At 39.4% G+C, this 117901-nt stretch overlaps 1 protein-coding gene across 7 annotated transcripts; it reads right to left on the minus strand.

Moving 5' to 3' along the window:
• Positions 1–18656: 18656 nt before the first annotated feature.
• On the minus strand, positions 18657–77120 carry si:dkey-253i9.4 (rap guanine nucleotide exchange factor 2). Of its 7 annotated transcripts, none has more exons than XM_036582951.1 (30): positions 76369–76437; positions 49349–49419; positions 49163–49219; positions 45770–45853; positions 45597–45672; positions 45267–45434; positions 44251–44268; positions 39095–39217; positions 37894–38071; positions 36919–37055; positions 36346–36504; positions 36027–36179; positions 35400–35564; positions 35192–35299; positions 34887–35090; positions 34630–34738; positions 34117–34360; positions 32930–33090; positions 32456–32470; positions 30233–30473; positions 29280–29663; positions 28957–29168; positions 28735–28858; positions 27319–27342; positions 25964–26181; positions 24589–24705; positions 23868–24017; positions 23292–23463; positions 21908–22455; positions 18657–19871 (listed from the first exon to the last, which is right to left on the minus strand). In XM_036582951.1, the coding sequence occupies exons 1-30, from the start codon at positions 76435–76437 to the stop codon at positions 19846–19848; spliced, it is 4515 nt and encodes a 1504-aa protein (XP_036438844.1). In that variant the 3' UTR covers positions 18657–19845. The 7 variants fall into 7 exon arrangements, with proteins under 7 accessions (XP_036438844.1, XP_036438849.1, XP_036438846.1 ...); XM_036582956.1 differs by lacking the exon at positions 76369–76437 and adding an exon at positions 54759–54968; XM_036582953.1 differs by lacking the exon at positions 44251–44268 and having other exon boundaries at positions 76369–77120.
• Positions 77121–117901: the final 40781 nt, after the last annotated feature.

Genomic DNA, 117901 nt, shown 5'->3' on the forward strand with positions numbered 1-117901 from the left:
TGGAATGCACCGTTCTACAGAAACTTGGAGAGTCAGAATTGTTTACGCTGGAGGTGATAGGAACCAGACCTCCACCTCTAAAAGCTACATCACAGATCTAATGTAAAAATCCTAAACCCTAACTTCTAAAATCTTCCATGGTGGAAGGGCACAAGCAGGGTGTTGTAAGGCAACACAGCCTCAAAGACAACCTATTTTATTCAGATTTGTGACTATGTTACCATGATCAATGTTACCTATAGAAACACGGATGGCACATATTTGTGTTGTAGACATCAGGACTGCTGGTTCCTATCAGCACCACTGTAAAGAAATCTGAGTCCCTACAAATGAACCATTTTCTATCAAACCACTCCGAATGTTATATCTGTTTACATCTCAACACTATGCTGACACATGATATGTTGACTTGTGTTTGCCAATTTGCAGAACAGTATTTGAGCTGCATGGTCAGTCTTTTGTCTCTGCTAGAAAAACCAGCAAAGATCAGCAGGGCCTGGTCACCAGCAAAACCAGTATATGTTGTGTTTGGATGCTGGTATGCTGGTCACCAGCAAAACTAGCATATCGCTGCTGTGGGAAGAAAACCTTGTTTTTCAGTTTTTGACATATTTTGAAAATGCATGTTATCCTTTACATTGTGTGTAAATTTCATGAAGAATGGACCAAAAGAAACAATGCAAAATGACTTGGAAAAAAGTCTGGTTCCATTGACTTACATTAAAAGAAAAGTAGGTTTTTTCCTTCTCCTGTAAAGTTACTATTTTGGAGATACAAGGTTTTCTTCCAAGAACAGCGATATGTTGTAGTTTGGATGCTGGTATGCTGGGCAATCAGCATGACTATGACAGAAGTCACCAGCACTGGAGACTCGGAGGCCGCTGCCTTGGGATGCTCATAGGTGGCTTCTGCTTTGGGGAGCCCATCGTCAGCCTCTGCCCTAGAGAGTTTGTTGGCAAACTAGGAGCCTTTTAAGGGTCTGCTTTGGAGTGAACGTGGCAGGAAGCAGCTTTTTTGACCATGATGTCTTCAGTGCAACAAACCAAGACGAGGACTATAAATACACAGACAAATAATGAGATAAAGGTTGAGATACTAAACAGACATACCACACACTAAACAGTTAACAGAGATGATAAGGAGGAAGAAACAAGGTGAGGAAGGGCCAGGACAGGACACAGGGTCAGACTGGACAAAAAACTGTACAAATTATTTCAGACTTTATGCCACAGTGTTAAAATCTTGCCTCAGAATTTTTCACTGTAGTCTTCTTTGAGGTTCTGGAGATCTATAAATATTTCACATGGTTAAGAATTATGTGTCATGATATCTATGACACATAATTCGTAACCCTCACTTGAGCAGATGAAATCAAAATGGAGTCTCTTCCATTAGAACCAAATTTGATTCAAATTTGAGGCATGCAGATGCTCTAGTCCAGCGGTTCCCAAACTGTGGTGCACATATCCCTAAGGGTACGCTGAATGACTCTGGGGTTACATCAAAAAAATAAGACATTAATCTTCACTTAATGTCTTTTAATCAGCATGTTTTACAAAGGTACTTCCCCGATACAGGTGACACAAACAGCTTCCACCGCATAGCACACTCGAGCTCTAATAGTTCAGTATTTTTCAGAGGTGTGGACTCGAGTCATTTGACTAGGACTTGAGTCCAAATCAAGTCACAAGCTTGTGACACTACTTTGATTTGAACAACAATGACTCAGACTTGAGCCTCATGACTCGACACCCAAAGAGAAACATGGGGAGGCATGTGACTGACTCTACACAGTCGCTTACTTTTCATAGATTTGTTTCCTCCTGTAAATTTGATGTACAGCAACATTGTCAAATGTCTGTTATTGTACTTATGTTTGGCTTATTTTATTTCGGAAGACAAGTGAAGTGTTAGAGTTCGTATTCGCCTCCAAATGCTAGAAACAAGCAAAGAATTAATAGCATCAGTAAGTCCTAATTTAGCACTTGAACTCTTACTGGGGAAACTTTCCAGAGGAAATGAGCATTTCCTTCTTTCTTCATGGTAACAAAACAAAAGAAATACAGTTCTCTGTATTTGACTGATTTTAACAGCTTCTGCAGTTTAAGCAAGTGCAGCATTCATCACAAGACTAAAGTTAACTTTTTATTTGCCAGATTCACATTCAGATTTGTTTTCCACCTGGAACGGAAAACTCGAATAAGAAGCCAACTTTAGCTTCATACGTTCACCATCATTTTGCTGTCTTTTCTGTAAACTTCTCTGTTGCTTTGGTTTCGGTTGTCTTCTAAATTCAATTCAAAGTGGTGGCTGTTTTTAGTTTGCTGAGCTAGTTTTTGTTTTAATCATATGCTCCCAATGTTCACAAACATCATCAAAAATGATTATCTTCAAATATATATTTTAAAGTTTAATGGTTCTTTACATTAAAAGGCAGTATTATTGTTACCATTGTTTTGTTTAGATGTATTAGTATTAGTGAGACGCAAAGTGGAACTAATCCCTGCAGGGAAGTACATCTCAAAGAGGAGGGTTGGTGACCACTGGCCTTGAATACTGTTTTTTTTTATGAAATTGGTCCTACACATTGAAAATCAAAAATTCTGGTTGATTGTACTGTCACTTCCTCACTGTAAAAATGATTTGAGCAGTAAGTCAAAATAATATCTTTTTTTCATTTACTTTACCTGTGAGTTATACTCTCTAAGCCCTGTGAGTTATACTCTCTAAACCCTGTGAGTTATACTCTCTAAGCCCTGTAAGTTATACTCTCTAAACCCTGTGAGTTATACTCTCTAAACCCTGTGAGTTATACTGTCTAAACCCTGTGAGTTATACTCTCTAAGCCCTGTAAGTTATACTCTCTAAGCCCTGTAAGTTATACTCTCTAAACCCTGTGAGTTATACTCTCTAAACCCTGTGAGTTATACTCTCTAAACCCTGTGAGTTATACTCTCTAAACCCTGTGAGTTATACTCTCTAAACCCTGTGAGTTATACTCTCTAAACCCTGTAAGTTATACTCTCTAAGCCCTGTGAATTATACTCTCTAAGCCCTGTGAGTTATGCTCTCTAAACCCTGTGAGTTATACTCTCTAAACCCTGTGAGTTATACTCTCTAAACCCTGTAAGTTATACTCTCTAAACCCTGTGAGTGATACTCTCTAAACCCTGAGTTATACTCTCTAAACCCTGTGAGTTATGCTCTCTAAACCCTGAGTTATACTCTCTAAACCCTGTGAGTTATACTCTCTAAACCCTGTGAGTTATACTCTCTAAACCCTGAGTTATACTCTCTAAACCCTGTGAGTTATGCTCTCTAAACCCTGTGAGTTATACTCTCTAAACCCTGTGAGTTATGCTCTCTAAACCCTGAGTTATACTCTCTAAACCCTGTGAGTTATGCTCTCTAAACCCTGTGAGTTATACTCTCTAAACCCTGTAAGTTATACTCTCTAAACCCTGTAAGTTATACTCTCTAAACCCTGTGAGTTATACTCTCTAAACCCTGAGTTATACTCTCTAAACCCTGTGAGTTATGCTCTCTAAACCCTGTAAGTTATACTCTCTAAACCCTGTAAGTTATACTCTCTAAACCCTGTGAGTTATGCTCTCTAAACCCTGAGTTATACTCTCTAAACCCTGTGAGTTATACTCTCTAAACCCTGTGAGTTATACTCTCTAAACCCTGTAAGTTATACTCTCTAAACCCTGTGAGTTATACTCTCTAAACCCTGTGAGTTATACTCTCTAAACCCTGTAAGTTATACTCTCTAAACCCTGTAAGTTATACTCTCTAAACCCTGTGAGTTATACTCTCTAAACCCTGAGTTATACTCTCTAAACCCTGTGAGTTATGCTCTCTAAACCCTGTGAGTTATACTCTCTAAACCCTGTAAGTTATACTCTCTAAACCCTGTGAGTTATGCTCTCTAAACCCTGTAAGTTATACTCTCTAAACCCTGTGAGTTATGCTCTCTAAACCCTGAGTTATACTCTCTAAACCCTGTGAGTTATGCTCTCTAAACCCTGTGAGTTATACTCTCTAAACCCTGTGAGTTATACTCTCTAAACCCTGTGAGTTATACTCTCTAAACCCTGTAAGTTATACTCTCTAAACCCTGTGAGTTATGCTCTCTAAACCCTGAGTTATACTCTCTAAACCCTGTGAGTTATGCTCTCTAAACCCTGAGTTATACTCTCTAAACCCTGTGAGTTATACTCTCTAAACCCTGAGTTATACTCTCTAAACCCTGTGAGTTATACTCTCTAAACCCTGAGTTATGCTCTCTAAACCCTGTGAGTTATACTCTCTAAACCCTGTAAGTTATACTCTCTAAACCCTGTGAGTTATACTCTCTAAACCCTGTGAGTTATGCTCTCTAAACCCTGAGTTATACTCTCTAAACCCTGTGAGTTATGCTCTCTAAACCCTGAGTTATGCTCTCTAAACCCTGTGAGTTATACTCTCTAAACCCTGTGAGTTATGCTCTCTAAACCCTGTGAGTTATACTCTCTAAACCCTGTGAGTTATACTCTCTAAACCCTGTGAGTTATACTCTCTAAACCCTGTGAGTTATGCTCTCTAAACCCTGTGAGTTATACTCTCTAAACCCTGTGAGTTATGCTCTCTAAACCCTGTGAGTTATGCTCTCTAAACCCTGTGAGTTATACTCTCTAAACCCTGTGAGTTATACTCTCTAAGCCCTGTGAGTTATGCTCTCTAAACCCTGTGAGTTATACTCTCTAAACCCTGTGAGTTATACTCTCTAAACCCTGAGTTATACTCTCTAAACCCTGTGAGTTATGCTCTCTAAACCCTGAGTTATACTCTCTAAACCCTGTGAGTTATGCTCTCTAAACCCTGAGTTATGCTCTCTAAACCCTGTGAGTTATACTCTCTAAACCCTGTGAGTTATACTCTCTAAACCCTGTGAGTTATGCTCTCTAAACCCTGAGTTATGCTCTCTAAACCCTGTGAGTTATACTCTCTAAACCCTGTGAGTTATGCTCTCTAAACCCTGTGAGTTATACTCTCTAAACCCTGTGAGTTATGCTCTCTAAACCCTGTGAGTTATACTCTCTAAACCCTGTGAGTTATGCTCTCTAAACCCTGTGAGTTTATACTCTCTAAACCCTGTGAGTTATGCTCTCTAACCCTGTGAGTTATACTCTCTAAACCCTGTGAGTTATGCTCTCTAAACCCTGTGAGTTATACTCTCTAAACCCTGTGAGTTATGCTCTCTAAACCCTGTGAGTTATACTCTCTAAACCCTGTGAGTTATGCTCTCTAACAAAACTCAGTTCGATTAATATAAAAAGAACTATATGTGAAAACACTCTAACAGTGTGTAACGTTAAGCACTAATTTAAGTCTACGCGAAACACCAAACGGGCATCTGCAGACAAACAGCTAGGAAAGAAGTCGGCAAACATAGCTAGTTATCTGCCTAGCTAGGCTAGTTAAGCCAAACCGCTTGCTTACTCTAAACTCTAGCTTGCCTTCCCGCGTTGTTTAATCAAGCCAAATAACGTTAACGTTTAACAAATGCACGCCACTGCTTGGGTGTACTGACGAATTGTGCTAGCTAACTGCCCACCTTGTCGAAATGTCCTGTTGTAGCGCATATTTATAGGTAGCTCTGTAACGTTAACGTTACATAAAACTCTTTTTTTATCAACTTTAATAACCGTATCAGAAAATACTACCAGGATTTAAACTACAAAGCAGAAGTCAGCTTTTATTTGGAAATTTTCCAGTTCGACCTTAAATGGTGCAGCAGTTACATTCAGGTGTCTCACCAGAATGTGTAACTGCTGCACCATTTAAGGTGGAATGAGAATATTCGAATAAGAAGTTGAGGAATAGCCTAAAAGTTCTTAACAGACATTAAGATGTTACCAGTCTTAAAAGAAGAACTAGGATATTTTGATAGCCAAAATTAGCGTATCAGAGGGTAAGTAGTAATATTAGACTAAGTCTGTACTGAACTGTAATTAAAAACACAATAAAATGTTCAGTTACTACGCTGTACTAATGATGTGCGCGTGCTCGGTAGGACCACTCTATGAGTAAGAAACGAAACCCCCTTGATATTTCGCGTTTTTTACGACGCGGACAGATGTTAGTCTATGTAAAGCAAATCATAACCATAATTAAAAAAATCCAATTTTTTCACATACTACGGATGTAATCGATAATTTATGACAGGTTTGGAGTTCAAATTCTGCTTCTTCAGTTCTGAACTGTTGATGCTAGGCTAGCTAGCATTACTAACTAGCTAACAAACACGAAGAAAGTTGTCACCGATTTCATTTCTGTTAATGTCCAAAACATCTCTGAGTCCACTCAGAACACCTCCAGGTCTTAATACATGCCAGTGAGTCTAGTCAGCATGGACTATTGAGTTTCTTTGAACTGTAAAAATGAATAAACTTCATCATAACACCTGTCGTTTAAAATATAAATATATATATATTTTTTGTTATATTTATTAAGGTATTTGTATATTCAAGTCAAATTACATCTGAACATCTCACATCTCATAAAATGTCAGCTCAGAATGGCATTATTGCAAAATGTGTAGTTGTCCCAAATGTTACGGATGCATAAAACATAGTGTGATTCACTTTCTTTAAATTAATAAAAGAAAAAATTAAGTAATAATAATAATGTTGCTGTTGAAAATAGGGTAAATAAATAAACACAGTTATGTATTAAATTTATTCACAAGTGGGATGTCAAGGTGCTCACTCCTCAAAAAATTTCTGAAACAAAGTTCGTGTGTTTTAAAAAACCTCAAGTTTACATTTTATCGCATAAGTTATTCTTTCTAAAATTAGACACAAAGATAACTCTTTCAGCCCTGCTTTCACCTAAGGTACATACTAAGCACATACTTTTTTGCTTTTATGTTTTTAGGTGGTAAGGTCTCTGGGTACAGACCCAGAATGCAAAGTTTTGGATAGACGGGTATTTCTTTGGAGAGGATCTTAGAAACAATTCCTCTTACTTGTCTCCAAAAGTTCTGTATCTCAATACAGTCCCATAAATAATGAAATAATGTACCCTTTTGTTCTGCACATTTTGCGCATGTATCTGGGATATCTGGGTTCATTTTGCACAGATTCTCTGGAGTAAAATAAGTTCTCATAAGCCAATTATATTGAATCAGTTTATGGTGTGTGTTCATAGATAGTATGGCTCTATATAGACCCTTTTTAAAAAGGGTTCTATATAGCACCAAGAAGGGTTCTTCTATTGTTACAAGAGATTGCAACAATAGCAGAACACTTTTTGGTGCTATATAGAACCATATACAACATATTCTGCATTCATCTGAGGAACATTTTCACCCATGCAAGTGGTTCTTTAAGTGTTCATAGATCTATATAGAACTGTGTCTTTAGTAAATAAAACCTGTGAAGAACCATCTTTTCTTAAAAGTGTGGGTGACAGCTGACTTCTGCTGTTTAAAACGTTACCCTAGCTGCTCCAGCTCTAAACTAAAGAATGACAATTTGGACTTTAAAGATGTTTTAACTGACCTGGAGTGGAAAATTATGTACATTTTATTTTTCCCCCAATGCTATAAGTGATTGCTGTTGTGTGCAGCTTACTCTTTCTGTTATGTTTGCAGTTTATATGACTAAATCAGGGAGTCCCGTATCTGTTCTGATAACGAGTTTTCTGTTTTACAGGTTTTGTTTGAGTTCATTGAAGTTTGGCTGTAATCGTGGATGAAGTGGAGATGTAAGTTTTGCAGATTTGGCTCATATAATGAAAAGACTGTAGTGAACCAATGCAAAGACAATCATGGACGTGGAACCCAAACTGTCTAACGGTTCTCCAGAATTTACACAACATGTGAAGAAACACAGAAAAGGAACCAATCCAGGTGCTAAAGTTTGCTTTGAACTTTGTCCTTTTTCTACTCCAAGCAACATCAAACAATGTTTCCTTGACTTAAAGAGACACTTTAGAAATAGAGAAACTGTGAATTGCCCCGTTGTGGAGGGCTCCTTTAAATCTGATGTAATTTCCACTTGAACTGCTCATTAAAGTTGTTATCAGTGTTCTACATTTGAAGATTTCAGATCTGACCTTGTTGTTAAATGTTACAGTCAGACCATTGCAAATGATGAACAGGATGACTTGGATGATTCAATATCACCAGATTTATTAGTGCCTGAACCTGAATCTGAGTAGGTACATTAGTCTGTTCAGCACCGATTTGCCTCCCTTTTCCTTCGGATGCAAGCAGCCCTTCATGTGTCCCAGTCAGCAGTTCAGGAAATTGTGGATGAGTTATTAAATATTGGTGAATGTAGAGAACAAATACCTGGGCAGTCAATAGAAAATGTTTTGAAGGGGCATCTGAGGAATTTTTAATGTTTTAATTAACTTGAGCATTACAGACTGCAAATCCACTTAATCTGCTTTCAGGAGAAGGACCACTAGGGACCAGAACTTTACAGTGATAGAACCAGTTGAATATGTTTTAAGTACACAAGGCAGTGCTCATGCTGTTGCTGGTGTTCCTATTCTAAACTTACACGTTTAAAAAAAAAATAATAATTCACAATCTGAGGTGATTTTCCAGGTCGGGAGCTAATCTGGTAGTGTGAGAGGAGAACTGAGTGAATCTTTAGCCCCCGATGGAACTCTGAAGTGATCTGAGGCTCTCAGATGTTATCAAACATGTTTGATATTTGTGACTCAAAAGGTTCACGAATCCTGCAGTGTGAAAAGCTCAGAGTTTTACTCAACGAGTGATTCAGATAACAGCCAATCAGAGAGCTAGAAGAGCGGAGAAAAAGGTGAAGAGACGTGTGTGCACACCGCCTGAACAGCAGAGCGCAGAGACAGAGGAGCCGTTATTAGGGGTGCGGGAAAAACTCGATTCTTAGATGCATCGCGATGCGGACGTGAACGATTCTGAATCGATTCACAAATGTCAAAAATCGATTTTCTAAATATTTAATTTCTAACGTAATGTTGACGGAACGCAAAAGGCGGAACTTGGAAGTGTGGAAGTGCAGCGCCCGGACAGTCTGTGGCGGCACATAACAAATACACTACTGGACGAGTGAGAAATCTGACCGGCTCCCTCTGCATTAAAGCCAGGTTAGATCAGGAGTCAAAGCACAAATGATAAGAAGAGCCATTTTGTCCTTTCAACAAAAATCAAACCAGCTTGGGAGCCGCAACATTTAATGTCCAGTATGTCTCAGTGTGTGCTAATGTCCTAGTATAGACTAAACAATATAAACAAGAGCGCAGATTCACTCTGCTTTAAGCTTCGCCTACAGCCGCTTTCCTCCCATCTCCGCCAGAAAACTTTCCTTCAGAAGTTGATCAGTTAAATGTCTCTCAACGTTCGACTGTTTTATGAGGCTGAAGTCACTTCTTATTCTCCAGCTTCTTGTTCGAATGTATCCGTTCCACCTTAAATTCTGACCGAGGTTTAAGGTGGAACGGGAGAATTCGAAAGAGAAGCGACTTCAGCTTCGCCACTTTTTAGTGTTTGACAGTCTCTCGTTGCAGATTTAACGTACCAGGAAACCAACCGCGCTGCTTATAAATGCGAATAACGCATCGCTGCTAGGTGACTTGCAGTCTGCACGCCGGTTCTCAGTCGTTGCAAAACAGGGCTTTCGCGCTATGTTTCACACGACCCGTCTCAAAGATACTTTACTGACACAGCGACCCCGTCTCTACAACGAGACCAAAACCCAAGTTATAAAATCACTAAAGAAAACGGGTAGAATAGCTGTAACATGTGCTGCGTGGTCATCCACTGCCACTGGATCTTATTTCACCGTAACTGCGCATTTTATCGCAGATGAGTGGCAGCAGCGTCTCATGTGCTCCAAACAACAGCAGTGAATGAGAGACTTTCAGTTCACTTGCCACATCACTTCCATTTGTTTTATTAAAAAAGATATTGGAAGTAAATTCATTATGGATCATTACAAATACTTTGCTTTAAAAGTACCAAGTCACTTTAAATAACAATAACACCAAGTTACTTAGTCACTTTAAAATGTATATTGTCTCTATATTCTGTGTATATTTTGTGTATATTTAATATATTTCAGTTGGTTTTTCTTGTATTTTTATTTTTACTTATTTACTTTCTGTAGAGTGATTAGCTGAGCCTCACCACAAGCATTTCAATGCATAAATGTCCTGACATGTTGTGCAAATGACAAATAAACTTGAAACTTGAACTTGAAACTTGAGCTCACACAGTGAGAAAATATAAATGCTATATAGAAAAAAAGATGCATCGATAATCGTTTTATAATTGCATCGCAGCTCTTTGAACCGTAATCGAATCGTGAGGTGCCTAGAGATTCCCACCCCTAGCCGTTATCATGTTTATAGTGTTAAATCCAGACATCAAGGCACTGACTTTACAATTTCAAGTCAGCTGCCAGTTTGTAGTGAAATATTTCTCCAGCTCACAGTGTGATATCAGTGCTTCTCAGCCCCATATTAACCCCAGTTTGTGCTTTTGCTGCGCATAAAAGCACAAACAGGTCCAGTCCAGTAAGTTTAGCTTTGTTGGTGTCATGTGATTTCTGAGGACATCTGGGAGTTTGAGTTCTTATTGCCGAAACTCGTTCTGTGTGTTATACTCTCTCTTTGCCCCGTCGTCTAGTGTGAGGGCTCTTATGACAAAAAGACGACAAGAAATTCTGTGACAAACTGATGTTAAGTTTGTGATGCTCTCCGTTTTAGAAATCTGTGAAGTGTACGCCCAGCCTTAGGCACATCAAAAAAACAAAACAAAACACAAAGTCTGTGGTGTGTGCGGGGTTCTAGCCAATTTGTCAACAAGATATGTCATTCTCATTGATCTGTGAAGCTTTGCTGTGCAAGACTGAGCATGTTAAGATTTATGGGTATGATAGGGTTTTGGGACCACTGATCAAAGATATTCAGCATCTAGAAACAGTTTGTGTATTTGTAGAGAGACTTGCTTATAATGTAAAAGGGACAGTGCTGTATGTGGCAGCAGACAACTTGGCTGCACACTCTTTGGGTGGATCCCAACAGTCCTTTAATGTAGGGATGTTTTGTAGATTTTATTTGGCTAGTTGTGAAGACCTACAGACTTGTGATGTTAGAAGTGGGAGCTTTGTTTTCAGGTCACAATAGTTGTTTGATGAATCTGTAAATGCCTTGAAGGAGGAAGAACGCGAGTGTGTTGTTGGGGTGAAACAAGACTGTCCTCTAAACAGATTTGCATGTTTTCACGCATACAAGGGCTTTCCACCTGATGTCTTACATGATGTACTGGAAGGCATTGTACCTGTGGAACTGAGTCTGTGCCTTGCAGATTTGATTTCCAAGAAGTGCTTTACATTGGAAGAGCTTAACAGTGAAATACAGGGCTTTCCTTTTAAATTTTCAGACAAAACAAACTGTCTTCAAAAAAGTCCATCAGCCTTTATAAAGAACGGGACTGTAGGAGGCAGTGGACATGAAAATTGGAGTCTTTTGCGGTTCCTTTCTCTTGATCGGTCAGCATGTTCCAGAGGGTGAGCAAACATGGGAGTTAGTTCTTGAGCTAAAAGACTTGGTGGAGTTGATGTCAACCTTATTTTTCACCTCTGACTGCTATTTGCTGTCTAAAATAGCAGACCACAGACAGCTCCTGACAGTTTTTCCTGATTACAAGTTGTGTCCCAAACATCACTTCATTGAGTATTATCCTCATCTCATAACACAGTTTAAAAAAAGTACATAGTTAGATAGATAACACATTAACTTTAAACTATGTACATGAATTCACAGTGTGGGAAGCTGACATCATACTGTCACCTGAACACAGCTGTACCCATCCTGCAGCTGTATTTCAACGGTGCAGACCTCAAAGCTGACCTCCCACTCTTGCGACGGAGACCATTGCCTCCCTCACTGCTGCAGTAAGGCGTGAAACTCAACATGGGTGGACCTGTGACATCGAGGTACTGGTGTTCCTCTACTGCCTGGCACTCGCAGCATCCTGTCGTGTGGTCTCACAAGCCTTTGCCATTCCTACGTCATCTGTGCATGATATTGTACACAGAGTGGGTAGGGCTGTAAGCGGGATAGTCAGGAGGGTCATCACTTTCCACACTGGAGATGAATTGGAGGTGGTAGGAGCAGCGTTTGCTCACTTGTCTGGCCCCAGTCACTAATGAACTGTGTCACCTTAACAGGAAGCTGTTCCATTCAATCCAGCTGCAAGCCATCTGCTTCATTGACGTTGTTGTCGGGTATCCGGGGTCTGTGTGTAATGCGAGGGTATTAAAGAACAGCTGTGTATATACAGAGGGCTTATACCACTTGCAGGAAGGTGCGTTCTTGGGGATGGGGGTTATCCCTGTATCAGTGCACCGATCTAGCTCATGACTCCTCACCGAGAGCCTGTGCAGAACCCTGTACAGCCTCGTACAGCAAGCTCTCGCGGGCCAGGAATGTCGTTGAAAGAGCATTTGGGATGCGGAAAACATACTGGTGCTCCATCTTCTTCAAGGCCCTGGAGGTGAGCCCTGTCTTTGCCCCAGAGGTTGTGGTATGCTGTGCGGAGCTGCACGGTTTCTGCATTGATCACGGCGACATCATCAAGCTGGAGGTTTTGGAGGAAGATGCAGATGATCCAGCAAATGAGCCTGCAAATACAGACATGAGGTCAGGTGAGGATGCGCGGGACAATCTAGCTGCAGCTGTGTCTGCACTTTACAAGCATGACTACTTGTAGGCATAAAGCTTTGAACATGCCAGTTTTTTTTATTTTACGTTATTATAACACTGCTGTCAGAACAAAACCTCGTATCTCCAAAAAGGAAACTTTACAGGAAAAGGAAAAACATTTTTAACTTTTAAAGGAAGTAAATGGACAAATATATTTTACCAAGTAATTTTGGATCCTTTCTATTACTCCATTCATCATGAGATTTTGATACAACATGTGTCACGCTTCCGGGTTCTCCTTGCCTAGCATGCTCCAGGACTCCATTTCCCATAATTCCAGTCCCTATGATGTCACCAATTCCTCCAATCACGTGCAACTGCCTCGTTCTCAGTCGCCTGAGTTTCAATGCGATTCACCTGTGTCTGTTTGTCTCAGACTTTAAATAGTCTTTGGTTTGCTCTCCTCATTGCGAGGTATTGCCATTTCCCTGGTTTACTGAGTTGTTATTCTGAGTTCTTGACTTGTGTTTTTGAACCCTTTGCCTGTTTTTTGGATTTTGCTTTTTGTCTTTGCCCTTTTGCTCTGGTTGCCTGTGTGTTTTTGTCTTTTCTGGTTTTTGACTCTGGCCTGGTTTTTGGATTTCGATTTTGGATTTGCCCTGAAACTGTCTTCCATCTTCACCTCTCTCATTAAACAGACTTTTGTTTTTAAGATCCGCGAGCGTCTTCTTGTGCTTGTGCAGCGTTACAACATGAAGGGCAACTGCCCTTTTCAAATAATGTGAAAAAATGAAAAACCACAAAACAAATATGAGGTTTTGTCCTTACGGCAGTGATAATTATTTATAATTAAATAATGTAAAATTTATAATTATTTATTATTTGATATTAAATGTCATTACTTTAGCTTGTTAAATATTCCGGTAGAGTGAGTGATAAAATTAAAATTTTCTTTAGGTGTTCTATTATAATAGTACTTGCTTCTTGTATAATTAAAATTGCAATCCTACTTTCAATTGTTTATATATATATATATACACACACACGTGTGTGTGTGTGTGTGTGTGTGCGTATACACTTCTCATTTCAGTTACAATTTGTTTTTAAAAACGTCTATCTAATATTCATAATATTCCCATTAATTCTATTATAGAGTTTAGAATCTGTATAGGAAAAGGATGTCCTAAATGCTGAGCTGTAATAGTCTGAATTGCAAATTTTATTTGAGAAATCATTTCAAGTTAAGATATTACACATTTGTACCATGTTAGGCAAATGCTTAAAACATTTCTTAGACAACAGATCGTGTTTCTGTATATTCGTAGTTGATAGTGTTTCTGCTTGAATGAAGGAAAGACTAGGAAAATACACACTAGTGAAAATATACACCCTAACTTGTTTATCTGCACATATTTACAAACTTCATTCTTTACACAAAATGTAATTATGGCAACAGACTTTATAGTTAATTTTCAAAAATTGTATGTATTTTTAATCAGCATCTCCAAAAGATGGAGAAACCTTTCCTCTCTCTCTCACGCATCCCTGTCTCTCCTTTCCTCCCTCTCTCTTGCTTCTTGCTCCTTTCTCTCCACCAGATGAGTTTTTAGTATCTTCATCAGACCTTTCCAGATCAAAAGTAACATTAGCTTTAAACCAGAAGGCCATCATGCTGTTAGTGTGGCACAGGGCTTCCCAAACTCAGTTCTTGCGACCCCATCAGAGTCAGATGTGCGCTGCACATCAGGTGTGCTCCATGAAATAAGGGACAGCGATTTATGTGGTGTCGGTTCGCCAAGACTGGGATTGGGAATCCCTGTGCTAGGGTATCAAGACCTCCAATAAGAGTGGGAACAACCTGGTGTAGCAAAATTACCACACTTAGCAACAGTTGAATATTTAGCCCCAATAACGCCAAAGTTAGAATTATTTACTTTGATGTAGTGAAACACCTAACATGGCAATTTTGTCTATCGCTAGTACTGTTGACTCCGTTGACTTTATCATCCTATCACTTTTATATTTACCAATGGCTAAACCAACCAAGATGACCAAAAATAAGCTTGTTTTGGAAATTATATTAACCCAGTTTGTCAACCCTTTAAATGACAGAAAAACAGTGAACAACAGAGTTCATTTTAGGACTCTAAACTCTGTAAAATATACTTTTTTTCTTTGGTGTTTTTTGAAAAAGTAATAAGCGCTTAACCTACAGAAAATGTTATTTTCCCACCTCAGTCTGTCGACCCAGACACTGTGAGCTGTTTTCACCATGAATGACAGAAATACAGGGTTGAATTCTGGGTAATAGGGTCAAAGTGAGTAACAGGATCATACACAGAGATCATATTCCCAGTGAAGCTGATGTTAATTCAGTACAAAAAAAGTATTGGAGCAGAAGGGAAAGTGGAAAAATTGTTTATATCAAAATGTTTTTATTACAATCTTCGTTTCAAGCTGTTTTCATTTTCGTTCAATAATAATTGAAGGTTAAAAAGTGAGTAACAGAGTTTTGAATTTAGTCTAAAATAAGCAGCATTCAGGAGCAGTTCACTTGACAGGGTGCACATGTTGCATGCTAAATGCTAATAATCAATCATTTAGTTTATATACATTAAAAAAATATATGAATATATTTTCTCTTATCTGACAATTTTGACAGTTGACAGGGTTGAATAAACAAGCTGTAATTGTGAAGCCAAATCAGTTCATTGTTTGTAAACTGAGAAAAAAGAATGAGAACACTGACCTGTCTGATGGTCATTCTGCAGAAAACATGGAGATGTGCAAATTCCAATTGGTTAACATTTTGGCTACTGAATGCTGATTGGTCAAAATGTTCAAAATCAGAATGACAGCGTGGCCTCTGGTCTTCAGTGGTCAGAGTCAAGACTCTCGGAAGGCTTGTGAAGTTGGGAATCAGAAAGACAAATGTCCAAAGAAGCCTAATTCACCTGAGATGTCCTGTAGTTCACTGGTGTGAGTCATGCCTTTGAGGCCAGGAGGTTGTTGGTTCAAATCCTCATCAGGCTGGAGTTTTGACTTTATTTCTTATATCTTTCTTTCATACATGAAATAAAGTCATTCTGATCATGTAAGTGAGTTAAGATGAAGGCCGTGCAGAGAGATGAGAGGTGGTTGGTGGGGAAGCAACAGTCCCGGCATCCCCCTCTCAGCCTCCTGAGAGAAAAGAAGAGGGGATGTGGATCTGGAAGCAATGATGTCATCTTGAGTTAAGAGGTAGCAGATGAAGTAGTGCTAACCAATCAGCACTCAGTAGCAGCAATGAACCCTCAGGGCCTTCTAAGCATGCTTCTAAGCAAAGAGTTACAACCTTTAGAAAGAGTTTAATCTGGAACTGCCTTTGGAATCATCTCTTCCTTAAGCGATCCTGGCTTAAGATGCTCCTAAACATAAGTGGATGCACAACCTGGGAATCTCAAAGAAAGACAAATATCCAAAAAAAAGCCATTGTTTTAAAGTTTGGGTGGTTTATTGGTATAAAACTGGTGTCTGAGAACAAACAGTTGTTGGTTCAAATCTTGCCTAAGGCCTTGCTTTTGCATGTCTTCATGGTGAAGACACCTGTGAGATCCTGTAGCTCACTGGTATCAGTCATGTATCTAAGTATTGAAGCTTGTTGGTTCAAATCCTGCTTGAGGCACTGCTTTGGCATGTCTTCATGGTGACGATAGGGGGGAAAACACAAAGACAAATGTTTAAAAAAAAACAAAAAAAAAAACAACCAACCTCACCAACCACCAACCTTACACTTCTGAGACCATATCACGTGTGCTGCTACACAGGCATCTGGAGAAGGTCAGTGGTGGCAGAGATGAAGACCAGAACATAATTTGAGGAAAGTATGCTTGCAGTCTGGTGAACTGCTGTGATCCTAATGGTTTAACAGGTGACTGATGACTGATTCTAAATGCATTTGATGGTTTCTAATGGGATCTAAAGGTGTGCTCTCTACCGGAAACCATAAGGTTTTAATTCAGCAGGGTCTGTTTGATTGATCCATTTGTGTTGGACTTTGGAATGGTTTCATGTTCAGGTTCCTCACTGCCCATTTCCCACCTTCACACATTTTGGCCTGCATTTACCCCGACTTAGGTTCATATCCCTGCTTCATTATTGAGCCCTTACTTTTATTACTTTAAACTGTTTTTAATCTCACAAACTGGAATTATTCATGCTATTGGCACCAAAAGGGTGCCCTAACCCAGTTGTTCAAATTTCAGAGATTAAATGAAAAACTGGTATGGAGTTAATTTTGTGCCAAAGGTTTTGAATAAAATGATAAAATCCATCAAAGTATCAACATGTCCAAAATATGTTGCAAATACAAACAATGAGGCTTAAATCAAACTTTTAAAAATGATTAGTACTCATTTGGTCAGTTACTGCTTTAATTCTTTTCTATTTGCTGATTTTGCTGATATAATTTTTGCTTCTGACTTTTGGCCCTTTTGAACAGGAGGCGGGTCTTAGAAGAGGGTGTTCACCTGCACTCTCTGTTGGTTAACTGCTTTGGAGTGACGGGTCTTCTGAACACGTAACCACTCCGCATGAACCACCCCCAGTATGGCAGAATTTGTACCTGAAATAATCATACTTAATATTGTATATTATTGATAATTATAAATATAATTGGAAATAATTATGTATTTGAGTGAAATTCTCCCAACCAATAATGACACCGGGTGCAATTTTCATGAGATTATCTAATGTATAAATGTGTTCATTACGAATATGTTTTACTGTTTTCCCTTTTTATTACTATTTACAGTTCAGTTTTCAAGGTAGAACCATAAAACTTATATATTTCATAGTACAATATATAATTTGATATATATGTTCATACATACTAACACACACATATTAGCAACCACCTGGGATACCATAGCAAAGGCCTAGCAACACTACTAAACACAGAATATATGTAATATAGTAATATAATTAAATATTATATAAATTTAATAATATATATATATATATATATATATATATATATATTAAACACCACCACTTGGTAGTCAAATGTGTCTCCGGTTAGGTGGACTGAAATCAGACGGCTGTCCAGTTCCGCGTTACAGAGACAAACAGCTCACGTTTGGCTGTTTAGATATTTGTTTGAATACTGCATGGTTCCTGCAAGTCGTCTGCAGTTCGTTTTGAACGGTAGGAACCTGAGGAACAGTTGTTCTGTTTTTCCGTACACATCACACTATGCACGAGCATCACAGTCATTGAGTGTGCACTGATGTCTTTCCCACAGATGCCACTTTTATCACTGTTCCTATAGAAACACTAGTTCAAACAGCTAGTGTTTCTATAGGAACAGTGATAAAAGTGGCACCTGTGGGAAAGACATCAGTGATCCATGCCCTAATAATGAACCCTCTTTCAGAGTCACTTGGATCTTTTCTTCTTGTCATTTTGATCCAAAATTGAGGTCAGCTGGGCCTGCTCAGCATTTTATACATGCCCCAGAGAATGGCAGGATGTGTACTACTTAAATGCATCGTGTTCACCTGGAAGTGCCTGCGCCTACGTTTCTCCGCTCATTTATCATGGTTTTTCCTTTGTCAGCCATCTGTACGTTCACTTTTCACCTTATTAGAAACACCACTGCCCACTTCTTGAGCTCAACTATATAGGTGTACAACGGAGCCCATCTGTTGCACAGACCATCAACCCCCAACTACCTCAGTCATCAATAGTCAGTTTCTGATCACAGCACTGCTGTTGATCAGTTATTTTTGAGTGGTGCACAGCAGTTATACTCATACCTGGTATGAGTGTATCTGTGGTGTTGCACTGGTGTCAGAAACAAGCCACTGATGAAGAGCTAGAGGATGAAAAACAAACTGTGTTTCAGATGAGCTGCAGTTTCTAGTACACAAGCAAGATGGAGGTACAAGGTAGAGGTTTCTTAAAAAAGTGACCAGGAAACAAGACGAGAAGACACTCCATTGCTACAGTATTTATTCTTGGTCAGTCATTCAAACTCATGGCAGCTGAATGTTTCCTCAAACAGTCTTATATCTCTCTGAAATTTTAAACAAAATATAACCAATATTTACAATTATTGTATTAAAAATACAAAATGTGATACAGACTTCGCCACGTGTCTTTTTAAAAGACATAGAAATACATGTGGTATGAAAAGATGGGGCTTGGAAGGGAGACGGAGACTTGGGAGGCGTTCTAACAGTTCATTTCGCTTGAATTAAAGCATATGTAAAAAATAAAGGAAGTAGCTATGCAATAACTATATTTATAAACAAGTATTAACTACGCAAACATTCTAGTTTTACACTTTTCCATTTGTGCAACAGTTACAGTTTGTGCCTGATACCACTTGATTGGCAAAGAGAGGAATGAAACTGATTCAGTAATAAAATACACCATTATTTAAAAACAACAACAACAAAAAAAAAAACAGTAATACAAATGCTGGTGATCACATTTGGAAACCGAGGTGGGAATATAAACAGAAGAGAGAACATGATTCAAACCATAATAACATCGTGATCGACTGAATACTGATGTTAACACTGAATTACGTTGTTTCTGAGGTCTAATACAGGCAGCTTCTCCGTGTCTGAAGAGCAGAAATACCCACTCAACACACACACACACACACACACACACACACTCTGATTCAAGTAATTTTACATGCATCACACACACACTAAACGTACACACATCAATAGACTGCGCTGACTTCAGACAACAATTAAAATAACACTGTTTCCAAGATAAAACCACTTTCAATGTAAAAACAGAAAAGAAAAACAAAACAAAAAAACAAACAAACAATCTTTCATTCAAGTTGTCCATCTTCCTTCATCATTCAATGTTTTTTCTTTCCTTCAAAGTGCCAAAACATCTCTTCTTACGCCTCTCACAGTGATTGTAAAGAACATTTTGTGGCGTTTAGTCTCTCCGCCACAAAATCTGTTCCCCTCATGGAGTTGACTGACAGCTACAGGCACCAATCAGATGACAGCAGAAGTAAAGAGTCTGGTCTGGTTCTGCTGTGAGGACTGGCCACAGGTTTCAGTGAGATTTCAGTGAGATTGTGAATTTTAACAGCGTGCTACATTAATGAACAAACAGCCGCAGTGCGCTGAGAGGGATGGAGCATTTTCATACCGCAGAGACCTGCTCGTTTTCTGCAAAGAGGAAAAGAGAGAGAACATGTTAGACCTTCAACAGTAAAACACAGTCGAGACATGTTTGATGTGTGAAGTTTCACTTCTTTAGTTTTGCTCTGAAGCCACAAAGCTAACAAGGCTAACAAGTAGAAGAAACTCACAGCCACCAGATCAGCATCATGTGAACGGCATGGCTAAATAAGCAACCTAAAACCAAGGCGAGTTGTCAGGTGATCCCTAATAGACTCCCTGGAGATCGTCACTGCAGCGGAATTTGGTTCCAACCACAATCTGCCACACGTGCACTAGATAATTAACTTCATTAGCAGTGCTGATTGGCTAGAACAGGGGCTGGTTTCACAAAAGTGTCTTAAGAGCGGAAATCTTAAATGTGCTTGTTTTTCTAAAAAAAACACCCAAGAAAAAAGCTGAGATAAATTATTGTCTTCTTCAAAAACTTTTGTCTTAAGAACAACTGTAAGAACAAGTGGTATTCCTGAAAAAAAGGAAATGTTTTTTTAAGTATTTTCTTAACCATGTTACAGTCTCACTCTTGTCTGATACTGTAAAAAATGATGAGGGTAACCTCTTAAACTGTAACTTTTATTGAGTTTCACTAAATATAATTTAAAATAACCAAGGTGGATTTTTCCTGTTGCTCATTTCCTCAGCCATCATTTCTAGTTCTTGTTTGCACTGTCCATAACAAATAAAAAGAAGACACAAACAAAGCTGACAAGGGCAGGCCACACACTGTAAAAATCTAGGTGTGATAACGGACAGTGGTTTAAATTAGCCAGTTTAACTATGTGGTTAAATCCATCTTTTCCAACTGAGGCTCTTATCTAAGGTAAAACTCTTAATCTTTCAGAAAATTTGAAAGGGTTATACATGCTTTTATTTCGTCCAGACGTGACTACTGATATGCCCTCTATGCTGGTGTTAGTCAGGCCTCCCTTTCACGCTTACAGTTGGTCCAGAACAATGCAGCTCGTCTTTTAACAGGAACACGCAAGTGTGAGCAGATTTCCCCTGTACTGACCTCTCTTCGCTGGCTCGCTGTACGTTTTAGGATTCATTTTAAGATGCTGTTGTTTGCTTATAAATCGTTAAATGGGCTCCAAACTATCTTTCTAACCTATTACAACCATATGTTCCATTAAGGGCACTTAAGTCTGCTGATCAGTTCCTTTTAACTGCCTTTGAATCAAGGTTGAATAACAGTGGAGTTCCTGCTTTTTCAGTTAAGGCCCCCAAACTCTGGAACTAGGTGCCTTTACATGTGAGGCTGGCTCCTACACTTTGTTCTAATATCACAACCTAAAACACATTTTTACTCTCTTTTAAGCTTTGGTTTCAGTGTGGGAGTCGCTCGTCTTTCGTGTTGTTGTTAGTCTTACTGATCGTATTTATTGTCTTTTTCATTATTTAACTAGTCCAGCTTTTTATTGCCTGTTTTATGAGTTTTCCTACATTGATTGTACAGCACTTTGGTCAACAGCTCTATAAATAAATTTGACATTTGACATTTTAGGGTGGAGGCAGTTGGGGGTGGGTGGCAAGAAGATTTTGGGACTAAAAATAATTTGTAGAAGTAATAGAGTAAAAACTTTACATTATGTAAGGGAAAATAGCAAAATAGCATTTTTATAGTAAATTGCATTTATAAATAACCTTCCACTTAAACAATGTGTAATTAAAATATATATTTTCTCATATATGTATTTCCTGGCTGCACTAAAGCACCTGGACTAAAAGAGACTTCAACAAAATTCTTTAGATGAGATATTTTATGTATTAGTTACTTGGCAAACAAAACCTGTGCTCTGCGTGGTTGCGATGAGTGCAGTCCACCTACTCCAGACACGGCACTGTGTCCAGGAGGATGGTTGGGGACTAGATATGTATGCTTATCCTAAAACAACAGCAGTAGCCACTTGAAGCCTGAATAGTGTAAATCTGACTTTGCTGAAATACTTTTCAGTGTTACAATTTGTCTATAAGCTACTGAGCATCCTTCAGACAGACCATCAAATGGAACTACATTTCCTCACCATCACATGCTGCTCGCCGCGGTGAAGGACAGTGGGTGTATCCGTGCAAGCGGCTGGGCAGGCGTGGCTGTGGAGGTGGTTCTAAGTCACAGGACCTCTTCATGAGGCGGGACCTCTGCAGGGCTGAGTTGTAATCTGGCGGGCGTCGACCGTGCACGTAACTGTGGCTGAGCTCCTCCGCCTCAGCCACTGATAGCGCGGTGTAGCCAGGCGGGGTGGGCGGGGGCTCACGGAACCGGCGCTCTCTCCGACTTGCCGTTTTCGGCACGTTCGGAACCTCATCTTTCCCCCCTCTGCGCTTGATTGTCCCCGTGTCGCCTTCAGAATCGTCTCCCCAGTAAGTGATGGGTGTGGCCGAATGACTTCGCCCCATCGCTGGCACCTCCGACAGTGTCTCCCAGCTGCGGCTGTCATAGCAGCCTATACGCTGTGGAATGCTCTGTATGTTGTCATGGGAACCGCTGGAGCAGGAGGTCCAACTGCCCCGCCCGCTGTCCGCTGCGTCCAATGAGGCGCGGTCGCACTGGTCCTGGGTCAGTGAGTAGGAACTGAGGCAGAAAGAGATGAAGTAAATGTAAATTAGACAAAATGTATACAATACATTTTGTGATGGGGCAAAAACAGGTTCACAAATAAATGTCGTGTTCATTTATTAATACACTAATATTAGCTTAAGCTTAAGCTAATATTAGCTCCAGAAACAATGCATTTGTCCGATATTTTGTATGTTCATTAAAAATAATACTTTACAGAGCTCTAATTGCACGTTACATATATTTGGGTCAGATAAATAAAGATCATCCAACAGAACTTTCAAAGCCTGCCGTGCCTCCCTCTAACAAAATAACCCCCAAAAAACTTTATACTGCTTTCTCAGTCATTATACAATCATCTACAGCTCTGTTCATTAATCTGAATACAATTTTTAAACATTCACAGCCTATTACTAATCAATGGAGTAGCAGCATCAGAATAGATTTTTTTTCAACATAGTAAAAGATATAAAAGATAAAATTAAACGATTCTGATTCTCACCAAATGATTCAAATAGCTTTAAAGCATCAGAAGATGTTCTTTTTTACTTTTTTTCATAAGAGCTCAGTGTGACCATTACTCATCCAGGGCCCACATTCACAAAGCTTCTCAGAGTAGAAGCTCTGATCTAGAACCTGTCAGTAAAGTCACAGTATATAAGACAGGAATCTCATCCTAGATCAGCACATCAAGTCTGAGAAGCTTTGTGAATACAAGCCCATGAACTGACCGTGTTTAATGTTTTTGAGGTTGGCCTGAGTACCTTAACTACTCAAACATTTCTGGAATGACTGATAGACAAACAAACAAAACAAATAAAGACTGTTCTTGTATGCGGCCGTGTTCTTACCCGAGGCTGATCTGGTCTGGCTCCGTACGGTGTGTGTTGTGTGCATGCGTATGTGTGTGAGAGAGCCCGTGTGTGTGAGTGTGTGTGTGGTCGTCTGCCATGATGAGGTCAGAGGACGAAGAGCTCAGGAGACTCAGCTGATCTGGTGCTTCAGACACAGCCAGGTACGGCCCTATGGAACAGACGCAGAGCAGTCAGAACTCACGCGCTCACTCTTCATGACATGACAGTAAAAATATATCTGTAAGGCCAGGATTTCGAGAGGAGGCCCAATCAGAAAGAATCACAAATAACATATTTGAAAAAGTGTAATGACATAAATACCAGGATTTATAGGCACCTATTGATTAGTTTGGTCAGACAGAGATAGAATCAGTATCGCTACTCATTATCGGCCTATACTGAAGGATAAGGTATCGGTATTCATACTGGAAGGCAAAACTGGTATCGGTGCAACTCTGCTGAGCAGTTTTGTCCTCTTTTAAAACCTGTGTCTGCTTCTCTAAATGTGCAGCTCAACCAGATTCAATAACACCAAAAACACCTCAACAATTAGTACAGCTCACAGTGTAGCACCTTTTCTGGGTGTGATGTTGGGTGAAGTGGGTGGGGAAGACAGCAGAGAGGAGGCATTTGATTGGTTGTCATCTGGCTGTGTTCTCTGCCTCTCTTGCCCCTCCTCTGAGAGAGAGAGAATCTTCTTTAAGGACCCCGGTGATCGGGCACCTAGAAACACACACACACACACACATTTAGATGGGATCTTTCTGAAAAGCTGACTGAACATTCTAGTGCTATTCCTTCACCAAGCCTGCACTTTAACGCAAGCTTCCTTTTCATTATGTAGGTCACTGAGAAAGTGTATTTATTTATATAGTTTATTTATTTTTTTTACATACTTTTTTTCATAACCAAATCAAAGCAAACAAAATGTCACGCAATTACTGTCAAAATATTTCATAACCTAGGTTACAGCATACCTACTGAGGCAAATTAAAAAGGAACTAATGAAGTAATTAATTAACAATTGTGCATACCAAAACTTAAGTGGTACATCATATTCAGGGTCGTTCTATATGCAAAACAGTTTGCAGAGCTTACATTTACAGGTTTCAAAGTGCACCCAGAGGGAGTTTTTGAAACCTTTTTTTTTTTAAACCATATTGCAATTGTGTTTGCTAATATATTAAAAGTACAATGTGTAAAATGCACTAGATATGTGGTCCATATGTCCAGAAATATCTACAGTTTTATAAAGGATTCATTTAAAAAAAATAAACAAATATGTAAATCTTACCAAATGGGGGCAATTCTTTGCCAGGTGGCTTCTTGCGAGATGGTTGGTTTGGAGTGGAGCTTCTCTGACTGACTGGAGAGGCGTCAACTCTCCTCTTTTCTGCAGTCGTCTTACACACTAACACACACAGACACAACAACAGATAAAACAGACGAACATACACACTTTGTATTTATCACAAAAACGACCAACATTAACAAACATCCTACAACATTCAGAGCAGAAGAACTTTAAATGAGAGGATGTTCTATTAGACACTCACACAACATGTACAAACCCAAATCCAAAACACTTAAAAGGCTTAATGTTTCAACTAGTTGTATATGTACTTTTATCCTACATTTGAAATATTTGATATATATGTATTATGTACTACTATATTATATCTGCAACATGTAAAAAAGAAAAAGTTGAGACAGGCATGTTTACCAGGTGCAACATCACCTTTCCTTTTAACAAGTCGCTGGCATTTCTGGATGTTGCTGACACATGGCTTCTACTTTGTGTAGGCGAGTCTTAACTTGCATTTGTAGATGCAGTGATGAGTATTCCTGGGACCATGTAGTTACACTGATTACAGAAGCTTGTCATTTTTTTAATGCAGTGCCATCTGAGGTATCAAAGGTCACAGGCATTCGATACTGGTTTACAGCCTTGCCTACAGAGATTTCTCCCGATTCCCTGAAACTTTTAATGATGTTATGGATCTCAGATGGATTACTCCCTAAATTCCTTGTAATCATGTGTTGAGAAATGTTGTTCTTAAACTGCTGGACAACTTGCTCACAAAGTTTTTCCTCAAAGTGGCGACTGAGCCTTTCGTGAATGTTCCTTGTATACCCAATCATGACTCGTTTGGATTTGGGTTTGAAATTCTATGTACAGTGCTCATGGGGTGGGTATACTGGGTATATTGTGGGTATATTATCATCATCGCAGTATTCAATCTTATCCACAGAGAGGTGTTGTGTTTGCAGGATTTCTTTCCATTCAAGCAGCAGCACCTGAATCCACCGATCTAAATCAGTAAGTTAGTCTTCAAACAACTGATCAGTTATATGAATTCTGCTGCTGCTTGGTTTAAATGAAAACCAGCAGCCACACCAGCAATTTGTAGATAAGATTAGTGACGTCTGGTCTTTATCAACAATATTACGTTTGCAATAAGAAGGGATGATTAGACCCAGATACAAACCAACCCGGTTACAAAAAGCATTGAGCTTTAATTATAAAATGCTGATATTTAAACGAGCCATATTTGTGCTATAGTCTACAGACTTTTTAAGCATCTCCATTTAGTACACTGTCTATAAGGATTTTCAAAAGGAACTTGTTGGCGATACTAAAAAAAAATCAAGCGCAGTGCGTAACTCACCTGTGTTGGTGGCAGGCTCCCACTGCAGGGAGAGTGTATGTAAGGTGTCTTCGTCACTCTCATATGAGAGGGTGTCGAGATACTGACGCACTCGTCTGCTCATCATCTCTGCCTCGTACAGTTTCTTAGCACTGAGGAAGGAGCTCCGCCTGCCGCGTCTCCGCTGGCCCACCGTTCCCACCTCAGACAGAGAGGAGCTGCTCACCTGACTCAGAGACCTACACAGACAGAAAAAGGAGTGAATGAATGAGTGAGGAAAACATGTCATATGAAAAAAGGTAGCAGGGTAAATCTCGAGATTAAATCTGTTTGCAGTTCTTTAGGAAACGATTCAATGCATCACAAAACCTCACATCTCAGCATCACTGCATTAGATTTCACTTGATTCTGTCAGAATGATTCAGAATTATTTTTAAAGATGAACTGAATATACAAATGTGCCCCAAAAACAATGATCTGAAAATCGTTTTCAGAAATACATTTTAAGAACAGAATTTTGTCTTTATTTTTATTCATTTAAAAATGAATGCACAGTTTATTCAAAATTAATATAATTAATAATAATATTCAGATGCAGTTGAGTCGCCACCTTCGGACTGGTGAATTTTACACCTCAAAAGTTGTTGTTTGGGCATGCATTAAATGTTCTCAGCATGCTACAGGCTACCAATGCTGTTTCAGGAGAGAGGAAGAGTATAGAAGAGAAGAGGAAAGAGAGAAGACATTAAGAGAACAGAAAAAGAAACAAGAAAAAGAAGAAAAAGCAGAAGAGGAAAAGAAAACAAGAAAAAAGAAAAGGGGACAGTAGAGAAGAGAATATATAAGAGAAGAGAGGAGAAAGAAGAGGAAAGAGAAAAGGAAAGAAGGGGAAAAAGAAAAGAGAAAGAAAGATGAGAAGAAAGAGAAGAGGAAAACAAGAAATCAGAAGTAAAAAGAAGAAATATAGAAGAGAAAAAGGAAGAGAAGATAACAGAACAAGAACAGAAGTGAATGGGGAAAAAGGGAAAGAAAGGAATGGAGAAAAAAGAAGAGAAAAGAGGGAAGAGAATGGAAGAGTAGACGGAAAAAAAGAGAAGAAAAAAGAAGAGGCAAACCAGAAGACAAAAAGAAAAAGAGAAAGAAGGAAAAGATGAAAACGAGCACAGAAGAGGAAAAGAGAAGAGGAAAGGTAAAGAGGAGAGGAGAGAGGCTGACTAGTGGGGTTTAACTAAAACTGCATCAGCCTGAGTCAGTTCGGTTAATAACACGGCACAAACACAGCAATGTTAACAGGAAAAGACGGCAGAAGAGATTAAAAAGTAGAGGGAAAGAGAAAGAGGTGTAAGAAAGAGAGCGCGAGCTATAGTCCCACTTACCCAAGACTCCTCCACTTTTTCTTCCTAAAACAGAGCCGTGAGGACACCAAAGAGGTGGATGGAGAGAAAGACAGACATAAAGAGGAGAGACAGAGAGACAGACAAGTGCTTATACAGTGAAGCCCACAGAACAGAGGCCACAGACCACAGACCACAGACCACAGGAAGAGCCCAGTGAGACATCAAGCACAAACACTGCTGGCGGAAATATCACCCAAACAATTATTAAAATCAGTGAGAACAGTGGTTTTCATTTGCATGTAAAGTATTCACACTACTGTCCCTTTCACACATGCGAGTTCACCTGAGAATTTAACTCTCATTAAGTGGGAAGGGGTTAAGTGTGAACGCAAGCTGGGGTCAAAACCCTGGTAAAACTGACACAGCAATTAACCTGCGTTAGGATGACACCTTTGCCACAAGTCAATGTGTGAAATTTCTGCTCTGCTACATCGGCCACAGTCAACTGTAAGTGCTATTGCAAGAGCCTAAACTCTACTGAACACCTTTTGGTACCAGGACTTCTTGTCCAGCATCAGTGCCTGACATCACAAATGCTCTTTTGACTGAATGGCCAGGTACACACTCCAAAATCTTCGTATAAAGCCTTTCTAAGAATAATGGGAAGTGGTTGGATGCAGGAGCCAGTATTTGAATTCCTATGTAGTGCATTAGGATAGGGAGCAGGGAGCCATTTAAGATTCAGCCCCAGTGTGGGAAAACAGACAAACAACCCTGTTAGCTTTGAGCTAAATAAGACTGAAAATCACATAGCGGTGCTAAAGGAAACTGGCATTGTCCTTTCGGTGGTATTTTGGAGCAGAACTAATTATAAAGTAATTATTGTTGCATTTAACAGTGCTATATTATGATATGTTTATTATTATTTGACAGAAAAGTTAAAAAGTTTGTGAAATGAGTGCAATATACATTTAAAAAAAAACTAAATTTCTTGACGGAATAATTGTTTATCTCAATTATTAATAATAACAACATTTTATTTTGAAACACTGCAGTTTATCATATTTTATGTTTTTTGTTGTTTTTTTTATAATTATAATTAATAAGCCACTTGAGGGTGTGCGTTACAGTGATTTTGTCACAGATAAAGGGTTATACTCCACTTCGTGCCTAATAACACTCTTACCTGTTATAAAGTCACTGTAGTGACTTGAGGCTTATTGCTTTACTGAGGGCTGCATGTATGAATGTCGTAAAGCCTGAACATTACTGGTACAAACATCCCAATAATGTCCTGGGTTCTGAGTGTGAAAGGGGCTTAAGTAACTTTACGGAATTCCACAAGTTGAGCAGAGCTTGAGATTGCATGTCTGTGTGTGACCTTTGTGGAGACAGTATCAAAATCCTATTCAGAGTGTAACTGTGTGTGTGTGTGTGTGCGCTGCGCGTGCGTACCTGGTCTTAAAGAGCATAGTTGGGTCCATGTTGACGGTAGCCATTCTAACCACGTGTCTGATCTCTCGTGCGATCATCCTCAGCTTCTCAAAGTTCACCAGACCATCCACTTTAGAGGCATTGCCTAAAACACAGCCACATGAAAACTCACAATCTGAAGCCAAATGGGAGACCCCAAAGATGGAGCTGGTAGCGCTGTGGGTTATGACTTGTGGGTCTTACCCTCGTGGAGAAAGGTGAGGTCTTTTTTGATGACAGGGAAAAGAGGGATGATCGGAGGCTGGAGGTTGTGCTTGTTCAGCAGGTTGCGGTATTTGGCCATGTTCCGTGATGGATCGAAGACTTCCTGCAGCTCAGACAACAGCTTCTCATATTTACCAGGCAGCCGCTCCCAAGTAGCACGCAGCCGAGAGACAGGGGCCAGATTCAACCCGCTGAGAGAGAGAGAGAGAGAGAGAGAGAGAGAGAGAGAGAAAAGACTGAAGCGAATCAAATCAAATTAATTATTAATCACAAGTCCACAGCAGTGAGAGCTGATGGCTTACCTGATAATGGCAAACATGGAGTTGAAGTTCTTGCAGTCTCTGCAGTGCAGGGCGACTTTTATGAAGTGCTTGATAATCTTCATTCTTTTGACTTGGTTAGACTCCCGCACAATCTCCGTGGCGACCCAGAAGGTCTCCAGATTGATGAGGTCTTCAAAGCTGCGGAGGTTGGTGGGCGGGTCATGTGGTCGGAGCTTGAAGAGGTCTATGATATAATCTGTGGGCTCGACGCTGGCGAAGAGCAGGTAGTTGCGTGCTGAGAGCTGATTGGCCATCTCCATGGAGCTCAGAGACAGCAGACACACCTGAGACTCCCGCTGCAGTTCCTGAGCTTCGACGTCCGAACACAAAGTCTCAGTTTCCATATTACTCTTAAGGTAGTACCTGAGAGAAAAACAAATAATTATCTTTTTATTAATTCATTGTTTATCATTGTTTATATACGTGTTTGTCATTGTTTATATTTATTTTGTCCTAACCTGACCAATGACCAACACCAGCTGAGGATCTACAAAAACCCCCATCATGATAGTATCTGCTAAAATTAGCTTTGTGACATCTACAGCCATCATCAGATCATTAATAAAGAAAAATAAATAAATACAGTAATTAATTACATGCAACTGTATATCGGACAATTTATTATTTTGATTTTAACCCATCTATGTTAAAACTGTATTAGGTAAATAACATGTATTCCGAGGTAAGTAACGCTGCTGCTAAACGTAAAATCCATGACAGATGCACCCCTAGTAAATTCCATAAACGTACTCATCAATCAGTGCCGTCAAAAACAGCTTCTAGTGTAGACAAACTCTGCATAAAGCACTGTACTAACATTGAGGATATCTTGGACTCCGCTGCCAACAACGTGAGTGACTTAAGTGTGCTGGATTTAAAACTAATCGCAAGCCTGTGTGTGTGAGAGAATGGAACTTTGTCCCAAAGCTCACCTGGCACAGAGCTGAATCCTGTCGGCCAGTTTTGAGAGCTGGTCTGGGAGTCGCCTCTGTTTGATGACGCCCTCAGGTGTGACAGATACCTCACACAGAGAATAAGCTTCAGGTCCTGCAGTGAGACCAAACTCTCTGATGGCCAGATTGGCGGCCTCTCGGGCTGTGGTGTCCCTATTGATCAGCAGGTAGCGACTTTGTTGGTCTGCCTTGAAAACTCGCAGCACCTGATCTTGTAATTCTGAAAAATAATTGATGTAAAAACCAATTTAACTTGGATCGTTTAGACCACAAGTACTGGTTCAACCATCCTGCAGTTCATAAGCTTTCACTTTGTTTTAAGTTTCCAGTTTCAGTCTGGCATCCTTTTCAACCACCCTGATCTTTATGTCCTAATGAACTACAGAGGAGAGTCACCTAAGTTTGTGTCACGAGGGACAACAAAAGGAAAGGAATACGCAAATTAATATGACTATTCAAACAAATTTAGGGCAAACAGTTCTCAGCAAATGACCAATCCATCGATTATACTTTTGACAAGTCAGCTCTACAAATTGACCGGGTCAATGGAAATGGAATTTGTGAAGCAGACAAATGGCATTTAAAACAGCCTTTATATGTACATATTTAACAAATGTTTTTATGGAGAGATGTTTACAAGACTCTTACTGATATGTTATAATGCTGTTTCTGATTCCTGTGTTAACAGGGGGGACTTGGCCCAGTTCTCCTGAAGGCTGGGTAAGCATGTTCTCTTATCAGAAAGAAATAGTGCCATCTAGTGGATTAAGACAGAGATGCATTTAATCCGTTAGTGTACTGATGGGTTTAAAACATTAATAATTTATTAACAGAACATTCTTCTTTGGGGCACCACATATCCACACTATCTTTAAACCAAAAATACTGCAATATTATGCTATTTGTTCCCCACGACTTTTAACCTGCACTTCTTTCTTACACTTTTTGTTATGCTTTTACTAGCATGCATAATCCATCTTTTAAACTTCTGAAATGATGAAGTGCCAGACTGAAGCTGTGGAGTGGACAAAAGTGAAAGCTTACAAGATTCAGGATTGCCGATCTAGGCTATCTAACCAGCACCAGGATCCCAGTTCCACAGCACAAATTACATGCAGATGGTCTGCTGGAACTGAGATAGCTCGAATCAACAAAAGGATCAAAGCTTTGAGCTCAAACCCAAATTAATGGAGACCAGAAAACGACAGTATCAAGGACAGATTAATCTAGGGGACTGAAGAAACATGTAACAGACTGATTCAGCTACTACACAGAAGAAGTAACAATTAAGACATTCTACTGATCACAGAACTGTTAGAACAATGACTGCAGACAGGCAAGACGAGCAGCTGGAAAAGTGTGTAACTGAAGACAGCTGAGAAAGAGGGATAAGGGCGACTGCACCCTGATGAGAAAGGTAGATTATGAAGAGAATTTTGTATAAAGTATTACAATTAGGGCTGCAACTAACGATTATTTGTAGAAATGGTTAAGTGGCGCCTTTATTAGAGCAATTACCAAAAGCTAAAGTTCAACTTTTTCTATCTCAGAGTGAAGCAGAGAAAGCTGTTAATGCATTTGTTACAAGCAGAACTGATTAATGCTCTTTTTACTGGGCTTACTAAGAAAACAATAAATCGTCTACAACTCTAATGCAGCTGCACGCATCCTAACAAAAACAAAAAAGAAAGATCATATCACTCCTGTTTTGAAAGAACTGCACTGGCTAAAATTTCAAAATTTGTCAAAATGCACATCCCTTATTGAGAACAACTGTTAAGTGTCAACAATTTAAAAAAATAAATTGAAAAAAATTCTGCATTTGTTAACAAATCGTTGCAGCCCTAATTATATAACAATTACATAAAGATCTAGCAAAGATATCTGGAGAAGAGTAACCACATCCATACAGGTGATAATTCTGAAATTAATTCGTCTACAAGACGGAGCTGGCAGACAGGCGATGAGGAATCTACAGAGAGAGCTGGATCAGCAAGACTATCTTCTATCAAGGGACAGAGAGTGCAATCAAAACTACTCAAGACATTACAGCTAGAGCCATAAGACAGGTTCCCAGAGCCAGACAGAGTCGAGGAGAAGCAAAAGATCTCTAAGACAGGTGTTGACAGAGACGGTAAAAGCATAAAACAGGTATTTCTACTGAGACAGCGGCAAGAGCCCCATCAGTGCGCGAGTACTCACGAGTGAATCCAGGTGCTGTGAGCAAGAAGGTTCAAGAGGAGTTAGAATCTCACACAGGCGTTATAAACATATTCAGCAGAGCACAAAGACACAAAAACATACACGCACAACCACACTGTGTAGTTAGCATGAGACAGTAAAGCAGGAAGCGAGATGAGAACAGAACAGCTGTGTGCTGGGTGAACATGTATTCTGCAGCGAATGGCCTTGTTTTAGTGCTATGTGCTGGATACAGCTCAGTGGGTTTAGGGCTACTCCTGATTATGGACTGATTTTCTGAGGCCTGACATCAACAACATTGTCCAATCTTTCACTTGCAGAAATATCTAGTTGTAACTATTTTAACAAAGAAGAAAACACATAAATAAACCCTATTGTTTAACTGACAGAGTCGACCAAGGATGCTGTAATAGATTAATACATTAGTTGACTTTGACAGCCCTGGCTGAGTTATAAATGAAGTGTTGACGTTACCGGGTGGTTGCGTGCTGTAATCAATGATACGCTGTTGGCCTTGTGCCAAGTCGGGGTTGCTGGATGACAGGTTTCCACTGACCGGCACAGCGGGCGGAGGCTGCTTGGCCTGCCTCAGACCCACGACGGTGTCGTCTTGCGTTTGCCCCAACCCGAGGTCACTGTCAACCAAAACAAATCATCTCCCATCATGCGATTGTCACAAATCATACTGGTGTCGATAATACAGTTCAGCATGAACAGGAATTTCAAAATGGCGTACTAATATGCACTACCGATCAGAAGTTTGGAATCACTTGCCATATTAATTTGTTATTCTGTATACAGTAATAAATTATACAGTTTGTTTTATATATTACAAATGATTCACCTAAAGGTAGTTTTAGATGTTTTAGAATTCTGTGAACAAGTTTAACAATTTATAATATACTAATATTTACCATACCTCTGAAACATGATGAATGCTTGTGATTAAATGTATTAATTTTTTATCTTCTACAGCTTCATCCATCATCGTGAACACATCTAAAATTTCTGCCTTTTAATTTACAGCTTTCTAGTGCCCTGCTAATTGTTTGGCAGGTGTGAAGTTGCACGGGATTTGCATATTAGAACAGTTTTATACCCAATATCTGCAACCAAATTGGGTTATATATTATTTAAAGAAGTGATACCAAACTTTTGAATGGTACTCAGTCTTAGGTGCCTGAGAAATTTAGATTTAAAATGCCCTTTAGCTGCGTTGTAAATATTTATTTGCTCTGAAAAATCTGAACATGGCAATAATTACAAATAACATTAGTAGTAGTGATTTTATGTGTCAGTGTGTTTTCAAACCTCTCCTCATGGCAGCCTGGTATTCGTAGTAATCATCCAGTAATTAATTTGGCAAATAAATACTTCATTACATTAAATTAAGTGTGTTGCTGATGGAATTTAATCAATATCTGTGCTGGCTGGGGGCATCTAGAAAAAATCTGGCACCAAACTAGCTCAAGATATCAACAACTTTTTTTGAAAAAAGGAAACTTGTCACCTTTTACTGTATTTCTGCTTATTTGTATTCTAATGCTATATGGTGTTTTCATTGGTAGAAACACACTCCCTTCTAAGATAAACGGTCAGGTGCCTATGACTTTTGTATGGAACTATACATGACTTCAGTATATGTGAGTTTGAACTGGTACCTGTATGGTTTCTGAGGTAGGATGCTGATGCGCGTTTTGTCCAGAATCTTCATCAGTTTGTTGCGGCCGCCCACCGTGTGTGCTTTGGCCTTCTTGCTGACCTTTTCTTGACTGATGACCCCAGTTGCAACCCCAAGATCAGGTACAGAATAACGGGAGTTTTTCTTCCCATCGCCAATTTTAGGGAGATGAGGAACACCGTTCTTTCGCTCCTCCGCTACTCGGACCACCAGCTCCTTAAAGACTGAGAGAAAGAGAAAACGAAATGTTGATATTTCAGCTTCAGTATTCATTTTGTGAGCTGCCTGGCCCATTGTTTTGATGTCCAAGTCATTTGCTATCTTTTATTGTGTAGATTCATATTTTTGATCCAAACACCCAAGTTTAAACTATATATAATCAGTGCCAAGTCTAAGGCAGGCCTTGAATACTGTCTAAGGTATTTTAGGAATAAAACATAACAAACCCTATTTAGGAATGCAGATGTATGTGTATTAAAATCAATGGCCTCACCCAAAAGGTTGGTTTTGACTGTCATGGACAGATGCATGTTGTTCTTGAGGATCTCAGTGGCTTTGGACAACTGTACATTCTCAAAGGTTTGCCCATTCACTTCTAATATCTAGACAAAGAGAGAAAAAGCACTGATCAATAACCAATTTAATTTAAGACAAACATAGGCATCATTTTAGGAGCTATTTAGGCTATTATGTAAATTTAGAAGCTATTAACATGCTATTCTTGTCATATCCATGGTCACTTGGTCCTACCTGGTCTCCACGCTTAAGCCCCGCCTCCTCTGCCTTGCTGCCTACTTCCACACTGCTAATGAAGAGGCGTGTCCCTCTCTCGGCACCACCAATAAGAGTGAAGGGGAGGGGCATCTCCCGTGAGACCCTTGTGATGGAAACCACTCGAGGTTTGGCCTTAGCAGCGCATGCAATGTTCAACAAGCGCAACTGACCAGCCATCTTCTGCTCCAAGAGGGAAGGGAGAAAGAGGCATGAGTGTATAAGCATGAAGGACACTGAATACTTACATATATTTGTGCATTTGTGTGGGCTTATTTTCATACTTCTCTTTCCAGACAGTTCTGGAACTCCTCCAGGAAGTTGGTCATGTCAGGGTCTCCCTCAAAGTCACTAAAGTGATTATTAACCCACAGCAACACAACCCGTGTCACCTGCGAGAGAGAGTGTAACTGAGTGCATGTTTGTGTATTGTAGAGGAGAATGGAATGATTATGATAGGGGCTTCAGCTGTATACAAAAAAGTTTCCATACCTTATCACGTAGACTGGGGTCATTAAACCAGTCCAGTAGTCTTTGGCCAATGATGAGAGGACTGGACATAAATGTGCGATAGGTCAGCAGGAAGTCTTCAATATATGTGGGGTCCACCACAGAGTGATCCTCCACTAAATGCTGAATCAATCGCTCTGATGTGCCCTGGGAGATGAGTTTAAAGACGTTACTGATGTCTGAGTCTGCTCCAGTGGAAGGTCAACATGACTTGAGCCATCATGTCTGTTCTGATTAAAAGCAAGAAACTTGGAGGGGAATACTAATGGTGAAAATATAAACGGCTGTAACAGGGCGATCCTCAATTAAGGTTGAATTTGGTAGACCAAAAGACCTCATGTTCTACTAAGACATACTAGTGCTAGAAGAAGAGTCTCGTTTTGACTGTAGCTCTTGAAACATTTGCTGAAACTCTGTTTTTAATGTATTATTTTTTGTTTTTTAAGACATAGGCAAGGCAAAGCTAGAACTTCTGAAAATAAAATATGTATACAATAATGAAATAAGTTAATTATTTTAAGAAATATAAAAAGTATAAAGTCACAATTTCTGCACGCCACCACACTAATAAGCACAACCGGTTAGCAATCTGATCAAGAATGCTAATACCTTGACGACGATGTGGCCCTTGCGGGTTCCCGTGCGGTCGAGTTCTCTGTGTTCTTTCACCATGACTATCTCTCCTTCCTCCTCTACCCGCTGCGTGTTCTGCTCCACCTGATTCAATATGCAGCAGTAGTCCTGCTGTGCTATACACACAAACTGCACACAGGAAAGAAAACAAAGTGATTTCGCATTCAGGTATTTTATTGCAAGATGATGATCACATTATACAACAGATCTGATGGCACAATCTGATCCAATCTGATCCAAAACCAGAACAAAAAGTCAATTTGTTTCTATCCAGTTTATTTACACAAAAATGTACCTGGCAGTCGTCCACTTTGGTCCTCATGACGCCGACCATCAGCTCTTTCTCCAGGCAGGGAGAGACCCCGAAACTGCCCCCCATGCCTACAGTCTCACACTGTCCATCTGGATACATCACCTCCACAGCCCCATTCAGGATTACTGACCACGAGTCCAGCTACATCACACATATAGACATGCATATATTAAAGGGCAACAGACATTCAGAAGATAAAGATGAACTGCCTCAACAGCTCAGTTAGGAGGTACCAACAGTGTCTGTCTCCACAATTAGTTTTGAGGTGCAATTTTTTTTTGTTTTGTTAATGCCCTTTAACAAGCTCTTCCAGACCTAAAGTGGCTGTATTAAAGCAGGAAAACACCACTATAAATACTCTAGGAACTAACAAAAACACAGTGAACATGCAGTAGGTTTCAGTGATTGTGGTCTTGCATTGTTCTGTTTAAAAGCCTCTCTTGCTGCTGTATCAAAGATTAAACAGCAGTAGCTCCAGACTGAAATTTTAATGCTAAAGGCACTGCAACAAATTTGCTAACGCCAAAAAAGATGCAGAAATGCCTGGCGACTGACCTCCTCTCCGTGGTTGAGTACGATGGTCCCTGCCCGCTCCACCACGGCAAACACCATAACAGCACACAGCTCTCGCCTCACAGAGACACTCAGACTGGCGAATGCTGGGAGCTGCTGCACAAACTCCAGTAACTGCTCTGTAGATACAGAGAGAGGAAAATAAAATGCGAGACAGATTCAGGGAGTGTGTGAGTGTATGTGCTCAGGCATTTTCTTTATGAGAGACTTTCTTTGAGCTATTTTTTGTACAGGTCACTTACAACCTATTAATGCACAGTTGCTGTTACCCATAATCCAAATAATACTAGCGATACAACTTTCTTTTCTGAGGTTGTGATTCAATTTGATTTTCGATACATCATGTGTTAAACATGACTTCAATCTACAGAGCTCTAATTACAGTTCTACACAGATTGATTTGGCTCAGATCAATAAAAGTTCTCGACCTGAATGTTTCCAATGTCTGTCTCTATGGCAAAATCTCAATTGCCTAGATTTTACGACACACTCACAGTCACGTAATCGTCACTTTGCCCCTCCCCTCTCACTGTACTCTAACAGGATGAACCCAGATGCCTAGTTTTGATCACTGACAGCTGTTACCACAAAAGACAGCAAATAAGAGACACTCAGAAGAGGCTAAAAGGTGTCTCAGCTATAGTTTTGAATTGTGACAATCCCCTATAGAGCATCTTAAACAGCGGTTTTCATACTGGTCCTCAGGACCCACCAGGTGGTCCACCCTTTTGCTTCATCCTTATAAACTGAGAGTAAGGATAGAGCAAAAACGTGGACCATCTGCGGGGCCTTGAAGACCGTTTTGAAGACCTGTAAGGCAGGTGGGCAGTAGATAGTGAGTATATATGCACTGACATATAGGTATATGAATACGTGTACTGAGCTCCCAGCAGACTGGACTGACTCTTTATTAACAAACTACAACATAAAATACGTGTTAGAAATCGTCTGTTTTACCAATGTCATCATCTGTACGATCCATGGGGTCTTTCTCCAGGCAGTCTCTCACTATGTCCCGACTCATGAGGGGATCCGATGACCTCCCCACATCTTCATCGTCCTCGTCCTCATCCGAGTCCACCGCCGTTTCAGGCAGTCCACTGAGATCCACATCGCCACACTCACTCTCAGTAGCCTGTCAGAGAGATTTTTTAATTTAATTGCAGTTGTGTTGAATTAAAAATATTAAGTGCAGGACTTGAATCTGACTGGTCACAGTACCAGTGCAAAGAACTAGTATTATCAAGGAATAGTTCGCCAGTTTTCCTGTTTACCCCAAATGTAGTCAATTTTTTTGCTAAAAAATTGTCAAAATTTTGCTTCCTAGGTCTAGAACCGGAGGTGTGAGGCAAATGTTGCTAAGAAACATGGTTGAGAGACGTTCTGGTATATTTATGGAAATGGTTTGAGATATTTGGGTGACTATTGAGATCTAATACCTGTTAGCAATGTAAGCCTCACTGCTCCAGTTTTAAAATAAAGAAGTAAAATTTAGACTCCAAAAAATTCTCTGCTGATCAACTACTTCTGGGGTAAGTGGAAAATTTAGTAAATTCGATTTTTCACTAAACCATTCCTGTAAGCTGGGTACAGACAGAGGAGGGCTCAGCAGGAGGCTAGTGTTAATATAGTGTTGTTTAGTTGGTGGGGGGGTTATTTGTTACTTTACTGCATTATTTGAGAGTGTGATGGATCTTGCGTTTGTATGATCCTGTGATTAGCCAAATGTGTTGGCTGATTGACTGCGTCTAGTGTAATTGGAAAACTCAAATTTCTGCAAAACTATGACTTTAAAACTGACTGCTACTCTAAAATCCAATATTTAGCTACTGAATGACTTTTTTTTTTCAATAGTTGGTACTATTTTGGCACCATAAATGTATTAAATTTGCATTTATATATGTATGTGTAGGTTAGAGGTGGGGTCTGGGGGATGCAGGTGGAGTTTATCTGGAGGTCATGAGCTGATATGACAGATGGTGAGTTAGATCAAACAGAAAGGGGGGGGGACTCTTTTTCAGAGAGATTTAAATCTGTGTCCCAGATGTTCATGTGAGGTGCCTGTAATGATGACTTCAATGTGCCCAGCCTGTGCAAGAAGACCGCTTGTAAGAATGAGTGAGACGAGTGGGAGAGATGGACAGACTCAGAGACATACCTGGTAAATATCCGATAGGCTACTGCTTCCCGAGTCACTGGCAATGCTGGATCGTGATTGGCTGGAGGACATGTGGAGGTGGAGACTGTCTGAAAGGTGGAGCTTAGAGAAATCTGCAGGAAGCTGAAAGAGAAAACAAAGTATTACACACACACACACACAAATTTGCTGGTGACAAATGCATGCATGGAATGTGTGTGTGCGCGCACTGCCTTTTGCATTCTAGTCCATAATGGCTCAAAGGATTAAGCTCACTAAACCCCCCCTTCCGCTCATAGCACAATTACATCCAGCAGCATGAGAGTGGCACACATACACAAACACACTTAACAAAACCATAGAGGAACATCTACAGTACTGTGCAAAAGTTACAGACCACCTTTCATCTATTTCATTTCTGGTCAAAAAGGTCAATAAGTACAAGTTATTCATTTTTCTGCATCAGGAAAAAAGCAAAAACCATATTAAACAGAAAATTACACAGAAACCTCATAAACTAAATATAGTAATATATAATTTTTCAGCATTTAGTGTGTCCACTCTTTGCCTTCATTAGAGCTTTCATTCTTTTCAGGAGTCTTGCTTTCAGATTTTCAAAGAAATCTGCAGGATGTCTTTCTACATCTCCAAAGTTCAGTCTTAGAAGTTGGTTGCATTTTCTGCTTCTCATAATCCACATAATTTCAAAAACATTCAGTGATGCTGGACTGAGAACAGCTTCTTTGTTTGATTTGCAGTTTAATTTTTTCTCTATTTCTCTTTTCTCAGTAAGGACTTCCTGACAGCTACACATCCTGTGAGACTCATGGTGTTGAGCTGTCTTCTCACAGCGGAAGGATGGCTAAAAAACTGTGGATTTTTTTAGATCTGAAGCAAGAGTGAATCTTTTTTCAAAAGTACAGTTTATCTGATGGTGACAGTTTTGGTTTTCCTAAGTCTTGCACAGTTGTTGAGAGTCCCATTTTCTCTGGACATTTTTTCCCCGTTTTTTCACTTTTTTTCTTTGACTTTCTCTTTCTTTTTGAAAGTAGATCATTTCCTCAGAAACACCTCCTGAAAAAGAAATAACTTGTACTTAACAGCCTTTTTTACAAAAATAAAATAAATAAGGGGCGGTCCCCGACTTTTGCACAGTGCTGTCCATTAATCAATGCCTCCATTTTGCATGCTTTCGTTAAGTGCTAAAAGAATGCACAAACACTCACAAACCCCCATTAAAAACTCTCAAGCACAACGCTTGAATTCAGAGGGGATTAAGTGGCAGCTCGCAGTTTGCCATGTGAAGTGATATGCTAATGACTTTAGGAGGTCATTACCAAATTAATTCACACTTCATTCCCCTTCTCATGATTGTGCGCTATGAAATAGATCAGCTAGTGGACACGTGCGTGAGCCCGCACACACACGCGTGCTTAATGCTAAACAGTATATCCAGAGGCTTAATATAATAGAAGCTGTTGATGGGTTTGAACTCATGGCCTAGTTCAACTGGCCTACATACAGAGACCACACAACACACCACTGCAATTAGAATAGGCACACACACAACTTAATACTCTGACCTTGTAATCAAATCATCACTAATATTACTGAACTCATCCACTCGCTGAAAATTTTTTACCCTACTTAATTTACTTATTTACCCTAAATCATCTGCACTACAAAAATTTTTAGACCTGCAGTAGCAATAAAAATCACATGCCAAACTGTTTTGTCTACAAGTTTCAATACAATAGCTGCAATATATTTTAATTAGTGATGCATCGAAATAAAAATGGCCAAAAAAATGAAATTCAGGACACATTCAGCAGAAAACAGAAACTGACACCCAAAAATCAGTGACAACAGATTACGTAAAATAAAACATACTACAATTATTTTAGTATGTAGGCCACAGAAAGTGCTATGAAACACAACTTTCCACTAACTCCAGTGAACAGGTGTTCATTCGTGGCACTGAATTTCATTATATTTTAATTACACTTTGCACTCTTGCTCTGTTATTTGTAACTTTTTTTTTAATCATTTCTAAAACAGGCTACAGATGCCGCTGGTGTATTTGTTGGAACTTTCATTTCTGCTTCTGTTGTTTTGCTGTAGTCTGCATATATTCAGTGGGATGTTGTGTTTTCTAACAGTATGAAACATGTAGTGGTTCTTGGGAGCTGTATCCTCTCTTGATTTTCAACCTGAACAGTGTTTACAAATCTTTTGTCCATCATTAAAACTTAAACAGTTCCACATGGCCAACATTTTCACTGTTGATCTGCTACCGCTCAAACTGTTTGAACACATCTGCATAGTAAAGTGATGGTAACAGCTTTTTTAATTACTTTTTCCGATTTTCATCTGTAAAGTCTTATTTAGAGACTTTGTGGTATGCCTCTTTAATCTTTGTTATTTTCTGTCAAAATTGTTGGTCATTTTCTCTTTCGGCTAAAAACGTTAGTTAAAGTTAAAGAACACCTTGTTTTCATGAGCGTACTAAGCTACCTCTCCATGCCACAAAACACCATAACACATAGTAGACTGGTTTCCTCGACAGGGATTAAGCCCAATACTGGGCTATATTTGTATTTGAAAGGAGAAATTCCACTCAATGTTGTGGAGCTCAGGACTAGGCTTAATCCCTATTTGGGAACCCTGACACAGACCAGCCGCGCAGTAGTACCTCTATGTTTCAATGGATGCCACGTGATTGTGACATTATTCTGCCCTACCATTTTCTCTCGCTCACCATTTTTGCTAAAAATTTTCAGTGGCCAAAATTTTGGTGCATCCATAATTTCAATACATTTTATAAAATGCAGATAAGGAATTTGACTGTTCAGATCTTCTGTTCAAATGGAAGCAATGTGATTCTGATATTTTTCTGCCTTACTCTACATCCTGTTTTTCTTACAATATCTTAAGAAATTATGCTTTACACATCAAGTTTTTCTTTTTTTATAGAACTTTCTGGAGTTTTACAGACACACTGACAATGTCCAAAAACAAACCAAACCAAAAAAATAAATGCTGATCAGTGTACATTTGCACAACTATGTGCAAAAACCAGTCTGCAGTTTAGCGTTTGCATGCTTTACATGCATCTGTATCAACAATATATCAACATATTAACAATATACAAATGTCACGTATTGTGGTCAACATTATTTTTTGGTCAAAGCCCAACTGCCTAAATAAGACTACATGGCCTGGTGAAAGTACAATTAACACAAACAAGCAAGGTTCTAAGCTGTCTAATGGATTTAAATACATCTTTTTCTTATTTGTCCCTTTTAGAAAGATTATAGAGTGATTGCTTAACAGAGAAAGTTATTTAAATTTATGTCACTATGATCTCACAAATATTGTATAGCATAAAATGTAACTACAAAATTCACAATGCCGGAAAAATGAATGGTAACGTTAAAAAGACTTGTTGCATGCTGTGCACACTGTATGCGGTGTGTGCGCGCGTGTGTAAATATACTCACACTCCTCATCTCTGCTCCCCTGACTCCATAACTGTGCGAGAGAACTAACTGCCTCATAGCCAAAAACACAGAATGTCCAACCATCCTGTTTCCATCAGCGTAAAGCAGCCTGAACCTCTACAACATTGCCTCTTCTCTCTCCAGCTTAATCCTCTTGAACCCTCTACTTCTCTAACTGCCTCTTTTTCTGTCTTCCTTTGTCTTTTTCAGATTTTTGCCTCAATCTGTCGCATTCGCGCTTCTGCAACTACTTCCTCTGCCCTCACTCGCACCCTGCAACATCGCTTTCTAGCAAACTCCTGCTAAAATCTCCACAGCAACAGACATCACACAGGCAAGGGGGGAGGACGAGAGAGAGGGACAGAGGGAGAGAGAGGGTGGGAGAGAGAAAGCTGCTGAACCTGCCTCCTTTTCACTCTCTCTTTCAGTCACACGCACACAGATTAGTACGAGTCTGGTATTGTTTATGCAGAAGGGGGGGGAGGGGTTTGAGGATGAGTGAAACACGCTGCCCTACTAAACCAGTCACCAGCGCTGACCCCCACGATGATGGACTGCTCACTGGACAATCAGTCCACTTTAAACCTCCTCACAAATCCCACCCCCAATGACAATCACAATAAGGTTCATTAATGGTCAGAGAAACCTAAGTAATGCAGAAAAAGAAAGGAGAAAGGCAAGAGGTGTATGAGAGAGAGAGAGAGAGAGAGAGAGAGAGAGAGAGAGAGAGAGAGAGAGAGAGAGTGCGCGAGAGAGAGTGAGAGAGTGCTCAGTACAGCAATAGAGGAAAGAGTAGATTTGCGTTTCTTGTATAAAATACAGCATATTCTTAATCTTAGAAGTCTTGACTTGCATTAAATAATGATCTAGAAATAATAACCATATAATTTTATGTAATTATTTACATTAATATTCAAGGCTTTTCTTCTGACTTTCACATTTGTTTTGATGTCAAAAAGAGACAAACATGGCAAAAACAACATTTTTTCTTTTTCACTGCATGTGAAACTATCTTCATCTAGGGCAGTTTGATGGTATTTACTACTTTCGTGAAAAATATTGTGCTAAAATAATCATAAAATCATCTCCATGTTTCCTTACAAAGAGAGCATAATTAGACCTGTTTGAGTTCAGTGCAGTATGTGAAACATTGAATAAAACCACTGCGTTAATAGACTTGGATAGAATGACAAGAAAGCCAAGAGGTGGGTGAGAAAGAGAGAGAGAGAGTGAGAACGCAAGAGAGACCTGAACAGCAGCAAATAAAAGAGTAAATTTGCCTTCCTTTTAATCATTAGAGCATTGCATCACTGTCCAATATACATATATATGTATATATAGACATACTATATCTATGGTAGTAGTGGACATTAGTGTCAATGTCACTATATAGTTAATATTTTGTACAGTTTCTCCATATATCATGTTTTAATGATATCTTTGTGTACATTCATGCTATCAATATTAGCTGAGACGCTGTTCAGCCTCTCTGCTGTGAACACAATTTGCCGGAAAACAACTGATAAATTACAACATGCTTTCATGAACGCTGGTGATAACTGCAACCTCTAAGGGTTAAAGGGAAGGAGAGAAAAGCAGGTGAAGTCATTAGCAGGTGGAGGAAGTAGTAAGGGAGGCTGTTAGAGAGGATTACGGGATGGTTTAAGGCAAGGTTACCTGGGATTTTGAGCATTCCTGCAGCCGAAACAAAACAAAAAAAGACAATTATTAGATATTGTACTCTTCCAGTTAAGGGACTAAAGAATCAATCATGATTACATACTCAAGATTGTGGGGAATTAGCAAAACTAAATTATGCTGCATTAATCAATATATTAGAGAGAGAGAGAGAGAGAGAGAGAGAGGGAGAGAGAGAGAAAGAGAGAGAAAGAGAGAGAGAGAGAGAGAGAGAGAGTGTTTGGGGGTTGACAGATTCTGTACTTCAACTGTAAGAGACAAAAGTTCCTGGACAATCAACCAACTTCTCATTGCTCTGCATGCAATTGTGTTCTTTCACAATAACCGTTGCTAGTTTTGACAAACTTTCAAATAGCATTGGCAAAAATGACAATCAGCCTCTGAAACTTCTAAATTTATGTTTAAACCTGCCTACAGCTTTAGAGACAGTGCAACATAGCACTGCTTGACAGCTTAGCATTTGAAACAGGAAAATCAACAGTAAACACTGCCTCTAAGCCACACTGTGGTTGCCTATCCTGAAAAATTTTGTGTTTGGTTCAAAGGCATTTTTGCTGTTGCCATGCTTGTCCAAACTTGTAACAGTTGCTGCAAAAGAACACGTCTGTGGGCGGAGCATCAATACATCAATCAGCCTTAAAAGTGCAGCAACGGTCTGCTGACCAGGAGACCATTACAGGAGTAATGTTGATGATGGTAAAAATAGTGGTAAATCTGAAAAAATACAATTGCCTTTTGGGCTAATTTGCCAAACAACGCCCTATATGTAGCTCCTCCTTTATGCCAAAACTTTGGATGTCCGGTTGCTGTCACCACCAAAAACAAGCAATTCTGACTGTAAAGCACAGCATTTCACATCCAACCACTCTTCACACCATGGTTTACACCTCAGGCGTTTAACTACAGAGAAATTTATCAAAATTGGTGGACTTTCCCCTTTAAATCAGGGTGTGACCTGTTCTAGGACAAGCATGTACACGTGTTTCTGTACGGACCGTGTGGTAGCCTGGTGGTAGAGGAGGCTTGCTGACTGGATAGTGCTCGACTGTATCAATGATTGTCTGTCTCTCGCCGCGCTGGTTTATTTTCCGGAACCTTCTCCTGGACTGCCGGTGGGACGCCTGCCTCTGAAAATACTCCTCACTGTCCTCCATGTAGTCCACCTTTAAGACAGAGAACGAGACAGACAGAGAGAGACAATTATTTTAAGCCATTTCTTAATTTTCTACACTGATTACTTGTTTTGTATTGGACAGACAGTTTAGTTATAACCTCAGGGGTTCTCACAAATCAACACTGTTTTCACTCACACACAAACAACTTACCACTATCATTTCTGAGGCTTCAAGGACAATACACTCACACCCTCGACGCAGACTGCCTGCAGAGCGTTTCCCAAAACTGTGTGGGAGAGAGAAAGAGAGAGAGAGAGAGGTTACACAATGTTGAAAGTGAGGTCAGATAATAAGAAAGCAATTGTGCAAAAATGTACACAAACCTGCTACGTGGTAGAAACATGGACTCCTTTATGAAGACCGAGCCAGACAGCAGGATGTACCAGCAGGTCCCAATGTCATCCGGACTAAAACACAGAAATATTAAAATATTACCAACGACACTTAAGCAGGGAGTTTCACTGTCAATATTTCAGTACAGCTGCAGCCCCAAAAACAGTCATGTTATTTAAATGTATGTCCACCTTTGAGGTCAGACTCACTAATCTTTCAAAATTCCATCTGAACGCTGCATGTGACCTAATCTGAGACACGGGAAATAAGAGTATTACCAAGTGAATTTCAGCATGTGAGTATTACTCACATTACAATGCTAGAGGGGCCGCTCTGACAATTAGACTGATGTCAGTCACCATAAAAACAAGTCTATGTGAGACTGCTTACGAATTTGAGGTGGTTGGAGGTGAGCGTGTCATTATGCTACCGTACCTGACTTAAGAAACAGACTCAGCACGTGTCTCTGCTGATTGGGAATGGAAAAACTGAGAAGCTTTGAGTTCTGTTCAAGTCAAAGAGTATTAGGATTAAGTTTAGCTGTGTACTTCTGCTCTTTGCCTTGTACAGCTATTCTGAAACTCACTTTCACTTCCTTCCACTCTTCTTCAGGCTGATTTTTAGCTAAATTGGTTTGCGCCATCAGACATCAGGCCACTTCACATTCAGCAAAAGCTATTCCAGGCTACTGGCCTACATTTTATTGTTATTTTCTGTTTCACTATTAATTCTAGTTTATCAGAGTACACTGACTACACCACATCGGTCATCTTTTCACACTCGCCCTTCATTCGCCTCTCTTTCTACTTCAACCATTTCCTGGTCTCCCCCTTTCATGCTGCTGCCGTTTGTTTAGAAAATACAATTCAAAATATGAACAAATGATTGAATTCTGTAAAGGATGCACATTCGAATGTAGACTGTAGATGTAAATGTTTTGTGCTTTATCTCTTGTGGAGCTACATTTCCAAAAGCAGCCTAAACTACAGAGCTGTGTGCAAAAGATCCTGAATGAGGTGGAGAAACTCTCCGTTCTCCTTTCGCCCATTTCGTGAGAAGCAAGTGTGAACAACACTTTCCACAAATCCCAACAAATTCCAAAAAAATTGCATTGTATCTGGTGTGTATAGTTATGTTGCAAGACAAAGTGTGCTGGAATATTTGTGTTGTTCATTAGCGTTGTGTTCAGTGTGTAACAGCCTGTACACTCCAAATGTTGAGAATGATCACATTATATTTAAAAGGAAGCAAAGTGTGCTTCTCGCTGCTTAACTAAACACTGTCATGAAGCTTCCACTGCTACCTGCACCAGTAACAGGCTTGTGCGACACTCTGTGCATGCATGCTCACTCGTGCAGCTATTTAATTTGCTTTTTTGCTACCAACCATTTTCTGACTCCCATGCTTGATATTTACTTGATATACCACTTACTGCAAGTGCATATGCTACTTATTTACTTAGCATCTATAAAAAAATGATGCATTTAACATTAGAATGTGTTCAAATATTTGACAATGTAATACATAACACTCAAATTTCACCATGGGAAAACTTCTGCATTTGTTCAACTTTAGCAAGCAATGGATACTTCAACAATTTAACTTCAAATAGAAACTAAATAGCACAAAGAAAATTCATTATTTATATACCATCACTGACAGTTTTGGCTTTGCTATCCAACAATCTCAATGCTAGTCCATTAATGGACACTGACTGGTATACAAAATGTATGGAGGAAGCTGCTTGCTGTGTTGCTGCTGCCGGACTGAATCGAACGAAAGTGAAGTGAAAGCTCAGGGCTTTTAGAATTACTGGACGATGCTCTCTTTTCCCACTCATGCAGCACTTTCAGAGTAAATAAACTCACGTGAACATCAAAATGGTGTTGAACTTCTGCTTTTTAGGCCTGACTCAGTCTAACCACAGAATGGTCTCTAAAAGTGAGGAGGTTTAACTGGTGCAGCGATGCAGCTGAAAAGAGGCAGCACTGGGGTTTGTAAGGGAGTGTTTATATTAAGAGTGAGCAAAATGGCCAAAATAACATCACAATATCAGAAGGTACCTTCATATGTATCACAATATTTTGTTTATATTTTTAATATCGCGATATTTTAGGTTTAAAAGGAGCACTTACACACGGTAGCCCAAGTATTGATATTTTTATTTAAGAATATTTTTTAACTTAGAATTAAACTATAAATACTTAAAATTCAGAAAAGTCTGTTCACTTGGTAGCTGTCTCACCCCGCAGGTACTTATGCCCAATCATACAAGACCAGGCTGCTATGTCTTTGAAAGGGGAAAAATCTATAAATCCAAAACTGAAACACTGAATATGTTTTAAAAACATATTTCAAATCACTGCTAAATAATCTAATAAAAAGTATAAATAGTTTGTTGCATCTGACTTAAATCATACAAACCACACAAACCAGTGTTTTTTATTCAGGTTGTTCTGGCTATTGCAATGTGTCACATCAAAATACTCATCACAAATCTTTAAATATTTTGATATGAGAGGGTCGGCAGCGATTCCCACGTTATGATATAAGCCATATCTCAAGAATATCCAGAGACACCACTGACTTCTTTGGGCTAAAGCACATCTGAGGTGGACTAACACAAAGTAGGAATGTGGGCTGTGGTCTGATTGATCCACCTAACTGACTTCATGTTCTCCATTCCAAAAAGGACCATCCCATTTGTTACCGACGCAAAGTTCAAAAGCCAGTATCTGTCTTGGCTGGGGCAGCTGAAGTGTTATATGAAGCAAAAACTACAACAACTGTTGTCCACCGTTCCCAAATGATTACTGAACGTTGTTAAATGTGCCTTTCTCAACTTTTTTGGAATGTGTCAAAGCTATAAAATTTAGCAGAAGCATATACACACAAAAAAAGGGAGTTGAAACAGGAAATATCTTGTCTGTGCACTGTTTTCGACTGAACACAGGTCATAAAGGATTTGCAAATCATTGCTGCCTGTGTTTACAGTTCCTATTGTTTCAACCTTTTGGGAACTGGGTCTGTAGCTGTTTTTGTTTACAGGTTCCCTATAATTGGTCTTTTTTGTGTTGCATGCAGTTGGGCAGCTGACGTAATTTATCATGACAACATATCATCATACTGCCCACCACTAGTGTATGTGTGTGCCCTGCTACCCTGACAAACACAAAGAGCTTTTAATGGCTTAATCTCTGTCTGCAGATGGGGGCACAGATTTACATGTCCCAAGCCCAAGACAGCTGTGTGTGTGTGTTTGGGGGGGTGGTGGTTGCAGAGAGAACAGATGTGTGTGTTGGTGCAAATCATTTGCCTGACTTTGCTATAAACCTCTGTTAAACTGACCTACATCAGAACACGTATCTGAATATGTAACTCACTAGTATAAAACCGCATTGGCCTCGTGCTGCTCATAGCGAACCGTTTCACACATCAACCTAAAAGAAAAAAGAGAAAAAGTCAAAAAACAATTACATCCAAATCATGAATGTTCTTGCACACATATTGGATATTACACATAATGAACAGGTCTACAGCCAAGCACATGAAGTGACGGTGCGTCATACCTGAGCTGGTGTTCTCTCAGGTTGGACAGTGCTTCCATCCCATGCAGATACGAGTACACAACCTGCAGGTCCTGCAGAACACCACAAACATGTTATTAGGACTGTTATTATAAATTATATTAGTTATTGGGTAACACAAGAATACTTTTGATGATAAATCAGGCAATCAGATTTTTTAAAGAAGGCCAAACAACAAAAATAGGCTTAAGTGAGCTACAGATGAACAGTTTAGGGAAAATATCTAACTGCAGTTTAAACTGGGATTATTTTCTATGAATTAAAGTCCAGACCTGTTATACTGGCCAAGTTGTCCAGTATGAATGCTAAACATCTGTGCCAGACTGCCAGTTAGTGGCCATAAACACAGCACATGGATGCTTCAGATACTCATATACAGATAGTTCCAAAACTCCATGCTATTATCATTTACAGCCATCTTCACTGATTTTTTCCTTGTATAGGTGCAAAAACATGGATACACACATATGTATGTGTGTACACACACACACACACACACACACACACACACACACACAGCGCGCGCGTACATTCTTACACACTATTACTACAATACTGTGCAAGTAAGTGGCCACTCTTCCTTTATTTAATTTTTTGGTCAATAAATAAGTACAAGTAATTCTTTTTTCACTTCATCATGCTATTTAACACAAATATACACAGAAGACACAACAACTAAATATAACTTTTGTTTTTTTTTGTTTTTTTTAAACATAAATTTACTTATTGTACTTGGTGTGTCCACCCTTTGACTTCATCGTCTCTTTTTGGGAGACCTGCTTTCAGTTTCTCAATGAAATCTGCAGGGATATTTTCCACTCCTTGAAAAGTTCAGTCTTAGAAGTTGGTTGCAATTCTCTGCTTCTCACAATCCAAATAATCAAACACATTCAGTGACGTTGAGGTCTGGACTCTGGGGTGGCCACTCTGTTGTTCTGTGGACAACAGCTTCTTTGTCTGATTCAGATCTGAATCAAGAGTGGAGCTTGTTTTTCTCTTCTCCTTTAAAGATGAAAGCTTTAAGTGCTGTTTATCTGATCAGTTCTGTTGGTCTACCAGAGTCCAATTTTCTGTATATTTTGAATAAACTCCAGTTTTGGGTTCCTTTTCCCCCTCTTGATTCTGCAAGTGAATCATTTGCATCTAATTTCCTCAAAAATATCTCCAGAAAAATGACTTGTACTGAACAGCTCCTTTGACTGGTAATTACATTGTGATCCTGGTCACAGTAAACTCAAAGATCATGAGAATCACCCTCTTGCAGTTACACTCAAATACCAGCAAGGGGCGCTGTTTTAATTTTAATAGGCACTCCAATGCAAACAGCAGTCTCTTTTTTCCCCTCTACTGTCCACACTCCAAGAAACACACACACACACGAACCTGCATCCAGCAATGAATCGACCGCACCCGTCCCACATGACGCAATGCACCTCAGATCAATGTTTAACAAGAAAGGCATGTTTGCGAATACCACAATACCCCTCTGCCTTTTTTTCCCACCCTCTCCCTTTCTTCACTCCACTTTCTTCTATTCTGTCCATTTCCTGACCTCCCCCTCTGACAATGCTGCTCCTTATGCCTTTGTTGCTTTTCTTGCTTGCAGAGAAATACGAGTTTCCAAAACATTGTCAAGACTTTATTCGGTACCAGCGCTGTTAAATAAAATGCAAATCAGTGAACTTCAGCATGGTTCATATGAAATGGAAACTAAAGAGTGGAATGGAAACTCTTGTCATTCTGGAGATCCCACAGACCCTTTCCTTTTCTCAACTTTCTGGGTAGTGAAAAAAGAACTTCTCACATACGTCTTAAAATAAAGTCCTCTATTCACGCTTCTGTCTTTGGTGACAAACCTCAAGCACGTGCTCTGTTGCAAAAACGGCTGAACGCAGTGCACCCACACATACATTTCAAGTACAAGCTTTATCAATCATCTTTTCCAGCTGTTCTGGAAGCATCTTAGTCTCAGATCTCACCTTTACAAGCCACATCAAAGCGAGCATCAAAACAGCCTTCTATCATCTTAAATATATAGCCAGAATCAAAAGGTCTGGTGTCTCAACAAGACCTAGAGAAGCTCATCCATGCTTTTATCTCCAGCAAGGTGGACTACTGTATTGCTCTCTTAACCGGACTTCTCAAAATGACCTTCAAACAGCTACAGCTTATTCAGAATGCTGCTGCTGCAGTTCCAACCATGACCAAGAGAGCAGAGCTCATTACTGCAGTCCTAAAATCTTTACACCGACTTCTGGATTGTTACAGAATAGATGATAAAGTGCTGCTACTAGTCTTTTGATTACTGAATGGTTTAGGCCCAGAAAAACCAAGTAGGTCACTTAGACCCATCCACTCAGGTCAGCTAGTAGAGCATAAAGCCAAAACTAAACATGGTGAAGCAGCATTTAGCTGTTATGCTACATACAACTGGAACAAACTCCCAGACAATCAAAAATATGCTCCAAATGTAGCAATTTTTAAACCCAGGTTAAAGACATTCCTCTTTTTGTGCACCTATACGCACTTTATTTTTAGTATTGCACCTTTAATAAGCCAATTTTATATGTTTGGTCATTCATTTCCATTATATTTATTTTTATTATTTTGTTTTCATGTCTGTAAAGCACTCGGAGTTGCCCTTGTCCAGACTTTCTACTTCCTTTCAATTATTAGTTTTATTTCTTTAAGCTACTGCAACTTTATTCTGTTCCATTTCTTTAACTCCATGTCATTACCAGGCCTTCACATGTTTCAATGTTAACATGTTTATTTTTTTCTTTTAATGTTCTTTTTTGCTGGTATTTATGTAATTTGTGTATAAAATGTGCTACATAAATAAACTTGTCTCGCCAGTGTTAAGTCAGAAGCTGAACCTAGTGAATGTTTTCAAACGTGTTTGTGTGGTTTTCGTTTTTACTTTAACAGTCCAGTTAAATGACCGCACATTAACTCTTGCACAGACTTCTGGACCAGTACAGTGCTCCTCTGTTTCTGCTCAAGAAGATTTTCTCTAATGTAAAGGCACTTCTACTTGAGTGTTTGTTTTTGAGTACACACCATTACCAACCAAAACAGCCATAGACAACAACAATTCATTCAAATCAGCCAATCAAAATAGCTCAGAGGTGGCGCGAGACAGCCTGTGATTGGTAGGTTCAAGTCTTATAGCCGTTTATTCTGGGAACATGGCATTTCCGCCCAGGGGACTCCCACACACTTGGCCGCTCTGCTGCCCACTCCGACAGTCCGAAGGAAAGTGGCAGTGATGGATGAACACCCTTAAGGCTTGGAGTTCAAAGGAGACAAAAACGAGGCCAAAAAGAGACCAGGCTGCTAAATATTGCACCACAGTTAATTAAAAGTGTGACACATTTTGTCCATTAAACACTTTCATTGTGTTTTATGGTTTCATCCACTTAATATAACATAATACATTGAACTCATGTCAAATCAGAAGCTAATTTTGCTATGGCAAAGGAACTTAACGTAAGTGTGGTCAGTTTGTATGTTCTAAATCCAATAGACTTTAAGAACCACCTTCAGAAAGATGCGTTCTGACATGTTCAAGCGTTTTTACACTCCTAGGGCTTTGCATCACATGGCATTCTCTTAGAGGATTTGAAAGCTGACACCTTGCACGGTTTATAAAAAAAGCAAAGCCCTGAAACTGTTCCAATAAGTACACGTTCTCCCAGTCAATTTGAAGAGCAGTCAACCAAGAAACAGCCTATGACAGCTCTGGCGTTTGACCCCAATAAATCAATAAATAAATAGGTGAAGGGGAGCACTTGCATCAGTTAGGCATGGACCATACCTCTGAACGCACTACTATATCATCAAGCCATGTCAACTGTAGGACAAAATGCCAACATTCGGCATCTCCACAAGCCTTTAAAATCCGTTACATGCTCTGGAAGTCAATCAGGACGTTACAGTGGCCCAAACAAGACTACATCCATCAATAACAAGCAAGGTCTTATACCTAGTGATGTCAAACGCTAACACGAACACACGTTTGACCCATTGAACCATCTGTAGTTCCAGCCTGAAGGCCAGCTGCTGTTGCTGTGACTCAGTGACTGAAGGCCTCCAATTTAGAAACAGTCTTTAAACAGCAAGTTACATTCATAGATCACTCAGCAGAGGTTATTGTAAGCTGATGGAAGGCCATGAATATGTTTTACAGTACTGAAGGTTGTCAAATCTTAAGTAAGCAAAACACAGCACTGATGTAGGCAAACTAAAAAAAATAAAAAAAATAAAAAAATAAGCTGCTGGGCTGAGAATCTGTTAATTTGCTTATTTACACTGGAAGACGACACATGAATTGCAAGCAAGAAGTCCAAACATTGGCCATTTCACATAATTCGTCAGTTAGTTTAGGTCTCTTGATACTACACACCACATTTTGTGCGTAAGCGTAAAGGAACAATTAGTTACTGAGCCAATCTGATTATTTTTATCTTTTATTTATCAACGCAGTCAATCAGTGACTAACTCAAGGACCCCTTAATCACTGAACAACGGACTACACCCATAGTTTCTGTTTCTCACTCGGCCTCGTTCTTACACAAAAGGTGATGTGAAACTCAAGATTCCACTGCCTTTCACCCCTTTATATATTTAAGCATATATTAGTCAGACATGCCACTTTTAAGCAGAGAAAAACGTGACAAGTTCAGAAAGCAGGAATCAAGAAACTGCTGTAGAATTATTCAGTTAAAAGTGAAGGCACCCAATTCCAGTAATGTTAGCCTAATAACATTATCCAAGCCAAAATAGCAGTTTCTCAAGAATTTACAACTCCAAAAAATAAACATGTCTGGATCAGCCAAATAAATGACAATGCAGCAGCATCAGCTTCACAAGGGCAAATACCAAAATAACAGTTACTAAACTGTTGCTATCGTAACAAAACACGTCTCTCTGAAACTGAAACTTACATTTTTATCCTACACTTTCCCTTGAAGCCCACTTAACATACATGTGGGTGGTTTTATGTACCAAAATTTTGCATGACCATTTTCACCTCTCTATCACGTCCAATTAAACAGGCTATTTAGTTACTGGGCCTTAAAGACCGATCCATATAAACAAGCTCTGCTCTGATCAGCCGTTCTGTACTGTGCCTCACTTAGAAAGCACTCGGTGCTAAAACACTCCTTAGAACTTCAATGTAAATCGGTGGAGCTGAACTGCTTATGTATTATTTCAAACTCCTTTACTGCAAAAAAGCGAGGGAAATGTCGTTTTCCACAAGATGGGCTCTTTTATACACTAATTTAATTCGCATTACTGTGTGGACCACTTCTACTGTCCATTGGTCATGAAAATTCCACACAATGCGACAGCAGCGACAAAATGATAGATCATTTATCCGTATTCTCACCTCCCATACAGACGTAGTGGATATTGTTCCAGACAATAAATTGTTCCTGTCCCAAGACTTTCATCTCAGCGTCACCGTATTCTCCTCTCTCTTTCAACACTGTTTTGTAAAGATCCACCTTAAGGGTAAACAAACACGGCTCTCATTCATACAGGTAGACAGAGTGGCCACACGCACACACACACACACCCAAAACACTCGCTCAGTAAACAGAGAGAGATTCTGAAGTGTGTGTGCATTAAGCTGAGTCACTGATGAATAAACTGTGTGTCTATGTGTGTGTGTGTGTGTGTGTGTGTGTGTGTGTGTGTGTGTGTGTGTGTGTGTGTGTCTTTAGCTTACTCCGGCGGTCGGAACAAGCGGTATGAGCACACAGACGGTTAATCTTCAAAAAGGACTGTCTAATGCATCACTGAACATCATTATCTCATCATTATATAATTCACCTGCCAGGGGATGAATCAAGGGGTTTTAAAGCGACGTGTCGTTATTTTAACTCCAGAAGCTGTACTTAAACACCATTCAGACAGGATTAGTTTTACATGAAAAGGTGGGGTAATGTAATTATTACTGCCGTTTCTCAGTCATTTCAGTCAAGTCTGAATCATTTAGTACTTTAAAAGTACTGCGCACTCCATCCAGTGCCTTTTACCTACAATAAAACAAACTGTAGAAGCGACACCAGCTTACATTAATCTCAAGCCAATTGACATGTTGGTTGTTTCTGTGGAAAAGGTGGTTGTGTGTTTTTTTTTTTAAATATGGAGGTCTGCAGCTGAAATCGAGCTGGTCTGTAATGTTGTGCCGCAAGTTTATGACTTTGACCACTAAAACATGTGAAATGAAGTAAAGAAAAAAAGAGATCTTGACTTTTGGCCGTAAATTCCACAAACTAAAGAGTCACTTAAAGAGGAATTTCACTGACATTTCAAAATAAATGCATAATTCAGCAGTTAAGTTGTAAAAGTCCCTCAGAGTGGTTTGATGTGAAATTCTCCATTCTAGAGAAATTTACCAAAAGACTTTCCTTACAGTGGTGGTGACAGGAACCAGGGTTCGTAATGTCTACAACGTAAACTTAGCCGGTTTACTTTATATTCCGAATGGCCAGTGAACCGACATGTATTTTTAAAGATTTCATACGTAATGTTGATTATGATAAAATGGTGGTAAATCTGTAACAAATTTCCTTTGGGTACTATTTGGCCTTAGAACACACTGCATGTATCCCCCACCTTGAATCTATTTAAAAAAACATGTTTCAAGCCAAAACCTTCCCAGAACTGTTGTAAAAATGTCGGGCATCAATGTATTCATAAGCACTTAGTGTAATTACTTGTGAGGCAGCTTTTAAAAGCATTAAACTCTTTAGATGCCTGGTTTCTATCACCACTATTATGAACAATTCTAACTCTCCAAGTTTCTCTATTATGGAGGAAGAGAGTATTTCACACTAAACCACTCTAAGAGTTTATATCCGAACCATTTAATAGCATTCACTACAGAGATGACACAATGGTGGAATTGCCTTTTAAGACAGCTAGTTAGATTAGTTGACGGTTTTGACGGTTTTAACGGCTTCTGCATTTTGTTTTTCTGATGGAAGTGTGTAAACTGAGTAGACACACCCATCTTTAATTTCTTATCCTTTGCGAAATGGTTAGAAATATTACAGACCTTCTGAGGTAAAACCACATAACCCCACCTCCCTACGTGAAACTAATCCCATCCAAACAGCACTTTAAAAACAGTAAAAATTTGATACTGCTTTACATCAAAGAAGACACTTAAAAACACGGCAATAGCCCAAAACACTGGTGCACACATTAACAATGGAAAGAAAACAAGTTTTTTTACCTTATATAACTAGTGCAATCATGTTTGCTATGATGTTTCTGAACACATAGAAAACTGCATTCTGAAGGGCTTTACAATGCAGATTAAAGGTTAATGGAAATATCGATGGGACGATTTAAATTAAATCACTCACACATGCCACTTTTCGCTACTTTTCCCAGAGGCTTCACTTCCGTTTTTGAGATTAGAGAAAGATTAGAAGAGACAGGAGTAGTAATTCAAACTATTACGACTCTTCACTGATTTACTGCATGTTTCGATGTCACTCCTACTGTAAAAGAAATGGCTGTCATACCATTTACACTGAATTGCAAGTTGTTTACTCATTTTGACACAATTACTGTCCTTTACAGTGTCGTTCTATATGTTGACCTACATACAAATGAACATATACATTTGCAAATGTTTGCTTATCACCAAAGCAAATACATCTGAATTTAGTCTGTGTTAGACATAGGGAGAGTTCCCAGACAAACAAATTACTCCACATCTTGACTTTCTCATGAAATTAACTTTTGGACACAAGCTTACACATTTAGTCTGCACTGCCTTTAGGATATCACTGACGTAGCAGACTTACAAAGTAATAGGTAGTGTGTCTGCTAAAGGATCCACCTAGTTAATACTATAGCTTTATGGGTACCTTACAAATATAGTGGTAACTCTTTACAATAAAAGCACATTATTTTTCTCAAAGATAAAAAAGCTGTGATTAGATGACTGACAGTTCAAGGTGGTCTACCAGGTCTTTCAGGCATCCCCTTATCTCTGCATCTTTTAATCATTTTTTGGACTCCAGTTTTGAGAACAGTTTCACTTGTTTTCTTTTGACTTTCCCCTTCCTTATACAAGTGGATTTTATCTAACCTCCTCAGAAAGGAATAACTTGTATTCAACAGCCGGTTTGGTTTAATTGTAAATTAAATAAATGAAAGGGGGTCTCTGACTTTGGCACAGGATGTCCTATTGAAGCTACGGTCACTGCCATTACCATACTGTGAGAAAATTTTCCTGCACCACAACTCATCTTGAGCCGAGTATGGTTGCATATTACCACAGCAAGAATTTTTCTACTGTGGTTGTTTCTCTCACTAACTCGCTCAGCCCTTAAACAAGGGCCTCATTCACCAACTGTTCTGAAGAAGAAATTTCTTCTTAAAACCCACTTACGCAGTTTTCTCAAAGACTGTCCAATGCTTTCTTGTGGGTGTGAACAATTCTGCGGTTTAAGAACGTGTCATGAATCTGATGTGGTCTTTTTCTTAGGAGCTTTTTTAACCCTTTCAACTCCTTGAGACCACCGGTGGTTCCAAAATGCACTTCGTCATATTACTTCATAACCTTAATATTTCATAAGCTACATTCAAAAGGTGGGGGTCATATGAGAGCTGTAACTGTCTTCTTTCCAGTCAAATAGATGGGTAATGTAATTTTAAACCCTTATAATAAAAGAAGCTGAACTCTCTGTTTTTCTGTCTACTGAAAGTCGACCCATTTTTCCACAAGTCTGGGCTATAAACTATAAACAGATGGCGTCTCTTCAGTGATCTGCTCTGTAAAAATGATTTTAGTAAAAAAAATACAGAAAATAAAGAGCGTCTAAGATTTTTGGCTTTCAGCAGTAAATTGTAAGAGTATAGTAATATGTGTATGATCACAAAAACACATGTTCTGTTAATTTGAGGGGAACTTTTGGATAAAATAAAAATTTACATTTGTTTCATTCAGTTACTGAATAATTTGCCTTACGATTTGGTCACAGTAAACTCAGATGGAAAAACCAAAATATACCCTGAAGAATAAGAGGTTAAGAACTAATTTAAGAAAAAACTTAAGAAGATATTCGTGAATAAACTGGGCAGTGCAGCCCCTGATTTGTTGAAACCTTTCATGTTAGAAGCTGACGACAACACATCCACGGTTCCAGTGTTCCACTACTGAAAAAGAAGCCCTAGCGCCCCATTACTGCCAACTTTATCAGGTCTAATCCTGCAACAGGACTGACTCATCTTGAATATGTAACCAAAATCACCAGCTCACTTCAATGTGTACATATTTATGCTACTTCCTTGCTTCCACATCACAACCTCTCTCAGGACATAACAGTGACAAATGACACCAAAGGTGAGCAGGCATCAAGCTAGAAAGCTAATTGTTGCTAAGCATCATTGTTTGTGGCTGTTCTAAGCATACGTGCGAGGTGTACAGTGATGAATGATCTATAGCGTGAAATTCTCTAGAGTGCCTCAGTGGTCAAGGATAGCAGGTGGGGAGCACACGCCAGTACCAGCTGGATGATTTAGGGAACAGGGCTTTTAGCATGACTCAGAATAATGCCTAAGAATAATCCGTCAGAATGAAGAGGAGGCTAAAGGTTGGGACGTCAGCGCAGCACTTCTGCATTGGCCAAATGGCAGTTTGGACAGCGGATATCGTAACTGCTGAAATATCTACAGCATTCTGACTGTATGAGCTTTTTTGAATGAAGGCAGCAGCTGCCCCTGACTACTGGGCAAATTCCAAACTCGAACTTTGACCCTGAATTACACACATTCCAAAGACACCACGAAAGGGTCACACCACAGGCTAAGCTGAGAAATGTTCCCTGTATACGTGATTGTGCAGGCGTGTGCTCATGTTTGTGGTTGCAGTGAAGTTAGTCAGCTAGTAGGCATGAAAGAAGCTCAAAGAAACTTATCTTGCAGTTGAGCAAAGCAATCAGCAGTGATTTTTAAGCAATACGGTTTAGAATAGCTGTGCTAAAACATGTTTTAAGGTGAGGACTGCAAGCTCTGGGAACAGGCAATAAGATGAGTCACTGTTAACGTGATAAACTGTAAGAATACACTTTTCTGAGTACATCATGCAGAGATGGCACAATAAAGAGCTGGTCAATGGGACAATAATCAATATCGCGATAAATTACGTCACAATATGCTTTTCTTAGCGTATTGAGGATAAAACCAGTGCATCTAGAACACTGAGTGCATGTTTCATTAGAATGGGAGAATACTTTGTCCTGTTCAGTTGGATCGAGTGCAGTGCAGTTTGTAAGACACTAAATGAAAATCAACTGTACTCTGTTTTTGAGTTTTTACTATTCTAACTTAGAGATCAGAAAAAATATTGTATGTATCATGAAAATATCTTGAAGTATAGTCATATTATATTGTGCCATGTCGCCCACCAAAAACACAATAACACTTTTTCTTCTTCAATATCAATAACGAAACCTTAAATATCAGCCAGTACTGAACTGATATTTCATATTTTTAAAAACACAAGCTTTAAAATTAGCATTTCAAAAGTTCACATTTAGGTCATCATTCTCAAACTACTCAAACACTCTACTACCACACAGAATTGTTACTGTGCACTATTTTAGGCCATATTTGATCAATATCGACCTGATTCCAATATCCATTGCAGGGCCCCAGGCTAACTTTTCCACTGGTCGCACTGGTGCTACCAACGTTCTCAGCTGGTCACACCAGCTTTGATTTGGTCGCATCATTTTTTGTTATTAATCCTTTAATGCTGATGAACAGTTGTCTACCCTAGTTTCGCATTGATGTAAAGATTGACAGCGACTTAAGACCTTGTGAAATATTTTAATCTGAACATTGTTCCTCTGCCACGAGCAGTGGCAGACAAAAGAGATCGTCTTGTTATTTAACTTAAAAAAAAAATGCAACAAAAATATTATCAAATAAAAGCAATGCATAACAGCATGTTTTTACATGTACTTTGTGTTTTCACTTTTAACATTAATTTAACTGCCCTTCTGAAATTCAACTCAGTTGGGTCTCCTCAGTCATTGCTGTTAAAAGTGACTTTTCTTCCTTCTCTGGCTCAGTCAGTGTCTCTCTGACTGCACTTGCCCTCTCCCTGCAGCCTGCACCCTCATCATTAGTTGTGTCTGAGTCAGAACCTCTCGTTGGCTCTCCCTCTCCACCACAGTAAGTCGGAGAAAGGTGGAGTGGCAGTGTTCTCACTCTGAAATTGCTCCAATATAGCCAGGCAGTCCCCCCCCCACACTACCTCTGCGTGACGTGAGTGATGCAGCAGTAACTCCACAGCTCGCACGTCGCAGCACTTATTGCAACAAAGTGCTACAGATATTGCACACAGCATGTCTTGTGTCATCCATTTTGCTGTGCGAATGAGGAAAAGGATCATGTCAAAAGCACATACGTTTATTTATCCTCAGCAGTTTTCTAGCTTGTGACTCCTCCGTCGATTCACGCATAAACCCTCCCGAAAAAGTCTGTTTACCACAAAATGTTTAACTAGTTTTTCATTTAATAACAACCATGAATTCTAAAATGTATGAAATAAAGTGTGTACTGTCTTGTCAATAAGAATGCATCATATGGCGTGGATACAGAGCGCAGCGGTTTCTGACGTGTGAGCGAGGAGCAAAAAATAGAAGACCGGGTGCAGAGCTGGAGCGATTATAGAAACGCGAGGAGCGGAAATGTCTGCTGCTACACTCCACTCAAATGCACAGCTCTCCCCCAGCCTCCTCCTCTCTCTCTCCTCATTTTGATTAGTCAAATAATCAGCAATAGACCGCTTCATCTTTGAAACACGGTATCTGGACTGCAAACTGGATTGTTTAGTGCGTTTCATCATCAGTGCGCTGTGCACATGTATGTAGCTGATGATGAATGTGTAGGAGGGGAGAGAGTGCAGGTAGAGAGAGACCGACCGAGCCAGAGAAGAAAAAAAAGAAAAAGTACTACTTTCAACCACAATGGCCGATGGAGTACCCTAAACAGCCTAACGATCATCATGCACTCGCACAAATGCGACCGTGTGAATTTTTAACTCGTGCACTCTCAAACACGAACACAAATTTAAACCAATTACAGACAACCTGTAAATAACGTTAAGTGCACAGTAAATGCTTAAAACAATAACAAGAAGCTGATTTGATTATTTTATTGTCTTATTTCTGAAATTCTGTTTGATTTTTTCCCTTCGTTCCATCTTAAACAGTATACTGAACTGTAAAGTAGCCCACTCAGTTTCTCATAACGTTTTAACTCCTTTACAAACCTCAGGCATTTCTGTCACATAGCCCACCAACTGACTCTACTTCCAAATTGACATTACAGGTTTATGCCACTGAAACCAAGCATAAGATGATCTGTCCCCTGCCTGTGTTTGTGGTTCACCCTTCAAAAGCGATACCCTCTTCCTATTCAACCTCTTCCTGCTAAGCTAGGACTACATGTCTTTTAACTACTTTGTTACTGTTTAAGGGCCATCCTTAAAACTGCTATACTTATTACGACAAGAATGTTTATGGGACATTCTTCAAAGGAGAATATTTTGATCTTTGATTAAACTACTGATGTAAAAAAAAAAAAATACATCAATGTCCATATTGTGCCAATCAGCATGCAGAAAAACAGCATTCATATAATTCATATAATTTATTTCGTATATAATTAAATTTTATGTTAAATTATTCATTTTTAATTTTTTCAAGTTTAATTTTTATTATTTTTTAAACCCAATTTTCTTTGTTGCAATGTGTCCACATTATAAAAAAAAATAAATAATAATAACTGTTGATTCTTTTTACTTCAATGTTCACCCTGTAAAATGTTATGTGGCACAAATAAAAAGAAATATTGCATTGAAGAGATACAATCGCAAAATGCTATATTTTGCACAAAATACATGTTTCAATTAAAACCTTTAAAATACTTAGTTTGACAACATTACACAGATGATGAGATGAAAAATTTGGGATAAAGTATATTTTTTACAGCTTGATCTCCAAATCTTACTGTATTACGGTACTCAAAAAAATATATGAAACCAATTAAGTCAGTCAGGTTTATTTTTAATTATTCAGCCAGGCGTCAGTGTTTGCATAGTCATTTTAGTCAAGGCCCTAGTACTTGTTATGTTTGTGAGAACAGCCCAATGCATTAAACATCTCCAGTATTAAAAAAATCTAACTTATTTTCAGAATAGCAGTGCTTTGGGCGATTTTGGTTTGCGGGTTGTTAATGGCAGCATTTTTGCATTCCTTTTCCATGTTTTTCAGACATTATGCAGGGAACAGCATCATTTCCATACCACAATTATGAGGTATTACCACTATACCACCCACGATTAGAGTACAGGTTATCAAAGCAGAGTTTTTCAGCCATGATTCATGAAGAAAAAGTGGATAGCAAAGCCAGAGTAAGAGCCTGATTACAATAGCAAAGAGAGCATGTGAGTCTATATGTACAGATCAGCACTGACACATCATTTCTAAAGCGGGAGAGAGGAACAGAAAGACACTCATGTCAGGATTTCAGACACCAAGTCCCCCCCCCACCCCCCACCCCCGCCTCTCAGGGGGAATGCAGTCTCAGTTTCTCCCTGGTACTATTTGTGCAAACAGGGATAAAAAATCTTTCCCCAAAATACTTCATTCAGGTTTTTCACATGACACCCTGCAAAACCAAAAGTCTGCTGTTCTGGGAAAAGAGAAGAGATACCAAAGCTGGGTCATCAGGTGAGGATATGTTTATAAAGGGCCTTTTTCAGTCAGAAGCGGCTCGTCTCTGCCACTGCAGTTCATTCAGTTTTACAGCTTTTAATAAAAAGAAATGTAACTGAGGCCAGTTTCCCAAGAAATACAGACAAGCTAATTTAAACACTGTTGCAAAGAGTAAATAGACTTAACTAGATTTATCACACCTGACAGCCTCTCAACATAGTGTGATTCGGAAGGAATACAACACTATTTAATTATTTACTAATTAATACTTCATTGTTGCAATAATTTTATCACGTCTTTAACAGCAGCGCTTTACGTAAATACAATTACACCAAAACATAAATAAGGGACAAGATGCCTATTAGGGACAACGTAAGCTTTAGATGTGTCAGTGAAAAGAATGACTGAGTTTCTCAGAATTTAGGCCAACTTAGACCACTTGAGAGGAAAAAGTCGGCAGAACATACTATCACTGAAGCTTAGTGCAAACGGATTCACTCTGCAGATTAAGGAAAAGCATTTCTTGCACATTTATAGCTTTACAACTTAAGCTGCTGGAAACCTACATAAAACTACACTTTACTTAGGCTCCTGCAACTCACTTGAAACTCATTTGAGACTCAGACGAAACCTTGCAATTCTTTAAACTTTGTGAAACAAGTTAGATGAAACAGCCAATCAAAGCGCAGATGACGTGCCATAAGAGTACATGTAATTATTACTTCAAACAAATTTACTGATTTCAATCAACACACTGTAGACAAGAAAATCGTGGATGACTTCTTGGCATAATGTTGCTTATTTGCTAACATTAACTTGATAACTACTTGTATAAGTGACTGCCAACATCGCAGTTTGTTCCTCATTGTGGCCTACACCCCTACGTTATTAAAATCTCATCTACTGACATAAAAAAGATACAAAGACTCAACGCATTGTAGATGATTTAATATCTAACCACCACAACATGATGCATGAAAAATACTAGCGACTATCACGAACTACATTAGCTTGCAATGTTATTAGCCAGTATTCCAGTATTGGTAGATGACTCTTGGGCTTTAAGTAAAATTATCAAGTGTGTTGCATGCAACTTCATTTTTGAATTGCTTTGTCTAACTGTCAAGCTGTATGAAAATTGTGTCATAAAAGCTTAACAATTTAGCGTCAGCTTTAGGCAGTCTACACACAGACTAAAACATGCGCAACTCACCAAGAACGAGTGCTGCAGACGAATGTTTGAGAAATACTCACTCGTTTCAATAATGTGTCACTCAAGAAGACGTTCAGCTTTAAATCTCAAATTAGATGACGCAAATTGGCGAGCTGGATTCGGTGTTGTAACAGCAGAAAGCACTTCTACAAAAACATGATGCAAGCTGCTTATTCACCATGCTTGCAGACTGGCTTGTTGAACTAATCTTGAATTGGAACCTTAAATTGTCACTTTAAATGTTTTAATTTTGGCTTCATACATTATCTATTCACCTTTCATCCCTAACTCAGGATCAAAAAGATTCAATCTCCGTAAACCTATCCTAATGAATTCAGTTACATGAACACAGAGGATGTAATCCTAGATAAACATAACAATTATAATTGTTGTCACCATATACAGACCATATACAGATCTGGTGACTATAAGGCCAATGAAGAACACTGAACTCATTGGTCTAGTCATAAAACCAGTTTGAGATGACTTTTGCTTTGTAACACGGTGCATTATCATGCTGGATGTAGCCATTATAAGATGTAAACTGTGGCAATGAAGGGATGCACACCATCAGCAACAATACTCAAATACCCAAAGTGTGCCAAGAAAACACCATTACACCACCTCCACCAGCCTGGACTGTTGACACAAGGCAGATTGTGTCCATGGATTCAAGGTGTTGGTGCCAAATTCTGACCTAACCATCTGGGTGCCTTAGCAGAAGCTGAGATTCATCAGATCAGGCTACGTTTTTACAGTCTTTAACTATCCAGTTTAAGTGAGCCTGTGCCCAGTGCAACATTAGCTTTCTGTTTCTGGGTGAGAGAAGCAGAACCTGATGCAGTCTTCTGCTGTTGTAGCCCATCCACCTCAAGGTTCAATGTGTAGTGCTCACTACAATTGTGCAGAGTGGTTATCTGAGCTACCGTAGCCTTTCTATCAGCTCAAACCAGTCCAGCCATTCTTCTCTCATTGACAACGCATTTCTGTACGCAGAACTGCCGCGCACTGGATGTTTTTCCTTTATTGCACCATTCTGTTGTGCATGAAAATCCCAGGAGAACAGCTGTTCTAGAAATATTCAAACTAGCCTGTCTGGCACCAACAATTAGCCACAGTCAAAAATCACTGAGATCACATTTTGTTTTCATTCTGATGGTTGAGGTGAACATTACCTGAAGCTAGTGGCCTGTATCTGCATGTTTTTATGCACTGCTACCACATGATTGCATGAATGAGCAGGTGTACAGGTGTTCCAAATAAAGTACTTAGTGACCGCATTTTCTTCCTCTTGATCCATCTTCAATAGTGTAATTTTGTATGTGCTGAATAAAAAAAAATAGTTGGTTCACTGCATTTGTTCCAACTTGTTCAAACCTCCATAAACCACCAGAACACACAATCTCTAATGAAAACATGTCCAGGTATCGCCCACTCTTAACTTACTCTGAGGTGTGTTTAAAAAAACAGCACCAGAGCTTTAAGTTTCAACCAATTGTTCTCAACCTCCCTCTTTCCTTCTTTATTTTTTCCTCTACAGTCTTCAGCGCAGTTCGCCCCAGGCTTTTTTCCCCCCGTTTCCGCTGGCGACAGCCGCGCCAATGCGAGAGTCATTCCACAGGAAATGCCACCATACTCCACACCTCCACTCACGTACACACAAATACACAGCAAGAGAATACTTCTTACACAGTACGCTGAACCTGACCCAGAAAACGCACCTGAGCATCAAACTGTCAGGAAGACACTCACGCAGGTGGCACAACATGGAAAAAAAGACTAGCGTTTTGATCACACTGCAACATAATGTGATATCCCTAAATACAAATATACTAAAAAAAAAAATGGAGAATCAACAGTTAACCATTCCAGGTGCCAATTTCTGAGCAATCACTGAGTTTTCATTATGCTGTATTATAGAAAATCAAAAAATATACAGAACAACAAAACAGCGAAGCAACATCACAAGAATCAATCATTTTAACACAGAAAAAATATTAATGTTAAGGTTTCATTTTCAGTTTAGTAGAGCATTCAACATTATACATCTCCTTCAGTTCATAACACACTAACCATGAGTAAAATAAGCTTACATATACTCAATTGAGGTTAAAAGCACTGCATGCACTATAACTAAAGAATCTTTATTGCCTCCAGTCTGTTGAAGGTATTGTTCACTGACTGAGCACACTGAACTGAGAGGCTCAAACTGAAAGATACAATCCTTAAACATTTAAGTTTTAATAGGGTGACAGTGTGACTCGAAATGAGAGCTTTAGCACTGCCACACATGAATGAGAAGTCAGACAGTGCACCTTTTTAATTAACTACTCTAGCCAGCGTTCGCTAAAACCACAAAAAAAGAAAATTTATTCGACAAATAATACATTATTTATCATCTACAGAGCACAAAAAAACCTGCGTACAGGATGAGTCATCACCTTCTGTCACTGAACTGGTTAGCTACTGTTTGAATTTTAGATCATGATAAACAAACACCTGCATAAGCTGCTAAAATGTACTGAATTGTGCTAGCAAAAGTGCACGAGTACATTTGTTTGTGTAGCATTAAGATTAATATCAGGGGAAAAGACCCTTTTTTTCTTCCCCCCAGTTAACCAAATATTCGTTCAAAACTCTTAGATACTTGAAAATCATAAATAGTCAGCATGCACATGCCTAAATGTGTCATGGTTAAACATAAGGCTGCATTATTTTGACCAAAATAATAAACTCTTATTGGATTACAAGAATACTTTAATCAGAGCTTCAGATTAACACCGTCACGTCGTCCCGGAGACGACAAAACAGACACAGGACGATGTTTAAACCATTTCTGGGAGGCTTCAGGCATGATTAAAATTAACACTTAATGTCTGTAAAACAGTCACAAAGTCATGACCGTGCCAGCCATCCACACCCACCATAAATATAACAAGGTTTAAAGACAGCATAATGCTAATTCCATTAGCAGGTCGATGGGAATTTTTGTGTAATATTAGCATTAAGCTAACAATTATAGTTGTTCACACTTCTATTGTATGCGTTACCTTAAACACGGATAATTAAAACCTGAAACAAACATTTAAGTTAGATGTTCTTACTTTCACAGTCAATCTAGGATTTTTCAAACACGGCAGTAACCTAGAGACTAGCGGAGGGTTTGCTGTGGTCAGTGATTTGCCAACAATGTCTCGTAGTGCCCGAACACTGAAGACCCGAACTGCGTTCCAGGGCACAATGACGACTTTACTCTATTTATTTCTAGGGCAGCCATAAATTAGGATAAACCCAATGTATATTATAATTACTGCTAACTAGATCCATTACAAGGCATCTGAACACAATCTGAATTTACATAGATGTTTTGAATTTCAAGAATGCAAATCGTTACACGGAATAGAGGGAAGTTTTAAGCCATCACATTTAGTTACGGAGCTTTTGATGCACATACTCTCATTGACACTGTACACACATAAATGTATTTATGGACCGTGGATGCGTTTGTATGCTAAGCGTGTATTCTGTGCATTGCTGTCTGACATTTGTTACTCTTATTATGGCAGCATAACAATTCTATTGAAAAAAAAAAGCAGTTTAATATTCTGGATGTTTATTTTATACTTTGGTACAGCTGATGATATTTTTCGAAGCAGGATGTGGAGTACTGTTACTACCCAGCGCATGTAGTAGAACTACCAAAAAATAAAGGTGGAATGCTGCTCACTATTTCCTGTACAGAGTGAAAGGGGAGTAAAAATCATATACAAGTAATTGGACATGTGAAGTTATAGCAAACTTTAGCTACCTGACGCATTGCTAACCTAGCTGCGATGTGGTGCAAGGTACCTTACAGTACTGTGTCATATCTGTTTTAGTGCAAAATGATACGATGTTTGATGTGAGACGATGCTGCCCTACAAATACCAAGACTCCAGGAAGAATTATGCAGTATTTAGGGCAACAATATAGTGTATCGCATCCAAACTGAGACCCATGCCTAATGACTGATAAGAGCTCACTTGTACTTTGCAGCCTTCTGCGATGCCAGTATGGTAAAGGCCAACAAAATATAATTAGCAAACACAAACCACACACACACATAATACATGTGAGGCTTCACACAGGATAAGAGCTGTCTGCTGCACTTTGGCATATAAACAGTCTGTAGACTGCACCACTAAAAGCATGAGAAAAGGAAGGTTTCAGCTCTCACTGCAGGCAGCTTCAACATATCTTACTGCGCAACCTCACCACACTGACCAAATAAGTGTGAAAGCACTGAGTGTGAGACAGTGTGCAAAACAGAGACTGTGGGTGAAACCACGCTGCAGCTTGTTCTCCAGCTTGTAGCGAGACACAGCTGCAAAAATGCTGCACTTGCCGTTTCCTCCGTCTATAAACGGCACCTTACAAAGTGACTCACTGGTGCCAAGCTAAAACTCATTTCATGTTCCATTTAACTGAGCAAAACGACGTGTGTGTTTTCTCAGATTTAACGCATGTCGCTTTGCCGTGATAACACTCAGCCCTTGTTTCTAGAACAATCCTCTCAGCTATCTGATTGGCAGATCACCGCGATAAGAACCTACTTTCGTAGGTGAGAGGAAGCTGAGATGTTTTGAACCTGTCAAGCATTGAAAGGAGAAAGTTGCACCAGTGGTAGTGGTATGTGTGTGTGAAGTGCCTACAGGGGAGGTGGGACTGGTCTTAAGGACCACCGAGACGTCTTAATCTTGTTGATCCGATTAGCTTCTCAGACAAAACACACACAAATTCTTTAGAGCTAGGTTGCGTGTTGAGGGACAGTGCTATAGAACTGAACAATGATGCTGTTGTTACGAGTACTTTGCAGCTTGCATGTGAGCTTTCTTCTTGCAAGGAGGCTGCAATGCTGCTTCTTTTGCATTTTAAGTGAAATCCAATGGGGAATCCACTGATACTTTGATCCAATGATTTGCACTGCCTGTTTTTTGGATTAAACTTCCCTTCTTTGGACTGAAATTGCTAAATGTTCCCCTTATTTCAGATAATTACAATTTAAACCACATATCTTTACGGCCGATTTCTTCAGAGCTAAAATGGCCAATTCTTTGGCCGATTTTATCAGCTCTCTCTTTTGTTTTTAAACCCGAAGCTCACACTGTGTGGGGCGAAACGAACACATGAAACACATTAAGCACATTTCCAGCACTTTCTAGTGGCCAAAGTTGGAAAACGAACACCATTTATTTGCTTTTTAACAAGCCAAACCAGAATTTTACATGCCAAAATTAAAATAATAAACTGGTCAGCAGCCAATTCCTTACTAATAGCCCTGAATATGTAAGTGTTTGCATCTTAATGAAAACTTTTCGCAAAGATAGTTTGATTAGACTCTGCTCAGAAATTTCAATCTACAAATCTCACACAGCTTACTGAAGTGTACAGATATCACAAACCAGGGATTCCCAATCCCAATCCAGGACCCCCCCTCACCCCCTAACACTACAGCGACATCTCAAACCCAAAGTTGCGGCCAAGTAAGGTGGTATTTCTGCAGTGATGTCTCTGAAGTCTGTCCCCAGATCCTTCAAGCGTATTTGAAAAATGCAGCCTTCATTTCCGAGAAACCAAAAGACTCAACTGGTGCACTTTTCGAGATCTTTATCATACAAAGTCCTTCACGTATAGTTCCAGTACAACTGGAAAAAGAGCACAAACAGATGCATGTGTGATTGAATTGAATGAAATGGAAATTTTTATATTTTTAGACAGAAGATTTACATTCTTTGCATTGCTTACATCAGTAAGTCATGGCTTGTTGGTACCAACAAGCTATGGACCATATCGAATGTGCATGAATGAGCAATGAAGAGGATCCTTCATGCACCAGTGCTTCCAAATCTCTCCTACACCGTTACAAATAAAGGATCTGTGCAGGTACATTTTTTGTTTATCAAGGTACAAACATGTAAATGTACCCTCAAAAGTACAACAGTGGGTTTAAGGTCCAATTGTGTACTTGTGTGAAGTACATATTTGTACCTTTTCATAACCTTTCAAAACAGAACAATACAATAGAAAAGCCTGGAGACGAGACGGAGTGTGAGTAAAATATAACTTAAAAAATATAACTTCAATGGATTATGCAACAATCATGTTCCCTGACTAAAAGGTACTGAGATGTACCCTTGAGGGTACCACCTCAGTGACAGTTTCATATCTTTTTTTCCTGAGAGTGTATGTTATCTGCAGCCTTCACTTTGGGACATGACTTACGCTCACGTTTTTCTCCCCATCTAACACACTTGCTTTAACTGGTTAACTAATGAATAAGCTCCATTTACTGGTTCTGGTGGATTAAGAGCATTTCACACCAGACGCTGTCACCGGGCTCTGCACAGTACGCTCCCATACTAATCACTGTAACCTTTCACACAGTGCGATATGCAAAAACATACTTTGGATCTATTCTTACTTATAATTTTCCAGTCTAGGCAAATACATCAAACATAGTTTAACTCTCCTAGGTGACAGAAATCCCCTTGTGCTGTGATTCCACATGAGTCTCCCCCTCCTCTGCTTTCTCTATAATCACTGAAGAACAGTAAAATTATTACATAGCTACACATAACATGATAGGAAAGCTAGCGACAATTACAGCAGCAAGTCAGGACTTTACTGTTAATCTCTTTCAAACAGTTAACAGCTAATTAAACAGCCATGTTCAAATTTACATAGAAACAACACAGACAATAAAGACAACTGCAGCTTGCATTACAGGAAAAAACACCGCAAAACCGCTCTCATGGTGTGTGTGCTGTGTCAAGTGTGAAAAGACAAGTGGCATGGGGGGGGGTTCCAGCTTTAGAGCAAGTAAACACAACCAGGTCCCCAGGACTGACTCTGGGAACCACTGCAGTAGGTATGCACAACTCCCATGCACTCGAAGCTCTTCCCATGCTGAAGTACGTCTACCCAAAACAGGTCAAAACGCCTTGAAAGTAAACTGATCATGCCAAACTGGGTATTTTTCCTTTTTCTTTTCTGCAAGATAAACTGCTGCTTTACTCATAAAATAAAACAAACAGCACTATTCATATCTATCTTTTCATTTAGCAAGCAGTTTCAGTGAGTGTTAAAGGTGTTTGACCCTTGCACTGCACTGACGTCTTAGCTTGTGCTCGCCTGGTACAAAAACATCCTGAATCTTCTAGGCTTTCGCATTCACTCCACTCCACAGATTCAGTCTGGCATTGTTCGAGCAGCGAAATGTTTGTGCTTAAGGGCGTCACTAGCTGAGTCAAGAGCTTGATAACTCAAACTCTTGCCCTGTCAGTACAAGAGTAAACACATCATCATCAAGAAAACGCTTTAAAATGCTGGTTTTCCCCGCCACAATCAGGTCCACCAGGCCTGCTATAAAAAAAGGCCAATCTCAGGAACTTCACCCATTGTTAGGATTTCCTCGTCAATTTCCACTAGAGATGTCTCGATCTGATTCACTCTCTCGCAATTGGCGTGATAACAAAGGCGCTGCGGAAACACTCCGCCAACCATCCTGCTTCACTCCTGGGATTCAACATTGCCAGTAATAACATGTCCAAAACAGCGAAATTAGTATATTTTGAAGTAACATGGAATTAACATATTCAAGACACCATACAAAGGTTATTTTGTATAAGAAGTCAAAATACACAAAAGACAGTAGTTACGAATGGGTAGCACTACATGTTTACCAAAAATGAAGTGATTGAGTATGTAGGCAAAATCATATAAATCAAATGTCATTCAACCTAGAGTCCGTATTTAATACACTACAAAACAGCTTTTAAAAAAATAAATAAGTAGAATGTCCATGTGCAAACTACAAATGAAATGATTTTCCTCCAGCATTTTAAAGTTACTGCCATCCTAACTGATCTAAACTGGATTGTTTTACTAATACTAATGTACTTGAGGTGTGAACTTTGAGAACTGATTTTAGAGAGAGAACTTCTTATTTAAAGGCTAATCAGGCCCAGAAACCTGGATTGTGAATGCCGAATATGCACCCTTCGCCTTCAGCATCGTCACCAATTGAACTGCTCCTATATCTCATGAGAACAAACTGACTTGTCTGGCCAGAGATACGGCTCCGTATGAGCCAAGTGCCAAACGAAGCGTTTATTCAATTCAGGATGTTTCTTTGAACATGTTATTGTTGGGCTAACACAACTGTTGATGGTGGTTCAGTGATAAACTACTCAGATTAAACAAAATTTTAGGGAAAAGTTTTAGCCACTCAAATGTGCAATGCTGTGTATGTATTATAGAAACTATAAAGCCCTCAAATCCATCAGAGTCATGTCGACTGTGTTTAACCAACGCTCCAACGACTCACAGGAATTTCTCTTGTGTGTGTTAAGGGCACTGACCACACATCCATTACAAGCAACAATGAAGGCTGTTCTCACAGCTTGGAAAAACTATAGGTGTTTCAGTACTGTGTGCTACAATATCACAGTTCCATTCAATTCAATGTTGTTTGTTTAACACTTTTTATAACAGACGCTGTCCCAGTGCATATTTCTGGAAATTCAGCACTCGAAAGAAAAAGTTCTCCGAAAATTAGAAAGAAACATTGAGAGGAACCATAAAAAAAAACTCTCTTCTCCTCTGGGCTATACCGGATAGTGGCGTTATGATACAAGTAGTACAAGTTTACAAGGACGATTAAACAGAAGCACTGGCATAATACAGAGGAAAGATCTGCGAGATAAGCCAGTTACTAATGTTAGAAAGCTGCCAGTAAGGTCTGGCAGAATAACATAAACAGGATGCTGAATATGGGAACATTGCATGTAAGGAGCTCAATGAGTGTGAGGCATGATTACAACTTCTAGAAACAGTTCATGCATGTGTTGTCAGAGTAACATAGAAGTACACAACCTAAAGAGCCGTGAAATCTAACACGGATATTTTAAGTATGTAGTATCAAGAAGAACGTGTTTTTAGTCATCCACAAATTTTGACCGCAAACAATCAGATATTTTTTGAGATTCACCTTGATTTTGTTGCACAAGAGTAACGTTTTTCATTATAAATACATTGGTGTCTGTAATACAACACCGTTTTAAAACATGTAAACAACTCACAGTGAGAGCTAGCCAGGCTGAAGAACAGCAACCTCATGGTGGTGTTGTAACAGAGTGTTACAACTAGGCCTCCATAAGGTAAACAATGAGCAAAGCCAATAATTGCCATACAAATTCAAAATCAGCTGATTTTTCGGAGGTCTTTATACACAGATTTATCAAAAATGTACTACAGATGTCAACTTTACCATGCTCTCTTTTACTAATCTTATTTAAAGCTGGGTTTTATGACTTTTGTTGGAAACAAGACAGAATTTCAATTATAGTTTTCACTATGAGGTCGGAACATTTGCACTCACCTCATTTTTACCTTAATTGTTCATAAACAGTAGATGCTAGAAGCAATATCTGTATTTTCATTTACAGCAGAGACGTGTAGGTAGGGATCAACACTGCCCATTGCATGGTGCCCCTCATATTTCACGTTTTAACCACTAACTTGCAGACCCTGTGTGCTGAGTGGCCACATGTCTTGGAGATTTTTTTTTGCACTTTCCTTTTAATAAAACATCAGCTCACAAATATCTACCATTAATAACAAAATAACTACTTTATGCCCTCCCCAACGACATTCAGAGCCTGTCTGGTCAGACATGTAACTGTATCAAACCAGATTTTGTTAGAATTCGCCAACTGTTACATTAACGGTACCACTACGATAGACAACGTGACGATGTGACAAAAAAATTCTCACTATAACTCTGATCATTTCTTCGTAGCCTGCAATGACGGCTGGGTTATTAGATTACGTCTTTATTGCCAGAATTCATGAAGCTGGAGTATGACTTTGAGAAGGATGTGATGCTCTGTCCACGACAAAGAGACACCAAAAGTTCGATCTTTACTGGGAGTAACTCCAATATTCAAAAACATGTATGCAGCTTTCAAGTTACAGCACAACGATCCCAATGCCAAAAACTCAAATGACGAGCAAATCTGCCTATCTACTGCCCCTCTGTGTAGGTCACTTGTTTAAAAAAATTATTAATCTTGCTCAAATACTGAAAAAATGTGTTAGGTTTTGCCATATTCTCACCAGATTATAATACTCTTACAAACAGTAACAATAATAATAACCCTCTCTACTTCTGTATGGTGCAGCCACGGCACCCATTCTGTTATTACTGCCATCCACCTCATTCCTTACTGCCAGTCACCTGTATCATTTGGTGCCACTTTTTGTCTGACGTACTTGTCTAGCATGTGCAATATCCTTCTTGTATGTGCAATACCCCCCTCCCCCACTGGCTCCTGTGTACTTCTATTTATTGGTCTACTTGTATGTTGGTTCAGGCTGCTGTAGTATAAGAATTTCATTGTATTTTTTAAAGCTGAATACCTATGACCAGAAATCAATCTTCAATCTCATGAATTTGGTACTTGGCCTTACCAAAATCAGTTTCAGACTTTTGTACTTTGTCAGTCCATAAATGGTTAGTTCAGGTCAGCATTAAAGGAAACAGGCACATGTCTAGTTGTTCATTCATGTCAGAAGACACTGCTGGCAGGCACACATGCTGCACCCCGCATTCCTTCAATTCTGAATTTCTCACAGCCTTGCATTCCTGAGGGTTTTTTTCAAGCTCTCCAGGGCCTACGCGACAATGTACTGTCGCTTCTGGCTATGTGAGCGAAGTAGAAACATTGGGAGGAAAAGCTTGCAAAATAACGTGCTGTGTGTCACTATATTATAGTGTAATGTAGACGGATGTCATCATCAGACTGACTGGCTCTGGTTTAATCAGGGTGAGTTACGCTGGTCTGGAGTACTGAGTCAGAAGTGGAGCTAAAATAAGACCACATTCCAACCACGCCAAAAAACAAAAAAAAACAACAAAAAAAATCCCACCAGCTCTGTTAAAGGAGAAATCCACCAATTTTCCAGAAGTTCTGCAGAATTAAATGGTTGTGACGTAAACAAAGCCATTCAGTGTGGTTTGTTCTGTTGCTCTGTTCTAGAGAAACTTACTGAGTCAGAATTGACCACAGACGTGGTGACAGGAACCAGACGTCCACCTTCAAAAGCTCCCTCACAGAAAGCTATTATATGAAGTGGTTATGAATACACAGCCTGATGTCGAAGCCATTTTAATTCTAGTTTTGTGATAAAGTTTTGGAGTAAAACATTCTTATTCATTCATGGTGGAAAGACGTGAAAGGTATTTTAAGGCGAAACAGTACCCAAAGAAATCTTACTTTTTCAGATTTACCACTATTTTACCATCATCGACATTACATACAAAATCTCAGAAGACATGTAGGTTCAGTGGTGGTTTTGAATAGTAAATAAAATAGCTACATTTGTGTTATTGATACCAAGACCCCTGATTCCCATCACCACCACTGTAAAGAAATCTGAGTCTCTACAATAAACCACTTAACACCAAACCACTCTGACTTTGTTTATATCTCAACCACAGATTTATGCAGAAATTTTGAAAATCGGTGGAATTGCCCTTTACCAGTTCACCGTATCTGTGTTTGAGGCAAGCGAACTTAAAACATGGCAGTGAAATGAGGAAAATTCTTTCTGACCAATGTTTTACAGTCAAAAGCGACCACTTCTCCTGTGTTCGGTTATCACCAACATGACTCATATCCAGTAACGTAATGCTGAAGTTGGCTCCCCATCATCATTTCCGTTCCACCTTAAAAAGTAAATAGTGCCGCATCACACTCTGGCGCCGCTCCGTGCGTCAGAATGCAACTACTGCACCATTTAAGGTGGACTGGAAAATTCGAATAAGAAGCTCCTGAGTAACGGTAAAGCGGCTAAAATTAGCTTAGCTCCCTAACAAGATTTGCGAGTGGAAACGATGCTACAACTAGCTACGGTGTGGAAACTCCTTCTCGACGACTGCAGATGAATTTATCACGGTCTGAACACAAAGCAGGGAATGTAACTGATATTACCTGTTGCGTCCTCTCGGCCGGGCTCTTCATAATCGCCTGACGAAAGCTGTTGTCCACATAAGACGCCATTCTGTTACTTTGAAAAAATGCACGACTACCAGGCTGCACTGAACAATGAAAGGTTTCCTTCAGGCTCGGAGCATTTCCTCTAAGATATCGCTTTCGCCTGGCTCCGTGAAGCTCAAAAACAAAACTCTCACAGTTCCTCAAACGGGAGAAAAGGCTTATTGTGCGTCCAGGCCGGTTTCGGAGCCGGGGGCTCGAGTTGTTCCCGTAGCCTGAGGGCAATGGGGGCGTCCCCGCATCCAGCAGCTCGTTTCCCCGTACAGCAGCGCCGGGACTACTTTTCCCAGCTCATAACGCGGTCCTGGCCTTTGCCGAACATCGACAGTACAACTTTAAAGTGGAGAATAAAAACAGAAACTCAAAAACTGCTCTTCTCTTCTTTCTTGTCTGCTCCACTAACGGACAGTAGCTCTAGGCTACCGCTTTAGCATCCAGGTCCCGTGTCCCCGCATTGTTTTGTGGTCGGAATCGCGACTCTCCAGAAAAAGTACTTTAAAATCCAGCAATAAACTCTGCTGCTTCGCTCCGCGGCGTGTGGTCAGGTTAGTCACTCCCCTGCAGGTCAGTGACTGTTCAGCTGGCCTTCCCTACTCAAGAATAACGCCAAAAGTTTCCCTCAAAACCTCCTCAATGACTGGCCGGGCCGGGCGGGGTGATGCCCTCTCGGTAATGGGCGAGTCGGGGCCGTGTCAGCGGCGTGATTCATGAGGAGAAAGAGGGGGGGGGTGGAAATTAACCAGGAGAAGCAGGCTGTGCTGCTCCTCTAGTGGACAATCGTCGAAATTACACATACGAAACAGATTAAAGGGGAATTTAACCGAGTTTCCCCACATTTCTGTACAATTAAATCGCTAAGATGTAAACGAAGTAATTCAGAATGTCCTAATGTGAAATGTGCCATTTTAGACAAGCTTGACAAATCAGAATTTACAGCTTATTTACAGTGGTGGTGGTAGGAACCAGACGTCTGAAGCCTTCATGCATTAAAGGGGAATTCCACCGAATTTTCAAAATTTCTGTATAATTCAGTGGCTGCGATGTAAACAAAGTCAGACTCAGATTTCTTTACAGTGGTGGTGACAGGAGCCAGAGGTTACAATGTCCAATGTCTACAACACGAATATAGCTGTTTTATTCACTATTCAAAACCACTAGTGAACCTACAGTTGTTTTTGTATGTAATTCTGATTATATCACAAAACTACCAGATAAAAACAACGTGTCTGACATCAGGCCGTGTATTCATTACCATTTCATGTAATACTTTTTGTGAGGCACCTTTAAAGGCTTTAAACTTCTTACATGTCTGGTTCCTATCACCACCACTGTGAAACACACGGATTCTGTAAGTTTCTGTAGAACAGAGCATTCACACTAAACCACTCTGAATGAGTTTGTTTACACTGTAACCATTTAATTATGTGTAACTTTTGAAAAATTACTGGAGTTCCCCTTTAATGCCTCTGAAAGCTACCTCACAGAAAGTCAGTACACCAGTGGTGTAGCTTGTGGGTGTGCAGGGTATACACTTGCATACGGGTCCGTGTTTACATTAAACCGAAATGATAATGCAAAACCACAGTAGGTGACACGTAGCTTGTAATCTACAGTGAGAGGGAAGTCAATCTGAGGTCTTTAGGATAAGCAGACAAATGCTAATGCTAATAGTTTGCACCTTGCTAAGCTCACTAGCATAGTCACATTGTAGCTAACTACGTTTTCAGCTGGAAAACAGCACATTTGTGTAGTTAGCTGATATCAAACGTGATAAATTTACTAAATGATGCTGAAAGTTTTATGAAATTCAATTTATACAAGTAGAGCATAAAGTGAGCTCTCACTGAGACTCATCACCATCAACGGAGCTAACATACACCGATCATCCACAACATTAACAGCACTTCCTTGTTTCTACACTCATTGTCCATTTTATCAGCTCCTTTTATCATATAGGTGCACTTTGTAGTTCTACAATCACAGACTGTAGTCCATCTGTTTCTCTGCTTACTTTGTTAAACCCTTTTTACCCTGTTCTTCAGTGGTCAGGACCCCTACAGGACCACCAGAGAGCAGGTATTATTTGGGTGGTAGGTCATTCCCAGCACTGCAGTGAGAGTGTGTTAGTTTGTGTTGTGCTGGTACGAGTGGATCAGACACAGCAGTGCTGCTGGAGTTTTTAAACAGTGTGTCCACTCACTGTCCACTCTATTAGACACTGTTACCTTGACCAACAACCTTGTAGATGTAAAGTCAGAGACAGTCGTTCATTTGATACTGCCCAGTTGGTCATCCTCTAGTCCAGGGGTGCTCAACTCTGGTTCACAGTTTGGTGATTTATCTGCTCCAACACACCTGATTACACTTATCTGTTAATTGCCAGATATACTGGGTGTCTTTTAGGGGGGAAACCTCCAAACTGTGCTGGACACCGGCCCTCCAGGACCGGAGTTGTGCACCCCTAGTCCTTCATCAGTGGTCACAAGACACTGCCCACAGGACGCTGTTGGCTGGATGTTTTTGGTTCTCAGTCCAGCAGTGACACTGAGGGGTTTAACAACTCCAGCAGAACTGCTGTGTCTGATCCACTCGTACCAGCACAAGACACACTAAGACACCACCATCACATCAGTGTTACTGCAGTGCTGAGAACGATCCACACCCAAATAATACCAGCTCTGTGGTCATCCTGCGGGCCCTGATCATTGAAGAACAGGATATCCGCAACAGTGAGTCATTTCATGCACAGTTTCAGTGAAGTTTGCACCATCATGATGTGGAGTTTAGGCTATTTATATTGTATGTCACATTGCTGCTTTTGTGGTTTTGCTAACAGCCTGCACATTCTTATGTTTCTCAGTCATATTATAGTGATAGAATGAAGAGACAGTCCTACCCAACAACTGGCTCTGAATCTCATTGTATGGAAGAGATGATGATAAAGTTGAGTCGTGAATGCACTGGATTAAAATGTAACTGGTTTAAATGTTTTTGGGCCACTGTGATTGTTCTTACTGTTCATCTGATGTGTAATCTCTGAAAGCAGTTTAAATTATGCTTGGTGGTATCATGAGTTTGTGCTGGGTGTGAGAGATATCCAATCTTACAGGGGTGGATTTAGTGATTCAGGGGCTCAGGGGCAAAACAGAGAATTAGGGGCCCCCTGGATGCACACTTTTAAATTAGTAAATTAAATAAGGTTTCCAAGTGGCGCAACTCAAGAAACATGACTGTTGCAAGAATATTGTAAGATTATTTTTATTTTTATAATTTAATTTTGACCCTGAGGTCCACTAGTAACATTTGTGGGGTTTTAAGGTTACAAAAACAGTCATGATTCATATCAACAGGACCATTTTCCAAACTCTCTTTATCCCTTACTATTAACCGTTTTTATTAATCTGACTTTATGTAAGCAATCTCTGTTATGATTGGTTGTACTGTATTGTACTTCATTCAAAACACAGTCTGAGCTGAAACACGCCCTGTAACTTCATACTAAATGGGCAGAGCTAACTTGCTGTAGGCTGAATGAGCAGATATAAGTAAATGTAAATGTGTTTTTGTGACATCACAGCGATACAATAAATTTAAAAAGTTACTGTTTTTTCTGTATAGTTTCCATATATGGACTCTATTGACTAGCAAGAGATATTTTATATATCTTTGATGGGTCAAATACTTTATTTGTTGTCAGGCATTGTCAACATGACCAAAAAGTTACACTGTTTTTTGATTGGTGCTCATCAGGAAGCGTGAATAATAGGCTATAAGCTGTGTTGTTAGGAGTCCCACTTTCTCAGTAACAACAGCTTAAACTGCAAGTGATCGCCAAGATAAAGGATGATTTATGTTAAAGTCAGAAATGACTTGATCCCAAACAAAAACATAACACTAATCTGTGTGTTTGGTAACTGTTGTGTGTTAATTATACAGTTATACAGAGTCGAGCAGCTGGTCACCTGGTGCAGCTCACAAAAGACTGTACAGATTGTGGTGGATGTCAGGTGCAACCCTGCCTCCCTAACCCCCCCTTTAACATTAATGGCTCTGAGGTTTCTGCTGTGGTGTCACTCTAATTCCTGGGCTCCACTAAATCCAGGAACACACTTTCTATAACCAGGATAGAACAGCAGCGAATGTTCTTCCTAAAACAGCTGAAGAAATTCAACCTGCCGCAGAGCCTGATGATCCAGATCTACTCAGCAACCATCAAGTCCATCCTCACATCATCCATAACCATCTGGTTTGGTTCCTCCACCTCACACAACTCATTATGATAACAGTGGTGTCAGTTATTGACTACCCAGAGTCCAAAAACAGGCATTTCTTATATTACTTATAGTTACCAGTAACTTACCTCTGCGTCTCATACCTTCTGAGTAACACTGAAAACACAGCTGTAGACCGTGACAATCATCTCACTATCAAATGAGAAGAGTACAATTGCCTCTTAACACCGCAGAGAGGCAGGATTGACACCCCGTATCACCCATGCCAGTCATTATAGAGTTCTGAGAATATTGCCGTATTGGTTTCATAAGAAAATTGCTTACTGCTCATTTAAGAGGGTTCTAAATTGAATGCAGAATGTGAAATAAACTTCTGAACATCATCATTTTTGTTAATATAGTACCTTTCCCATGCACAAGGACACTTTACGATCAAAGAACGTGAACACATTAAACAGGGGGTACACAGTTAATAACAAAAAAGACATTACAGGCATTACATTCAAGTACAGGAGGAACATTGACAGCATAGTAAAAACATATGTCTTTAACAGATTTAATGAAGATATAGAGAAGGCATCCTGAACAGACCGGGAAAAGTATTCCGTAATTCGGGGGCTACTACACTACATGATCAACCACCAATACAGGTCAATTTAAACCTTGAAACATGACAAAGGCCTAAATTACTCAATCGTATGGTATGGGATGGGACACATAAAAATGAAGAAGTTAAAACAGGGAAAAAAGGATCCAGCTGAGCAGAGCTTTATATGTAATATGAGGAAGCATGTACTGAACACAGAATGTGGTAGGTAACCAGTGAAAACTCTTGAGTCCTCATCAAACAGATGAAGACCCTAGCAAGGGCATTCTGTATATACTATAGCCTACTGAGGCCAGACAGGAGAACATTACAATAGTTTAACCAGGATGTCACAAATGCATGTACTCTCAAAGGAGAGTGTGGGGTCAAAGATAACTCTGTAGGCAGAAGGTTTGATCAAAATCCCATCAATATTCATGCCAAGGACAGATGAACTATTGGCATTCTGTAGGTGGCTTCTTGTCCTTATTAGGAGCTCCAGGTCTAAGTTGGATTTGTCTGTGACAGAAATGACCTTGTAATTAGGAGGATCCAGTAACATTCAGAGGAAGAATGTATGTAGGACAAAATGTATCAGGTTTGGAACCATTTTGTTTACTACAGGTCGCCATAGCATTGATTTTCCTTTTTGTCACAGGCTACAGATTAAATGCAAATATTTTGGCCAATCTGATTGAATTAATTCTGATTATAAGTTAAGACTGAGGTGTTTGTATGCACACTCAACAATCTGATATAAAATCTCTGTTTACACGCACACCATAAGTAATCAGATCCAAAATTACGCGCATGCATAGAATGCCACTTAGTGTAGATGTTGCCATCACAATGAGGATCACGTAAATCCAGTCAGAGTGAGACAAGCAGCACTATGTTATGCTGCGTTCACGATAGAGTTGCGACAGAAAATTCTGCCACCACAGTTAAACTACTGTAATGTTCTCCTGTCTGGCTTCCCTATCAAAGCCCTCAGTAGGTTACAGTATGTACAGAATACCAAAGTGGTGGAATAAACTGGAAATTGATTTTTAGTGGAACCGTGGACACCAAACAACTCATTGTTGAATTCCACATGCATTTTACAATAAAAATTTCAGAAGTGTTCTCCTGCCTATTTTCACCATAAATAAATAGCTAAAGCTCTCGTTCAACATACCAACGTTTGTGTGGCTTCATGCTGCCGTCGGCTGCGTACTGCTGTGAAGTGCGGAATGACAATGTTTTCCACGAAACGAGAGTTTTTCTGATTAGGAATGTCATCGGATACAATTGTTTATATGGCTATTATTGTTCTATTTAATGGAACCCACCACGTTCAATCAGATAGAAACTGTAGTCAGAATGGCCTCAATCAGATTAGTCTATTCTGATTGAGATGTGTACATGGACGTATTTTAGGTGATTGAGCTATTACCAGGATTATTAACGGATTATCAGGCTGCATGTAAACTTGGCTATAGAGAAACTCTGCTTAGACCTGGAGTTGGTCTGTGTGCCTGCTAAGTTGATAAAATGGCCTTCATGCCAACTTTAGTGATCTATGCACTTGCTTTCAGTGAGATGAACCGTTTTAGCTTGCAGGATGGCTTTTAATTAGAAAGAAATGAAGGTTTTGCTTGCCAGCTTACTATTACTCACATCAGTGGTTTCCTCTGTCAAATTTCTGATCATGTGACAAACCAGCCTTGGTACACTGTTCCATTGCACGTTATGCAATACAAATAAGGAGCCTTCACAGACAGTGCTACAGAGGACCCACCTTTCTTGGCTGAAGCCAAGCCACAGATCGAGTCTGTTGACACATTTTATAGTGCTTGTTGACTATAAATGATCCATCCGTTTCCCAGTTTATGTTGGCGTTATTTCAACAGCTAGTTATATGAGTTAACCACTAAAAAAACATATCAAAAATTATTTTAAACTGACAAATTTGACAAATTCGAAATCTGAAATGTGAAGTTAGAAATGGATCCAACAAAAGGAGCCAAAATATACAGGACTGTGCAAAAGTCAGAGACCACCGTTCATTCATTTCAATTTAATAAAGTCAAAATGACCATTTAATACAAGATAATTATTTTTCAGTGCTAGACATTTTTAAACAGGTAATTGTGCAGAGGCTTTAATAACAATTTGTGTCTACTCCTTGCCTTTATTACAGCTTCAGTTCTTTTCAGGAGACTTGCTTTCAGGTTTTTAAAGATACCGCAGGGATATTTTCCCACACCTCCAAAGTTCAGTCTTAAAAACCAATCTAGACTGATTAACCCTGCCAAAATGGCAGATCCTCCGTAGGACACAAACTCCAGCCCTGTTAATTTTCAGACTTCCCATCAAACATGCATCTATGCTGTTTCCAGAGATTTACTAGCCCCTTTTCTGGGCTCCCAGTACCTAGGAGAAAGCTACTCATAAACTTGTAGTGCCAGTGTGATTTCCAATCTCACATCCTCATCCTGATTTCACTTCCTAAGCACCCTCAGCCAGAGTAAGATAGCACGTTTTCATTATCATGCAAGCCAGTATAGTTAACTGTAAAAGGTGTCACTGTTTTAATTTGGTTGTGTGCTAGTTTTGTTGTGTTTATGAATATATTTAAGTTTACAAAAAGTCAGGCACATACATATCTACCCATGCTATTTACCCATGATTCATACCAAAACACCATAACACTGCGAATACAGTGACTGGAAACATGGGGAAGTAAGATCAGCACAGGTACGTGAGATTGGGCGCGACACCGGTTGTGCAGCTGCAGTCAATATTTGTGGTGCCTTTCTCCAAATAACCTCTTCACCATGACTTTTGTTCTGGTTGTTCGGACTTCCCAAGTGTTTTTGCACTTCCTGCTACTTGTTCTTCATGTATTCCCACAATAATCGTCTGGGGACAAAAGTATGTGTATATATATATGTACATATATATATATATATATATATATATATATATATATATGTATGCACACATACACATATACATATTTGAACATCCTATTTGTCAATTCTTTATGAAATATTCACACCATGAAAAGGGCTGCTGGTACACTAGATGGCAAGTATGTAGACACCCTTCCTAATTATTCAGTTCAAGTGTTTCAACCACATCCACTGCTAACAAGTGTGTAAAATCAAGTATGTAGCCATGCAGTCTCCACAGACAAACACTGGAGAAGAATAGGTGTGCAGTACGTGTATTTTCATTACAGCGAGTCGACTCGATTTCCTCGAGAACAGCTTGCCACTGGGGGTGTGTCACTAAAACAGAGGTTGAAGTTCAAAGAGAGGAAGTATATGCAGAGATAGAGGCCAGTTCTGAACCCCAAATACTTTTTAAAAACTCATCTAATGTAATAACAACATTTAATCAACTGTTATACTTCCTGCTCGATGTGCTATTCAGTGTTGAATCTAACCATGTGACTGTGGGTGTGACATAATCGGTTACTGTGTAACATAACAAACTGATTGGTCACCACTTATTTCATTTGCATAAAGTTTGTCTAAAATTGGAGAGCACAGTGAGGAGGTGGATAAGTGGTTTGATTCATCATCTCTCGCCTCATCTTAGTGCAGTATGACATTCAGTTTGATGTAAATTAAAAGAATTCCAATGGAAAAAAGGGAAATAATTTTGCATGATGCCATTGTTCAGGTCACATGCATGCTGCTTAAAATTTCAGCACCTCGCAACTCCTTCTTGTGTCCCTGCTGTCATAGGATGCCTCATTTGCTGCAACTCAGTTCATGAAATTTCTGCTCTGCTATATCTGCCCCGGTCAACTGTAAGTGCTTTTATTGTGAAATGGAAGTGTTTAGGAGCAACAACTGCTCAGCTATGAAGCTGGTAGGCCATGCAAACTCATAGAGCGGGGCCGTTGACTGCAGAAGCATGCAGCATGTAAGAATCGCCTATCCTCTGCTGCATCACTCACTACAGAGTTCTAATGTAAGCAGCATCAGCGTTAAGAGCTTCATGAAGTGCGTTTCCATTGCCAAGCAGCTGCAAACAAGCCCAAGATCACTATATGAAATGCCAAGTGTCAGTTGGAGTGATGAATCATCACTATCTGGCAGCCTGATGGATGTGTTTGGCCGATGTCAGGAGAACTCTACCTACCAGAATGCATAGTGCCAACAGTGTAGTTTGGTGGAGGAGGGATAATGGTCTGGGGCTGTTTTTCAGGGTTTGGTGTGGAGGACCTCCAGTGGCCTACACAGAGCCCTGACCTCAACCCACTGAACACGCTTGGGATGAACTGGTATGTCAATTGTGAGCCCGACCTTCTCACCTGATGTCAGTGCCTGACAAATGCTCTTTTGACATAATGGGAACAAATTCCCACAGACACACTCCAAAATCTTGTGGAAAGCTATTCCAGAAGAATGGGGGCTGTTATAGCTGATAGGGAGCGGGGACTTCATATTAATGCCCATGGTTTTAGAATTGTATGTTTAATAAAGTCATACAGGTGTGGTCAGGTGTCCACAAACATTTGTACTTTCAAATTAAAATGACAAAAATGGGAAAAACGCTTTGTCCCAAGATCAACAATATGTAGGTATAATATACATACTTAGCACATGCAAACACATGGAAAGTTGTCGTAATGTGGGCCGTGTATTTAAGATGCTGTGTTAACGTGGATGGGCAGGCACAGGCATTAGATGGATGAAAATCCAAGACAAAGGAGAGGCTAATCAGTAGCGACACTGTGTGCTCTTTTCCTGTTCTATATGACTTTGTAATGGATTACAGTTTCTGAGTAAAAACCCCAACACTGTTTATGCTGTTTAGAAATTTCCTGCAATAACCTAAATGACCACAAGGTGGGAGTCAAATACAGTGAAGTGTATGAATATGAATCTGTGTGGATTGTCCATGAGCGTATGTATTTAGCTTTTTGTGAGGACTAAATGTCCCCTGAATGAATGAAAACATAAATATTTTAACACTTTGTGTACACCTACCAACCTGTGTACTTGTGTTGCTATACATGAGAGGACCAAATGTTATTTTAAATATAAAAACGCGGGAAAAAAGACCTCTTTTTGTCCTCTTTTTGCTGGTCCTCATACGTTAATATGCATATTTCATAAAAAAACAATTAGTGCTTGTACTGAAAAACAGCAATAAATAAATAAATAAATAAACAAAGCCAACAACATTATAGGTGGTTGTGTTACACTGGAGTCTACTGTGTGTGTGTGTGTGTGTGTGTGTGTGTACCAGCTTTGTCACGGGGTTGTTCATGTCACGTTGTATATCCTGGTAATTGTGACGTAAACAATTCCCATTTGAGTTTCTCTCAGCAGTGTTACTGCAGCATTTATTAAGCTGCGTATGTGTTCACACATGCGCACATACAGATTTAAAAATGGACAAACCAGCTTAGATAACGTTGCTCAGAAAGGCTGTGATGTGAATAAAGCAAGCGTTTGAGTCTGAGAGACAGAACGGTGCAAGAAACAAATGAGAAAGCAAGTGCAAGAGATGAGAAAAAGAAGATAAACAAGAGAAACACAGCTCTCACACACACGTGCAGAGTGTTGCTGCAGCCAGGTGTGCAGGTGTTCCGTTCCCCTGGCAACAAGCGTGCTCCAAATGCTGGTACTTTAAATTCCTCCTCTATAGAGCCTGTTACCTCCTCCAACAGCTCTGTGTATGTATGAGCGCAACTATTTTTATTGGTATACTATCTAGGGGTCAAGTTCCAGTTCTTTACGTTCTTTTATTCAAGTTTCACTGTACAATGTAATTACTTTGGCTTGAAAAGCCAACTTACTGTTCTCCATAATCTTCTTCTTATTATTATTCTACACAAAAAATAAAATGTTTCTTGTCCCACAGTTTCGAGCCAGAACCACAAAACTTCGCAGGATTGTAGGTCACATACTCAATAGTGTGCATTTCTATGCGATCTGATGTACAGTTTTCGTAAAACGATCGCCCATAGGGAATATTTTTTTCCCATAGCGAATGAATGGCCGGAATGTTTGGGACATTCAAGTCTAACTGCCACAAGTGATGTCACAATGCACATCTCTCACACAGACACTCACACAGACTCATACAGCCTAATGCACAGCAGTAACAGCACAAACAATGAATTTAAGGTGGCAGTAGATTTAAGGTAGCACTGAATTTAAGGTGGCAGGAAATTTAAAGTTAAAGTGAATTTAAGGTGGCAGTAGATTTAAGGTAGCTCTGAATTTAAGGAGGCAGTGATTTTAAGTTTTCAGTAAGTACAAGGCGGCAGTAGATTTAAGGTAGCACTGAATTTAAGGTGGCAGTGATTTTAAGTTTTCAGTACATGTAAGGCGGCAGTAGATTTGAGGTAGCTCTGAATTTAAGGTGGCAGGAAATTTAAAGTGGAAGTGAATTTGAGGTGGCAGTAGATTTAAGGTAGCACTGAATTTAAGGTGGCAGGAAATTTAAAGTGGAAGTGAATTTAAGGTGGCAGTAGTTTTAAGGTAGCACTGAATTTTGAGTGGCAGTGATTTTAAGATTTCAGTAAACTTACGGTGGCAGTACATTGAAGCAACAAATTTAAGGAGCATTGGATTTAAGGTATCAGTGGCATTATGGGAGCAGTGGTTTTAAGGTACACTGTAAAAAGTGGCATTTAAGGTAGCAGGAGATTGAAGGTGGCACTGTATTTAATGTGGTGGTGGAGTGAAGGTATCAGTGCACACAAATATACTATATAATACAAATAAACGTACAATGAAGAACAAATGGACAAATAATAGGATGCAAATTAAAATAGGTTAGAGTGCAAATAAACATACAATATTGTACAAATCACCAATGACCATATAAGGATCAAAGGTCCAGGTATTCATGGAAATAAATGTGTATGTGTGCATGTGCATATTTAAGTCTTTATGGGGATCAAATGCCCCCATATTCATGAAAAACAAGAAACTGTAATGTTTTTGGGGACACATATGCCTAAGCTGCAAATGAACGTAGACTTAAAGTGCAAATTAACATACAATATGACAAAAATGAAAATAAAGCGCAAATGAACATACAATATAGTACAACTGAACATACAATACAAATAAACATGATAAAGTACAAATAAAAATGCTATATAGTACACATATATGTAGAAGAAAGCACAAATTCAACTGTGCAAGTGAGCATAGCTTTATATCATACTTGAACGTATAGTGCAAATGAACAATTACAATACAAATACAAAAACACACAGTATTTTGGAGTGAATGTAAGTTAGATAGCAGCAGCTCTAGCGGATTAGTAAAGGGATGCCAGCCAAACGATTAAGAAATGGCCACACCAGGCTGCGGTGACCAGGCAGTAATAACAGGGGTGAGACGTAATGGAAAAGAACCATTTACAGGTTGGACTGCCTGGAGGAGCAAATGTCCTCGCCAGTATTGTAATGTGACTGTACTGACTTCAGTGAGGTCCCTTTAGTTTTACTTCCTTCTTCTGCCTGCATTTATGTTATTATTTTCTTAAAAAACTCTAAATGCCAGGAGTTCAGAAAAGCCCTTCCTTTCCCCCTCAGTGTAATTTAAGATCAAGTGTTTAAGTGTTACGTTTGTTTTGTTGATACCATTTAAGTAAATGTAAGACTTCACAAGTAATTCTGTGTGTTTTCTCTCTTCTGATGATTGACAGCTTTCCTAATGCAGTTTGCAGTTGTAATATCACTGTTGTCTGATCCTGTGAGGACACATGCACAAACATTGTGTGTGTGTGTGTGTGTGCGTGCGTGTGTGTGTGTGTGTGTGTGTGTTTAATCCTTTGTGGGGACCAAATGTCCCCATGGAAAACAAGAAACTGTGTAACAAAGTGTTGGGCATAGGTTTGGCTCCAGCAGTGTTTTACCACAAGCAACAAAGAAGAAGCTGCCATATTAAAATATATAACTATTTTTCCAGTAAGTACTTCAGTTTTTGTTTGATTGCTGTCTGTGAAACTGTCTGGAGGGTCACAAAAATGAATGCCAGTTTATAAATCATATTTACAACAGCCAGTTTAGATTCCTTTTAGAGTCCTAACTCTCAGTGCTTGAAGCCAATCAGCAGCACAGAGAAAACACCCTTGACCAATCAGGTGGCTGTCGCTAGGCGAAATTTACACACTGCTTTAAAACAATCATTTCATTAGTTTGGTTGTGGATGACCACAGGCAAAAAAAAAGCAGCAGTGGTGCTGCTGAAGAGTGAAAGAGCCCTCCCAGTTGTCAGAGCCATGCCACTTAGAAAGACTCCACAAAGCCAGCAGTACAAACTTGTGTGTGTGGAGGTTAGTGTAGATGGGTGGGTTTGTGTGGTGATACATTATGCATGAACTGTATTCAACCCGTAATTGACATTCACATTCTCAGTTAACTCTCAGCAGAAAACACTTCCATCTCCCTAAACACACACACACACAGACTGAGTTGTCTGTGTGTGTGCACTTGTGTGCATTCAGTTTCTTGCTCTTTGTCTTTTTCTGTCTGCCCATATGTTAGTAACTAAGCATGGCCTCTGAAGAAGATGAAGTGTTATGGCTGGTTTGTAATATTCTAAGCAAGTGATTTATTTAATTACAGCAACGAATGAAGATTGACCTCCACTGTGATTCTCTTTTTTTTGTTTCTCTCTCTATGACACACACACTCGAGACTATTCAGTCTCGTAGGTACCGGTTGGCATTCATTTGCATAACAAGAGTTTTTTCCTTGCCTTTGTATACAGGAAGGTATGTGTGTGTGTGTGTGTGTGTGTGTGTGATGTGGAAGGGTGTTTCTACTCACTGCACACTGTTGGTCAGCAGCTGGATTCACTCTTCTGTCCAACTGCATCTGTCTTCAGGGATCAGTGTGCACCTGTTCACAAACACACACAGGTTTGCATTCCTGTCTTTGTGGGGTCTTTCTATCAACTTCTGCATGGTTGGAAATTCTAGTACAAATTATTGATCACCGGTTAAAATGTTATCTATAACCGAATCCCAAGAATTATTATAGTAATCATCAACAATAATAAATAAACAGAGTCCATTCTACCTGATGCCTGATTAACTTACAAAAACTATTGTCAATATGAACTATAATACCAATTACAAGAATAAAAAATAGGACCTAACAATAATACATAACATTTTTCTTCCAAAATTGATGCACTTATTTTACAGGCACATTAGTATTACAATGCTGCAACTATTCCATATATCACTTAAAGACATATTACACTGAGCTTTTGGTTTATATTACTATTACTGACAGCTAGCGCTGCAGCATATCAGGTGCTGCAATAATAGTAAATTGGTAAAGATGTTTTAACGTTTAAACAAGAAACAAAGTTTCTTTATAAAAAAAAAGACTTTTACTTAAAGGAATTATATTTCAGCAAGTAAGACTTCATTTTGTCACTGGTGAGAATTCAAGCTTTTTTCCGGTTCTTTATAACTGCAGTAACAACCTTTACTAACATTAAAGTTTAACATGTGGTCATTTTTTGCAAACAATTAAAAATTTAAATAACATGAAATTCCAATTACGATGGAAAGCTGGTGTAGCTTTATTTTTTTCTATTTTTCTTGATTGCAGGAATTCAGTCTACACCTGAAAATTTAAAGTCAACTAGTAAATATTTCAGTTTACACATGTGACAATTAAAATTCCAAGTAAATATTACATTTTGACTGGTTAAAATGTCATTTTCATATACAGAAACTGAATTTCATTGTAAAATTCATTGTAAATTTGATCATTTAATATAAAAAAATCAATCTAAACATGTAATTAAAATATAAAACATGTTACATTATTCTTCACTTATTTGGATTACAAGCTAAACCTACTTTCAACACACAGGAGGGAGATTCACTGAACATGGAATTTGACACAGGAAGAAGAGGTTGTTTTAAGTGTTTTAAGTGCCAGTTAAATCTGCCAACCTAAAATGCTTAAGCAAGTCTTCTTCCCCTCATGTACTCCTACCACAGCAGTAAGAAGTAGAGGTGAGTGATGTAGCAAAAAGTAATATCACAATACTTTACAAAGATTTTTAAAAGACGTGACGTGTCAAAATCCAGTAGAGAAAAACACAATACATGGGAGCAGGCGAAATCATAGTCATAAACAAGCGAGGGTCGAAATCAAGAGATCTAACTAACATGTAAACAAAGCCAATAAGGGATAATACGAAAGATGAAAAAAGAGAAACTAAGCAAGGTCAAACATGGGATAAGCAGTAAACAAGAACAGCTTAGTATGCATCAACTGAACGGGGCAATACTTCACAAAGTGAAACAGACAGGCTTAAATACACAGTTCTACAGGTGATGGCAATCAGTACTCAGGTGACTTGGATGTGCTAGTTGGCTGGTGATTGGTGGACGGAGTCACATGACAAACTGAGGGATCTTGGGAGTTGGAGTTTGTAGTAAGGTGAGAGTCCGACAGAACCAGGAAGTGTGACGTGTCATATTATGAATCGGTCCCCGCCGGTAATCCTTGATTATGAATGAATAAACATGCTAACGTTTATCATTATTCGCTCTTGCCATCATAGTAAATACGGCGGTGCGTATTATTAATATGGTCCACGTATCAATGAATCACAGCTACTCTCAGCTACTTTTCATACAGGAGCCGAAGGTCATGACCTCACTCCCCTCAGGCCGGATAACATCTCCCTTCACCGTAATGATAAAATACACCGTTATGAGGAAGTAATTGCCTTCCATTGTCTAAAGAGTCCTTACAGCTCAGCTTTGAATGCAGGCTTATCATCATTAGCATCCCGCTCGAGCCCTCTGAAGGGTTTTGTTATGACTTTCTCGCAGATCTCGGGAGAAGAGGCGGCGGCTGTTTATGAAATCAATAACACGACCTCGCGATTTTGGGAAGCACTTCAAAGCACTTCTTTAAAGAGCGCTGCGCTCGTCTGGGCCTTCTTCAGAGAGCCTCATTAAACATGGAGCAGGCTCGCGCACGCTCCCGATCACAGACACTGCCGCGTAAACCCAGATCACCTTGGTACCCTCGCAAAATATCATCCATCCATAGACGTGTTTACCTTCCCGAGCCCGTCTGAAGAGCGCGCCGGGCTTGTTTTTAAGAGGAAGTCCTTCTGGTGGTTAATTCATTCTGAACGTTCAATGCAGCCACAATGCAGTTTGCTATGTTAAGTCAATGGTTAATGTTATGTCAAGGATAGCTTTTTGCGTCAGTGTGAAAGGCCAATGTCAAGCTGCACCAGAGACACAAACAGGTAGATGGGACTTCGTCAAAGCGGTGAGTAAAAGGGTCAAGTTTGTTCTGAATAACAGCATAAAGGCAGCTCTTGCTGACTGGATGGCCTGTTTGATGCCTGGGGACGTTAAGATTTCACTGTCTTTAATCATCAGCCTAAACTCCCCGGCTGGCTGAACCAAAGATGCCCAGTTTAATGAGCCGTCCCACTTTTATTGTTGAAACATGCATGATTTATACACTCGCATGCAAAAGTTTTGGGGCCCCTGGCCAAATTGACATATTTTGTTGATCTTATAAGTAAAAATAGGTTAACACATCCTCTACAGAGAATACTGTTTTGATGAACAGGTAGTGTTTATTTGCTGACTTTAACATATTGGGGAAAAAATAAAACAAACTGTTTTGGCAAAATTCAAAGATAAAAGTTATGGCAAATTTTATATTTTATGTTTTTTCCCTCTCAATGTGTTAAACTCAGGAAACTAATAGAAATTGTGTATTAATAATAGCAGAAAAATGCCGTATTCACTTTTTTTTTCCAGATGTGATAACTTATTTTCACTTCAATCAACAAAACGTGATCAAACTTTTGCATATGACTGCAGTAGGAGTCTTTCTTTTCAGCTTATTTTTAGTGAAGATTATTAGATTTTTTAAAATATGAAATATTCTTTGAAATATTTGTGTTATATAACTTAATAAATGTATTATTTTTCAAAACATTGAAATATCGTAGCAAATGTTTTTATTTATGTATGATTATATTTTTATTTTTAAACTGTCATTTTTATTAAACTGTTTTTTATTTTTATTCCTTTTTAATTTAAGAAAAAAATATTTTACAATAATACTAACAACAACTATAATAATAAAATAGTAATATAAAAATAATTGTAAAAATTACAATACTCCATAAACATGAAATTATTAAATGAAATAAAAAAATTGTTAAACATATAACAATTTTTATTTCATTCAATTTTTAGTCATACAAAAGTCCATGTCATACAAAAATTTTTTTCTCATTTTTGCAATAAAATCACAGTACTAGGACATGTAGTAATAATGATATTGTATAATAATGCTAACCACTATAATAATAACAACTACAGTAACAACTATAATAATAAAATAATAATAGTATTATTAAAAATAGTACTTTTAAAAATAAGTATAAAAATCAGAATACTTTATAAACATGAAATTATTAAATAAAATAATTGTGAAATATTTAACTTAAGCTGCACAGAAGCCGTTTGAATTGGTGATGTCACAAAAAAGCAAAAGAAAAATATCATATTTTATAATAATACTAACAACAACTATAATCAGAACAAAAAATAATAACAACAATAATTTTAAAAATTAGAACACTTTATGATGATCATGAAATTATTGAATATCATATAAAAACATTGTTAAACATTTAACATAATCCAATAAACAAACAAAAACCAACAGTGGAGCTGCCATTTATTAAAGCATCAGGGCGTCTTTGTTCTCTCCCATCTGTCTCTCTTTTGCATTGTTTCACACTCTGCTTTGTTTGTACAGTAATGGCGCAGCGGGGCGATTTGTTCCTGCGTCGGAGGTTCATAAATTCTCCGTGTTGTTGCTACGACGTTGGCGTGGAGCTCGCTGTGAGTGACTCAGGCACCAGTTCAACTACATCACAATGACGGAAGCCCCACAATAAATCCCTGTTACAGCAGGTCAACCATAAATCTGCTGTGATCTCGCAAGGACGGATCTGGAACTTGTACGGTTGTGCTTGGATGGCCGTGTACGCCGTCCATCACATGTGACAAGTCATTGTTTTGTATGATGTTCAGTACAAGCCAGAAAGCTAAAACTGCGAGTAGAAGAGTAAACTGTTTAAGGTGTCCATGTCATACAGACATGTTTTCTCATTTTTAAATAAAATAATAGTACCTTCACTTCCCAGTCCATTTATGGAAATTAAGCTGCACAGAAGCCTGTTTGAATGAGTGGTGTCACTAAAAACAACACAGTTATAGACACCTACAGCAGTTTAGCTAAATCCATTTAAGCTGACATTATAAGGAGTGTTTCAGCTTGAACTGCATATTGTATGAGGCACAATATAGGACAACCAATCAGAACAGAGGTAATTTACATATACTAAATTCAATGATGACTGGCACAGGTGGTAAAGATGGGTAAATAGATCATGGCAACTATCTGGATAATTAGCTCTGTCTAACTCTAAATATACACACACACACACACACACACACACACACACATATATATATATATATATATATATATATATATATATATATATATATATATATATATATATACAGTTACAGTCAAAATTATTTATTTGGTATTTTTTCTGTTATTTCTGATGATTCTTCTGATATCTGGGACCACACCCAGGTTTGTTTCTAACAGAATGTGTCTCCCTGTACTTTGCAGTGATGCACATGTACAGTCTAGCTGTCCCCCTTAAGGTGGGCATCCACTACCTTCTTTCTTTGCTTTTTGGCATGATGAAAGTACATGTTACAAAAAGAGTGGTGCCTCTCAGTCTAGCCTTCAAGTGCCACTAGCCCTGTTCATTGGAGTCCATTTAGTAGAGTTCAAAGCTGATTGATTGTGCCAATCAAGTCAGATGGGGTTCAGATTTGGTTCGAAAGCTAAAAATGTATATATATTTATTTTATTTAATAATATATACAAATGTATTGTTTTCCACCTGACTGTTCAGGAACTCTGCCCTGCAAATGACTGGCAACCTGTCCAGGCTGTTCCGCCCTTCCACCCACTGACCGCTGGGATAGGCTCTAACCCCCCCGCCACCCAGAAGGATAGGCTGCTTAGATTATGTGTGTGTGTGTGGTGTGTGTGTGTGTGTTCAGGAACTCTTGAGCGTTCAAGAGTTTTACTGAGGTATAAATATGATATGCCACAACAGGCCAAGTTCCTTTAGCCATCATCAACATGGGGAATTTTTGAGAATACATAGACAAAAAGAAACAAAAGTGGGTAGATAAATCAAGCAATTGCTATAAATATAGCTTCCTAAAAATGCCTATGTCCACTGTTAGTGCAATAATTAAGAGGTTAAAACAACCAGAGCTGTAGTGAACCTGCCTGGTAGAAGATACAAGTGTATTTTACCTTCTCCAAGGATCATGATTAGAGATCTGCAGAAGATGCTGGCATTTTGGAATCACCAACCTGCTGAAAATACCAGCGTAGACTAACACAGAATGTTTTCAGCTGGTTTATGCTGGTCTCGTGCTGCTTTAGCTGGTCACCTACCATGGTCATGATGGTTGATCAGCATACCAGCATCTAAACCACAACATATGCTGATTTTGGTGGTGATCAGTCATGCGGCTCTGTGCTGGCTTTTCTAGCAGGATAAGCCTCCCAATCCACAATTAGACACCACCTCTGATCCAATAAGTATTTGGAAGGTGTGCCAGAACATCGAACTACAAATGTAATCACTAGACACAACTGGAACTCCATCTGGAATGGGGTTTTATGATCAGATGAGAAAAGAAATAGAGCTTTTTGGAAACAAACATTCAAGGTGGGTTGGGTGTAAAAAGAATGATGGCTATACAGAAAAGAAGAAATGCAAACTGTTAAGTATGATGGACGATGTGTGATGTTTTGGGACTGTTTTTCCTCCAAGAGCCCCGGGAACCTTGACATGATACATTGTATCACGGACTCCATGACTCTTCTGCCAAAAAAGCTAAAACCGGGTCACTGTCGGACCAAACGTCTTCGGGGGAAAATTAAAATGAAAGAAAAATGTACGACCTGGCCCCCATAAGACTGAAAAACGCAATTTGATGAATTACACGTTTGTACATTGCAATAATACATTAGCATTTGGCTCAAGGTTGCCTCTTCTGTGTTTCCTACCACTAGCTGTAGGTCGACAGTGACACAAGTTTATGTGCCAGAAGCGAGCTACTCCGTCAAACACCGACACACACTCACACATAAAGGGACCAAAGGGGACATGTGCATCTCAGGGGCACTTCCTTTTGCATGCATGCATGACAGTAAATGTCACTCCCTCTCAAGACTTGTGAAAGTTTCTGTTCGATGGATGTTTTGGACACAGATTTTCTGTGTCGCACACACATACATACATACACCGATCAGCCATGACATTAAAAGCACCTCCTTGTTTCTACGATCATTGTCCATTATATCAGCTCCACTTACCATATAGGTGCACTTGTAGTTCTACAATTACAGACTGTAGTCCATCTGTTTCTCTGTATACTCTGTTAGTCCCCTTTCACCCGGTTCTTAAATGGTCAGGACCCCCACAGAGCAGGTATTATTTGGGTGTTGGATCATTCTCAGCACTGCAGTGACACTGACGTGGTGGTGGTGGTGTGTTAGTGCGTGTTGCCCCCCCAGTTTTCTCTATCATCACACATTTGTCACAGTGAATGCTTTAGCACAAAATGTAATATTAGACAAAAACAGCCTTATCAAGCACAAAAATCTTTTTATTTTTTAATATATTTAAAGAGCACAATTATCTAATCCTTGTGAAAAACTAAATGCCTCCTCAGTGATTCAAGCAACAAATTAACCAAACTTTATTTCTTCTCGTGAGTCTGCCAAAACACACCCAGGAAGTCAATAAAAGGTTCCAAGAGAACATTCAATGAACTTCAGGACACTTCAGGAGAATTAACTGAGGTCAGTGTTTATGACTTGACAGCTTTTTTTTTTTGCTGGGCAAAACTGGTATTCATTGGAGAGCAGCAAAATAGAAAACATTGCTAACTGCTAACCAAAAAAAATCACCAGTGCTCGTCATACATTAGCAACAAAGCACCTGGACAGTCTTTGGAAGATCTGACTTAAAGCAGTTTTGCAAAAAAGAGTGGGTTCAAATTCCTCCACAGCTATGTGGAAGGAATAAATAGGTCATGAAACAAGTTATTAATTTTAATGTGGCAATTACTTTTTCACGTGGATGATCTGTATGTTGATATCTTTGCTCTTTAAATAAATGAAGTAATCATTTAAAATGTGTTTTCTGTTTGTGTTTCTTTGTCTAATATTACATTTTGAGATATAGAAGCATTCAATTCAACAAATATGCAGTAATAGAGAGTTTTCATGACACTGTAATTGGCAATAGAAAGTCAGATTTCACAGACAAACACACTATCAGTGCCACCTCTACCTAATAAGCAGCATAAGCAGCTGCTTAGGGCTCTGTGGTGGCCAGCGGGCCCCCTAAAAACTTCTGGGTTATAACTGTATCATTACATTGCTTAAGATGCTCGAGTGAGGGGAAAAAAGCAAATGGTTAATCGTGGCTCAAAAACGAATGTACACATCTGGAGCAAAATGCCAAAAAGGAAAAAGAAAAGATTCAAAGAAAAAGCTTAAATATAAACATATGTTTGGTTTTTTGGTGTTAGCATTATGCCATTGTTCGACAACAAGAAGTAGTGAATCTAAGGTCTGTCTAAAAACCTAACAAACACAGACACGGTAAACTCATTTTACAACAATGGTTAACAACTTTCATGGCTAAAGAATCCCATTCTTGCTTGATACAACACTTCAGCTGATCTGCAGTCCAGAGTTTCTACTGTTGTTTACTGCGCTTCATAATTCACCACACATTTTCAATGAGAGACAGATGTGGACTGCAGGCAGGTCAGTCTAGCACCTGCACTCTCTTACTATGAAGCCACGCTGTTGTAACATATGTAGAATGTGGCTTGGCTGAAACAAGCAGGGATCTGAAAAAGATACTGTCTAGATGGCAGCATTTCTGGCTCCAAAATGTGTATGTACCCCTCAGCAATAAAGGTGCCTTTGCAGATGTGCAAGTTACCTACTAACACACCCCCGTACCATGACAGATGCTGGCTTTTGAACTTTGCGTTGGTAACAGTCTTGATTATCTTTTTCCTCTTTAGCCTGGAAAACACAATGTCCATTACTTCTAAAAAACAATTTGAAAGGTGGACTCATCAGATTGCAGCACATTTTTCTACTTTACTTCCGTGCATTTCAGATGAGCTTTAGCCCAGAGAAGTCAGCAGAGTTTCTGGATATTGTTAATATATGGCTTTTAGTAGAGTCTTGCATTTTTGAGCTGTGTTTATTGATTGACAAGGGTTTTCCAAAGTGTTCCCAAACTCATGTAGCTATCTTCTTTACAGCAGCACGTCAATTTTTAAAGCAGTGCTGTCTGAGGGATCAAAGGTCACAGGCATTTGGTACTGATTTTCGGCCTTGCCCTTTATGCACATTTACGAGATTTCTCCAGATTCTTTGAAACTTTTGATAATTTTTTGTACTGTAGATGGTCAATTCCCTAAATTTAAGCATTGAGTCTTCAACTATTGGACTATTCGCTTATGCAGTTTTATTCGCAACTGAGCCTTTTATGAATACTCCTTTTATACCCAGTCACAATAGCATCAACTGTTACTTATTCACCTGTTTAACTGTGAAAAGTTCCAAAACAAGCGTTTTTGATCTTTCAAGTCTTACCCTGTTCCAACTTTTTTGGAATGTGTTGCAGGCATCAAATTTGGAATTAGCTTATTACCCCAAATGAGCATGTGACCATCAGCAATACACAAATTTGCCAGTTATAGATTTACATAATTTAGACCATGTGTGGTGGTCTTTGTTATTAGTTAGCCTTTAATTTTACAGTTTATCAGGTAGCAAGATGTAGGCCTTGAAAAAATCCTGCTTAGGGCCCCAAAAGGCCAGAGCTGGCCCTGCACACTGTTCTGAAAGCAAATGTCTCAAAGCTTTTAGTTAAAAGCCACAAGGCACACACACTAATCCAGAGTGGCAGGCGATAAGGAAGACCATGGTCAGAGGTGAGCATTATCTCACTGCTATCACAACCATCTCTTTATTACCCTCTGCCTGCAATTACTCACAGCATGTGTGGGTGTATGTGTGTGTGTGTACGCGTGTATGTGTGTGTGTGTGTGTGTGTGTGAGAAGTGTACATGTCTTTTTATAGTTTTACTCAATTCAACCACTTAAACAAATGTGAGAACACAGTTTTCAGAATGCAAACAGAAATAACTGTAAAAGATTTTATAGTTGGTCTCAGTTGCTTAAACACAGTTATCAGAAGTTTACTCAACTTTTCAACACTCGTGTAAATCTTACCTGTAATTCACATGTAAATTTACTTGACACTAAATGGTGAGAGGGGAGAGGAATGGGTAATGCTTTACACAAACTGCATGTACGTGAAGTATTCATGGTATTCGTAAGCAGTACAGTAACACCTTTAAAGTCACATAACCATTTAATTAAATATAGTAATTAATGAGTGATGTGAATATCGGTGCTCTCTATTGTTGTCATTTTGCACTTTTTTTTGCATAATTTGAAAATTCCAGCAGCACTTTACATTGCTTTAACATTTCATGATCCAAAATGACTTGTAAAAAGTCTCATTACATTGTAAGTTCAAAGTGGTTTAACTAAAGTTTGGAGATGAAGTGATGATATAATGTAGTGAACTGAAACCCACTCTGTTGTTTAGTGTAAACGTCATGATATCCTGCATACATTAAGTTACATAGTCCTTCTTTTCAGGAAACATACGTGATTTTGATATTGAAGTACTGCATTCATTATTGAGCCTGTTTTCTTATCTCGAAGTTCAGAACTTTTATTCTTTAATAGCTACTGTCCTAAATTCAGTCCTAACTGAGGTTGCCATGGCAACTAAGCAGATAAGATTTCACAGTTAGGATGCTTATATAAAACGGCCTCTGATTCTGATTCGAATGCTGCTTTCACATGTTTGCGTTGAAAACCTCGTCGTTCAGCACCTCATAGTGGTACACCGCCAATGGCAGCATGAAGCCACGCAAACATAGTCATGGTGACCGCAGTGCTGGTGAAAATGGGTTATTATTAGAGGACAGCTTTAGCAGTAGCAGTGTAGATTGTTTTGGTGGAAAAAGGCAGGAGGACACTCTGTACTCTTAATTTGTATTGTTTAGTACTTGGTTTGTCTGGAATTCAGCAAGATGTTTAGTCTCTATGGTTCCCAAAAATTCAACATCAGGTTTATTCCAGCAGTCCATGGCAAAAGTTGGGAAAATTGAACTTTTGACGGATTGTTCGGCTCAACACTGCGGCCTGCAGAGCGCTGCAGCTTGCGGTGTCAGTTTTTGAAAACAATGGATTTTGCTGTCGCCCGCCTACTGCAAACATGTGAAGGCAGCATAACATTCCAGAATTGATGCAGCTGAATTGCCACCTTCTGTGCATTTCCACACCCATACGAGACGGGGAAAGAAAATAATCAAAAGAGGAATATTAAACCACCCGTGGTGCAGCGCGAAGCCCGCTCGGAGCCGTCCCGCTGCCGACTGTGACTGTGAAAGTGCTTTAGCTTATTATACTAATTTATGCAAATAAGCACAACAGGTCGTCACATTGTGGATTTGTAACCTCACACAGCACTTCATTCCCCCCTCCTGTAAACACACACACACCCTCTCTCTCTACATACCCTCAAACACACACTCTCCCACCATCATAATGTTTGTTTCACACATACAGAGCACAACACGCCTGATCTGCACTGCCAGTACGGCTATGAGGCCAGAAACTGTGTTTATGTGTGAGTATTCTTTTAATATCAGAGTGTGAACAATCAGCGTTAAAACAACAATCAGAGTGTTAAAAAGCAGTGAAGCCATAATGCAAAGCGCACAACCACGGTCTGTAGTAGCAAGGGCTCACGATTTTGTCCTAGCTTTTGCTTTGGAAAGCTGATTCCACCAGTTTTACAAACTAAATAGTTCAGATGTAAACAAAGTCATTCAGAGTGGTTTGATGTGAAAATAACCAGTCAGAATTATTCACAGTGAGGTTGATAGGAACCAGATGTCTGAAGTGCCTCTAAAAGCTCCCTCCCAGGCAGTTATTAGATGAAGTGGTTGTGAATACGCTGCCTAAAACTTTTTTCAAACCCATCTATGGTGGAGAAGCACATGAAGGTCATTGTGAAGCAAAATAGTCCCCAAAGAAAATGTTATTTTTTAGGTGTGTCGCTACTTTACCATCATCAACATTACATATAGAAACTCCTTTAGAAAGACATGTGTAGGTTCACAAGTGGTTTTGGTAGTAAATAAAATGGCGATATTTGTGGACCCCTGGTTCTCACCACCACTGTGAAGAAATCTGTTGGTAGATTAGCTTAGAACTTATTACATTTCAAGAGTTTTTGCATGAAATGAAATGAAATAAACTTGAACTTGGTGTCTAATACCTGACACGTTGTTTCACAATAGTTTTTAGATACGTTTTTGGGGCTATTTTAAGCTATTTATGGTGAACAGATACATGGCAAAATCGTACTCAAAGAAAGTGTATTTTTTCACATTTATCACTATTTTACCATCAATAACTTTACAAATAAAAACCCAGACATGTGTAGATTCTCTGGTATTTTTGATAATAGATAAAATGGCTATATTTGTGTTGTAGACATTGTGGTTCCTGTCACCACCACTGTAAAGAAATTTGAGTCAGTAAGTTTATTTACAATGATTTATTTACCATCAAACTACTCCGAATGACTTCACCTCAGTTTGGAAAAATAAGTGGTGGTTCCTTTCAATGAGCTGAAAAAACTAGCGGCCGTAGTGTGATCATGAGTGGGCGGAGCCAGGGTGGAGCCAGATTTGGTAAGCTGGTAATGCAAAATGGGAAAGTCCATGTGGGGTCTCCTCAGAGAGGGGTACAGTGTCTTCTACGTTTTACAGGGAAAATTAATCATGGTAATATGGTGGTAAATCCATGAAAATCAATTTTTTTCGGATACTAATATTTTTTTCCCTTGCAGCACCCTGCAGGCATTGCCCTGTGCTAGGATGGACGGCATTTTGTCACACCATGTCGACAAATTAGCACATAAAAATTGAGGCCACTGCTAGTAACGGGTATAATTAAGCCTCAGGAAACACATTTGAGGCAACTGTGCCAAAAAGTGGTTCAAGGTTTCAAGTGTATAACAGAAAGGAAGAAATATTGACTGGAGGATTCAATTGTAATTAGGTAACAGTTACTAGACCAGTTACTATATGTAGGCTATATGGGTTGGGAATACAAAAAGGAGAACTACTTCATCTTTATTTTGCATCAGTTTTATTTATGAAAATGATTTTTTTTCTGCTGTGTTGAGGCTACGACGACTTCTTTTATTACTTTATTACCTCCCCAGCCAGACAAAAAATGTTTTCACAGGGAACTGACATTGGCTTATGAATATTATGTGCTGCTTTCTCTCTTTCCCTCAAATTTAGATGTGTTTGAACCACCTTTAAACAATCTTGGAATTCGTTGGTGGGCCTTTCTGGGATCTGGGATCAGATGATTGACTCGGCCAATGTGCATATCACAGGTTGAAGCTCTAGGCTTCAGTGGTTCACTGATATGTTCTGAAGCCTTGGTTATCTATGATCACATGACATGACTTTGAACCACACCTCAAAGCAGTGCCTCAGAACATTCGATGCGGATATGGCGGTATCGATCGCCCCATGACAAGCTTGCAGCCTGCTGTTTTAAAGCTAGTTAAATGCACTGGTCACACAACCCAAAAGAAAAGCCCAAAAGGAGTTTTACAAATGCCAGCTGCTGAAGAAATTACAAAGTGAGCCGTACCGGACCTGAGCACCCGTGCTGAATGTGCTTACCCTTGTTGCTGGGGTATCAAGCATGCTGAGCCAGGAATGTACAGGCGGAGCTAGTCATCGTGTAAACCATTGATTGGTCAAACGCAATCGCCTATGCTACGTCAGATGACTTATTATATATGGCTAGCCAGAATTGCTGACTGTGACTCTTCAAATAAAACCAAACCCCTCCATTGTTGCTATTTTTGCATTTAATGATTAAGCTAGATTTGTGTGAAGAATCATGTGACCACACAAGCTAAAGAGAACTCTGCCTACTTTCACAGTTGTGTTCTGTTCTGCTGTGTGATGGAAAATGGACACAGGTACTCAACCAGGCTACAGATAGTTCTGGGTTTGGATTTGTTACCACACCGTTCTGTGCTGTACTGCCTGGTGGAAAAGTGGCATTAGATTGGAAGGAAGAGGAATCTTCAGACACAAGATGTGTAGCTTCTTTGGTTATTTGGATAATAAAGTAATGTTGACCAGGAGTCTGAAATTTCTTCTTATAGATAGTTGATGAATGAGACCTATTAAGCTTAGTTCAATCTAGCTCTGATTTTCTGTATTAGGCCAGTGCAGTAGCCTTACTAACCATAACCAGTCTGATCTGCCAGCCCAGTAGTCTGACCAGCTATAATAAGCCAGCCCAGTAGCCTGACCAGCTATAGCCAGCCTGACCAGCTTGCACAGTATGCAGGGATGGGGGAGTAGCTAAGTAGCGTGCTACTTTTTGTAGCTAACTACAGGTTTTTGTAGCTAGTAGCTGTAGCCACTACAGTTTTATGAAATGTAGCTAATTGCTGTAGCGCCTACAAATTTTCGTGTAGCTATAGCGCTAAATTTTGCTACAATTTCGCCACAGGCTTCAGACAATCCGCGCAAAGTCAGAACCACAGAAAGCGGTGGTTAACTGGGCTATTGGTGATTGTGCAATCCTGACTGAGCGGCGGACAATTCGAGCAAACGGTCACGTGCTCATCACCCCTTACTAGTAGGCTTAGCTCAGGGGTCGCAACCGAAACGTTAAGAAGAGCCATTTTGTCCTTTCAACAAAAATGAAACCACCTTGGGAGCCACAGCATTTTATGTCCGTTTTACCATTTTGGCTGTAAATGTCTCAGTATGTGCTGATGTTCTAGTACAGGCTAAAAATATAAAAGCAGACTTACTTTGCTCTGCTTTAAGCTTTAGCTCAGCTATAGCTGCTTTTCTCGCATCTCAGTCAGGAAACTTTTCTGCGCATTTCTTGTAAAACGTCTTTCAGTGTTCGACTTTTTACGAGGCTGAAGTCGCTTCTCATTCTCCTGCTTCTTGTTTGAATTGTCTCGTTTCACCTTAAATGCTGCCTGAGATGCCAGAATGTAACTGCTGTGCCATTTAAGGTGGAACGGGAGAATTTGAACGGAAAGCAGGAGAATGAGAAGCGACTTCAGCTTCGCCAGTTGTTGCAGATTAAACGTATGAGGAAATCAGCTGAGTGCTTATAACTGCACATAAGTCCATTTATCTCCAAATTATCGATGTTCATCTTAAATCTTTCTCTTTGCCTTTTTTCGCTATCTGCATTGCTGTATGACCAGCAGTCAGTGCGTCAGTCTTCAGCGTTAAAGGTTGGTGATGTGTTAACTCCAGCATTTAAGACCATTTATTGTGAAAACTGTGTTAGAACTGTGTGTTATAATGATTTTACAGTAAAGGAGGATTATAATGTTATTTTATCTAAAAATCTAGTTCTGCTGTGGAGCCGCAGCAGCTCTGCAGCAGTGGAGAGATTATTCAGGCCTGATTCTCACCCCAAACAGAGTTACTGATGAGGATTTTGAGGCTGAGTTGTTGCTGAAGTTTAAAGGACTCCGAGTGTCATGTCTGTACAAATCTTGCTGAAATGTTTAAATTGCAGAAAAATTGCTTGGTTTGTGTTCGGTTATTTTTGTTGATTTGTGTTACGAAACACCTGGAATGATTGACTTTGCCTTTAGTCTAAGTTTTTGTTGGATATCACGCCTTTGGTTGTGTAAGCTTGATTGTTGGTTACACTTAAACTCACTTTTTGGTGATCTTTTTTGTATATTTGCAGCTTTTCAATTGTGCGTTTCTTTCTGGTGCATGATTAAATGTAGTGTCTTGTTCATCAGTTGGGCTTGTTTGGTATGTCAGGTGGAGATTCACAAACATTCTGACAATCGAGCTTTGAAAGTAGCTAAAAAGTAGTTTTGAAAAAATTGGTGGAATTCCCTTTAAACAGTAATGTGTATAATGTACATTTACCAGTCGCTCACTCAGCACTCTGTCTACAGCTGTTTGGGGATCCATGCGTGTGTTCCATTAGAGAGAAAAAAGGAGTGTTTATTGATGGCCAACAAGGCTATTAGCAGCATTTTAACAGCCACAGCAAAAAGACTGGACACATAGTAAACACCCACCCTGATGAAAATCTGCACAGCTGCTTTTGCTTTACCTTTTCCTTTGATGCATCTCAGTTACACTTGAAAAGAAATCAAGAGACAAAGCAAGAAAGAAAGAAAGAAGGAAAGAATTATCCATTCTTTCTTGTGGCCTTTTAAGACTAAATTTTACAAAAGAAAATTGGTCAAGAACCCCAACTTTGACCCATTTGAAACACCCACCTCTTAGTTGCTAAGCAACAGATTCTGCCAGCAAGACCCTCATTTTTCTGTGCAAGAGAAGGTTTCGTGTGATCCAGCTCATTTTTAACCTTCTCTTTGCCAGAAATCCCCTGAGACAGAAGTCTCATTCCCACAAAGACGTTTCAATCTGCCAAGCACAGTTTAGTGGAGCGTAGGTTAAAATATGTGCGAAACACACTCTACGCTCATGTGTTCCTGCAAACTAAGAGGCTTATCTAGCATGCTTCTGCCTGTGTACCATTTCAGAGATCAGCTACAGGCTCAATTCTACACTCACTGGCCACTTTATTAGAAACACCCACCTTGTACATCCACTCACTGGCCACTTTATTAGAAACACACACCTTGTGCTTCCCCTCACTGGCCACTTTATTAGAAACACTTACCTTGTGCTTCTCCTCACTGGCCACTTTATTAGAAACACCCACCTTGTGGTTCCACTCGCTGGCCACTTTATTAGAAACACCTACTGTGTACATCCACTTACTGGCCACTTTATTAGAAACACCTACACTGTGTTTCCACTCACTGGCCACTTTATTAGAAACACACTGTGTTTCTACTTGCTGGCCACTTTATTAGAAACACCTACACTGTGTTTCCACTCACTGACCGCTTTATTGCAGTAATTTGGAAAATGTACTAATAAAATATGTATTTATGAAATATTTTTATCAATAGCCCTAAGTTTAAAATGCTAAGCATCTGATTCATTTTGGGCTCATTTTGGGTTGAGTTCAGAGAAATGTTTCTTTGAAGTTTCTGAATTTCATGTAGCATGATGTGACTGAGAACCCAGCAAGGCATGAAAAACCGTCTATCAAAAATCCTCAAGGAAAGAAATCTTCACACGCTGCACTGGAATCAACTGACACATCAGTGAAGAAGGGAATGTAATGATGTGTATTTATGACAGAACATCTACCTCAAAAGCCCTGCGATGGGCTGGCGACCTGTCCAGGGTGTATCCTGCCTTCCGCCCAATGACAGCTGGGATAGGCTCCAGCACCCCCCAGAAGGATAAGCGGTTTAGATGATGTATGTATGTATCTACCTCAATATGCAGTTCATTCAACTTCACTGTCCCTTGAGTAACTCAAACTATGTCCAGTTCTAGATTTAAGATGGACATGAAAGAGGCAACATGTAGCCCTGGGAACATAGGTACACATCCAGCAACACTTCGTACTGTGTCTGCTACACAATGCCACGCAATGACACATCCAGTGTGCCGTGTCTTAAGGAATAACATTGTTAGGAAAATGGTCATTTAAAAATGTATTACAACTGGTTTTGGTACATAAACATACTCGGAACTCGGGGAAAAATAAAGTGGAAGAAAAATGTAGGATATAGGCCCTTTCAAATATGGACACGGAAGGTAAGTCGAGAGCTTTGAGACAGACGCTCACATCTCTAGTGTCAACACTTTTATGTAGGTTATATGTGTAAAAATTTGGTGCAGTTTGTTAAGTTTGTTAGCCATAATGTTAACGCTGGCTGTTCGACAAGTAGATGTGAATGAAACGCTGGTTGATGCTTCTCAGCGGTGACTAGCATTGCTGATGGCAACTGTCAGAAACGTTTAACTGTGCAGGGCTCAAAGAGAGTGAGAGAGCAAGTGGGAGAGAACGAGAGAGAAAGATCCTCACAAAATTCCTCTCATTTTTCATTCTCTCATTTTCTCTCTCTCTCAATCACCCTGACTTTTGTCTATTCTCTCTGCCTCTCTTGTCTTCTGAGGCTCTGTTCCCTATTCCCATCTTCACTTGGTCTAATTCCGTCGTCTTTATGTCTTGATCTTGCTCTTTCTTTCTCTCTCACACACATGAAGGTTTGCATTGTCGTCTTAATGGGGACTTTCCATTGACTTCTGCAGTAATGTAGCTAAAAGCAGCTAGACCCAAGCCCAACTCTAACCATAACAGCAGGACCCAAATATTCTGGCACGTTTACAAGCTGTCTTTATTATTTAAAAACGGGGAACAGCTAGGTCCCTACATTGTCAGGCACGAGCCAGGTTTCCATCCATTTGTCAAATTAAATTCAAGTGGAAAAGGATGAGACTTAGGCAGTTCTGTACACAAGAATAAAACTCTTTTGAGAAATATAAGCTGGGTTTGCAGAGAAATATGTAATACTGAGCAACAAAATGCTGCTGTTTTGTTTCATTTTATGGATATATTTTACTTTTCGGAAGTGCACAGAGACAGAATGCATTGGCAAACGTAGTGGCTCAGGAAATGTTCATTCATCAGAGACGTCTGAAATCTGTTATTTTTTTTCTTTGATAAGAAAAAGGTGCATTTCTTTTCTTTGCATTTGCAGCTGTGGTAACTGTTGTCTTCTGTCATGTTTCACAGTTATGGCCAGGCAATAAAACCCAATTCCAAAAAAGCTGTGATAGTGTGCAAAAAAGTTAGAAAAAGATTGACCTGTATTAAATAAAAATGGCCAAAAAACATAATATTTCATGTTTTGCGTTATGAAGTTCATTGTGTTTTGTAAATAAGAAAAAATTAGCATGTTTATCACTGTGTTATCATCCTTCCTTTTAACTGTACTTGTTAAACGTTTGGGGACTGAAGACACAAACTGTGTCTTGAAAGTTTTGAAAGCAGAATTTTTTACCTTTCATCAGTCACAAAAGTCATCAGCTGTGCAATCGTAAAGGGCCTTCATAATAAGCAATAAGCAAGGACATCCCTGAAAAATATAAAGTCTAGAAGGCAGCATGTGCAGCTGCAGAATGTGTTCAGCATTAATGATGCCTTTACAGATGTGCATGTTACCCATCAATACCCCCCAAACAATGACAGTCCCTGGCTTTTGAACTTTATGCAGCAATCCGAATGGTCCATTTCATCTTTGAACTGGAGAATACGACGTCCATTATTTCCATAAACAATTGGAAAGTTTGACGCGCCAGTCCACAGCACACATTTCTACTGTTCATCGGTGCGTTTCAGATGAGTTTGAGCCCAGAGAAGTCGGCGGTGTTTCTGAATGTTCTTTTGCATCTTGGGAAAGAACTGGGAAAGAACCCAGAGTTACCAAGACTCAAGACCAGAGAGAGACAATACTGTTTCCCCGCTAGTTCATGAGACACTTGCACATGTGGCAGCATGAACTCAAGACTGAATGGTGAGCTGTAGAAGAGCTCTCCTTAAGTAGAGTGTTCATAGCTGCACCCAATCAGCACTAATCAGCCTCCTCCCCCTAGCAGCTGGAGGAGGCCTAGCCCGAGGCCTAGATATTACAGATGGACTACTATGTCATTCATATTTTCTGAGAGTAAGACTGATGTCTGGTGTGTAAAAAATTATAGAGAAGCGTGCGGTGGATCTGAATGGCTTTTGAGAGCTACTGGGGCACACTGAGCCAAAGCTAGCTCCATAGCATTCTTGTTGGTTTTAACTTGGGCTACTAATGAGTTACAAATATAACTTTAGAACTGAAAGAATATACAACTTTCAGTAGACCAATATTATATATTACAGTCATTTAGTCTGCTTTTTAGTTTTTGGTCATACAGTTATGATTATATTATAGTTGTCAGAGACTCAGTTTAAACAGAACCAGGTTCTTATGTAGAGCACATTTACTACAGTTTTGTACCATTTATTTAATATACCCACTCATGCCTGGTTCCACCTAACAGTACGTATAAGGAACACCTTCTAATGTCTCAGTGCATTAGTCCAGAATTCAGCTGAAGTGTGCGCTCGTAAGTTTTTTGCAATGGCTTTGAATGGAGCTCAGCCAGTCAGATTTCAGAACTTTTCAAAAATCTGTTTTATAATTGATATTTTTATGGGTCGCATCCTTGATTTTTGGCTTGCCGGTAATGACAAATGATGATCAGTTATTTGTCAGAAGAATTGCCATAATTTGCATCCCTAATTTCCATTATTTATTCATCAAATGCATTTCCATCTTATTTCTGTTTTTATTTTATTTTTTATCAGTAAAAGTGTATCCACCTCAAGCAAGAGTACAAGCTTTTATTGCCGTTCTGATTTAGTCTTTTTTATCCAACATGTCAAAAATACACATAAAAATACAGGGATGGAAACCTGATTCATGTTTCCCACCTATCTGGAAACATTTGGACCCAATCCCATTTCTTATTTTTACACCTACCCCATTTTTGAGTGTCACTTTGCCCCTTGGAATGGACTTACAAAGGGTAGTGGTTGAAAACTTTTCTATGAAATGGGACGATCCTCAAATGCAGAAGATCATTATTACATTAAAAGGCTGCTAGCAGTGCTCTATAGTTGGACCCTGCCAGTGTGCAGTCATAGCAGAGGAGGGCAAAGTTCAGCAACCTCACTGCTGGTCAATGGGGGGGGGGCTACCCCTCTATCGCAACAAAAATCAGGACACCCAACCTTTAGACGTGAACGTGTAAAATAGAGAGGTAGTGGTAGTGGTAAGGGGTGAAATGGGATTGGACCTTGGCCCCCACAAAGAGTTAAAAACAGACACACAGCCACATCACTTTGCAACTTTTTTTGTGTGTTTCCTCACAACCACCAGTAAAATGTTTTCCTACCATTATCAGGACATTTGGTCCCCATAAAGAGAGTAAAACAGAGTAAATCACACACACTGCCTCATTTCTTTTTCTCTCCATCTCTTTTACTCGCCTATTCCTACTCTCGCTGTCTGGGTTTACTCTCTCTATCCTCCTCCTTCACTTTTCTGGGCTGCGTTGTGGATTACAAGAAGGGTAGCAGATGTTGCAGATTGACATTTTGCACAGCAAAGAAGTATTAATCTTACATAATTCTTATAATTCTGTATTACATGTGCTCCATCTCCATGGCACACAGGATTAGCTCTTTGTGGCTTTTAGATATGTGTTGTGTGCGTCTGTGTGTTTGTGTTTGGAGTGCTATTTAATCTGCTAAAAGGCATTCTCATTTCTCCAGACACGCACCGCCTGGATACATCCTGACCAAACAAACAAAGGCGGCCAGACAGAGGAGCGGTGAAGGCAGACATGGAAAGCACAGAGGGAGAGCTGGGAAGAAGAAGAAGAAAATAGAGAATCTGAGCAATGATTTTTTCTTTTGTTTGATCCTTTTTTACCCTTAAAGGGGGATTTTTCAAAATGTCTGTACAATACAGACTTGTTCACAGTGGTGGTGTCAGGAACCAGACGTCTGGAGTGATTAATCTTCAGACACAAAGCTATTACATGAAAATATGCTGCCTAATGCCTGAGACATGATTTAAGACAGTTTTAAAGTAAGGCTTAGGCATAAAACATATTTTTACAAACTATTCATAGTGGAGAGGTGCATGTGGGGTGTTGTAAGACCAAATTATCCCCAAAGAAAGCAGTTTTTTTTTTTTTCAGATTTTTCACTATTTTACCATTATCAACATTACATACACTGATCAGGCATAACATTATAACCACCTCCTTGTTTCTACACTCTATGTCCATTTTATCAGCTCCACTTACTATATAGGTGCACTTTGTAGTTCTACAATTACAGACTGTAGTCCATCTGTTTCTCTGCATACTTTGTTAGCCCCCTTTTACCCTGTTTTTCAGTGGTCAGGACCCCATGGACCCTCACAGAGCAGGTACTATTTGGGTGGTGGATCATTCTCAGCACTGCAGTAACACTGACGTGGTGGTGGTGTGTTAGTGTGTGTTGCGCTGGTCTGAGTGGATCAGACACAGCACTGCTCTGTGAGGGTCCATGGGGGTCCTGATCACTGACCTCGTCCATTGTATAGTGCCCACTGTCATACTGTATTTCTATGAAAGGCCTGATACTGGCCCCAACCTGGACAATAAGTCATGCCACAACCTATGCATGTGTCTGAGGAGGGTGTTTTTTTTCAGTTGCAGTTGATCAAAAGAACTCGAGACTCCCGCTGGCATTTAAAGGTGAAAGGTGGAAGTTCAGAGACGAGAGGTCAGAGTGGTTACTCAGTAAATGTTGGGTCATCAAGGTCATGGGCTGTGAGATGAAAGGTCATATCTGTGTCTTTCTGTATGGAAAAACACTAAATGTGAAAGACTGCAGGTGACAAGTTATTCACCATATGTTTAACACAAAGTTACACAGAAGCCCCAACAACAAAATATCAGTATTTTTTCAGTATTTAGTATTTCCACTCTTTACCTTTATCACAGCCTGTGTTCTTTTCAGGAGACTTGCATTCAGTTTTTCATAGAAATCTGCAGGGATGTTTTTCCACACTTCCAAAGTTCAGTCTTAGAAGTTGGGTTGCATTTCCTGTTTCTCTTGATCCAAGTAATCAAACACCTTCAGTGATGTTGAGACTCATAGTGTTGAGTTGTCTTCTCACAGTGGAAGGATGGCTGTGTTGTTTTTCAGAACTGAATCAAGAGTGGAGCTTGATTTTCTCCTCTCTCTCAAAGATAAAAGCTCTAAGTGCTGTTTATCTGATGGGGACAGTTTTGGGGGTCTACCAGGCCCTGCTGGAGTGATGGAATCTCATTTTCTCAAATTTTTAAAATCATTTTTAAAACTTTTTTTTAGAAACCCGTTTTTACATTCTTTTTGACCTTCCCCTTCTTTATACATTATAATTATCTTATATCTAATCTCCTGAAAACCTAATTGCTGTTGACTGTAAATGAAATAAAGAAGGGTGGTCTCTCACTTTTGCAAAGCATAAATATAGTGAGTATATGCACTCACTGTCTATTTCATTAGAAACACCATGTATTCTACTCACTAGCCACTTTTAGAAACACCTACCTTATAGCTCCACTTTATAGGTGTGCAATATAGACTGTAGTCCATTTGTTGATGGGCAATTTATCAGCCCTCTACCCCACTTATCAGTTTCTGACCACAGGATTGCTGTTGACCAGATATAATTTGGACAGCGGCTCATTCTCGGCACAGCATGATCGTGTATGTGGTGCTAGTATAAGTGTATCACACATCAGTTGAGATTGGACCACTGTCCAAAAATATCCAGTCATGAGTGGCTCTCTGGTCAGAAACAGACCATTGATGAAGGGCTAGAGGACGGACAACACAAACTGCTCATCAACAGATGACCTACAGGCGAAGCCACAAGGTAAGGGTTTCCAACAATGAGGCCAGTACATGACATCAATCACGAATCGCTGTATAGCATCTTAGAGATATTCTTTATTGAACTACATCTGTGTAAATGTGACACTATGATAGAAACCATAGATAGAAGTGACACAGAGACCATAGATATCATCAGAATGACAAACAGAACATCACCAGAGAGTCCACAGGAAATTTACACTGGAGTAGAAATGGAGCATAGAAAATGAACCGAGCCGCTGGACCATTTGTGTACACTTCCTTTAAAAGATTTGAAAAAGGCCATATATATGTGTTCTCTAACGCCTCGCCTCATCGCCCTCCCGCTCGCACAGACATGAGAAGAAGCACTTAGCATTACTGTCAAATTCATGATGCTTACAGCCTAAAACATACACACACACACTCAAACACACTCACACTGCATTTCCCCCCAAAGAAAGTCCGCCCAACACGATTGTCCGTGTTATGAAACTTTGTCACAGTGTCATTGAGCTCTTGTGGCAAAGTTAAACTGCTTCTTAATTCAGTGAGCTAAATTTAAAACAACATTAACCCTTTCGCAAATACGTTCTGGCTATCTACAACAGTCTGTCCAGACAGGGTTCTTTTAGCTTGCACGTAGCTGCAGCTCTAGAATGTGAATGTCATGCACTGTAGGCTACACGTCATTTGATTCCTGTATAGTTTTTTCTTTTTAATTAGCCATTTTTACATCTGATTCTTGTATTTAAGGATGCATCGATACTGATAATGGTATCGGGTATTGGCAACAGTGTTGTGAAGGTATAAATAACACGACAAGCCGAAAGAGAGCGCAGCAATGTGCAACTGATGTTCATGAAGGGATATTCAGTTAAGCAGGGAAGAAAAAATACACTATTATTAGGAACAAAACTAGACGCTCAAGAGGACTTTTTGTCTTCTACGTTATTTTCTCCTCATTATGAATTCAGGATTATATGAAGACATTCTACAGGAGACTTTTAGGGCATCCATCCATGAACTAAACCTCAACAGGAGGTAGGTCTGGCAGAAAGACAACAATTCTAAAAACACTAATTAGTCTACCAAGCGTGGTTGAAACAGAAGAAATGTCAAAATCCAGACCTTATTCCAGTAGAAATGTTGTGGCCGGACCTCTATTGGGCATTCATGCAAGAAAGCCTACCAGCAAAATGTTAATTTCTCAGAGAAATATATTTTCATTGTTTCTGGACCGAGCTAACATCAGCTAGAGTAGTTAGCATAGTTGGCAAACTAGCCGTGCTATCTCTGTCTGCTCACATCCTTGGCAATATGCTCACATTAAGGCACTCGTACAACAATTAAAAATTTCAAATCATCACTCAATTGTTAGCTGAATTTTCTGCAGCTTCCTGTGATGTGAATTCAGTGTTCGAATACTGGCACCTCGAACGGTTAACAGAGTACAGAGCACACCTCTGACATCTGAACATCTCTAAATTCAGAGGCTGGGGGGACGGGCCTCAGATTTCTGTGCTAGTTCCTATAGGCAACTTATCTCGTTATAGTGGAGGTGAAAACAAAGGTAACTATTGTGAAAAAGCAATGAGAAAACCACAGTGTTCAACATTTCACCCTAAATATCTACACCTAGTGCCTTTACTCACCCTGCTATTCTGTCAGTTGTTACAGTAACCAGCATTAGACCGTTAAATGTGGGATAAGCAATCACGTGTTGGGTTTAACACTCAAAAGTGCATTTTCCTTTTAATTATGTGGGTAGTAATTGGTGAGGTACTATAGTGACATCCCTGGGCCTTAATGCTTGCGAGCCCTGGCCCTGCTGACCTGTAACCAGATTTGTTTGTTTACACTGCTGTGAATCACTACATTCCGGACATGATAAGGAAAATTTTATACTAAAATTATTGTGGGGTTAAGCTCGAGTTGGCAGATTTCATGGATGTTTACAAGTAGCCTTCTGGATAATAGCCTAGCATTTAGCAGAATGCCGTAGTGCAAACATTTACTTTATCCGTGGGTTTATTATTACATCTCTCAGTGTAAAACAGCACCTATGTAGCACACATAAAAAACTTCAATATTTGTTTAATGCCCCTATATAAGATAAAAAAAGCACTTTGCACACAGCTAATTCTAGCCTTAAGCTAGCCTGCAGCACAGTTTGTATCTGGTGAGTACCATGGAGCATAAAATATCACCAGCACATATCAGACCAACTTGTTTTATAGCAGAAGGATCTGGTAGGTTGCTGAAGCTGACTGCCTGTACAAGTTACAGGACAGTGTTTCAAAAATATACTCAATAATAAACATAGACGAGTGCTGCTCGCCTCGCTGCTGGTGTAAAGGCTACGTTGATTAACATAGAAGTCTACTGCAAGCATCACAGTCACATTCGAAGCTGCATGGTGTAACACTATACTTGAATGCCCCTGGTGGGACCACACTACCTGGGGACCAGCCATGGCAAACTCCACTGGTGGGGCTGTACTTGCGAAAGGGTTAAAGATACTTGTTTGTGAGATGCGAACTGTGGCCACCAGATGGCTGGTTTTCATAATTTAAAAGAGGGCAGAAGTGTTTTACTCAGAAACAGAGCTATGACACTGCATCCACTGAAATATACAGTATGCACAAATTCTGATAGCAGTAAACAAAGCTGGTCCTGTCAGCAGACATACTTTACAATTAAGTGTTTTCTATACTGAGACGTTGAGGTATAGTTGTACGATTTTGGCCAATAACAAAATAATTTCTAGTTTGAATCTGTTCAGTACCGAGAATGACGTCATTGTATCGCTCCAACTCTTACAAACATACAGACTGCGATATGCACACACAGACCATACACACACACTAGAATAATTTCTTTAAACTACAGTACCAGTCAAATGCTTGGACACACCTGGCTGTATGTTTTTCAAAATCTTAGACATTTTGATCTAAACGCTTAAGAGCTATGAATTCCACCCCAAAATCTCTGCACAATTCAATGATTGAGATGAAAACAAGGTCAGTTAAATGGGTTTGATATGTTTACAGAGACTCAGACTCCTTTACAAAGGTGGTGACAGGAAGCAGCATAGCAATTTGATTTACTATCCAAAATGACCGGTGAACTTACATGTTTCTTCTGAGTTTTATATGTATTACTAATAACGGCAAAATCAATGGTAAATCCGACGACAAACAGGTTTTCTTTGGGGACTATTCTGCCTTACAATGCCCTGCATGTACCTCTCTGCCACGAATGCGTTTTAAAAAATGGGTTTTGGGCCAAAACATTTCATACAACAATGATTCAGTTAACTCATAACTTCTTCATATAATAACTCTCTGTGAGGGAGCTTTTAAAGGTATTAAACTCTTTAGATGTCTGGTTCCTATCACCACCACTGTGAATAATTCTGACTGTAAATTTTTCTAGAACGGAGCAATTCATGTCAAACCACTCACTTCAAAAATTTAGAAGGATTCATGGAATTTTCTTTAAATGCTTAAGTTTTTTTAGTTTGGTTCGTTTCTAATAATGCCTATGTATGAATGTACTTCCAAAACACAACTTTTAGTTTTACAATTTTTTTTAAATGCCCCCCAGCAAGGTGTCGGCATACAGTTCTGCTTGAAAGTTTGCGAGCCCTTTAGCAGTATGTGAATTTCTGATCTAAACTCTGGTCTAAAATGAGTTTAGATCCTCATTGATGTCATAACAATAGATAAAGAGAACCCAACAAAAATAACATAAGCAATTATATAGTTGCTGATTCATTTGAAAAGTATGTGAACCTTTAGATTTAGCAGTTTGGCATAGGGGATCATCAGGGTCAAGAGGTTTCATCAACTGGATAACAATGGGTAACATCTATGGATCTGCAGGCCTCTGTTACAATGGCTAATGTCAGAGTCCACAATCAGGCAAACACTGAACAAAAACAGTATGTTTGGAAAAATAGCATGGAGAAATCTAGTACTCTCCAGGAAGAACGTTGCTACTTATCTAAAGATCACCAGGATGACCGAGAAGACTACTGAAGTAATGTCATGTGGACAAAGAAGGCAAAAGTAGATCTTTACAGCTTAAATGAGTTTTGTTTGGCAAAAACTGAACACTGGATTCCAGCATAAGTACCTCATCTCAGCTGTGAAACATGGTGGTGGCAGTATCATGGCTTGTGGCTGTTTTGCTGCTATTGGACCAGTAAGCTTGCCATCACTTGACAGAGTTATGAATTCAGGATTATATTAAGACATTCTACAGGAGACTTTTAGGGCATCCATCCATGAACTAAACCTCAACAGGAGGTAGGTCCGGCAGAAAGACAACAATTCTAAAAACACTAATTAGTCTACCAAGCGTGGTTGAAACAGAAGAAATGTCAAAATCCAGACCTTATTCCAGTAGAAATGTTGTGGCAGGACCTCTATTGGGCATTCATGCAAGAAAGCCTACCAGCATCATAGAGTTGAAGCAGTTCTGTGAGGGGGAATGGGCCAGAATTCCTCCAAGTCAACGTGCAGGGCTGAAGCAAAGGTTCACATACTTTTGCCAACAAATACATGTTGTATTACTTTGTTCAATAAATAAAGAAAAAACTATGAAAACTATGAATCTGCTGGAGAGAATGCAAGACTGTTTAAAGCAGCTTCAAGGTAAAGGAGGCTACTTTTAAGAATCATGTACATGTATAAGATACCAATGCTATTTCACAGTTTGCTGCTGTCCCTGGAAAATAGTAAAAATAAAGGAAAGCCCTTATATAAGCAGGTGTGTCCGAACTTTGGACTGGCTCTGTATGTTTAACATTTCAAGGTAAAGTGACTTAAGTGAATATCCAAATTATGCCAATCAATACTTAGAATTAAGTATACGTATGTAATTTCTAAATTAATACTTACAATTAAGTATATAAATCATCACCGATGAATCATGTCACCAATATATGAAAATATTCTGAATACGTCTCTAAATAACATTA

Source organism: Colossoma macropomum, unplaced genomic scaffold, assembly GCF_904425465.1.
Source record: "Colossoma macropomum unplaced genomic scaffold, Colossoma_macropomum, whole genome shotgun sequence".
In the NCBI taxonomy this organism is placed as follows: domain Eukaryota; kingdom Metazoa; phylum Chordata; class Actinopteri; order Characiformes; family Serrasalmidae; genus Colossoma; species Colossoma macropomum.

Excerpts from the sequence above, each read along its gene's own strand:
- si:dkey-253i9.4 (XM_036582951.1), bottom strand. The coding sequence starts at position 76,437 with ATGGCGTCTTATGTGGACAACAGCTTTCGTCAGGCGATTATGAAGAGC. Across the intron at positions 45,435-45,596 it reads AAGCCTCAGAAATGATAGTG|GTGGACTACATGGAGGACAG; the intron begins GTAAGTTGTTTG and ends TCTGTCTTAAAG. Across the intron at positions 34,739-34,886 it reads GGCTTAAGCGTGGAGACCAG|ATATTAGAAGTGAATGGGCA; the intron begins GTAGGACCAAGT and ends CTCTTTGTCTAG.